The 144179-nt window shown below is 39.5% G+C and overlaps 2 pseudogenes; both read left to right on the forward strand.

Annotated features, from left to right (window-relative positions):
- Window positions 1-11379: 11379 nt before the first annotated feature.
- Window positions 11380-96155, forward strand: LOC460245 (thyroid hormone receptor-associated protein 3-like; annotated as a pseudogene).
- A 266-nt stretch (window positions 96156-96421) lies between these two features.
- Window positions 96422-97109, forward strand: LOC134806960 (thyroid hormone receptor-associated protein 3-like; annotated as a pseudogene).
- Window positions 97110-144179: the final 47070 nt, after the last annotated feature.

Genomic DNA, 144179 nt, shown 5'->3' on the forward strand with positions numbered 1-144179 from the left:
CATTAGCTGACTTCAAATTATACTACAGAGCTATAGTCACCAAAACAGCAAGCTACTGGCATAAAAACAGAGATAAAGACAAATGGAACAGAATCGAGAGCCCAGAAATAAGTCTATACATCTACAGTCAACTTGTTTTCAACAAAGGAGCCAAGAGCATACACTGGGGAAAGGACAATCCTTTCAATAAATTGTGCTGGGAAGACTGGATATTCGTATGCAGGAAAATGAAAGTATGTCTCTTGCCATATATAAAAATCAAATAAAAATGGATTAAAGACTTAAATCTAAGACCTGAAACTGTGAGACTACTAGAAGAAAACATTGGAGAAACACTCTAGTATATTAGTCTGGGTCGAGAGGTCTTGAATAAGACTTCAAAAGCACAGGCAACAAGAGCTAAAATGGACAAATGAGATCACATCAAGCTAAAAAGCTTCTGCACAACAAAGAAAATAATCAACAAAGTGAAGGGACAATCCACAGAATGGGATAAAATATTTGCAAACTACCCATCTGACAAGGACTAATAACCAGAATATATAGGGAGCTTAAACAACTCAATAGGGGAAAATAAAAATCATAATAATAATCCAATTAAAATGGGCAAAAGATCTGAATAGACGTTTCTCAAAATAAAATAAACAAATGGCCAACAGGTATATTAAAAATTCTCAACATTACTAATCATCAGGGAAATGAAAATCAAAACTACTGTGAGATAAGGTGTCATTCCACTTCAAATGGCTTTTATCCAAGTCAGCCAATGACCAATGCTGGCAAGGATGTGAAAAAAGAGGAACCCCTGTACACTGTTGGTGGGAATGTAAATTAGTACAGCCACTACAGAGAACAGTATGAAGATTCCTCAAAAATCTAAAAATACAACTATTGTACAGTCCAGCAATCCCACTCCTGGGTATTCATCTGAAAGAAAGAAAATCAGTATTTCAAAGAGCTATCTTCCCATGTTTATTGCAGCACTATTCAAAATTGTCAAGATATGGAATCAACCTAAGTGTCCATCAATGGACAAATGGATAAAGAAAATGTGGCACATATACACAATGGAATACTATTCAGCCATAAAAAAGAATGAAATCCTGTCATTTGCAACATGGATGAAACTAGAAATCATAATGTTAAGGGAAATAAGCCTGACACAGAAAGACAAATATGCCTGCTTTTTACATTTTTTTTCATTCATATGTAGGAGCCAAAACCAAAAATATTGAATTCATAGACACAAAAAATAGAATGATGGTTACCAGATGCTGGGAAGGGTAGCAGAAAGTGGAGGATAAAGTGGGGATGGTTAATGGGTACAAAAATATAGTTAGAAAAAATTAACAAGATCTTGTATTCAGTAACACAACAGGGTGACTATAGTTAATAATATATTGCATATTTTAAATTTACTAAAAAAGTGGAATTAGAATGTTCTTAACACAAATAAATGATAAATGGGGTAATAATACCCTAAATATCCTGATTAATCATTACACATTGTATGCCTGGAGCAACATCACACATACCCCAAAAATATATACAATCACTATGTACCCAAAATAATTACAACAATTACACATTTTTAAAAGGAGTTCAGTGTTGGGGGAGTGTCAGGTTCTAGGCCAAACTGAGGTCCGAGAGGAGTCGGTGGGCAGGTAAAGGGTAACTAGAAAAACACTCAAGAAATCACAGACAGTTTTGACATGGCTTTATTCTCTCTCTGGGCGTGAGCCCAGCCATGAGCCTGGGTGAGACATAGGTACAGCATTACTCGGGTTGTTGTACCTTTTACAGACAATAGTGGCTCCGTCCAAGCCAAGCACGAGCTCACGTGAGTGATCACCTAATGCGCCTCACGGGGCGTGGTTACATAACGTGTGGGGTTGTAAGCCTGTGCTCCAAACCTGCTGAGTCATGCTGTGCTGGAAGGCCGCCTCGGCCTACTCCAGACTAAAGTGCTGCCATCTCCTTTACAGGGATTATAATGAGCAAGTGGGGAGGAAGCATAAAATGGTGATGAAGACACAAGAGGATGATGAAGGCTGGTAACCCCTGGAATATAATTTGGATTTTCTTCTAGTACAATAAGAAACCACTGGAGCAGTGGCTGTCTTCCTTGGCTGCACTGGAATCACCTGGAGCTTTTGAAAAATATGCTTGTGTCTCAAGCATAGAAATTCTGAAATGATATGGCATGTGGCTAGAGCATTAGGAATTTTTTTTTTTACTCCCCAGGAGAGAATTTTTATGGGCAGCTAACGTTGAGAACCACTGTAAGGGCAGATTTTAAACAGGGAGTGACATCATTTGATTTTGAAAGTTCTGTTACACTAACCCTATACTCATTATAAACTTGGCTATAATGTTCCCTTCCTTCTAGGAAACAAGGCTCACCTGAAGCTCTTTTACCATAAACAACATCAGAATGGTCATAATGAATTCTACTACTGAGAAGAGTGACACCCACAGTATTCAGAGAAATATGCCAGTATTTTCCTTCAAAACACCTGTTGTGGCCTAAATTGAGTCAATCTGTAATAGTCAATTCCAAGTGCTTTGTATTCAGCTCATCCAGAGACACAGGCAGAATGAGCTTGGCATCCAATTTTCTGTACTCTTGTGTAGCTCATGTACTCGTACCTCTTTGGAGCTGAAGAAGAAATCTAGCCCCATAAACTCACTCTTTGTTCTTCCCATAGATCCCTGTCTCTTAAACCCTTTTCTCCATCATCATCTCACCTGTATCCCACCTCCTCTTTTTCTCTGTCTTCAGCTTATGTTGTCAGTCATTCATTTCTATCACCTGAGGACTCAGAGAAAATTTTTGATCCACTCAAGTGATCTAAAGAGGAGGGCAGTGGATGAAGGATAGCAGCCATCAGTGATTGATTCATTGATTCAAGATCAGTGGTTCTCAAAATGAGAACTATTACAAATGTCTTAGAAAAAAGCCATATATGCGCAAATGTGCACCTTATGGCATATATTTGTAATTAAGATTTTACTTCAGGCCAGATGTGGTGGCTCATGCCTGTAATCCCAGCACTTTGGGAGGCAGAGGAGAGTGGATCACTTGAGATTAGGAGTTTGAGACCAGCCTGGCCAACATGGCAAAACACCCACTCTACTAAAAATACAAAAATTAGCTGGGCATGGTGGCACACACCTGTAGTCCCAGCTACTTGGGAGGCTGAGGCAGGAGAATCGCTTGAGCCCAGTGGGGGCAGAGGTTGCAGTGAGCTGAGATCATGCCACTGCACTCCAGCCTGGGCAGCAGAGTGAGGCTCTGTCTCAAAAAAAAAAGAAAAGATTTTATTTCATTCAGAACCACTGGTCTTGAATCATCCTGCTCAAGGGCAGGAGCATCAGCATCACCTGAGAAATGAGAAATGCAAAATCTTGACCACCAACTCAGACCTACTGAATGCTCAGAAAGTCTGGACATAAAGCATAGCAATCTGATTTCACAAGTTGTCCAGTGGTTTTGGTGTACACAAACAGTGGTTTGGAAACTATTCTTTAAGACAATCAATGTTTGTGCATTATTATGCCATGAGAAACTTTCTCTCTTTTCATCCTTGAGTTACACTGTGAAAGGCCTCTTTCTCTTATCTTATCTGGTATATGCCTAACTCCAAATGGGTGTGACTGTGTAGCATGACTGAGATAACAGATAAATGGGGAGGAAATAAAACCAACAGCATCTTGCTATACCCCACATGATAAAAGTCAAAAGGACATCATAGCAAAAGGCTCTTATTACAAAACAAAGTTATCCTGGAAAAAGATACTGCATTGTTAACATCCGTCCAATCTGAAGTACCTTTTCTGTAATTAAATATCAAGAAAAAAGCATTCACTAGCTGAATACTAGTGCTACTATTACAAATCTCTTAGAAAAACATCATATATGCCCAGATGTAGATCTTGTGGCATATACTTGTAATTAACTTTTTACTTCATCTTGTTATTGCAAAAGTTGTTAGGAAAAAAAATGTGGACATATGTGTATATGTATTTCCCAGAGAGGATGATTTTGTCTTGTTGTTTTTAAGATGCCTCAACTCCAACAAGTTGGTTTTGAGGAAGGTACCAATATAACAACAAGGCCAATAATTCCTAATTGCTCCTTCCCATTCCAAGGTCAAGAAGGTTTACACAAACAGGTAAGGATTGATGTTTAAACAGATTCGGCTTGGTAAAAGGCCATAGAGTCCATGGGGCCATGCTCCTTCATGAGTTTTATTCATCATGAAAGCCATATGGTTTTCACTATAGATGGCCCAAATCCTCACCTCCCCAGGTCAAGCGAAGTGAAGACAAGAATATAATCCTAGCAAAGTCATCATTGGCATTTTGGTCTGTTTGCTTCTCACCAACTTGGGATCATACCATGTGCTTGTGTGTGTGTGTGCACATATACGTGTGCATGTATGTTATGATTAAGATCATAACCTATATAATGTTATATATCTGCTGATCCTAAGATAGCTATATATATATATAAAAGTATACATATACATATATAAGCATATATGTATAATATATATTATATAAAAGTGTATATATACACATATATAAGTATATATACTTTTATATAATATATATAAGTTTATATATATTTACCATAAGTTATATATATACTCTCTATATAGTATATGTTTATACTATTTTTTCCTCCAGCAAAGAGTAAGAGTATATTATGCTCTCAGAGAAAATCTGGCCTGAAAACAATAAATTTAACACTGAAACGTATATAAGTATATACATATATATTATATAAAAGTATATATATACTTATATATAAGTATATATACACATATATAAGTGTATATATACTTTAAATATATATATATACTTATTTATTCTCTAACAATTTATCCTAAACACCCTGAAATGCACAGGATGGCCCCCACAGCAGAAAATTATCCGTGACAAAATGTCAACAGCGTTGAGGTTGGGAAACTGCACTGGAGGCATCCCCTTTAAAATCAGAACCCAAACAGGATTCACTCTCTTAGAACGAACCTCATTCTCTTGGGAGTTCTAATCAGTGTAATAAGGGCAAAATATAAATAAGATATTGAATTACTGGCACGAAGAAGACAAAATTATCATTTCACAACACATCATTACGCATTTAAAAATAAAAGAGTCAACTGAAAACAAATAGCATGAGTAGAGAATATTACCTTGCCATTTCTGTTTCCCAATAAAGAACTACCTACCAGCCAGGTAAACTTGACTACATATCATTCACATGTATTTATATATTTATTGATTGAAATATTTATTGAGTACCTACTAGTTCCCTGGTATATTTCTTAGCACTAGAGACACAACAGTGCATCAGAAACAATATCTGTTAGCTGCTGCAGCTTGTATGTTTTTATGAGTAGACAAAAAGTCAGATAAATAAGTAAGTATGCAGTGTATTAGTTAGTAATAAGTGCTATGGAAAAAAATTAAGCAGGGCACAGAGGAAAGAGAATTCTTAGAGGGGCAGAAGAACAAGCTCTTGTTTGTCCCATAAAGATTTTGTATTTATCGTATTTGACTTTTGCTCTGGGGGAGTTCAGAGGGCCGTTAGAAGATTTTGAGCAGAGCAATGACATGTTCTAATACATGTTTTCAAAAGACACTATATGTCTAATGAGTAGGAAATAGACTTTCAGAGGTAAAAAATGGAAACAGGTAACAGATAAACCAGAGACAAGGCCAGGTAGGGATCTATAGGTTATTATAAGGATGTTAGATTTTACTCTGAGAGAGATGAAATGCCCCCAGAGAGTTTTGAGAAAAAGGTGTAATACAATCAGACTCAACTTTTTAAAGGAGCACTCTGGCTGTGGTGTGGAAAACATACTGTTTAGGAATGAAAGGCAAATGCAGAAACAACAAAGGAAGACAGTCTTTTAATGCTAGCAGGAAAATTCTAGCTCCTTCCCCCATCCATTTTTGTCCAGCTGATTCTTACATGCTATAGATAGATGAGTAAGGAAATAACATTGCTTTTCATTCTCTTGGCAAGCAAATATTAATTAAAAGGCTTTCAAAAAAATTAAGTTGGTAAATTTCCTGTTTGTTTCATCTTGGCTTCAGCGGGCCACCCAGTAGTTTCTTTTGCACAAGAGAGGATTAAGTTACTTGACCCTGTGACTTTAGGGAAGAGTTAAATCTCACAGCCAGAATCGCTGTCAGATTCTAGTCTTCCCTAAACATTCTTGGGAATTATTTTTTAGCCTTGCTGACTGGAGCAATCTATATGTGAGGCTTTTTAAAGAAGTAAAACCTTGGAAGTGCTCCCAGCCCCTATCATTGGTTTCTTTTTCATGAATCCTTTTCAACAGCATCAGGCTCTGTTCATTAATGTCTGATCCTTATAGGTCACACAGAAGAAAGGAATTATATTGTCCTCTAGACAGACACCCTCATGTGATTCAAAAGTTTGAGGTTTTTGAGATAAGGAGAGAAGACAAACCACAAAAGACTTCATCAATTCTGATTCAGAGAAGACAGTGACCCCTGACTACGCTGAGCATCACATTCCTTAACAATTCCTTTCGGGGACATAAAAAAAGAATTCCTTTGGTTTATCAGCTGACTTTGAAAAAATGAAGACTAAGTCTATTATTTTACTGCATTACAAATTTTGACTTAGTGGTTATGATTTAATGAGGGCTATAGTTGGTTAGGACTGTTTGATGTGAAGTTTTATGGACAGACAAGTGGTTGTCACAACTTAGGAACAAGGCACAATGAGAATATCCACAAAAGCACAGAGCAGATGTGGGAAAGATCTGACTCTTGAATTACACATGAGGGCAAGGCAGGTACTGAGGGAAGTGGCCTGAGTTCAGGACAAGCCCCAGACTTGGATGGAGATGGTGAGTACAAATGGGGAGTTGGGAGGCAATAGGCTCCAAGGTAGATGTCCAGCCTTATATACTAGTCAACGTGGAAAGTGAATGGAAAATCTAGCTCTTAAGAGAAACTATGTCTTTCAATTCTCATCCCTGGGAGTCTCAGACCGTAACTTGGGTTGTCACCAATGCATGTATGAGGCAGCTGTGACCTTATGGGACACTAGACTGCATGGTTCTTGAAAGAAGAATGTTTCTGATATGCTGTAGTTTCTCAGTGACTTTCCATTGAATCAAAGATTGTTTACATGAGTACCTCATTGGATAAATCCAGGCAGATGACTTAATTTTAAGCAACCAGATGGAAGAGCAGAAGCTATTGGCATATTTCCTTAGTTGGTTTGTCTCTAAACCTATATACAGGAATCATCACTGTACCTGATTTTAACTTACTGGGAAAGGCCAAAGGAATTGATGTGATTCAGAGTCTGTTCTTATTGCCTTATTCAATAAGTTTCCATCAAACAAAAACAATCTTTCAGTGGATTCAGGGGCTTCTTTCACTTTTATTCAAGTGTGGTATGACTTTCTCTTAATGCTTTTAGAGTCACTAATGGAGATGTACAGAAGCAGATAAAATTATAAAACCATAGGGAAGATGCTGAACTAACAGGGCCAGGGAGTTGGGGGGTGGATACTAGAATGAAAATAGAATGGAGAAGAGCCACAGAGTCTGCTTTGGGGGATAGCTCTTCACTCCATGACAAAACAAATCTAGTTTGCTTTCCACCAATCACTTCTGCCTCCTCCTCCTCCTTCTTAACCCACACTAGTGAACAAGGACAAGAGGGAAGTCAACTGGTCAAAGATGGCTCTAATTAGAGGGTAATTTTAAAAGACGTGAGGACAGTCATTTGATAGTTCCTGCTCTTTGTTTTTTCTGACAAGCCCTGTAACTTCCCACCTAATTTTCTTTGCCAATGTGATCACCCCTCCCTGACAAGCCCTTCTTACCCCTTTTTCTTTGGAAGCCTTGGCTGTTTCTTAAAGTCTGCCTCCAACATACCCTCTACCACCATGGGGCCTCTCAGGAGCAGTTGGTCCTTCCCTTGGACCACAGTTGGAACTTTCCTTAAAGTCTGATCTTAAAAATCTTAGTCTATATTAGCTACGAGCAATCCAACTAATCTTTCGAAGACTCAGCTTCATTATTTGTGAAATAGGGATGCCATCTGCATTGCTTCTCTCAGAATACTACTAAGATGAGTGATATGTGTGGAAACTGTGCAAACTATATGGTGCTTTGCAATTAAGATGAGAACTGTTATAGGTACCCTTGTGTCCTATAATCATGGCCAGATAAGGACTTTTAAATGTCCTAAAATCTCTGAAAAGATTATGATGCTCCCCTAATGTAAAAAGACAAAACTATAAAAATAAAAATAATAGTTAAGCATAAGTTAAAAGCATGAATAATGTTGGAGGATGACTATTTCAATGCTTTATCATTTTGAAAACTCAAGTTCTGCTTTTTCTTTGCCTTTCCAGCTTGTTTTGAATCTTGGTTTCACTAGTTTCCTATGCGTAATAATTTTCTAGTGCTGCATTTTATCTCATTTACTAGGTTGGAGATTCCTTGAAGCCTCTGTCTCAGCTTGTACATAGCCAATGCTCAATAAATATTTGCTAAATTAAATTCTTCCTCTTGACACTTCACAGAAATGTGTCTTCTATGCAATCAGGAAGCTCCACAAATAATTAAAAAACATAGCTGACTCTGAGCAGTCATACCTTAATCACTCAACAGGAAAATATTAAAAGAGAAATAGACATATAATACAGAATTTGAAACAATGGAAAATATTTTTAAATGGAAGAAGCAGCCCATACCCCCAAAAACTACGTGGGGAGAGGGGGATTTGAAAATGAGAGTCATGGGAAGGAGTAATTGAAACATAACTGGGAGAGGGAAGTGGTGAATAAAGAAACTAAGCAAATTCTTGAAATATTAAATTATAAGAAATCATTGTTGGAATTAAAGTTGAAAAGAATCTTAGTTGATATTTTAGCTAACCCACCCATTCGCCCAAATGTAAGCTCTTATCCACATGCAACAAAAGCTCATAGAGTAAGCACACCATGTATTGCAATCTCCATGATAGCACCTCACTTGGTTTTCAAGGGCATCCATGCTTTCTGTCTATGCTAACTAATCCTTATTCCTAGAGATGGCTATGACTCAGCACTTTTTTGAGACTATATTATACCCTAGAAATCCATGGCATTTTGCTTTTTGTGTGGATATACATAAACATTCTTAGTGCCCTAATTTCTCCCTCATTTCTCTCTCTTACTTTCTTTTAATTTCCTTCTGCCTCTGGTCCTCCATCATCAGCATTTTTTCACCTCAACATGGTCCTTTTTACCATTCTTTCTCCATGCTCTTCATGCTTTTAGCAAAATGCATTCTCCTGGAGGGGGTTACATACTCAAGAGACTCATAGTCATCTCTTATGAACTTTCCAGAGTTACTGTAACCAGGATAAATGCATATGGTTTAAAAAATGAAATGAAAATCAACTTTTAACCAATGCATTACATTAGGAGAAAAAAAACTCTATTGCACTTATTTTAACTTTACATTTGCATATTCTTTTTTATTTTGTATTTGGGTCAGAAATTAGTGAGTATATAGTTATGGAATGGTCTTTGTCATCAGAGAAAATTTCACCACTTCCTTTCTATGGGCCTTGGGGGAGCCATTTCACCTTCTCAGGCTTTAGGTTCCACTTCTGTGAATGGGAATAAAACAGAGATAACAAAGAAAAAGCACTTAGCCTGGTGCCTTGCCATTTCCAACTTCCCTCCTCCCGTTTTCCTTCACTTCTAAAAGAAACTACATGTCCTTGAATTCTTGTCTCTAGATCTGTTTCTGGAGTATAGAGAGGCAGACATTGTCAAGATACCTTGAAGCAGAGCTTTGCTCAGACAGCAGTCATTTGCATGTTCTTTCTTAGTTTTTTCAGTGTAGGGCAAGTAGATATTGAGGAGTTGGCTCCAGGTCAAAATCCTATGTGTGATTTTTTAAGCCCAGTTGCCCATAGGCAATTACAAAGTTTTCATCTCATAGGCCTCATGGGGGAAAGCTGCCCTCCCCAGACTTTGGGCACAGTGGGAGAGATTTATAGTCAAGAACTCACAGGCCTGGCCATGCAAAAAATCAACATTCTTCGCCCAGGCATCTCCATTCTGAGGCCTCCTTATCAGAGGATACCTCCACTGATGCCTTTCTCAGGCACCTCTGCTAAGACCACATTATCTGGTGAGCCTCAAAGACATTTGACTCAATATTCCATATTTTTCCCACTCATAGCCCTTCCTTCGTTCCTTCTTCACCTAGCCTTCACATCCACAAAACAGAAGGAGCTTCTTGTTCACAGCTCCCCATGACAGTGAGATGATCCCCACATCTGTGCCAACCCACCTGACCCTCCCACCTACACTACTCAAAAATGGAACAAGGTGTGGGGGTGGGTTCTGGAGCCCTTTCATGTTCAGGTCCTGTTTACAGTTTTGCAGTAAGTGGCTAAAGTCTTTACAGGTGCTTTGGTTTTGGCTTGTTGTTTTAATGGACCACCTCAACACCTGTCAGCTCAGTTCTTTCTAGCTCAATGCTTAATGAAGATCATTGACCTGGGAAAAGATCACAGTAGAACTTTCTCTGGCCTAACAAATGCAGGCCTCTTTTTTGTTTTTGTTTTTGTTTTGTTTTGTTTTTGAGACGGAGTCTCGCTCTGTCCCCAGGCTGGAGTGCAGTGGCGCAATCTCGGCTCACTGCAAGCTCCGCCTCCCGGGTTCACGCCATTCTCCTGCCTCAGCCTCCCGAGTAGCTGGGACTACAGGCACCCGCCACCACACCCGGCTAATTTTTTATATTTTTAGTAGAGACGGGGTTTCACCGTGTTAGTCAGGATGGTCTCGATCTCCTGACCTCGTGATCCACCTGCCTCGGCCTCCCAAAGTGCTGGGATTACAGGCATGAGCCACCGCGCCCAGGCAGGCCTCTTTTTATTCATAACTGGTCACCACAACCAATTTGCATGAACTCTTGATCTTCTAGAGAGAAAGAAAAACAGATCCCAACCACTGCTCCTGGGAATTTAAAGTTAAAGAAGCCTGTCAGGATAGGTCAGAGTGGTTTTGACCAAGATCTGCAAGTATAAATTGCCACCAGTACCCCAAAGGGCAACCTGACAGGAGTGGAGGGACAGTTGGGGAGTCTGAGACTCTGAGCCAGTGATCCAAGCTCAAACAACAGTCAAAGAGTCTTGAGAGGAGGCAGAATCTGGAATAGCATATAGCTAACATTGCAAGTTCCTCAGGACCAAGCCAGAGGGCAGAGGGTCATGCTTTGAAGACTAATCACTGAGCATGCAAGAACTGGGAAACTATAACCTGGGAGCCCAGGCAGGTGTTAGCACTGCCAATGGGGAAAGTTTCAACGAGCATGGGCACCATCACAGCAGCAGGCACACATGCATCAGATTATGCAAGGTTAGTGTTCAACAACTGAAATAAAGGCTGCTACAACTTTCCAGCTCTGTGTAGGTGTATTTGCAAGCACACACACACACGAATGTGTGTATATGGGTCTTCTGCTTGTTTTCATGACCAAACCCGGAGTGACAGAGCAAGCCTGCTGATTCTAAAGGCAGTGCCCTCTCCATTCTGTATGCTGCTTTCCAGGAAAAGCAACGTCTACTACTGAGTTTTAGGACATAGCTAGTCTGGTAACTATAGAGGGCAAAGAGTCCAGTCATTTTTTTTCTTTTATTATGTTCTTTATTTAGCTTTATCCTTAGAACAAACATAGTAATTCTTCCTCATACAGATTCCACAGAAAGCAAGAAGAATATAATAAAAGTCATTGATATCTCACTATGCACAGATAACCACTGTTACCGTTTTTGTGAAATTATTTTCAGTATTTTCCCTTTTTTCATAAAATTCAGGGGACAATATATCCACAAAATTGTAACCTGCTGTATCAGAGTCCCAGCAAGAACACCCAGTATTCTTAAAAGAGAAATTAAGAATAGCTTAATAAAGGGCTATTTGCTTAGGCATGGGCAAGGCTACCACAGAGGACAGTGCAGGGCCCCAGACCAATGACAGCAAAATGGCATATCCCTGGGCCTGAAGGGGTAGGTTGGGGTGAGATTACCAGAACCCCAAGGCAGAGAGGGCTGACTGGAAAGAGGTTTCTGAGAGAAGCTGAGATTTACAATCCAGAAATGGAGCCATCCTGTGGCAACCACACAGGAAGGCAACTGGAATAAAGTCCCCAACTCACCTTTCTGTCTCCCTCCAAACTCCTGCCGTGCTCCAAAGTGATAAACCTAACCAGAACCTAGAGGGCAAGGGAGCCAAATGATATAGACCAGGGGCTGGCAAACCTTTTCTGTAAATGGCCAGATTACAAATAGCTTAAGCTTATAGGCCATATGGTCTCTGTCACAAATACTAAAATCTGCAGATGTAGCAAGAAAACAGCCATAGATGATACTTAAATGGATGTAACTGGATTTGACACCATGGATCAGATCTGACCCGCAGGCCGAAGTTTGTCAACCTCTGGTATAGACCATACGGGTCAGCCTCTCAGCCTCACACAGAGCAAGGTAGAAAACATGGAGAATAGATCCAGAAAGCTTAATGAAAGATACCGAGCAATGTGTTTTATTGGTCTAACATAAACATTTACTGTGTTGAAATTTTTATTAACCTTGTGATAAAGTAACTTTATTGGAAAGAGGGGCAAACAGTTCAGCAAACATTACAGAACTAGTAGCTGTAGTGTCATATATATATGTGTGTGTGTATAAATATGTGTGTGTATTATATATGTGTGTGTGTATATATATACATATATATATATACACATATACACACACACACAGATAAATTAGGAACTTACTTTACCGATCCCACTCTTTGTATTTAGCTTATTTATACCACATAATGTTACAAAAAGGTTTTAAGGAGGCTTAAATATACACTATGAGTTGAAATTAAATATGAAATAAATGAACTTTTAGGAATTTACCCTGTAGATATAACCATTTGTGTGTATAGAACTTAACATATTCAAAAAGAGTTCAAATTAAATTAAAAATAAATGGATGAACTTATAGTAATTTACCCTGTGGATATAAGCATGTATGTGCACAAAGACATATACATAAAAGATATCCATTTCGTCACTGCTCTTAATGGCAAAAAAAATGGAAAATTATCCAATTCAATTGGGAAATGATTAAATAAATTAAAGCATATCCACTGAGTGGATACTTTTCAACCATTATAAAGAACTCTACAAGAACTTGTGTGGAATGACCTCCAAGGTGTTGTACTATAAAGATATGTATGTATGTGTGTATGTGTCTGTTTGTATATATACACAGTTATGTTTATATACACATATATAACTATGTATTTGTGTATATGTATTTTTCTTTTCTTTAAGGCATGGTTTATGGATAGATAGACAAAAAATTAAAAATACTGGTTACTCCTAGAAAGGGGAACTGAGTGATGAGGGGGTAGAGTAGCAGAGAAACCCATTTTCATCTGCCAATGCTTTTGCACATTTTAAATTTTGCATCATACACCTGTGTTACCTTTTTAAAATAATTCATTGATTTAAATTTCTTAAATGGTTAAAAAAAGATCATGCGTTGGTACAGATGTGCAGTCTGTACAGCAGTACATACTCTCGGGTTTGTATTAACTCTCCTGCTCATTATCTAGCCTGAGGGAACTTGATCATCCAGACATTCTAGAGTGCCACGTTGGTCCCTATATTGATGATGTCTTGCCTGAAATTGGAAAATAAAAAGTACTTTCTACTCTGGAATAATCTAAGTAAGACACAGGCATGTCAGGGGATGAAAGATAAATCCCACTGAGCCAGGTATCTCTTAAGTGATGTTCTCAGGGATGCATGGGTCTGGGACATGGTGGCATAGTCCCTTTAAAATGAAAGACAAATTTCTATACTTCGTGCAACCCACCACTAAGGAGCCACAATAATTGTTGGGCCTCTTTAAATTTTAGAGGCAAAATACAGCATGTTACCTTTATAAAATAACACATAAGGATGCCAATATTTATTGGGGCCCAGAGCAAGAGAAAGCTATATGATAAGTACAGGATGCAATACAAAGTGTTTTGCCATTTGGGCCACATGGTCCAGCAGTTACAATGGTACTCAGGGTGCCGTAGCAAATAGAAACACAATGAGACTTCTGGTAAACTCCAATAGGAGAATTCAAGGACACACTCACAGAATTTAAAATGCTTTCATGCCTTCTTCAGTCAATAATTATTCTGATTTTGAGACATAGCTTTTGGCTCACTAATAGACCCTAATAGAGACTGAACATCCAACCAAGAGGTATCAAGTGACCTTGGTGTCTGACCTACCCAACATTAACTTACCATCATTATCTGACCCACCAACTGTAAAGTTGGATGTACACAGCAGCAATCCAACTGGTTGATCAGGCTCAACCAGATTTTGAAGCCACAAGTAAGTTGCATGGGCTTAGACTCCCATGGTAACCACTCTTGCTGCATTGTTGTTTATCCTCAATCCATACCAACAGCCCCATGGAAGTTTCCTGTGACTATTTGACTAAGGAAGATAAAACTTAGGTCTGGTTTACAGATGGTCTATACAGTATTCTAGCCTGAGCCAGAAGGAAATATTGCTGACTCACTCTGAAGTGTGAAAAATATTGAAGAATCCATTCCTGGGCAAAACTTTAATAGCACATTTGATACCCACTTTGCCAGACAGAAATATGGTAAAAGAAATGGATCCACCTCGATTCTTGAGCAATGGCTAATGATTTAGCCACATGGTTCAGGAACTGGAAAAACAACTCTGTAAGAGGAATGTCAGTGGGAATGGTGGAATAAGGACCTCTGAAAATCTGTTTCTCCATAAAAGCAATGAGAACACTAGCAAATTGTAAAAATCAACTTTTTCAGAACTCTGGAAATTAACCAAAGGCTCATAACAATCCAAGGAGTGTTTATTCAAGAAAAAGAGCTGACTCAGTAAGAACAGCAAGCTATGTGATATTTTAACTTGCCCTATTCCCATTCCCCTCTCCCAGCTACCCAGAAGGCTTGAAAATAAACAGTTTGTAATCACAGCAAAAACTAGAAGCCTAGCAGCCACTGGAGGAAGCAGACAGGCACTCTCCAAAATCACCAATTCAGAGAATTGTCATTATTTGACCTCTCTGGCAGTTTCTTGGAAACTCTCACTAGCAGGTCTTTATATGACCTGACTGGAGCTCACTTAGTGTGAACAACCTTTTCCTTGAGGACATTTAGCAAAAACAATCAGCAGCAATTGTTTCCTATCACAGCTGCCTGAGGTGGCAATAGTAGGCAATCAACAAACTGACCAAGAAACTTAAAAGGAAAAGCAAAGTCGATAAGGAGCTTTGAAAAGTGCTGACAACATCCTGGAAATTTAGAAGCCCATTCATAAGTTCAGGGCTGTCCACATGCCCAGGACTGCACACACAGCCAGAAAAAAACCTTGAGTACACTCCAAACTCTCATCTCTGGCTTACCTTGAAGTTCTGCTGAAGTCTGAAGTAAAGGCTACTGCTTGAGCATTGAAAGCATGTCCTGATATGCACACAGAGTTCCTCTGCAAAGGCTGGGATATTTATTGGTTCAAAGCATTGAAGGAAGTCTCTATGCAATCACTAGCTAATCTCTAAGCTCATTGAGCAAAGACTTCAGCAGCCACACACAATAAAGAATGTAGACTTTACCAAATTAGTTCAGGAAAGTCACTAAACAAACAAATCACTTCCATATCTCAGTTTTATGCTCATGGAAAACCTGTTTTTCTTCTGCTTTTGAAAGTTCCAGACCTTTAACATTTCCTTCAGTTCCATGTATTTTCTGCATTGTCTTAGTCCATTTTCTGTTGCTTGCAACATAATGCCTGAAACTAAGTAATTTATAAAGAAAAAATTCTTACGATTCTGGAAGCTGGAAAGTTCAACATCAAGGGGCTGAATCCGGTGAGGGCCTTCTTGCTGGTGGGGACTTACTGCAGTGTCCCAAGGCAGTGTAGGGTATCCCATGACAAGGTGGCTGAGTGTGCTAACTGAGGTCTCTCTTCCTCTTCTTATAAAGCCACCAGTTCCACTCCCATGACAGCCCATTCATCTATTAACCAATTAATTCATTAGTCCATGAATGGATTAATCCATTCATGAAGGCAGAACCCTCATGACCCAATTACTTCTTAAAGGCCCTGCCTTTACTGCTACATTGGGGATTAAGTTTCAATATGAGTTTTGGAGGGGATAAACATTCCAACCGTAGCAGGTGTGATAGGCCTCCACTATTCTGTGTCCTTCTTTTCCCATCTGAATCTTAGCTGAGATTTCAGCAGTCTGGCCTGTTTCTTAATTGACCTTATCATTCCCTATTGAGAATAGTATGAAAACTGCTTGCTGGAATGGTGCTTTCCTTCTGTTTGCTTTCACATTGCTTTTCTGGCCCAGACATTTGTCTTTCTAACTTATTCCTCTAGATTTTTTTTCTTTTGGATTTCTCCAGAGTGTCTGATACCAAGTCAAGGAATGAACAGTTTTCAAAGCATGCCATTTTCAAACAAAGCTTGTTTATCTTCACCTCCTTGAGTTGTATAATCCCACTCAGGAGGCATCATCTCATCAGATCAATATCCAACTCAGGACTGACCTCAATTTATTTTTATCTTGCCTGGCTCTCTAGTAGTACATCTTATTTGCCCTGTGAGTTTCCCTGGAGGGGATCATAATTCCATAAATTTTCCTGGCAGGTTTCCTCAGGCACAGGCAATTCTTGCTTCCCCATCTATGATAACTGTACAATTTTCCAATTTACGACTCAGTGCCTTCAGTATTTTATCCTGGCTTCTCAGGCTTCCTCATTCACATTTGTCCAAATATTGTGCGTAGCTGTCTCAGTCCTCAAGGGGTGCTTACCCATGTGTTCTTATTAGGGAATATCTATCTGCAATTTTATAGAGATATTCCTCAATAGTTTCCTAATTTCAGGAACCCTCTAGAGAATCACACTCATCTCCTCCCTGAGATCAATTATCTTTTCTGATCTTAGAGCAGTTGTATAGCAATCCCTTCATCAGACAGGAGCAGCTAGATAGATGTGCTTCTCCTGTCCAGTTTCAGATATGTCGAATTTGGCCTCCAAGAACTTCTTCTCTTTCATATTTGTCTAGACTATATGCTAAGACTTTAATCATTTTCCTAAAGAAACGTCTCCCTTCTCCCCGTTAATCAGATGTCTTCCTTTATTTTTATTTCATTCTTCCACTTGCTCCTATTTTAATAGTAAGATCAACACATAATTTAAATAAATTCAGTTCCTCCTAATTCCCTGAGCAAACCTGATTATTAAACACAAAGTGTTATGAAGACAGACCTTTGTATTGTCTTCTTTTATTCTGATGGGCAGTAATTATTTATTTTCTTCATCCCAAGAAAATGTCCCACCCCTATTTAACAAAAGCTCCCAATTCAAGTTTATGATGTTTGGTAACACCCATGACCCTTCTCTGTGGGTCTCTATTATGAATAAATGGCCCATCAAGAGCAAGCAATTGTAAGAAAAATAAAGCCTTGGTAAATGGTGTGTAACAAATAGTCCACTTCTTCAGTTGCACATGACAAGGGCCATTTTATAAAAACCAAACATAGATGTGGGTAGTATAAATATTAATTTTCAAAATGTCAGAAAATGACTAATAGAAAACAGAAAAATAGGGAAGTAAGGTTGTAGAGGAAAGAATGTGAATGAAGGAAATTTTTTTAACTTTTATTTTAAGTTCAGGGGTACATGTGCAGGTTTGTTATATAGGTAAAATTGTGTAAAAATAAACAAGATAGAAAACAATACCTATATTTTAGCTAATCAGAATAGGAATTACAGAAAGCAGGTTGTAGATGTCACCATGACCATCCATTCAGGACGATAAATTAGAGGAAGGAGATATTCAAGTGCAGGAACCTGAAAGGAAATGTTCCTGTCCTAGAAAGCAGAGACTCATCACAAAGTGAAGCAGGGGAGAAGCTCGTAGACATGATTCTTTTCAGTGTCCTGAAAGGAGTAAGAAGAGAAATACACCTCGTCTTTGAGGTCAACAAAGCTGAACTCTGTGTACCTGCAATTTTTCTGTGTACCTGCAATTTGTGAAACCAAAATAATTGTATTTTCAAAATAATTTTAACTCTGACATTTCTCATCCTGTAGCTAATCAGTATAATATTGTGGTTAAAAACACAAATCCTGGATTAGACTGCCTGAGACAAATTCAAGTTCTGCTACTAATTTGTTGTTTGAAGTAAAGTCATTTAAACTCTTCTAATTCAGTTTCATCATCTATAAATGAGAATATTATTAATACCCATCTCATGAGGCATATTGGCAGGTTGAAATGAATTAATACACATCAAGTATTTAGAACGGTATCTGCCTCATGGGAAGTGCTCAGTTACATATTAGGCATTAGTATCACATGTGACACAACTCCACCAGGTGGTAGAGTACACAACAGGATCAAAGAACTAAGCTTTGGTTCTAGGGCTGGCAGTTAAGAAACGCAAGACCTTGTTCTCTCAAGTGGTGGCAGGGAAGGTAAACAGGTTTCTGTGAGCAGCCTTTGAAGTTTACCATGGATTGACTCATGAGGTATTAATTTTTTTGAACCGTGACTCATGGTTAGCTCGGTTGGTTCACTGTACTTATATAGCCTGGGCTCTGGTCTGATCTTCTTATGAGTTTTCTCCCCCACCACTTCTCTGGGGTCACAGACTGTATCCAATTCCTGATAAGCTACTGTGCACATAGCTATACTTAGTCTAAGGAAATTGAGTCAATAACCGTCACTACTTGAAGAAAAATTCAGAAAGCCATCAGTCTCCAGTTATTTACCCTAGCAAATGCAACTCACATTTACTTAGGCCCATGTTAAGTACCAGGCACATAGCAAGAATCAGACGTGGCATTTCATGAACACAAGCATATTTAATCATCATATCAACCCTATCATGCCATGAGCCCCATTTTACATTTTAATGTCCTTCCTAACTGTAAACATAAACACATGATCACATTAGTAAAACTGACACAGTGACACTTCTGCTTCATTCTTTTGGTTAAAACCCAGGTTCAAAGGAAGAAGACTACACAAGCACATGAATACTTACTCCACTTATTTAGGGGGTGAGATACATTGGAGTAACAGACCCTGTCTCTGCGGGGCTTAGTTCAAATTCCCCAGACAATCAAGTTCATCCCAGTCCATCCAATCGGTTGTAGCCAGAGAGGAAAAGAGTCATATAAGACGAACATGGACTCAAAAGCCATTCTTTCATCTAGAGCTATGTGGTGGAGAGAACAATTCTTAGAAACAAAGAACGTTAAGTCCTGCAGTTTTGTTCTTAAGATTGCCTTCGATATGGTATTAGTTTTCTACTGATCCTGTAACCATGTACCACAAACTTAACAGCTTAAAACAACACAAATTTATTGTCTCACAGTTCTGTTGTTCAGAGGTCTAGATGGGCTCAACTAGTTCCTCTGCTTTGGGTCTCATGAGGCCAAAACTATAATATCAGACAGTCTGGGTATTTATTTGAAGTCCCTTAGGGATAATGTCCTTTCAAGTTCATTCAGGTTTTTGAATGAATTCAGTTCTTTGCAGCTGTAAGACTGAGTTCTCCACTTACTTACTGGCTGTTATCTGGGAGCCTCTAACAGCTATAAGCCCACCTGCAGTCCTTGTCATGCTACCCTCTCTATCTTCAAACCACCAGCAATGGTTTGAAGATGAGTCCTTCACATACTTCAAACTTCTCTGGCTTCCTTGCTGCATCTCTTCTGTATTCAGTCTAAGAAAGTGGTCTGCTTTTTAGGGCTCACATGATTAGATTGGGACTATCCAGGTAATTCAGGATAATCTCCATATTTTAAACTCCATAACCTTAATTACACCTGCAAAGTCCTTTTTCTATGGATCATAACTATTCACAGGTTCCATAAATTAAGATGTGACCATTTTGGAGGGATCATTTCTCCCTGCTGCAGCTCTTCTAGATCTCTCGCATTTCCATACACATTTTATAATCAGCTTATCAATTGCCGCAAAAACGTTTCTAAGGTAATTTTGATTGTAATTGCATTAAACCTACAGATTAATTTGGTAAGAATTGACACCTTAACAATATTGAGTCTTCCAATCCATGAATGTAGTATATCCTTCCACTTATTTAGGTCTTTTTAAATTTATCTCTGAAATGCTTGTAAAGATATTTAATACTTTTTGGTGCCCTTATAAATGTAATCTTTTTCTTTTCTTTCTTTTTTTTTTTTTTTTTTTTTTTTTTTTTTTTTTTTGACAGAGTCTCACTCTTGTTTCCCAGGCTGGAGTGCAATGTCTCCATCTCGGCTTACGGCAACCTCTGCCTCCCAGGTTCAAGTGATTCTCCTGCCTCAGCCTCCCAGTTAGCTGGGATTACAGGCATGCGAAATGGCACCTTTTTATTTCTTTAAATTTTGTTGGTAACGCGCTTTTTATTAGGCATGATGTATCATCAAAATTTAGCACAGTACTTGGCAAATCCTAGGTACTCAACAAATGTTTGTTGAATGAATGAATTGCACTTTATCTAAACTCCTTTTATGAACTTTGACATTTAATACCTTTTCTTACAGCTATTTGTGTACAAGTCTTGGTTTCTTTTGAGATGGTGAGCATTGTAGGGTAGGGATATTTTGGAGTCAGCTGTCTACATCAAGTTCCTAGCATCAGCTTTGATATGTTATAGAACCCATTAAAGCGTCCAAATATGCTATAACTAGGTGGCATGAAATATCTGGACTCGTGAAGTATATTCTCAAACTCCTTGCTAACTTATCTTCATAGAAACTTATGTTGCATGAGGTATTATCGATGAATTATTTCATAAAACATATGTATTCCACATATTCTCTAGTGTCTGGAGTCTGGACTCCAGACCCTCTAAATTATGTCATTGGGTTAAGTCAGAAAGTTGTATACCTAGTCATTAAGCTTTGTAATCCTGGGAGAATTCATTTTTCTGAATTGTATTTGGTATTACGTCACTGGGCTGTATTGAAGCACATCCTAGAAAACAGTGTTGTAAAATTCAGTTTGTGCTGACTGTTGAGATAATGTTGAGAACATAGTGCTCTACATCATAAGTTATCTTTTTTTTTTTTCTTATTTTTTGAGATGAGGTCTCACTCTGTTGCCCAGGCCAGAGTGCAGTGGCACAACCTAGGCTCACTGCAACCTTCGCCCCCTGGGTTCAAGCAATTCTCCTATCTCAGCCTCCCGAGTAGCTGGGATTACAGGCACATGCAACTATGCCTGGCTGATTTTTTTTTTTTTTTTTTTTTTAGAGATAGGGTTTCACCATGTTGGCCAGGTTGGTCTCAAACTCCTGACTTCAGGTGATCCGCCTGCCTCGGCCTCCCAAAGTGCTGGGATTACAGGCATGAGCCATTGTGCCTGGCCAAGGTATCTTCTTAATGAAAACCCACAGGGAAAATTCTCTCCATCCCCAGAACTGTGAATAACTGTTCATTTCCTTAGCAACTGTAACTTATGTATCTGGTCAAATTTCCCACTTTGTGTTGCTACTAGAAAGATCACTCTTAATTATTGGCCAGCTTTTAGCAAATGACACAGGATATGATAAGCATTTGGAATTTAAGTATTAAGCTTAGAAGGCAAAGCAGAAAGTCAAAGAGAGATCCATGAGGGTGGAAACTCCAAAGAGCAGGTGCCATGTTTGTTTCCTTCATGCCTGTATGTGCAGCACCTATATATTAAATGAGTGGGTGCTAAACAACACAATGCATATTCTGAAAGTAGTGTACAATACAGGATACAACCATAAAGAGAGAAGGGAAAGAGGGGAAGGGAGAAAGACTGCAGTGCTTGTAAAGCCAAGCAATTAATGAATATGACACATTTAATGTGACTTTTTCCCTAAGAGAGAGAGAGAGTATATGTGTGTATGTGTGTGTGTGTGTGTGTGTCAGGGTCTCGCTCTGTCACCTAGGCTGGAGTTCAGTGGCATGATCTTAGCTCCCTGCAGCCTCCACCTCCCAGGCTCAAGTGATCCTCCCACCTCAGCCTCCCAAGTAGCTGGGACTACAAGTACATGCCACCACACTGGCTAATATTTTATATATTTTGGTAGAGACAGGTTTTGCCATGCTGCTGAGGCTGGTCATGAACTTCTGAGCAATTTTCCCACCTGGGCCTCCCAATGTGTTGGGATTACAGGCATGAGCCACCATGTCCAGCCTAAATTTTTAACTTAATGTTTTTATTTTTTAAGAAAAGGGACATCTATTAGCAAAAGAAAGCAGTTCTTTGTGTACCGACATGGGAAGACACTCACAACAAAGTGAATACAAATATGTACTGTATAATCACATTTTTGTTATTGCAAAACAAAATCCATATGAATTTTTTAAGTTTTTTTAAAATATATAATCATATAGCCATTGGTACAAAGAGAAAACTAGCAGTTCTGATCCCTGTTCTACTTTCTATACTGTATTGTTGTGACCTTGACTTGGGATATCTTATTATAAGGGTGACAATGGTACAATGAGATTTGGTATGAAATTAATTTTTTTGTGTTGCCAGTGGCAGTCTATATTGGTAAACATGGGTTGTCAGTTTAGCACTTCTTATCTGAAGCCATCATGATGTTCATAAATTTTGATCAATTTTTTTCACATCTGAGCATTTATCATAAGAAAATTACCCCAATGAATAATAAAGGTCTGTATACAAAGATATTTATTGCTACCATAATGAATATATTTACCAATCCAAACCAAGTGGGGGTAAAATATTGAGATATCTTTTTTTTCTTAACATTTCTGTCTCTCAGCTGGATGATATTTGAAGCAGATCTTGTAGCCTTTTCAGTCCCTTTAAAGTATTAAACATAAATAACGCTCTCATTCTGGGGTATTAAAATGTTTAATGAAATCTAAGTCAAAATTTCAATCTAATTTAATTTAAAATGCTTGGTTTGATCTGAGCTTAGAAACCTGATTGGGAGGCAGTAGAAGAAGGGAGCAGAAAGACAGCTTTTCCTATTTTTGTTTTACTTCCTTTCTCACTTCTCTGCTGAGAATGGGGGCCAGCAGAAGAGAAGAGAGATAGATAAAAAGTCATTTCACTGATACTAATCTGGGGTCAGAGCTCCCTGTAAGGGTCAGATACCTAAATGCTAGCCCTTTCTCTTTAGTCCATTTTTTGGGGAACTCCCCACTTAGGGGCCTCCCTCTACATTGTTCCAGTGAAAGACAGGCTCTTGGCTTGTGATTTACCTCACTGGCACAGGCAGAACTTTGGGGCAGAGTGCTTTAAATTCAACATAGCCCCACCTATCTTCCAAGGACCACACTTGTCCCATTACAGCTAAAAGTACTTATTCCTGCTGCTGCTGCACTCCCAACACTCTGACCTGGGGAAGGTATAACCAGCCCCTCACATTTAATATTTCTAGATGTGTACCAGAAACTAGCCTCTGTGTCCTCCAACACAGGGCACACCTCCCAGAGGTTCTATTGAGAACTTTTTCACCTGGCTTAAGTGAGGAGAGGGGAACACCGCACTCCTTCATCTCTCCCCAAAGAGATTTATATACCCCATCCCTCCTATCCCTCTCCCCATCTATCTATCCCTCACCCCATATACATAGAATACAGGCATACAGAACAGAGTGATGGGCTTTGGGATGGGAGATAGAACTGGCTGGTTGAAAGCTCCATTTAGCAAGGACCACATGAATAATCTCGCCCCTCTCTTCAGATGCATGGGTACTTACTGTTTTGTCCCCACTGCAGCTCTGATGCAGAAAGGCATTCTGTGACACAGCTTTACTCATTTACTATTTTTAACCAATAAAAATTTATTTCACTAAACTTTGAACAACTTTCTCAATTTCCTCAATATTACAGTAGAAAACAGTTTGTAACAGAGACAAATGACTTGTAAAGTTTTAAATGTGTATAGTTACTTATGCAAAATGTCTCTTATAGCTTATGTTATGGAGAACTGGTTAATCAAATCAAAATACAAATCTACTACCTAGAGAGTACAATAATATGGAAATGATTCATTTAAAAGAATCTAGTTTGTAAATCAACTTCACTTATAAAATATTACCCCAAGAATTATAATTCTATCAAGCTTCAATGTGAACAAATGTACAATCACTTAAACAACAGCTATTAAACTAAAAAAGAATTCAAAATGCATTTAGAAGAATGACAGAGACATTATTGCTCTGGTTCAGACCTTCAGAAGGAGGCTCTCTTGAAGGCTGGCTCAGCCCTAGGGAATTCACTTCTTGGTAATGGGAGTAAAATCCAGCTCTTGTGCAAGAGTCACAGGGAAACTCCCTTGATGGACAGATGTCCCTCAGTGCCAATGCAGGCTGAAAGGACCAGGAAAATCCCTTATGGAAAGTAATCTCAGGACTTCATAGGGATTTCTTGGAGGAAAGGGAGATACAAGAGGTCCCTCCTCTTGTATCCCAGTGGATCCATTCCTAACATGGAAACTCAACTGGATGATGTGGTTGAGGTAGTAGAGATGGATCAGGAGGACCTAAACAACCAAAAGCATCTTCACAATGCATCCCACCAGACTCCATTTTTTTTTAAGTGTGGACGAATTGCTCTTCAAAAGCAGTCCCATTCAAACTTGTGAATCTTGTCCATGTAGAAAGAGCACCAGTGTCTGAAGCAGAAAGATAAACTTTGTCTTGCACATGTGGACAAAGAGCAGGATATCGTTGGCCTGGTGGGAACTATATCATGCTAGGGTCTAGATCCCATGAGATAGCATCTGGCAATGCAAGGCAGTATTGAAGCTCGAATCCCCAAACCATCCAGCTGGACATACCTCCTGTCTTGAGGATCTGATGTTCCAGCAAATTGTGTGGTTCCTGTGGGCCTCCGCCAAACACTGCATGTGGATCAGCAAGGCCTTCAGCACCCTTTTCTAAAAATCTCAAGTTTAACATCTTCAGCTGCTTTTGGTCTTCCGTGTGCATTCTTTTCTCCTAAGTTGTAGAGGGTTTTTGTCCAACCTAAATTATCATCTGCAATTCAAGAGCTGTTATCGAGAGCAATGGTCTGGTTTTTCAAAGGGCAAGTAAGTCCTTTCATTTCATATCCTAAAGCTTTGGCTTACTTTTAATTTTTGTTTTTGTTTTTTGGCCTCCAGATCTTCAGGGCATGGCTCACATTTTTATTTGCTGTGGAACTTTTCTTCTCAATCGCAAATCATTCTCTCCCTCTACAGAATAATTTTCTGTGAGTTTTCTTATCATTGTCTTGATAAGAAAGCTCAGTCTGCAAGTTCATGCTAAAGCTTTTGAATCTCATTTTAATATTTTCATTTTCTGATCAACAATGCATTTATTTTGTTTGAGAGTTTTGATATAATTTGCTAGTGACTGTTTTATCTTCTCTAGCTAGTTGAGTATATAGTCAACTTTCTGCTTCAAGAGTTTATAAGGAAGCATTTAGCTTGGTGTTATCGGTTTCCTCAAAGCTCATATTGACTGGTCATTTAGGTGGTATCCAATTCCTGATCTAATTCTTTCCATTTCCTGGTGACTTCACCTGTATCATCTTTTCCTAGGACAGCAGCCAAACCCACCATCTTTAGCAGACAGATTAGTAAGAGTTTTGATCTGATGTTCTTTCTCATGTAGAATTTTTCCACCCATGCTTTGGAGCAGTGGTTCTCAAAGTGCAGGAGTTAGGGGTCCCAAGACTCTTTCAGAAGATTGTGAGACCCTCTGAAACTATTTTCATAATAATACTAAGACAGTATATATTCTTGTCACCATTGACATTTTATACTGATAATGCAAAACAATGCTGGGTAACACTGGTGACACTTTAGTATGAATCAAGGCAGAGGCACCAAATAGTACTAGTAGTCATTGTATTCTTCTTTGCCTTGCAATCTCAGTTTAAAAAAAAAACAAACAAAACAAAAACAGCTTCACTTAAGTGTGTCCTTGATGAAGCAGGAGAAAACAACTATTAATTTTATTTTATAAAATAAAGTTTTACATATCTAAACCTGACACCTTGATACAAATTGTTCTAGTATCTTGAACAACAAAATTAGAAGCACACATAAAATATTTCTGCTCCATACTGAGCTATGACGACTGTCCAGAGGCAAAGCATATGGAAAGCATGTGCAGTTGATTGAGTTGCAAGCTAAATGACTACCTTTTTTTTAATAAAAAAACTATTTTCACCTGAAAGAAAAACTGACAAACTATATAGATTAAAGTATTGGCAGACATTTTCATAAAAATAATCAAAGTAAGCCTATCAAACTTGACAGAAAACTGACAGTATTTTTTGCTAATGATAAAATTCAACTTTCCAAGTGAATACTGGAATATAGGAAAAAATTATATCTGTTACCATGAGCTTGACAGCTTCCCAATACTTTAAAAAAATTTGATTAAATCAGTGGAGTTATTAATAAATGTAATATTTTGATATTTTACAATAAAATATGTCAATATTTGGAAAATTTTAATAACTCAGTGAACCAATATTTTTCAAGTGGCCAATATATGATGTTACAAAGCCATGCATAGGTAAAATAAATCCATTCAAAGTGTGGTATCTAGACCAACTAGTTTTAATGTAACAGAATTTGGAAATTTGATTAATCTAATGTCAGATTCCACATTGCAACCACCCTTTAATAAATAATTATCAGGTTTTAGTAGTAACAAAGAATACCCACAATTATCTAAAAAGCCTATTAACATACTCCTCCCTTTTCCAAGTACATATTTGTGTAAGACCAGATTTTCTTTATATACCTGAATTAAAACAACATAGTGCAATGTATTGAATGCAAAAGCAGTTATAAGAATTCAGCTATCTTCTATTAAGCCAGACTTTAAAGAAATTTGCAAGTCTATAGAACACCAGTCATTTCACTAATTTTGTTGTTGTTTTGGAAAAATTTGGTGATTTTAAATTAAAATTTGTTGTTTATTTTAAAATGTAAGCAGCTTATAAAAATACAAATCCTTAATTATTATGATAAATACAATAATGAATAAATATTTATCTTAAAAATTATCCATTCAATTTCTAGTGCAGTAAGCATCAATAGATCTAATCCACATAAAGAAAAACTTTTTGGGGTCCTCAATACTTTTTAAGACTGTAAAGGGGTCCTGACACTAAAAAGTGTAGAACTGCTAGTTTAGAGACCTCAACCACTTTTTTCCTGCTTATTGAGTTTCTCTCTCTTTCTATCCACCAGCCTATTAGGAAAGTAATTTTATGCTTTCCTAAACATGGGCATATTCATCCACACTTTTCTTTAATGCGGTCATTAGTTATTCTTCACTCTTCTAACATAACTTTAAAGTTGTTTTGGCTTCAGCCACTTGGGATTGAATGGCTTCTGATTTATCTTCTAGCAACTGTATTCTTGTGATGTGAGTCCTCACCAACTCTTATTCTGGACATCTAGATTTCTGTTCTCTTGATTCTTTTACTGAAAAGTCTATTTAACCTTAAGAAGGACCTTTTCAGTTTTTGGAGTTTTTAAAAATTATTTGCCTCCAGACTCAGCTTGGTCTTCAGAAGGCTGGCCTCCATCAAAAAGGATTCCAGTGCTTCATAATTTCTTAATATTCCCGAGCACAAAATTTTACTTTTTCTTTGTCTAAGGCAGAAAAAGTTATGCCAAGCTTCTTCTCCCCACCTCTAAAAGTTGATATTTATCTACAAAAAAAACCTCATACCATCTCCTGGGCAATGCCCCTGAGGGCTGCACCTGGGCTCACACCTTCAGAGATGGTGCTCACCCCTACAAGGCATTTTCAGGATGGCCCGGTGGAGAGCTTTGTAGACATCACCAGGCTCTAGAGCCACAGAAAGCCCAGGTCATCAGAGTTTTGTGAGGCCCAGAAAAGCACTCTGTAATGTTCTGCTCAAAATACATGGGCCTAGCAAGTGGAACAGATCAGCAGTGGGAGCAGTCAGGGAGGAGCAGGAAGGAACAAAAATGACAAAACAGAGCTTTTCAACATTTTCTATATCATGGCCACACCAGTAAATCATTGTCACCAAAAGAAATGGGAGGTTCTTTGTGGCCTAGGGTACAGGCCCCACCTGGAAGCTGGGAGAGATGAAGTGTCCACATCATTCCGCACCTATGGGCCCTTCCAGGATTGCTGGCCAACAAGATGTTCTCTGCAGGAAAGGGCTTGTATGTTCATGTCATGGGCCCAGCTACCTCCTTTATGTCCTACAGTCCTAGACTTGTGATTCTGTCTGCAAAAGTCCCAGAGATCTCCCTCTCCGCACACCCCGACTCAAGGTTATTTTGTCAGTATGGGAGCATCCATGTGCATGGCTGAGTCAGGAATACAAAGGGCCATACAGTACATTTCAGTAATCTGTATAATGGTGATATGGTCTGGCTCTGTGTCCCCACCCACATCTCATCTCGAATTGTAATCCCCACATGTCTGGGGAGGGACCTGGTGGAGGTGGTTGGATCATGGGGGTGGTTTCCCCTATGCTGTTCTCATGATAGGGAGTTCTCACAAGATCTGCTTGTTTAAAAGTGGCAGTTTCCCCTGTACTCTCTCCTGCTGCCATGTAAGACATGCCTTGCTTCCTCTTCACCTTCTGCTTTGATTGTAAGTTTCCTGAGGCCTTCCCAGCCATGCAGAAATGTGAGTCAATTAAACCTATTTTCTTCATAAATTACCCAGTGTCAGGCAATTCTTAATAGCAGTGTGAAAATGGACTATTAATAATGCAATGGCAGATTTGTCTATTTCTCTCTTTAGTTATGTCAGTTTTGCTTCAAGTATTTTAGAGCTCTGTCATTAGATGCATACACATTTAGGATCATTATGTCTTCCTGATGCTTGACCCTTTCATCATTATTATGAAGTAACCCTCTTTATCTCTGGTAACACTTTCTCTTGAGGTATTATTTTTTACATTAATAAAACCAGAGCAACTTTCTTATGCTTAGTGTTTGTATGGTGTATCTTTGCCCACCCACTATCAACTTTTTTTTTCTATGAAATTTGTCTCATGTAAACAGCAAATGTTAGATCTTGCTTTTTCATCTAACCTCTGACTCCTTGGCTTTTGCACAGAAGGTTTAGTCTATTTACATTCAATTTTATTATTGATACAGTGGAATTTTTTTTCTCTTTTTCTAATTTCCTACCTTCTTTTGGATTAATTAGGTTTTGTTTCATTATGTTTTGTTGTTGTTTTAAGTACTTTATTTTTGGTGTTATCCTTTAGTGATAGGTCTAGAGATTAAAATATGAATCTTTAGATATCAAGTAAAATGATATTGAACTACTTTATTAATAATTCAGGAAACTTACAACATTCTAATTGTATTTAACCCCTTTCATATCGTTTTTGCTCTTGTTGTCATATGAGTTACTTCTATATATGTTATAATCCCACAATATATTTTTATTACTGTACTTTGTTTTAAGAAAATGGTCAATAATAAAGAATATACGTGTGTGCATGGAGATATACATTATACATACATTATAATGTATGTAATTATACATTATATAATGTATAATTATATATAATGTATGTATAATGTATATTATACATTATATATTATAGTGTATATAAAGTATGTATATATGTATGTATCATATAATTATATATGATTATACATTATAATTATATATAATGTATATAATGTATATCTCTATGCACACACACATGCATATAGTCTTTATTATTGACCATTTAAAACAAGATATATATATTAAACCATTTAAATAATGTATTTATAAATTATTTGTAGTAAGAATTTGCCATTATTCTGTAAGCATAATAATATGCCTTTTTCTTCAAACTAATTTTATATTTTCTTATCTTCATCTTTTGGAAGTTGACTACAATTTGCTTGTAGTTTATTTTGAATTTATATTGCTTGAAGTTCACAGAGATTTATGGATCTGTTTCATCAGTTTGGACACATTCATGGCCATCGTCTCTTCAAATATTTTTTTCTGCCCCATTATCTCTTTCCCTTCTTTTAAAATTCCTATTATATTTGATCATTTGATATTGTACCTAAAGTCTCAGATTTTTTTTCAGTTTTACATACTTATTTTCCTTTTTTATTCAGTTTATATAATCTCTTTTAGCCTTTCTCCATGTTTACTGATCTTTTCCTGTTAGTAAGCCTATCAATTCAATTATTAAAATTAATTCTGATAGATATTTTTCAATTCTATCATTTTCATTTGGCTTTTAATATTTTCCAATTATTTTCTGAAAGTCTACATTTGTTGTGCCACATATGAGTCTAATTCTTTTAACTCTTTTTCTCCCCATCTGGATTATAGGTCACATTTTCTTCCTTTGTCTCCTGACTTGTTTTTAAAAATTATGTGCCAGAAATTTTGTACAAAAGTACAATGAAAACTGAAGTAAATAATATTCACTCCCAGGAAAGAGTATGCTCCTTCCTCTCTCAGGCCACTAGTACATGGATGGGTGGCAAGAGAAGGGAACAGTGGTGAGTCAGTCTAATCTGAAGTTTAGCTGAATTTGGACATTGTTGGCATCTCATTTAGTGAGATTTAGTTCAAATATTCTGATGGTAGGATCACACCTCTTCAGCAGGGCTTTGGATCTGAGCATCAGTGACAATCTGGAAACTTCTCTGTGCTTCGCACCTCTGTGTCCAGCTATCAACTTTTTGGGTTGCTAGTGAGTTCCATTTGCTCTGATACCAATTTATTTTGTTTTTTTTTAAACATGGAAATTATTTAAACTCCCTACAAGAAGAGAATGCTTATGTAAGTTATGGAAAAACCAGTACTGAAAATGTATGCACTGGTTTATAAAATACTTCTGAGGAAAAAGCAAAATCCTTAACATGTAATGTTAAATTTTAAAAAACAGAACATTAAGCTATATGAAACAGAAACTATGCAAAAAATATGTATATACATAGAGAGAGAAAGATGAGTATTGAAAAGAAGCCCCTAAAAATAAAATGTTTGAGTCATTTATGTCACAGGATCATGAGCTGCTTTGTTTTAATTTTTATTTTGATTTCCACCGATATTGCCAATTGTATTATATATGATATACAGTACTTAAAAAGACAACCTAAGTCATTTGGGGCAAATCTTAGACAAGTCAGAAATAACAATAAAATATCTTAGTCTATGAAAGATAATCCAGAGCAGAAACAGGCCAGCTGTCCTCTTCTCCCTTAAGGCCCACACAAAAGGAAACTAGTTTAAAATATAGCAGGAAGACTGAATTAGGAGAAAAGAAGAAAGAGCCTTTGGACCATCAGGGTTGTAAAATGATGGCTAAAACGACAGAGTAAGAAAAGAGGAATGACTTAGAAAAACCCAGGTGCTGGGTAGTTCAGTCCTGCCCATAGGTTCTACATTAATTGATGACAATGTTGTCAGACATCTCAGAGTAAACCATCTTCATTTCCATCACTATTATTATGGACTGGAACTGATTACTAAGGGAAGCTCTGGCATTTTTTCCCTGGAGGCCCTTTAAAATCAGATATGAACAACTACCTGTCTAAATAACTCAGGTCCCATCATGCCTAAGGCAGGGGATTGAACTAAATGGCCCCTAAAGGTCCTTTTAAACCCTATGACTTTGTGATTCCTCTGCTAATAATATTAAGAAAGCGTTAATACCTAACTTTTTTCTAATCCTTTTTTATTTACTCTCTACTTGTATTTTTTCAGATTGGAAAGGGAAACTTCTTCCTGCAAATAGTCCATTCGCATCTCTCCCTGACACAAGGCTGAAATTTTAGTATTGCAAATATCACTGGGGAATATTTCTCAGCTGCAGTTGATTATTTCTTCCTTCACTACCAGATGTCACTGTACCTGGAAAGAATTCACTTAGCAAGGAAGGGGGAGGCAGTGAGCTGCAGAGGGAAGAAACAGTGTGCCAAAGAAACTGGTGGGTGGGCCTGAGAGAGAGTGGAGGAGGCTGGGGAAAATTTGCTAAAAGTCAGAGACACAAAACTAGTATTTGAGATTAAAAATAAAATTAACTAAGCCATAGTTTGTGTGTGTGCACGTGTGTATTTAAAGTGTCTTAAGACACCAAATTCTACACCATTCAATCGAAGCTATTTGACCATAGCAATTAAAAATATTAATGAGGCCAGTCTAAATCCTTCATAAGAATTCATCCGAAGCTGCCAGAAAAGGCAAAAAATTTTAGGCAAGATTTATATACACCCATTCAGAATGAAAAATTAGTGACCTGAAATTAGCGGCCAGAATGAGAAGTAACCAAATAAACTTCTATTTTACACCTGAATTTATCATCTCTCTAATTTGTCAGTGGTCAATTCTGGGAGTTCTTTTGGAGGACTGCCTTTTGCCCTTCTTTGGAATGTGATTTTCATCCAGGGAAGAAATGAGGGCAGGAATTATTGAAAGCTCTGTTTCAGATCAGCATTAACAATTCATGGAACTCATCTCTAGTTCTACCCAAGGCATTTGGAAGGACACCTGACGTGTAGCAAAGGCTTGTTCAAAGTGTCTCCTAATCTGCTTTGAAATGCATAGTGGATTGGGGCCAACACAAGGTCAACACCCGTCCTCATTTAGTGAGCTGGCTGGCTGCGCTCCTCTGGTAGAGGAACTGAAAAGACAGAACCTACTGCAAATCCACTGCAGAGTTTTTCAGCTGGTGGCTGAGGGTCTTTTGAAATGCAAACCTCTAGAGCTGAGGGGGAAGCTTGTTTTCCATTCTGGGCCACTGGCTCACAGAAGGGGAAAAAATAATCACCGAAAAGTAATTTAGGTTGGGTGATTTACAAAGTGAGAAAGATCAAAGGTTAAACACACAATTTAAATGTTGAGAATAGGGAATTTTCAACATTATTCATTAAATATACTCAATTTAGGGGAATGTATCTTGATTTCAGATGAGAAGCAGGTAAGGAAGACTTTCGTTCCTTCCACTCCACCAAACTTGATGCAGGTAAAATTAATGCATTCTACAGCACTGCCCATTCCCCCCAGCCACACTCTCTTCCTCTGGCTTCTGCGATGCCAGACTCTTCTGGTTTTCCTCCTCCTCCAACTTCCCACTCCTCAGTGTCACTTGCCAGGTCTTCCTCCTCTTCTCAAACTTGACTATGATATACCCTTGACCATGAACTCCTCAAACTTGACTATGAAACCCTGTGATATACCTGCCTCCTTCAAGGTCGGTTCTTTAAGGCTTGGTCCTAGGCCTGCTTTTATTCTGCCAATACTACCCCCACCACAGGACCTCATCCACACTGTAGCTCCACACCTTCTCTAAGCAGATGATCATGTGTTTGATCTTCATCCACAGCTCCAGGCCCACACATCCAGCAGCCTGCCGACTGTGCCCCTTGTATGTCTCACACACAACTCAGCGTGATCCAGACTGACCTCCACCCCTTCCTTCAATCCCAGTCTTCCTCCAGTGTTTCTTTCTCGGTGAAAGCAAATCCATCTGCTCAGTTTCAAAAGCTAGAAAACTAAGAGTCAGTCTTCAAACTCTCTCTCCCTCACCCCGCATCTAATCCATCTCCAAATCCTAAATATCTCCTCTTCTCTCTACTCCTAAAGTCCAAGCTGCCAGCATCTCTACATCCAAAATGGCAACAGCTTATTAACCAGTTTCTCTGCATCTACTTTTGCTCCCTTCAGTCCGTTCTGTGCATACCAGCCAGGGGGATTATTCTACAGGGCAAAGCTGATTGTGCCTTGCTGCTGCTGAGAATTGTTCAATGCATTGTAATGCTTTTAGGATAAAGATCGACATCCTTATCACAGCCCAGAAAGCTGTGAAAGACTTGTCTGCACAATTCTGCAGCCTCATCTTGAGATACCTTCCTGCCTTCCATGTCCTCTCCCAGTTCCACTCTAAAAACCACACAGGTTTTTCATTTTCTCAAGCTCACCCCACTTCTCTCCACCTCAGCACCTTCAAAAAGGGCTGGTTCTTTTCTGGCCTTTCATGCTTCCTCCTCACATTGTCTAGTTTCTTCTCATCTTTTAGATCTCAGTTCCTCACAGAAAGCTTCCTGCATCCACAAAGCCAGGTCAAAACCTCTGCTTACTCAGTGTCGCAATGTCTTTGACTTTCTATTTTTGTAAGACTTTTCATACTTTTTAATTAAATGGTGACTCTACATATTTAGTTGTTTTCTATCTTTTGCATTGCTACTTTTCCCAGTGCCTAGTACTGTGCCCTGCACATAAGATATATTCAATAAGACTGTCCTGAATGAATGAATGAATAATATAAAGAGATAAAATCACCCAAAAAATGAGAAAGATCATTTCTAGCCAACTTACTCATAATTTGTGTGTTTTTATTTCTTTGAATTTGGTGAAATGCTATCTCTCTCAGTTACTTTTTTTGGTATTAGCAACCAACTTAAACCCCATTGGATTTGTTTTACATTAACTGAAGTCAAACCAGGTATATCTCTATGCTTAAGCAATTTCGTTTCATTTAAATGTAAAGTTTTATATTTGAGAAAAAAGTATTTTTGAAATGAAATTCTGCAAGTCAAGATAATAACTGTTCTCACCAGATGTCATTTGAAAATACTATAATCATGACTTTCATGCCTTTTTCAAATTGTTAATAAATTGTCCTCTTATGCTAGCACCACAAAAACCCTACGATACACCTGCCTCTTTCCCCATGTGGCAGGAATAATTGGTCAATTAATTCACTAGCCTTTCCCCAACCCTCTTAGTCTTTCCTTTTTAGTTATAAAGTTTAAAACATGCCAGAGACCCACTTTGCCAGTTTTCCTTGAAGCTAGTGTTGTCTAGTGAGAAATAAGGTACATTTATAGAAGAAATGTGGAAACATATTTTGCTGTCATTTAAAAAAAAAAAAGCAATATCAACCCAAGACATACTTTTTTAACACAATTACTCAATTGCTTCTACCTTTGAGTGTGGTTGCACTGCCTGGAACCATGGAAGCGATCTGATGATCATGAGGTAACAAGAATGAAGGAAGAGTCAATACGATGAAAATGAAGGAGCTTCTGAACCAGCCTGTTATGCCTATCCACAGAGTTCTTGTTATGAGAAATAACTGTATCTTCATTGCCTAAACCACTAATAGATAGGTTTCCTGGGATTTACACTCAAACATATCTGAAATGATGCAATCCGTTAGAACGGGACATTGATGAACATTCCAAGTATAGTTGATCATTCAGACACAACTCTGTCTACCTGTATTGAACAGCAATCATCATTTCTCTATCTTATCCACAAAGCTATCTTGGAGACTTTATTTTAAATTCCTCATTCAAGTCAAGGTACATTGAGACTGTGAGATTTCTCTCCTTTGAAAGTTCTGTAGGTTTACCCTATAAGCATTGCTCTTGGCCTGAAAAGAGTGTAGATAAGAGATATAGTGAGCTCAGGTCTTATGTCCGTGAGATTTGGTCTGCATTAACATTAAGCTTCTTAAGACCTTACTTTCTATCAGCTTCGTCATCCTCTTTTTCATAATTATTTTTTGAAGTGGATAGGTACTCTTCTGAACATATAAAAATGAAAAAAACAACAAAACAAAGGGAATAAGTTCTCCCTGCTGCTCATTCAAGCCCTTTAATGGTTCCTTATCCTGACAAATTCTTCAGAGGCTCTCTCCAATAAATAGAATAGTCACAGCATCCCCTGGTTTTAGTTAGACTATCAGCTGGACTTCTGTATCATAGACCCAAAATAACAGTGGCCTCAATAAAAAGGTGATTATTTCTAACCTAACAGCCCAGGCATTGGCAGTCAGAGTGGTATGGTAGCCATAATTTCAGGCAGTTTCCCTCTCTCTTCTTCCTCTAGCATATCTTGTTGGCTTTTCCTCTTGGCCCACATCCAAACCATGGCATAAAAATGGGGACAGAAGAATGGAAGATGTTTTTTCCTTTTAAGGCATGACACAGGAATTGCCCTCATCCCTTCTGCCCACACGTAATTGACTAGAACTTAGTCACATGGCCACATCCCGGTGTAAGGAAGGCTAAAAAATATAGTCAATATTATGGGAAGCCGTGTGCACATAAAGATCAGGGATTTTACTACAAGAGAACAAAGTGAGAAAAAAAATTGAGGAACAACTTACTGTCTCTATCAGAACACCCTCCCAAAAGAAATCTTATTTTCTGGCCTGAAGTTGCGTAACAAACTGTAAGGTAACAATCTAAATGAAATCAAGCCAAAGGCCAAAGCTGGCTCCCAGGTTAGACAGAGGTCACCCACTTCGATAAGCAAAGCCCAATATTTTCTAAGAAGATTCTCTATCATAGTGGTTCTCAAAGTAAACTTGGCACCAGGAGCATCAGCTATCAGTGTCACCTGGATATTAGAATTGCAAATTCTTGGGCCCCACCTCGACTTACTGAATCAGAAACTCTGGAGCTGATGCCCAGGAATCGGTTTTAACAAGCTCTCCAAGTGATATTGACGCATGTTCAAGTTTAGAAACCACCACGCTGTAAAGTATAGCACTTCGTGGGTTTATAATGAGCACTTACTAATTCCTACAGTAAGACACCAGATTACCTGAGTAATTCTTGGGCTCAGGTGAGCAATGAAGTGTTCAGTTAGGAAAACGTTCTGGTCATAAAATGAATTCCAAATAAAAAAATATATCCTTATATCAAGGAGTCTTTAATTCTTCTTAGGAAAGATTCTATTAGGTTTACCTTCAACCTTTTCAAAAACAACAGTTTTTCATCTGCAAAACGGAGTAGTGAAAAAAACAGTTATACAGAAGTGGATTTAAAATCAAGCAAAAGGCAAGCCGTTCTCTTACTGTATTGTCATCATAAAGACATGGACCAGCTAGCTCTCTTTTGGATATGGTCAGCATTATGAATAGCATGTTACATGGGGTCATCCTTCCCCAAGGGAAGGGATGCCAATCACTAGCTCAACAGGTGGAGGAAGGGGTCTCTGGGGGAATCCCTCTACACAATGCTTCTCTTTTCTGGCTCATGTATCTGAATAATTACTTATTTCTACACTCTAGCCTTTCTCTTCAGGTTTCATTACTTATAAGAGGTAATATATTGTATTTATAATCATTACATCGGGGTCTCTCAAACTTTAATGTGCCTGTGAATCACCTGGGGACCTTGATAAACTGTAGATTCAGATTCAGTGGGTCTGGGACCAGGCCTGAGATTCTGCATTTCTAACAAGCTCTCAGGTGAGGCTGATGCTGCTGGTCCACAGACCATAATCTGTATAAGAAGGATTTGTAGTATTAAAGGATAGAGAATAGAAGGGCTATTTCAGAAGGCCTCCCAAATTTAGCTGATGAAGTCACCACCCACGGTGACTGTTTAAGCTTTCAACACCAGGCATGTTTAAAAAAGAAAAAAAGACACCTATTTGCTGGGAGTAGTGGACAAAGAGGATAAAAAGGAAGTGGGGCACATGCTGCCCATTCCCCTAACTATTGTCCCACCTTTGCTTTCAGGACAGGACATCTTCACAGTCTGGGTGTTTTCTCTGGGAATCATTATGGTTGATGACAGGTATTCCCTCATGCATGCATTTATTTTAAAAACATTTATTAAGCAATGACTACATGGCAAAGGGGTCAACTCAAGTCTCAACACATTAACTGAATGAGCAGAAGGGCATCATCAAAGCCCCTTGCCCTAACTGGGCTTTAGCCCCTTGAAGTGCCCCCATCACTCCTTCTGTCCATCTGAGCACTGGCTCATCTCCAGAATATTACCTTGGAAGTAGGGGCTCACTTCTCATTGGGTTGTTTAATAGCTTTGAGGCTCATTTATATTTGACTCAATTTCTTTATCTTGCAAAAGACAATGTTTTCCCGTTGGAGAAGATAGGTCATCCAGGAGTATCCCATGGACACCTGTCTCCTCTATGTACTTACAGAGCTAGTGTACAGCATTTCTTCCCTCAACTCAAAATTATTCTTTTAGTCAGGTCTCAATGACAGAGAAGCTGTATCGGATTTACTGTACACACTAAACCCAAACATTCTCAATGTCTTAACCAAAAGATTATTAAGACAAGAGGAACTTTTGGAAATTTCCCATATACATCCTGACTCTCCTTTCCTCATCCTCCACAAAAGACCATTAAGAAAACTTTAAGAACCCTCCTATTCAAGGGAAATCAAGACATCATGTAGGCCCTGGACAAATTAAACAAATGTTTTCTAAGCCAAAATTCAAGAATATGCCTGGAAAATAAGAAAGTACTAATTGGAATAAAGGAACAGAAAATTTTAAAATAAGTGTATCCTAAAAGTTTCAGGCATATATTCATCTTGGCACTGGGTAGCTAAAAGTGTTCTAGAGGAGACATAGAAGAGGAAAAAATGATACAGAGAGCAACACAGAGAAAACACAAAGACTGTGCGCTTTATAATTCTGTCATTCAGGGTAAGCTAGTCCAGTGTCTCTGAACTGATTTTTCATTATCGCTTCCCTTAAAGAGTCTTTTTGGACATTTTTTCTTGATCCCCCAACCCACGATATTTAGTTTGTAAAATTTATTTGTTTTTAGTTGCCAAATAAAAATTATATATATTTATGGGGCACAATGTAATGTTTTGATACACACACACACACATCATGGGAAAATTAAGTCAAGATAATTGACATATCCATCACCTCATATATTTATCATTTTTTCTGGTGAGAACATTTAAAATCTACTCTCTTAGCAATTTAAAAATATACATTATTATTAACTATAGTCTCATCTCCATGCTTTTCAGTGGATTTATAGAGCTTACTTCTCCTGTCTAAATGAAAATTTATACTCTTTGACCAATATCTTTCCATTTCTGTTCACTTCTCCCTGAAATTTGAATACCACAAATGTGCTAAGTATCTGCTTATGTACAGTGTGTGCACACTGTTTTTTTTTTCTCCTATCCCAAGAGCCAATTTTCATACTCTTGGAAGTCATATTATCCATGTTAGGAATGCAAAGGTTAGATACTGCTTGGTAACACACAATCCCAATTTTTAAAATTATTATTATACTTTAAGTTCTAGGATACACGTGCAGAATGTGCAGGACTGTTACATAGGTATGCATGTGCCATGGTGGTTTGTGGCACCCGTCAACCCATCATCTAGGTTTTAAGCCCTGCATGCATTAGGTATTTGTCCTAATGTTCTCTCACCCCTTGCCCCCCAATCCCTGACAGGCCCTGATATGTGATGTTCCCCTCCCTGTGCCCATATGTTCTCATTGTTCAGCTCCCACTTATAAGTGAGAACATGCAGCGTTTGGTTTTCTGTTCCTGTGTTAGTTTGCTGAGAACGATAGTTTCCAGCTTCATCCATGTCCCTGCAAAAGACATGAAATCATCCTTTCTTATGGCTGCATAGTATTCCGTGGTGTATATGTGCCACATTTTGTTTATCCAGTCTATCATTGATGGGCATTTGGGTTGGTCCCAAGTCTTTGCTGTTATGAACAGTGCTGCAACAGACATACGTGTGCATGATTTATAATCCTTTGGGTACATACCCAGTAATGGGATTGCTGGGTCAAATGGTATTTCTGGTTCTAGATTTTTGAGGGATTGCCACATTGTCTTCCACAATGGTTGAACTAATTTACACTCCCACCAACAGTGTAAAAACATTTCTATTTCTCCAAATCCTCTCCAGCATTTGTTGTTTGCTGACTTTTTAATGATCTCCATTCTAACTGGCGTGAGACGGTATCTCATTGTGGTTTTGATTTGCATTTGTCTAATGACCAGTGATGATGAGCTTTTATTCATATGTTTGTTTGCCACATAAATGTCTTCTTTTGAGAAGTCTCTGTTCATATCCTTCACCCACTTTTTGATGGGGTTGTTTTTGTAGATTCTGGATATTAGACCTTTGTCAGATGGATAGATTGCAAAAATTTTCTCCTCTTCTGTAGGTTGCATGTTCACTCTAATGATAGTTTCTTTTGCTGTGCAGAAGCTCTTTAGTTTAATTAGATCCCATTTGTCAATTTTGGCTTTTGTTGCAATTGCTTTTGGTGTTTTAGTCATGAAGCCTTTGCCTATGCCTATGTCCTGAATGGTACAATCCCAAAATTTTAGCAGCTAGTTACAACAAAGCTATTTATTCACATCCTCTGTTTATCACAGATCAGATGGGGTAGGTGCTGCTCCCCAGATCTTCTCACCACAGAATTCAGGCTAACAGGGCAACTGCCAATTCCAGTGTTGCCAGTTGCCAATGGAGGAGAGAAAAAGAGTGTTCTGGAAGTTTTCACACCTGCAATTAAATGCTTCAGCCTAGAAGAGATATAAGTCACTTTTCCTCTTAGCTCATTGGACAAAACTAGTCATATGGCCCTTGCAACCACGTAAGGTCCAAGAAATACAATTCTATTGTATACCTAGCAGGTGGGGAACAGGAGGAAATACTAAGCAAAAGGCACTAAAGATTCAAAGCAACCTTGCCTTTGGCCAGCCCTCCCAATCAAAGAGAATATGCTGCTAACTCTATACAGACAGGCTCTCAGGACCATAGGACATAAACTTACCTCGTCCAAGTCTCACCTGAGTTCTTGCCAAAATTAATCAACAGAGACACTTCCCCTTGCCCCATCATCCTGTCCAATGACAGTCCATTCACACCCCAACTACACTGTAGCCACAAACTCTCCACATCCTCTCTTTCCTCCCTATCACTTCTACTTCTACTCCCCCAGTACTGAAAAGATCAAAAACCAGCAAAAGGAAGTTAGAAGGCTAAGAAGACTGTCTGTTACAGAAACTCTATAGATTGCAGAATTGTACCTTTTAAAGAAAGCAGATGAACTAAATACAAATTGTTTAACACAGAGGCAAGGGTCATTAGACCAAGTGAAAGAAGGTAGAGGCTCAAAAAATAACTGATACATGAATGAATTTACAATTAGATAAATCAATGAATGAAAAGCATGATGTGCCATCCATTTTTCTTTTCTTTTTTTTTAACTTTCAGGTTCAGGGGTACATGTGAAGGTTTGTTACAAAGGTGAACTTGTGTCATGGGGGTTTGTTGTACAGATTATTTCATCACCTAGGTATTAAGCCCAGTGCTTAATAGTTACCATTTCTGCTCCTCCCCTTGCTCCCAACCTCCACCCTCAAGCAGACCCCAGTGTCTGTTGTTCCCTTATTCGTGTTTGTGAGTTCTTATCATTTAGCTCCCATTTGTAAGTGAGAACATGCAGTATTTGGTTTTCAGTTCCTGTGTTAGTTTTCTAAGGATAATAGCCTCTAGCTCCATCCATGTTCCAGTAAAAGTCATGAGCTTATTCTTTTTTATGGCTGCATAGTATTCCATGGTGTCTGTGTACCACATTTTCTTTATTCAATCTGTCATTGATGAGCATTTAGGTTGATTCCATGTCTTTGCTATTGTGACTAGTGCTGCAGTGAATATTCACACGCACGTGTCTTTATGGTAGAATGATTTATACTCCTCTGGGTATATACCCAGTAATGGGATTCCTGGGTCGAATGGTAGTTCTGCTTTTAGCTCTTTGAAGAATTGCCTTCCTGCTTTCCACAATGGTTGAGCTAATTTACACCCCCACCAACAATGTATAAGTGTTCTCTTTTCTCCACAACCTTTTCAGCATCTGTTATTTTTTGACATTTTAATAATAGCTATTCTGACTGGTATGCGATGGTATCTCATTGTAGCTTTGATTTGCATATCTCTAATGATAAGTGATGTTGAACTTTTATTCATATGCTTGTTAGCCACATGTATGTCTTCGTTTGAAAAGTGTCTGTGATGTCCTTTGCTCACATTTTTTTTTAAGACGGAGTTTCATTCTTGTTGCCCAGGCTGGAGTGCAATGGCCAGTCTCAGCTCACTGCAACCTCTGCCTCCCAGGTTCAAGTGATTCTCCCACCTCAGCCTCCCAAGTAGATGGGATTACAGGTGCCCACCACCAAAACCGACTTTTCTTTTTTTGTTTTTTTTGTTTTTTTTTTTTTGTATTTTTAGTAGAGATAGGGTTTCACCATGTTGACCAGTCTGGTCTCAAACTCCTGACCTCCGGTGCTCCACAAGCCTCAGCCTCCCAAAGTGCTGGGATTACAGGCATGAGCCACCATGCCCAGCCCTTTGCCCACTTTTTAATGGGGTTGTTTGTTTTTCTCTTATAAATTTGTTTAAGTTCCTTATAGATGCTGGATTTTAGACCTTTGTCATATGCATAGTTTGCAAACATATTCTCCCATTCCGTAGATTGTTTGTTCACTCTGTTGCTAGTTTCTTTTGCTGTACAGAAGCTCTTAAGTTTAATTAGATCCAAATTGTCAATTTTTGCTTTTGTTGCAATTGCTTTTGATGTCTTTGTCATGAAATCTTTGCCTGTTCCTGTGTTCAGAATGGTATTGCCTAGGTTGTCTTCCGGGGGTTTGGTAGTTTTGGGTTTTACACTTAAGTCTTTAATCTATCTTGAGTTGATGTTTGTATATGGTGTAAGAAAGGGGTCCAGTTTCAATCTTCTGCATATGGCTAGCAGTTATCACAGCACCATTTATTGAATAGAGAATCCTTTCCCCGTTGATTGTTTCTGACAGCTTTGTTGAAGATCAAATGGTCATAGGTGTGTGACCTTATTTCTGGGCTATCTGTTCTGTTTCATTTGTCTATGTGCCTGTTTTTGTACCAGTACCGTGCTGTTTTGGTTACTGTAGCCCTCTCATATAGTTTGAAGTAAGGTATTGTGATGCCTCTAGTTTTGTTCTTTTTGCTTAGGATTACCTTGGCTATTCAGGCTCTTTTTCAGTTCCATATGAATTTTAAAATAGTTTTTTCTAGTTCTGTGAAGAATGTTCTTGGTAGTTTGATAGGAATTGCATTGAATCCGTAAATTGTTTTGGGCAGTATGGCCATCTTAATGATATTGATTCTTCCTCTCTGTGAGCATGGGATGTTTTTCCATTTATTTGTGTCTTCTCTGATTTCTTTGAGCAATGTTTTGTAATTCTCATTGTGGAGCTCTTTCACTTTCCTGGCTAGCTATATTCCTGGGTATTTTATTCTTATTGTGGCGATTTTGAATAGGATTGCCTTCCTGATTTGGCTCTCAGCTTGGCTATTGTTGGTGTATAGGAATGCTAATTTTTTTACATTGATTCTGTATCCTGAAATTTTGCTTAAGTTGTTTATCAGCTGAAGGAGGTTTTGAGCTGACACTATAGGGTTTTCTAGATATAGGATCATGTTGTCTGAAAACAGGGATAGTTTGACTTCTCTTCCTATTTGGATGCCCTTTATTTGTTTCTCTTGCCTGATTGCTCTGGCTAGGATTTCCAACACTATGTTGAACAGGAGTAGCCACCCATTTTTCAAAGCCCTCAAATATACATTTCCTTTTATTGCTGTTTTATTTATCTTGATTTAGACAAGTGGGGCTCTCCTTCCTTTCTTGCCGTGTTCCAGTCTTAGCTAAACAACAAGCTCTGTTTCCTTGTGGTCCCATCGTTGGCTTGACAACTTGATTTGGATTACCAGTGTTTATTACTCCACTTCCTCTTTCCTTCCTCTCTATTTGCAGTCGAGGTCTTATAACTTGGCCCCTTCTTTAAATTATTCTGTTACCTAATTGACCTATGACTATCCAAGCTTCAAATTAGCCCTTTTCAAAGTCCCCAGAAGAAAGGATCTGGTGACATAAACACACCAGCAGTGAAACAATGATATTGACAAGTAGAAAGAAAGTAACTGGTTATTGTGAAATGCCAGATGCATGTGCACAGAGTCCTGCAGGTCCAAGCCAATAATTGTTTTAAGTTTGTTGTTTCTCTCTCTCTTTTTTTTTTCCCCCTTTTCTTTAAGACAGGGTCTCACTCTGTCACACAGGCAGGAGTGCAGTGGTTCAATCACAGCTCACTGAAGCCTCAACTTCCTCAGGTTCAGGTGGCCGTCCCACCTCAGCCTCCTGAGTAGCTGGGACTACAGGCACATGCAACCACACCTGGCTAATTTTTTCTATTTTTTGTAGAGATGAGGTTCCACCATGTTGCCCAGTCTGGTCTCAAACTTCAGACCTCAAGTGATCCATCCGCCTTGGCCTCCCAAAGTGCTGGGTTTACGAGCGTGAACCACTATGCCCAGTTCATTTTAAAAAGCATTAATGAAGCAGGGGGTTAGCAGTCAGTATTTTTCCTTTTTCCACAAATGGTTATGTGCCCAAGCACTCTTGATGCAAGTGGCATAATGAACTATGATCAAGAACCAGTCATTTGTCCATTTAGGCAGTTCAAGTGTCCAAGTGGAGATTTGTCACTTTCAAACCAAAATATCTAATTGAATATTAAAATATTAAAACCTCTCCTGAGACAGGGCTAGGGATAGAGTGAGGATATAGGGAATGGGAGTTAGTCTTTATGCTCTACAGAGCAATGGAGTCATTTTTTTTTTTTAGTACCGTTAGGGGAAAGGAAGAGGAAGAAGAGGTTCCCAGGTCAGCAGAAAAATTTTGAGTCAGAAATTGTAGAACCAAGCCTCGGAAAGGGCAACATAAACTTGCTTCGAACACAAATCAAACATCATTAACACACCAGATGGCCATCTGGGTTGTCTGTATCCTATAACATGTCACTCCTTGCTATGTGCTCCAGAGAGATTATAGATTTCTATTTCCATTTCTATTCATCTGATATTCTTGGCAAACAACATAATGGAGAAGAGAGAGTGCAGACAGCATAGAAGGAAAAGGATCTTTCTTTGCCCTTTCCATGTAGGCAATATATTCATGATCATGCACATGTGTATTGATGACAATATGAGACAGGCACTCAACTAAGAAGCACTGGAAATACAGCTGTGACCAACACAGACCCAGTCCCTGACCTCAGGCAAGTAACATTTTAATGCAGGAGAACAGACAATAAGCAAATAAACAAATGAATAAGGTAATTTCATGTGACAATAAATACTAGGAAGAAAATAGTATATTGTGATTTTTAAATGATATGAGAGAGATGTAACTTTAGATAGAGGTCAAGTGAGATTTTCTAAGACAGTGTCATTTGAACTGAGACCTAAATGATAAGAAAGGGAACAATAAGTACAAAGCCCCTGAGGCAGTAATGAGTTTGGTGTGTTCAAGGAACTAAAGGAAGATCATGTGCTGGGGAAGTGAGGAGGGGAACGATAGGAGATGGAGTTGGAGCAACAAGCTGAATCCAGGTCATGTGCAATCTTAAAGACCAAGGTCAATATGCCTGAATGTCTAAGGGTATGCGTAGTATGGTTGTCCCAAGTCAAAGTTAGGATAGTGAGCATGGAGTCTGTCTTCCTATACGTCTATTCTATCCCAGCCTCATTGTGTAGCAGCTGGTGAATGGGGGAAGTCTCACATCTTGTTTTGTTATTAAAAAAAAAAAAAATTATTCTGTTCTACATCAAGTTTCCTAGGAGCCTACCCCAAAATAAGGATTCCTGTATAAGTAATTTATTAATGAAGTGTGCCCCTCAAAAAAGCAGTAAGGGAGGATGGGGAAGTAAGTTAGAAAAGGTGTGGAAACTAGGGAAGGGAGAAATCTCAGGCAGAGTCCCACAGGTAGGGCTGCAACCATAGAGGGAACACTCCAAAGCAAAGATATTTAACTCAACATCTCCAGGTTGTCCCAATTTGAGGTGAGAAAGCTGGCTTTCATGGTCTCACACTTGAGAGTCATTGACTAAAGGCCGTCCCAGGAAAAGTGAGTTCCAATGTCCTGGGTACAATTCTCAAAAAAAAAAAACACACAAAAATACTGGAGGTGGTAACTGTTGGAAGCAAAAGCACAATGAAGTGCATGCACACAGGCACACATGCACACACACAGGTAAAATCAGATCTAGAGGGTCTGGTAGACCACTGCTATTATCCACTATACATCCTAACTGAAATACCTAGCTTCAAAATATGGTGTCACCACTTACCATCTCCATGATCCCAGTTTTCTTATCTATAAAATGTATATAATCATAGTGTCTACCTTATAGGATTATTCCAATGATTTAAATAATGATAATGCCTTTAAAACTCTTAACACAATGCCTAGCATATGGTAGCCACTCAGTAAATGTTACTATTTTTTTCACCTAATCAGGCATTCCAAAAATACAATCTAATGGAATATTTTCCCACTTATTGCTTTTTCCATACTCACAGGAGATCATAAAAGCTCCACTGATTTCCATGAGCATAATAGCTTTAAAATAAGGTCAGTTAGCAAGCTAGAGGATTATCTCAAAACCTTCGAAGAGAACTAGGACTGCATTCCCACCTAATTATACATCAAGGCATCCTTAAGAATCTCTCTTCCCACAGTGGAGGACTAGGAATATTCTTAACAATAATCAAGGAATGTCATTAGCTGTCATAAATAGATTTAGAAATCACAGATATCCAAAGGATTTCAACCAAATTCTTTATACTGGAGTTCATTATGGGTAATAATAGACATGTGGCTGCTTTGTGGACTCTTGGATATATTTCACAGCTTCCACAATTGCATTTCAAATGCTATCCTACTTCCTAATAACTAAGGTACATGTTCACTTCAGCAAAATTTTTTTTAATCTTGATTAAAGGACCCAATGTCAAAGAATCTCTATTTAGCAATCAACAGGAATTTGAACATTTAATCATGTTCATGCCTTTCATCATCCCACTTCCCAGCACCTACATTTTGAGCTGTTTCCAGGTTGGCCTATTTCTTTCCATCCATTAAAATGAGCCCACAAGAAGCAAGGGATGACCTAAGTACAAGAATTAGAAACTAAACTCAGTAAGTGCAAGTCCCATACTGAGCAAGATAGTACTCAGCTCAGAGTCTAGTTGGAAAGGAGAGTAATAACACTCCACTCCTTAAAGTCAGCACAGTCTATTTAGCTGGAATTTCAGGGCCCATGACTGATAAACATTGTTTGTGAAAAGTAGTTGGCTGAGATGTATTATCCTCCATGGTTTTCTCCCTTTCCTTGCCAAACCCCATGAAATTCCAGTAAAGGAATTTTTTAAATGTGTTAACTCAAAAGGACAAACAGAGCAGAAGAGGAGACAGCAAAGGGATAGAGTTACAGGTGGACTGAAAACACAGCAATTAAGTAAAAATCTGCATTCTTAACTGTAGGAACTTTAGCCTCCTTCTTCCACCTGCCCCAAAATGACAGTAGCAAGGCAACTTATTTCCCCTTCATCCCACACCATTATGGAGGCTGGATTCTTCTCTGCAAAAGCTGACCAGCACTAATATAAGACCTTTCGAGACATGTAGCACTCCCCAAGAAAAATATCTCCTTCATGAAACAGAGGTAACTATTAACGCCAAGATCAACCAAAATTGTATTAAGATGTGATCATAATATACTACTTATCTCAGCAGTGAATGGCATTTGTAGTTTGAAACGATGTAAACACCAGCTCCTTGAAACCAAAATTGTGATAGATTGGGTAGATGGTGGAGAGGGGAGGTGGAGACAGAAGGATCAGAGAAGTGTATACAGCAGTGAATTTCTCAACTATCTTGCAGGGAATATAAAAATATCATAAGATTATTATTTGAAATGTGGAGGTACATATTAGATGTAATTTCTAAAAAGAATTGAAATGGGTTATTTCTGGAGACTGAAAGTAAGGGATGAAGAAAGGTGAAAGAGAAGGTCACTTTTGATGTAATAAATGTTTTAGCACCAATTTTTTAAAAGATTATAAGCCAGTTCAAAACTAAACATCAAAAACATACTCAGTTCTCCAGAAAGCAAAAATTCAAATCAAATAAATAAAATATCAAGCTTACTTTAGGCTCAGGTCAAAAAGTATATATATTGTCCTTTCAGTTTTGATTCTCTTTGATCATTTTTGTACACACACACACACACACACACACATCACTCTTTATTCAAACCTCCCTAAGATGTGTATTCTTATGTTTCTTATTTTACTTTTGACCCTTTTGATTCAGTATCAACACTGTAATCCAGTTGTTGGTCTTTCTTGTAAGATTGCCAAATAAAATAAAAGATGTCAGTTAAATTTCAATTTCAGATAAACAACAAAAGTTTTTGGTACATCCCAAATAATGCATGAGACCTACTTATACTAAAAATTATTTATTGCTTATCTGAAATTCAAACTTAATGGGATTCTGTATTTTTATTTGCTAAATCTGACAACCCTATTTTAAGGATTATCTCTGTCTATATGCACTGCACATTTGCTTCTGAGTTAGTCCAAACTGCAGCTGCCTTTTTCCATCACATGTTCCCTGTCTAGCATTCCCAGCTCCATCTTGAGCCATCATTTCTTTAAGCCTTGTCACTGGAACTGCAAGGCTCTTGTTCATCCTGAAGAGGGTACAGCCTCTGCCTTGCTGGCCTCAGCCAAAGGGTGATGCAGAGACAGTGGTATTTCTTTTGCTGCCCTGTACTTAGACATCTGCCACTGACCTACAGTCTGTGACATTGTAAAAGATTGGTGACACTTAACACAGAATAATAAACATGACTTCGAGTAAAATTTAAAAAAAAAAAAGAAAAGCTTTCACTTGGGGTCCTCTCATGGAAAACTCCAGTTCCTGGCTTACTTTTTTCTCTCATGGTCAAATAGTGCCACATCCTCTTCTAGGCAATAAAACCCACCACCATTAGTCCTTCAGAATATGGGCCCTTTCTCCCCTTTAAAAGAACTTAATTCCTCACAGTCTTGCCCTTCTTCTACTAGAGGACTTTATTAGGATTAAGAATCCCCCCAGCAAAGAGAATAATGTTCTATATCTTGATTGTGGTGGTGATTGCATGAGTGCACATCTTTGTCAAGTTTCATGAATTGTACACATAGAATGAGTGCATTTAATAATATATTAATAACAAGTACCTCAATGAAATTGATTTTTTTTTAAATATCCCCTAGCAGTACTTTTACTAAATCATGAGTTAATCTTTTTAGAATCTAAAATAATGCCACAGAGATTTCAGCAGCACGGCCCAGGATTTTCTTTTCCAAGTTTGGATTTCCTCCAATTCTGGCCACCAGCATGAAGTGGAAATATGTCTTCATTTGTTCCTTGTAGCGTTCTACCCTCCTGTGGGTACTTTTGAATAAAACACACACACGCACACCTCAAAGAGTATACAATACAGTTTATCTGAATATCTTATAGAAAGGAAAATTATTTAGTAATAAACTATGTAGCTTGGAAACGTGTGCAAGATATAGCTTGGAAGAACAATTCAGTCAAGGCAAAATTATGGGCATCTTTATAAAAATGCACTTGCATATGAAACAATATTAAAAGTGGAATTATATTAAGCAAGAATATCCTCTGAACTGTTATACATGTGGTGGGGGAGGTGGAGTTGGGGACATTTGACTCCATCAGCTTCTTACCATTAAGAGTTTCCTCCAACTATTATAGGTAGTGTGGTGGAGGTGGAGCTGGGGATTTGTCTTGAGAAATAGTCCTGGGTTCTGGAATTTTCTACCCAACCCAGGGAAAATTCCATTTTCAGCCCAAACCCCAATCAGGAAATGATTCTTCCTAAAAATGGGGAACAGCTAAAAAAATAAAAAAAAAAAACAAACTCCTCCTTACTCCACAGCCCAGAAAACACAAACAGGACAGAAGGCTTAGTTCAGATAGAGGGACCGGAAGAGTCTGAACTCCACCCAGAGAAAAGTCTTTTTTGGGTAAGGAATTATTTAGGGCCAGGCATGTTGCAGATGACATAGGAGGGAAGCAAACCTCTTAAGCAAAAAGTGGGTACTTAGAGTGACCCTTTTGAAAGCACGTACACAAACTCTAACAACTTTCTGTAAACTTTAATAAACAAATGCTTTACTACTAAAATGAGAGAAAAAAAGAAATAAGAAACTCTAATATTAAACCAAGACAGAGCAAAGGTTACCCAGCAAGCAGAATATCAAAAGAAACAAAGAAAAGAGGTTGATGTCCAGCATTAGAACAATAATAGTAATAGTGACAACTGTCTTGGGCACCCACTGTGTGCAAGGACTATTCCTAAGCACTTTATCCTCATATCATCCTTAGTAGCAGCCCACCCCAAGGGAAGAATCAGGGGACAAGGCCCACAAGACCCTGGAAATATGCCAAGTATAAAACCTCAGGTCAAAAGGTCACACCACACACTTGTCTTTCAAGTCACCTGCTTAGCCCTCTTCCAAGTATAATTATCTTCCTTTTGTTCCGCTCTAAAGCTTTCTAATAAGCTTTCACTCCTGTTCTAAAACTTGCCTCGGTCTCTCCTTCGGCCTTATGCCCCTCACTTGAATTCTTTCCTCTGAAGAGGCAAAAAGTGAGGTTGCTGCAGACCCGTACAGATGCGGATTCATCGCTGGTAACAATAGTGCTTAGTTAGGTTCTTTTAGGTTGCACGGACTAGGCACCTCCAAGTTACTTTACAATTATGCTTTTAAAACTTTCCCACCAAATCCTCCTAACAGCTGAACCTATATACCTCCAGAGGCTCTGGAAGCCATAATCTTTTTTCTCTCTCTCTTCCTTACCTATTTTTCATAAACAACTTTGCTGAGGTGTAGTTTTCAGACTGTCATATTCACCTGTTAAATTTACAACTCAACGATTTTTAATAAATTTACTGAGTTGTACAACCATCACCATAATCCAGTTTTAGAACATTTCCATCATCCCAATATGATCCCTCATGCCTCTTTACAGTTAATCTCCATTTTCACCACCTGCCCCAAGCAACCACTAATCTGTTTCTGTCTCTGTAGATTTGCCTACTTTGAACATTTTATATAATTGGAATCGTACAATATGTGGTCTTTTTTCATGTGGCTTTTTTCCCTTAGTGTAATCTTTTTGAGGTTTATCCATATTGTAGCAGATACCAGTACTCAATTCTTTTTACTGCTGACTCGTTTTCACTGTATGGAGCCATAGCCTTTTTCATTGTTTAGCAAATGTGAAAAAATATTGAAGCCTTAATGTTTACCTTTAAAATTTATTCATGTGTTGTATGTGTCTGTGTTGGCCTTAATATGCAGATGTTTTAAGTGACATAGTTTTCTTCAAATTGTTAAGAACTTAACTGTTACTCCAGCTCATTTCAGACTTCATTGGTGTGAGAGATAGAGCCTCGGGTAATGGAAGTTAATTACAGGGAAGCCCGCAGAGAAGAAAAGAAGGCAGGGTAGGTGAATCTCAAGCCTTTGTCTAAGTTACCAATCACAGGTCCAAGCAGTGTGGCTGAGTTAGCAGAGTCGCATGGGACCAGGAAAGGCAACACTAGGCACTAAGAACTGCCCATAGTAGACTTCCTGAGAAGCAGGCAATGGAGTTTCGTGACCCTCTGTCCCATATATTTAGAGTTCTCATTTCAAAGTCTTTAGTCATTCCCAAACTAATATTTCTGTAATTGGCTTCTAGGTTCCAAGATAAAGATGCCCACCAGGTACTGGTATAAAGAGATAGGAGAATGAGGTGAACCATCATGACAATTGCAGTCAAGATTTTGAGGACTAGAATATTGAAAAAAGTGAGCATCTCTCTTTAAAAACTATTGTTTTAATAAAGGATTATTTCTGCTGTATAGAACAAGTAGCTACCTCTACCTTAATATCCCAAAAGCTTACTCTTAAAGATAAGCCCTTTTTTGCATGTTCTAAAGCTCTTTTTGTTGACTTTGTCAAAACTTGGAACAACCCAATGGGGCTGTTAATTAATTCCACAGATGATCAACTTGCTCCCTAGCTGAAGTTCTATTAAAAGCACCTTCAACTCACCACCAAACGCAAAGATCTTGGTTTATAATGTCATTTTCCAAGAAAAGAAACCAAGGCTCCTTGGAAAAATAGTTGATTCTAGAACTGGGGCAGGAAATATACAGGATGAGCCTGGAGCATTTTGCAGTACCAGAAAGTAAGGAAGTGCTTAAAATAAAATGATGAGGGTACATCAAGGGACACAAGAGCCAACCTGAAAGATCTCCCAACAGCCAAAATCAGAAAAATTTGAGAAGCAAAATAAATAATGTAGTACTGGATTAAAATCCAAACTGTAAAATAAATATCCATGAGTCCCTACTGATATAAATAAGTTATTGAATAAATAAACAAGTGGGAAGAGAAAGTAATCTCCAATACAGAAGAATTCCAAATTATCTGTGTAGATATTCCTTCCTCAAGGAAGTAGAACTTAACTCCCCAGTTCTTGAGTGTGGCTGTATTTAGTGACTTACTGCTGAAGAGTAGTATGTAAAGGGAGAAAAAAAGCTTCACAAAGGAGAAATCTGGCAAATTACATTGGCCAAGCAATCAAGGTTAACATCATCAGTGATAAGTCATGTTGATAACAGATACCCCTCAACTAATGTGTTGAGAGAATGGCATTTTACTTTCATGGTTTCCTTCCAAAAACCCATAACCACAGTCTAATCATTAGAAAAACACCATATAAACCCTAACTGAGGGACATTCTACAAAATACTTGACCAGTACTTTTTGAAACTGTCAAGGTCATCAAAACCAAGGAACATCACAGAAACTGTCACATACCAAAGAAGGCTAAGGAGACATGATAAATAAATATAATATGGTATCCTGGATAGAATCATGGGACAGAAAAAGGATGATGTTTTGGAGAAAAACAGATGAAATCTGGATAAACCATAGAGTTTAATTAATAGTAATATGCCAATGTTGATTTCTTAATTGTGACAAAAGCACCATAGTAATGTAAGATGTTAACATTAGGGAAAGCTGTGAAATACATGGGATCTCTCTTGACTATCTTTGTAACTTTTCTGTGAATCCATGCTATTCTAAAACAAAAACATTATTTGCAAAAAAAAAAAAAAAAAGCAAACATCAAATTACAACCAAAGAGTTACTTCGGAAAATCTCTCTACAGAGAAATATGCAGTAAATCAGCCTAACTATGGGCAATCAATGGTTGTAGAAACAGGGACTTTTTCCTTCTTTTTTTTTAAGGAGTTATTCACTGCAAGTCTGATGTCATCCATACCCAAAAGCCCTGAGCTGCATAATGATGATCCAGCCTCCTGTCCCAAGACCCTACTCAAATACCCAAAGCCTAATATTGTTTCCATGTAACTGTCCCCCAGGTCTCTCAAATGCATGTGACAACAATCCATGTACAATAAAGCTATGTATAGTGGTAGACTATTATTTTAATAGTTCAAATATCCAACACAGACTCATTTTCAGGAAGGCTGATGTTTGTGAATTCAGCCTCTTGGCCGGCCCTTGTGATTTACTCAGCCTCCAAAATGGATGAATCCATGTTATAAACCATTTGTGAACAAGGTCCACTGGCAAATAACCCAGTCATTCCTTAATGGCCAGAGCAGTTCTTGGGATCATTCAAAATAAACTGAAGCTAATTTTCTTTTGGTGCAGGGATGATGAGGTAGAAGTAAAGATTAGGAATAATATGAAACCCCTCACTAATTTTTTTTTTTTTTTTTTTTTTGAGACAGAGTCTTGTTCTGTCACCCAGGCTGGAGTGCAGCAGTGTGATCTCAGCTCACTGCACCTTCTCGAGTAGTTGGGACTACAGGTGCGTGCCACCATGCCTGACTAATTTTTTGTATTTTTAGTAGACAGGGTCTCACCATGTTGACCAGGCTGCTCTCAAACTCCTGACCCCTGGTGATCCAGCCTCCCAAAGTGCTGGGGTTACAGGCTGGAGCCACCATGCCTGGCTCCTCTCAATAAGATTCTAAAATCAGGAAGTTGGGCCCTGAGGCTGGGCCTGCGGATGAGAATTAATACTCTTTCTTGCAGTTACTTTCCCTCCGTCTTTGATTTGTTCTTTCACCAATTATTTGTTGAGTGCCTACAATGAACCTGAAAGCTGTGACCTACTACAAGGCGGTTTTTGAACACCTAGAACAGAAGAAAAGCAAATGGAACCAGAAATGAAATAAATCAAGCCAGGAACTACCTGGATGCCAATTTCCACAGTTCTTAACCCAATGGTACATGGCATACAGTAGGTGCTTAATTAAATATTTGTTGAATAAATGAGTAAACACATCAAGGCTTCCCCATAAATACCTGTCTGAATAACTGCATCGAAGGCTGGGTCTGATGGCAAATTAAGAAACTATTCTGCGGTAAGAGCCTTTGGAATGACAACACCCAGGAGTGAACTGCAGAGCCTCTTTACCAAACACACTCATCCTGGAGTTCCTGTGAGTCAAGGCGATGGAATAAGTGCAAGGAGCTTGTTAAGTTCCTTATTACAACATTGCTCCTGTATTTCCCAGGTCTCTCTAATCTTCAAATTAGCTGAGTAAGATCAATACATCCTTAATATAAACTGAATGATTATTTGTGAACAAATCTTTAAAAGCAGAGTAATCAACATGATGCTTTGGAGAAAGTATTGAGTTAGAAATTAAGAGAAGAGCATTCTGGTGCCAGGTGTGTCTTCATTCTCATAGAACTTTAGACAGGTTATTCTACTTCTTTGTGACTCTGTTTCTTTTCCTAAAGAAGAGAGTGCAGTGAAGAATTAGACTACATTATCTCTCTAAAATCCCCTCAGGGTCCAAAATCTTATAATTCTAAGGCTATTACTCTAATAATTATAATACCTATTCATAGATTGCACTGTTTGTTTTACATGCTTTCCAAGTATTGTCTTATATAATCCTCACAACAATTGTATAAAGTAGGTACTATTATTCCCATTTTCAGATGAGAAAACTGAAGCACAGAGAGGTTAAAGATCACAGACAGTCCTCATGATATCATGTTGACTGAAACTCACATATATTGAAATCATGCAAAGCAAGGGCACTGATCTGATATGCACATATTTTTGTTTGTACAATGTCTTGAAAGCTAATCACTGTACATAAACTCAAGCAATTCAAATTCAGAGTCTGCATGCATAGCTTCTATCTACACCAATAGTTCTCAAAGGGTAGTCCTCAGAACAGAAACATCATCATCCATGAACCTGGTAGAAATGCAACTTTTCAGACCCCAGTCCAGACCAACAGAATCAGAAACTCTGGGGCTGCAGCTTAGCTGTCTGTTTGCAAGCCCTCGAGGTGATTCTGATGCAGGTCAAAGTTTGAGAAGCACTGTTCCACAAGTTCCTGTTTAGTGACTCCTAGAAGATGTGGTGATGGAAGTCAGGAAGCATAGTGCAATGGTTGGGGCATCCTCAAAGTTCATCTACTCCAAAAAACTAAGCATTCCTTCAGCAGAGAGACAAAAGCCATAAAAAGGAAACATGCAGAAGTAGGGTCAACTTTGCAAGCTGGTCCTTTTCTTTTTAAGAGATGGAGGTCTCGCTAGGTTGCTCAGGCTAGTCTCAAACTCTTGGGCTCAAGCAATCCTCCCACCTCAGCCTCCCGAGTAGCTGGGACTACTGGTGCACACCATCATGCCTGGCTTCAGTTACCTTTAGAGACAGCATTTTTTTTCTTTTAACCATAGCTCTTCAGTGAACAAAGAATAAGGAAAAAAGAAACCTGTTTTTTTTCCTTTAAAACTGTTACCCATGACCTTTTTTTTCAGGTTGAAGTGTCTTCAGGATGTATCCCTGAGTTTCCAAAGCACTAGGCAGGGATTTAGCTATGTGATTCCAATTAGACTCCACAGGAGAGAGCTGGAGCCACTGACAGGTGCTTTGAAGTCCTTACGTCTGGTGGACAGTCTGCCCTTCTTAGACACAGCATCTGATATTCTGACACTGGTGGAAAGCATCTGACAGCCATCTTATTTCTCTTCGGACCCAGTGCTGTTCATTCAGTGGCCTTTTTCTAAGAGGCACACCAGATTGTCAGCTTGCTTTCTTAAAAAAATGAAAAACAAAACAAAACAACAACAACAACAAAAAAACAGAAAACAAAAAACTCCAGGCTAAGATATTCAAATTGCCAAACCAATGGTATCATGGGGGACCATTATAAAATCCTCTCCTAGTTAAATCCGCATGCCTCAAGGAGCAAAAAATTAATATACTGCCATTACACAGTTGAGAGGGAAAATTAATTTACAGAGAAACCTTTTCTAAGACATGTTCAGACTGCCTGGATACTACTGTAAATGGAAGCATTATCTGCCTTCCCAAAATAATACACCATATGCCCTAATCTGGCAGACACAAAGATAATTACATGACTCTGGCAGAGCCAATATGCTTGCTAATAAATGGAAAAATGAGAATAATGCAAATCAAAGTTAAGTTCAACCATTTTTAGAATTGTGGTAGGGAAACTATCTACTACAATTAAATATGGTAAAAGGCAGAAAATGGGTCTCTTGCATAGATTTCAAAAGCCAAATCTGGCTGGGCACTGTGGCTCGTGCCTGCAATTCCAGGAATTTGGGAGGTTGAGGAGGGAAGATCATTTGAACCCAGAGCTCAAGACCACCCTGGGCAACATAACAAGAGTCTGTCTCTACAAAAACTCAAAAAAAAAAAAAAATTCCAGGCACTGCAGTGCCACCTGTAGTCCCAGCTACTAGGGAGGTTGAGGCAGGAGGACTGCTTCAGCCCAGGAGTTCAAGGCTGCAGCAAGCTATGATTGTGTCACTGCCTTTCAGCCTGGGTAACAGGGTGAGACCCTCTCTTTAAAAAAAAAAAAATGCCAAAGCTGCTCTCAGGAAACCCATTTAATATGTATCATACATATCAAAGAATACAAGGAATATTAACATGGAAAAGACAGTTGCTTGTGAATAGGTGAGGCAATCTCATAGGATTCCAAGCCATCAGGCAATTCCTTTTCTAATAATCCATTGTTATAGGGATTCAGTGAGGGTTCTTAATAAAACCAAAGCTCAAAATGCCAAATTCCACACAATTACCTTCAGTTTTTGGCAAAGAAAACTAAATGCAAAATGTGGTCTGGAAGTTGGATTTGCATCAGTGCAAACCTATTTCAGATGATAGAACCAAAATCATGAAAAACTCTAGCCTACAGTCAAAAATCACAATCTAACATTGGTGTATTCTTCGGAGGTCTCTTTTTCAGGTAACTGATTTTTTTTTTTTTCCTGATCATGTTCTCCCAAAGCTACCAGGAATTCTTATTTCTAAGCTCCTGAATCTTGATGTGTATTAAAAAGTACTAAGTAGGCCAGGTGCGGTGGTTCATGCCTGTAATCCCAACATTTTGGGAGGTCGAGGCGGATGGATCACGAGGTCAGGAGTTCGAGACCAGCCTGGCCAACATGGTGAAACCCCGTCTCTACTAAAAATACAAAAATTAGCTGGGTGTAGTGGCGGGCGCCTGTAATCCCAGCTACTCGGGAGGCTGAGGCAGGAGAATTGCTTGAACCTGGGAGACAGAAGTTGCAGTGGGCCAAGATCGCACCACTGCACTCCAGCCTGGGTGAGAGAGCAAGACTCCATCTCGGGAAGAAAAGAAAAAAAAATGTACTAAATAACTGGAAGTATCAAGTCTGATTCCACATGACTATGAAAGAAAGATGTGGAGACAAAAAAAAAATGGTGCTTCTTTTACCTTAGAAAATATCCAATTTTGATAAGAAAGTTTTTTTCCTGCAATTTTGCTCTTTATCTCCCCCACCAATAAGCCCTAGCAAGCTCTCCTATCTTTAGAATAGAAGGAAGAACACGGTCCTAGTGGTGAAACACTGGTGTGGGGAACCTAAATTAAAAGCACCCAGGCTCTCATATGCTATCTCAAGGAGCAAGCAGAATCCTGCTACACCACTGGGGTAAGAGGTGAGGCATGGCAATCTCTGCAGGAGGGGCTTCAGCTTACAAGCCCCTCTTGTCATCCACAAGGAAAAATCTGTCACTGGGAACATGAACCCTTAGGGAAAGAGTCCCTCCCAGAGTGCTACCAAATAAAGTCCCTCGAGTCACTGTTGCCAATTAAATTCCAGGAGAAAGACAGTGATAGATGTGGGGGTGCCAGTGGATTTGAGCTCTGTTAGTACAAATACCTTTGCAAGGGAGTGTGCATTGCACAGAGGAAAGCAGCAGTAATGAAATATTTACATATTTATAAATATCCAGGCATTAACAAGCTTGCCAAACTCATTCCGTGCATTCTAAAGAGTGGTTCCAGGAAAGAAAGAGGAAGACATGGCCCTTGATCAAGAGATGGCCACAGATCTAGGAAATCAGGCAGAGTAAACCAAAATCTCCACTCCTGGAGAGTACCCATCATTTTTACTGCTTCAAGGACAACCTTTGACAGTCATAGAAGAGATTATTAAAAGTCCAGGCATGTATCTAATACAATGCCTCCGAAAGCATTTTCCACCCTATTCCCAAGAGATGATCCTGGGGCGGGGGGTGGGGGGGCGGGGGGTGGGGGAAGTCCTCTGGCTAGACAAAGGCTCTGAAAAGTCCTACAGTAAAGAAAGCTGCTAAATGTTGTTTAACCCATGTCTCTGACTTCTTCGGCCATAAGAATCCTTTTATTCACCAATACATACATCTCACATAGTCCAAATTATCCTTCACACTACCCAACATAGTGGAATTTAATTAGGAAAACTGTATTTGCTTACTCCATATTTTAATGCTGAATTAAACCACAGTGCATTTCTTTTCCTGTGTGGAAGGAAAACAATTTCCTTTAAGAAAGGAAAAAAAAAAAAAAAAAAGAAGAACTGAATCAGCATGCCTATGAGGTTCTGCTTGATTTAAATCTTTTTTTAATTTATTGTTCTGGTACACAGAGGCCAAGGTCAGACTTGCTTTTCTATGAAGACAAAAGTAAAAGACATGACTACACTACAGGTCATTCTCTGACACTCTAAAGCAACAATGGAGAAACGCGACAGGTCTGAGGTGGGCAGGGACTTAGGAGCATTTCTGAGAAGTGTCTGATTTTGATTGATTGCTGGTCTAGCTTATCTGCTTGTTACAGTTTAGGACAAGATCTAACTCTTTTATAAAGTAGAGCTCCTGAGTTATTTACCTGGATCCATTTCCATTTAAAACAAATTCTGGAGAAGTGGTGATGGGGAGAGATTAGTTAACAATAATATATTATACAGTTTCAAACAGCTAGAAGGAGGATATTGAATGTTCCCTGCACAAAGAAATGATAAATGTTGACGATGATGGATATGCTAATTACCATGATATGATCACTCTACATTATATGCATAAGACATCATTGGGTACCCCATAAATATGTATAATTATTATATGTCAGTTTTGAAAAATAAAATATAAAAAAGGAAATTCTCAATGTGAAACAGAATTACAGTTAACCCTTGAGCAACACAAGTTTGAACTTCATGGGTCCACTTACACACGAACTTTTTTTCAATAAATACAGTCGGTCCTCCATATCTGCGGGTTTAGCAGAAAACCAAGCACAGATGGAAAATACAGTATTTGCGAGATACAAAATCCACAGATATGAAGGGCTGGCTTTTTTTATATGTGAGTTCCCAAGAGTCAACTTTGAGACTTTAATATGTGTGGATTTTGGTATCTGAGGGGGTCCGGAAACCAATCCCTCACAGATACTGAGGGAGACTGTAGTACCTCCTCTCCACCTCCCACCCTCATCTTGAGCCAACTCACTTATTAGCAGCTCAGTGTGGCTCACTTGCCTACCCACCAGCTCTAAGCTATTTATACTCTAGGATCAGCCCTAAGTCCAGGCTGAAATGCAGAGATTTCCCTGCTGAAATAGGAATGGCCTTTGATCCTCCCTTAATTTATTTCTGTATTAGTCAGCTATTACCACAATAATGCCACATAACAAAATACCTTAAAACTCAGTGGCTACAACAACAAATGTGTATTTTTCTCACTCACAGTCCTCTGGGTCTGCTGGGATGGTTCACTTTCAACTGCTGGTTGGCTGGCTGAGCTCCAGGCTGTAGGTTGTGTTCGTGTCTGCTCCATGTGTCTTTTTATTTTGAGCCCCAGGCAGAAAAGACAGTAAATACGTAGGTATGCTTTCCTTTTAGTGGATCACTGGTGCATAAGAGACCTTGCCCTATAACCCAAGCACAGGTAAAATATCTGTTTCTGTCATATCTGCTAGCATTCTACCAGCCAAGAAACATCATACAGCCAAGCTCCAAATCAATAGGGTGGGAAATTGAGGGAGAAGGGACTGAATATTTGCTGAACAATAATTCAAACTACATCACTCATCTCCTCCCTTGCTTCTCCTTGCACTATGTATTTTGGGGTCCCTTACCCCTAACTGCTGGTCTGGCTTTACAGCCGCCTGGATGGTTTTGACCTCTTGGACTCTGCCTGCTTTCTAACTTTCATAGGGTCTTTTGGGATGTCAGCCAGAAGGACAATGCTGGAGTGGAGACATAAGAGCCAAAATCTAATCAAGTGGGATGAGTACCATAAAGAATCCTAACCTCAAGTCTTTTACCCAAAGAGTGTGGGTAAAAGACGGGAGCGAGACAGGCAATAGTAATATGAGGAAGCCCAACTTCATCTTCCGGGTCAAAGGGACCCAACAGAGAAAATAATAAGAGATGAACCTCAACGGTAAGAAGCTGAATTGACCCAGAAGCAGGATGAAGGTCAGACAGGCAGGGAGATTCAATGTTTTCCTGGCTAGTTTCCATCTGGTCATCAGGGTCTTATACTGTTGCAGGCCAAGTTTGGTAGAGCAACCTACTTCCCTACCACAAGGCCCAGGTATCCTGCCTCAGGACAGCAGGCTAATGTAGCCCTACTGAACCCTTCACTCACCTCCACACTAGAGAGCAGATGCAAAAGATAATTTTTAAGTCCCCGATTTCAACATCAGCTTAGACCTCTCCGTGATTAGGAGACAGGCCTCAGCATCCTTCCAAATGATTTCCCCTTTCCCTGAAGCCAGAAGTTCCCAAATTTTGCTTCACATTGGAAACACCTAGAGATCATTAAGTCAGCATGCCTGCCCACACTGCAGGCATGCTGACTTAACTGATCTGTGGTAGATCTGGGTACCACAATGTTTAAGAGATCCTTGGGAAATTCTAATAAGCAGTGCCGTTTGGGACCCACTTTTCTAAAAATCTAATCCAGCCAATCAGACTTTGATAAGAGTTCATTTCAAATTTACAACACAGTCTTGGATAGGCAAAAGGAGACCCCTAGATGACTTTGTAAGTAGGAGCTGAAGGGACCCTAGTTGTTCGGCATAAGAAAATACAGGCCCAAATCCCTTAGTCTGAAACCCAACAGGCTCTGAAAACTGAAAGTTTTTTCAAAACTCAATGGCAGTAAACCCTGACCTGACTTGAATCACTTGGTGTTAAGACCCAACTATTTATAGTTTTTATTCATCAAACACAGTGTGAATATTCATCCATTTTTCCAGGTAAATATTAACGTGTTTAATTACAGAGTGCTTTTCCAGACCCTGCTGGAGTTGTTACATAACACAAGGTATGTGTACCTTTCTACATTCTGAAAATTCTGAATTCAGAAAACATATGTGTGGCCGAAGAGTTTAGGCTAAGAGAATATGAATTTATACAAGGAATTTGTTTAATTGCTCCTTGGATATAAAGACCAGATAAAAGAAGGGGATAGGAGAGAGAAAAATGATGAGTTAACATAGCCTTTGTGTGACTTAGATAAAAGTGCCCATCTGAGTGGATTAATTAGTGAAAAGGACCACCTCTGAGTAAACACAGGCCTTCCCTCGGGCTCACAGCTTGATAAGCAGATCACAGGCTGGATTTTACCCTCACTCACCTCCCTTGGCCAGATTCTTCTGTGCACTGTACAAACTACACAACCATACAGATGGCCTTACAAAGGAACTTTTATAGCAGCTGGAATCTGAGGTGCAGAAATGAGCAAAGCTCTAAGTACAGAGATGTCTAATATTCAATTTTTAATTGTTTCTGTTAATGAAATGGAAAGGTCTCTGCCTCCCAAACCTTTAACCTAGAGCATACACGAAAGCTTTGGGATGAAATAAATAGGATTACCCACTTGGGGCACGTGCATGGGATAGCATGCATAGGATAGTATGTGTAAAGATGGCAAGCACGGGAGAACCCATCATAAGATGGGGCATTGGACTTTCCACCAACTGTTAAATAGAGTTCAAGCTAATTTCATCCAATTATTAAGGAACAGTGTCTAGTGTGACCCCAACCAATGTCTGAACTACAATAAGAAGCTTCAGGCCAGGCGCGGTGGCTCATGCCTGTAATCCCAGCACTTTGGGAGGCCGAGGTGGGCGGATCACCTGAGGTCAGGAGTTGAAGACCAGCCTGGCCAACATGGCAAAACCCCTTCTCTACTAAAATTACAAAATTGGCCAGGCGTGGTGGTGGGTGCCCGTAATCCCAGCTACTCGGGAGGCTGAGGCAGGAAAATCACTTGAACCAGGGAGGCGGAGGCTGCAGTGAGCTGGGATCGCATCACCGCACTCCAGCCTGGGTGACAAGAGCGAAACTCCATCTCAGAAAAAAATAATAAAATGAAAATAAAAACATAACAAGCTTCAGAACAATTCTAGAAGAGAAGAGGAAGCTAAGATAGGTTAGGTCATTTGCCCAGTAAATGTGGCCAAAAAGTATCAAAATCAGTGATTCAATGCAGATATTTCTGATGCCAAAGCCAATGCTCACAACTACTACTCTGTTTCTACCCCACAGCAACTATAACAGCACTTAGTGCCCAAAGGCCACTCCAACAAACCCACAAATGGTGCCCACCCAGCCCTTTGCATATTTGCATATTCAAGGATCTCGTTAAAACTAGGCCTTATCAAACTAAGCCATGATAAACACCCTACCACACAAACACAAGCATGTGAAACACTTAACTAGCTCCTGTGTACTTGTGTGCCTCATTCACATTTATGTAAACTCCACAATACAAATGTACTCACAATTTCAGCTACATTTTAATGTTTTCCTTTGGGCATTTCATTTGTAGGATCCATTAAACTGAACATCACTAGTTACTTAGAACCAAAAAAGCACTCTCATGTACCAGGCAAAACTGAAAACATTCTCAGCATTGTTTATCAGCAAGGGTGGTTTCTGTTACCTGCACCCTTTGAATATGCAACAGACCACAAGAAATTCAACCAATTCAGGATGCAGCAGTACCCTGACCTATGAATATACACAGAGTTTTTGCTTAAATTCCCATCAAACTCAGCCACCAAATTGCACCAGTGATTGATATGGCACTTAATAAGCAACATAGATAAATTGAAAATATAAATTTCCTGCTGTTAGTGACTGTGGCAGACACTGCTGATTATCTCTGTGGCAATAGCTAACTATGCATCAAGAAACTTATCCACCCCAGAGGAGATTCTGGAGTACTAATTATTTTCTGTTTCTAGATCTAGATACTGGTCACATAGGTGTGCTAAGTTTAGGAAAATGCATTGGACTATACATTTATCATATAAGCATCTTTCTGATTTGTTCTATGCTTTAATTAAAAGGTTTTTTTAATCAGTTATCCAATATACACAATATAGGCAAATGAAAAGAATAAACTGAGAAAAAAAATGTTATCTTCCATTCTAGGTATACAGTTGTGACTAGAAGCAGATATCCAGGCAGGAAACTTTCCCAGGATTGCTTGCTTCAAGATAAAGTCCTGTGACTAGTTCTCACCCACGAAATGTGAGCAGAAGTGATATGTGCCATTTCTAGGTCATGGCGGCTACAGCACTGTGTACTTTCTCTACCCTCCCTTCCCATCTGTCCAATGAATGAAGAACACTCCCTTGCCCTAGAGGATGGCAGCAGAACATGTTAACAGGTTGACCACTGACCAAGAACACCCACATTGAACTTTTAATGGCCTAGAAATAAAATTCTGTTGTGTTAAGCCATTGAAATTTTAGAGTTTCGTTGTTAAGGCAGCTAGCATTACCCTAACATATATACCTACCTAAAATCTGTTCACTCCTTCTTGACTAACAGAATCCTGTTTTTGTTTAGGTTGACAATGTGTCCACTTAAAAATACTGATCTCCTTAGATTATCTTGCAGTGGGATTTGATTATGTGACTCAGTCCTGATCAATGAGATGTAAATGGAATTTGCTGGCTATGACCTCCAGGAAAGCTCTTTAAAAGATTCAACTTTATCCTGTGTGGAGCACAGACATGCTACATGTAGATGTCACAGCCATTTTGCAACCATGAGAGCCTGAGAGCTAAAGATATCTTCCCCCAGGAGTAACCACTAACCTTCCCAGTCTCTATTATTTTCAGCACTCCCCAGTCACACATACATACATATCCGACGCACATGTGCACAAACATTTCTTTCCAAAATGGCAGTTGGGTATAAGAAGGAGGGGTTTCAAGTGTCTTCATGTGAATGACATGGCGATTACCTCAGATCTGCACAGCGTCCTCTAATGCTGTTCCTCATCTTCATGAGACAGAATATCCAGGACCTACATGTCCAAAGGGCTTCTTTTTCTGCCTCAGTCTCTCACTCTGTCTGACTCCTCTTATCCCCTCAAACATCTCACCAGAAGGGACGGGCTTTCTCTGTGTCATATTCTCCTTCTCAATTCCAGCTTTGAGGCTAAACCTAGATGGGGATAAGTATTTCTTTTTTTACTAAATAAGAGAAAGTCTAGGGAAACTGGCTTTTGCTATGAAAAAAAAAAAAAAACAACTAAAGAAATTTAGAAAACTCTCCCTTCTCAACAATGCCTAATGCTCAAACCTATCTCTTGCTAAAGAAGTCAGGAACCTAACCTCTCCTGCCTGAATCACTAAAGCCTCCAGGCTTAGAGTTCAAGGAGAATCTAGTAGCTTAAAATAACAACCATTTATTCTGCTCATGAGTCTGCAGGTCAGCTGGGCAGTTTCTTTTGATCTCAGCTAAGCTCACTCATGCATCTGCAGTCCAGCTGTGGATTGGCTAGTTGGGTCTGCTGATCTTAGCTTGGCTCACTCTCACATGCCCAGGGGTCATATGACTATCAGTTGTTCTACAAAGGCCTTGGCTGCTCCATGTGTCTCATTTTTGCGCAGGCTAGCCTGGCCATGTTCTCAGCGCAGTCACAGAGGAATAGCAGAGAGAGCAGAAATGCACAAGGACTTTCACAAGCCTCTGCTTACAAAAAGTCCACTAATATAATGTCCTACAGACCAGTGAAAATCACATGAAGCCCTTATTTAAGTGATGGGAAAATAGACACCCTCTCTTTAGTGAGAGAAACTGCAAAGTCTTAAGGCAAGGGGCATGGATTCAGAGAGGGTTTAAGAGTTGGTACTTTAAACTCAAACAATCTGCCATATCCACCAATATCATCTGCCATTGATGTAGATCAGATCCCCAGCACTGCCAGACTGGCCCACAAGCTTGGGACAAGAGAAAGCCCTCAAGCAGAGAGTTGCAGATACACGGAGTAGCACAATACTGACAATTACTGAAATGGTGATGCTGAGGGGATATGGGGGGCAGTTGGCAGTCAATCTACAGTTTGGTGGATAGTCCATGATAGAAATGACCCATCAGATTCTCACTCAGGAATTAGTACCAAGATCTAGACAGTTGTGATAGAAAAAAAGAGACACAGCTGGGCACGGTGGCTTATGCCTGTAATCCCAGTATACTGGGAGGTGGAGGCAGGAGGAATGTTTGAGCCCAGGAGCCTGAGACCAGCTTGGGCAATATAGTGAGACCCTGTCTCTACAAAAAAATTTAAATATTAGTCAGGCATGGTGGTATGCTCCTGTGGTCCCAGCTACTAGGGAGGCTGAGGTGAGATGATCACTTGAGCCTGGGAGGTCAAGGCTGCAATGAGCCATGATCATGCCACTGCACTCCAGCCTGGGTGACAGAGCAAGACCCTGAAGAAAAAAAAGAAAGAAAGAAAGAAAGAAAGAAGAAAGAAAGAAAGAAAGAAAGAAAGAAAGAAAGAAAGAAAAGAAGAAAGAGAGAAAGAGGGAGGAAAGGAAAGAAAGAAAGAAAGAAAGAAAGAAAGAAAGAAAGAAAGAAAGAAAGAAAGAAAGAAAGAAAGAAAGAAAGAAAGAAAGAGAGGAAGGAAGGAGAGGGAGGGAAGGAGGAAGAGAGAGAGAGAAAGAAAGAGAGAAAGAGAAAGGGAGGGAGGAAGGGAGGGAGGAGGGGGAAGGGAAGGAAGAGAGACACTAATTAGCAGGACACACAGAGGAAAATAGAGCTTCTAAGATTAGGTCTAGTTGCAAGCTGTAATATATAGCCATGTGTACTTTGTAATGAATGCCCTTTTCTTGAAAATACCTAAGTGAATCTCTGTGTATACTGACTGCCCAAAATGGGCCAAATTCTCTGTCTCCCCCTGTATCTCCCTGATCAATACCCCTTTGCAATGTGATTTTGTAGGTCCTCTAATCAAATATCTATTTTCATACCCTTTGAATTTGGGCTGGTCTTGTCACTTCTTTTGACAATAAAATGCAATAGAAGTGATAGTGAACCAGTTCCAAGTCTGGGTCTTAACAGGTGCATGATTTTGTCCTATTTTTGGAATCCTTGCCAGTGCCACAAAAACAAATGTTGGAGAATGAGAGAAACCATGTGAAAGAGAACAGTCATTCCAGCCATCCAAGTCATCCAAGCCCCTTCAACAACAGCTGACCTTCAAGCACATAAGAGAGCCCACTTAAGATCAGCAGACCTGCCTACCCAACCTAGAGCTGATTACAAACATATGAAGCAGCTCATCCCAGGTCAGAAGAACTTCCTAGCCAATACATAGGATTTTTGTTCTTTGGTATGTTAATATGGTAGATTATATTGGTTCATTTTCAAATACTGAGCCATCCTTGCATTCTCAGGATAAATCCCACTTTGTTGTATTGCATTATTCTTTTTATATATTCTTGGATTCAATTTGCTGATATTTTGTTGAAGATTTTTGTATCAATGTCACTGGTCTATCTTCTTTTCTTGTACTATCTTTGGTTTTTGTATCAAAGTAATGTTAGAGTTGTATCATGAGTTTGGAAGTCTTCCCTCCTTGTTTATTTTATGTAAGAGATTTTGTAGAAATGGTGCTTTGGTCTTCATTAAGTGTTTGGCAGAATTCACTAGTAAAGCTTTCTGGGTCTAAAGTTTTGGGATTTGGTTTTGTTATTGACTTTTGTTTTTTGTGGGATTTTTTTTTGAAGATTCCTAAATATGAATTCAATCTCTTTAAAAGATATAAGACTATTTTTTCTTAAATAACTTTTGCTAATTTTTTTTCTTTCAAGGAATTGGTCCATATTATCTATGTTGTTGAATTTATGTGTATAATTTATAGATTTTTCTTATTACCACTTTAAAGTCTGCAGCATCTGTAGTAATATTCCTATTTCATTTCTGATGTTGATTATTTGTGTCTTTTATTTTTTCCCTGGAGAGTATGGATAGATGTATTGTATTATAATAGCCTGTTCTCACACTGCTATTAAAGACATACCCAAGACTGGATAATTTATACAAGAAAAAGGGTTTAATGGACTTACAGTTCCACATGGCTCGGGAGGTCTTACAATCATGGTAGAAGGCAAGGAGGAGCAAGTCACATGTTATGTGGATGGCGGCAGGAAAAGAGAGAGCTTGTGCAGGGGAACTCTTTTTAAAACCATCTGATCTTGTGAGATTTATTCACTATCCTGAGAACAGCACAGGAAAGACCTGCCGCCATGATTCAATTACCTCTCACCGGTTCTCTCCCACAACACATGGGAATTCGAGATGAGATTTGGGTGGGGACAAAACGAAACCATATCAGGTATTATGTATATATTATTGATGTTTTCAAATAACTGCCTCTTTGTTTCATTGACTTTTCCCTATTTTTCTGTTTTCTATTTTATTGATTTATGCTTTTATATTTATTATGTCTTTCCTTTAGCTTTCTTTTGAGCTTATTTTTCTCTTCTTTTACTAGTTGCTTAAGGTGGAAGCTTACAGATTTGAAACTTTTCTTCTTTTTTGATATGTGCACTTAATGCCAAAAATTTGAATCTAAACACTGCTTTAGCTGCATCCCACATATTTTAATACGATGTGTTTTTATTTATTTCAAAATATTTTTTAATTTGCCTTAAGATTTCCTCTTTGATTCATAAATTATCTGGAATTATGTGTTCAATTTCTAAATACTGAGGGATTTTCCATATATATATATGTATGTATTTTTTGTTTGTTTGTTTGTTTTTTGAGATGGATTTTCACTCTTGTCACCCAGGCTGGAGTGCAATGGCACAATCTTGGCTTACTGCAACCTCCGACTCCCTGGTTCAAGCAATTCTCCTGCCTCAACCTCCCAAGTAGCTGGGATTACAGGCATGTGCCACCACACCTGGCTAATTTTTTTGTACTTTTAGTAGAGATAGGGTTTCACCACGTCAGTCAGGCTGGTCTCGAATTCCTGACCTCAGGTGATCCACCCTCCTCAGCCTCGCAAAGTGCTGGGATTACAGGCATGAGCCACCACATCCGGCCCAGATATCTTTATTGATTTCTAGTTTGTTTTCATCAAGGTCAGAGAACATACTTTGAGTTATTTCAATTCTTTTACATTTATTCAAGATTGTTTTATTATTGAAGATATGGTTTATCATGATGAATATTCATATGGACCTAAAAATAATGTGCATTTTGCTATTGGTAGGTAAAGTGTTTTTTAACGTCAATTAGATCAAGCTGGTTGATGGTGTTACTTAGATCTTCTATACCCTTGCTGATTGTCTACTTTTTTGATTAGCTGGCAAACTAGAAGCGTTGAAGTTACCAACAGTAATTGGATTTGTCTATTTCTCTTTTCAGTTCTATTAGTACTTGCTGTATGTATTTGAAGTCTTCAACTATGGTAGTGGATTTGTCTATTTCTTCTTGCAATCTTTTAGTTTTTGTCTAATTTATTTTAACAGTGTGTTTTTTGGTGCATACACAGTAAGGATTGTTATGTCTTCCTACAGAATTTGCCCCTTTATTATTACATAATGCCCTCCTTTGTCCATAATAATTTTCCTTGCTCTGAAGTCTGCTGTGTCTGAAGTTAATATAACTACTCTAGCTTTCTTTTCATTAGTGTCAGCATGGCATAACTTTCTCCATCTCTTTATTTAAACCCTATCTGTCTTACTATTTAATGGGAGTTTCTTGTAAGACAATACATAGTTGGGTCTTATTTTGTGTCCACTTTAACAGTTTCTGTCTTTTAATTAGTGTATTTAGACCATTTACATTTAAAGTGATTTTGGTATATTTGGATGAATATCTACCATATTTGTAACTGTTTTCTATGTGTAGCCTTTGTGTCTCCTCTTTTTTTTTGGTATTTCCTTCTTTTTCTGCCTTCTCTGGTTTTAATTGAGCATTTTATACCATTCTATTTTCTCTCCTCTCTTAGCATTCAATTATCCTTCTTTTTAAAAAATTTTACTGGTTGCCTAGAGTTTGCAATATACATTTACAACTAATCTAAGTCCACTTTCAAACAACACTGTACCACTTCATAGCTAGTACAGTTATCTTGTAATACAATATGCCCAATCCCTCCCTTCCATCCCTTATGAAATTGCTGCCCTTTGTGTCACTATCCATAAGGTATATCATCCAATATATTATTATTTTGAACAAACTGTTAACTATTGTTAGAGCAATTAAGGATAAGAAAAGATTTTATTTTACCCTCATAATTTCTTCTCTAACACTCTTCCTTTCTTTATGTAGATCTGAGTTTCTGACCTATATTATTTCCTTCACTTTAAAGAAATTATTTTAACATTTCTTACAAGGCATGTCTTGGGACAAATTCCTTCACTTTTATCTAAAATGTCTTATTTCATTTTCACTTTTAAAGGATAATTTTTCTAGACACAGAATTCTCAGTGGATAGCTTTTTTCTTTTGACACTTTAAATCTTGTACTTTAAATTCTTCTTGCTTGCGTCATTTCTGAAGAGAAGTCTAGTGTAATTCTTATCCTCATTATTTATAGGTAAGGTGGTTTTCTTCCCCTGGCTTCTTTGAAGATTTTGTGTCTTTGATTTTCTGTAGTTTGAATATGATGTGCTTTGGTGTCAGGATTTTTGTTTCGTTTTTGTTTTACTATGTATCCTACTTGATGTTCTCTAACCTTCCTGGATCTGTGGTTTGTTGGATGTCATTAATTTTGGAAAATTCTCAGACATTATTATTCCAAGTATTTCTTCTGTTCCTTTCACTTTTTTGCCTCTGGTATTCCCACTACATGTATGTTATACCTTTTGTAATTGTCCTAGAGTTCTTGGATATTCTGTTCCAGTTTTTCATTCTTATTTCTCTTTGCCTTTCAGTTCACCCCGTTTCTATGAACACATCTTTAAGCCCACTGATTCTGTCCTCGGCCATGTCCAGTTTACTGATGAGTCCCTTAAAGGCATTCCTCATTTCTGTTACCATGTTTTTTATTTCTAGTATTTCATTTTGATGCTTTTTTAGAGTTTACATCTTTCTGCTACATTTTTTTTCTTCTAGCACCCTTAGCATATTAATCACAGTTACTTTAATTTCCTCACGTGATAATTCCAAAATTTCTGCCACATCTGAATCTGGTTCTGACATTTCCTTTGTCTTCTCAGAATACGTTTTTTGCTAGAAGCAGTTTCTTGACTTCTAAGCCACATTATCTTCCTTCTGTTGTTTTTCCAGTCATTCTGGGACTTTTGCTATGTTAAATCCCTCTCTGTTTAAACTACCTGGAAAGGTTTCAATTTTCCTATTCAATGATGACTAGGACCATAGGTGAAGTAGGTTCCTCACATGTGGTCTCTGGGGACGCCATGCATAAGCAGCTAAAAGAGTTCTTATTAATACAATTGGAGAAAAATATATTTTTTAAGTTGTGCCTTGGGGAGCAGCAAAGAGATCAAGTTTATCACTGCAGTACAAATGATAAAAGAAAACAGAAGCTTAAATTCATAAATTTGCTTGTGCTCTTGTCCTGCTCTTAAGTATGCTATTTAGCCTGAACATGATATACACAGCTATTAAAATTAAATATGAACCCTGTGACATCTAGTATGATGAGGAAACTGTGACCACCACCACTGGCATCAGGCCATAATCATACAGTCTGTGGCACTGCCACATCCATGCCAGGAATTCTAACTCACAGCCTTAAAATTTTTTAATTTTAAAAAATTATTAAAAATTAAAGGGAAAAACTACAGTTGATGTCCTTCAATAGGTGAATGGATAAATAATAACTGTAGTCCATCTGTACAATGAAATATTATTCAGCATAAAAAAATAGTTATCAAGCCACAAAAAGGTACAAATGAGGCCAGGCACCATGGTTCACACCCACAATCCCAGCACTGTGTGAGGTCCAGGTGGGTGGATCACCTGAGGTCAGGAGTTCGAGACCAGCCTGGCCAACATGGCGAAACCCCACCTCTACTAAAAACACAAAAATTAGCTGGGCATAGTGTTGGGGACCTGTAATCCCAGCTCTTCGGGAGGTTGAGGCAGGAGAATCACTTGAACCCGGGAGGTGGAGGTTGTAGTGAGCCAAGATCACACCACTGCACTCCAGCCTGGATGAAAAGAGCGAAACTCTGTCTGAAAAAATAAATAAATAAGTAAATAAATTTCTATATTTGGAAATAAAACTATTGTTACACTTAAAAGAATATTGTACAAAAGATGCTCAGTTTAGAGATAGAGCCATTAGTTAATCCATATAACAAGAGGAGAATCATATTTTCTCATAAATTTCATCCTTTCATGCATTCCCATGGAAGCCAAAAAGTTAAGACATTATTATATCAGAAATAAAAACCATAGGTTGAATTACCCCACAAGTAGGACTGTTCCTAAGGCAGGTTTTTAAATCTTCTGTTTTGTAGAAATTAATCCTTCCACAAACATCACAGAAACTGCAAGCTTAACTTCATATTTACATAAAGAGAAGGAGAGAAAGGAACACAGACCAATATACACATACCATTTTAGAAAGCAGTGTCTCGCAAACACAATCACATTTGCTTCTTCATGCTAAATCAAGATTGTAGGGTCATTCAGAAATGAAATTAAATGAGGGAATGATAACAATATGCTTGAGTAGTTTTATTTGTGCCAGTCTGGAAAAGTATATTACACCCCAAAGAAAGAAATAATAGTACAGCTGAATGACAGCATATTTATTGCTTATTGCAAGAAAAAAAATGAATTATTTCAAAGCCATAAAACTATATTTGATAAATATGTTTAAGACAATAAACATAAACAAATCTTTGTTTATAATATGACCTTACTCAAACTATAGTTCATCCATGCTTCTGTGATGGTTAGTTAAAGCTAGACTCTGATTGAATAAGCAAAAGAGATTTTTCAAAGGATGGTAAGTAGTTCACAAAATCCTCTGGAAATCTCGAGAAACAGGCTTGAGATGAGCTCCCAGGAACAATTCCTAAACCCACACTGCAGAACTAGTCTGATGACAAAAATGTTATCACTACCACTGCCACCAAGCAGTATTTATGAGTTCGTACCACTACCACATCCATGCCAGAAATTCTACCTCACAGCCTTAACCTCCCAAGAGGAGAGAGATTTATTTTAAGGACTTGGTTCACATGACTGCAAAGGCTTGGGAAGTACAAAATCTGATGGGGTAGACCAGCTGGGAGGAATTGCAGTAAGTCCAAAGGCAGTCGCTTGAGACCCAGAGAACAGCCAATGTTGTGGCTGGAATCCAAAGGCCATCTGCTGGCAAAATTCCTCCTTGCTTGGGGAGAGGCTAGACTTTTGTTCTATTTAGGCCTTCAACTGATTGGATGAGGCCCACCTACACAATGAAGGGCAATCTGATTTGCTCAAAGTCCCAATTTAAATATTAATCACATTCAAAAACACCTTTACAAAAACGTCCAGAATCTAGATAGTTTGACCAAATACCTAGATGCCATGGCCCAGCCAAGTCAACACATACAATTAACCATCATGTTATTCCAGCTCTATTCTGTCACAAGCTTTTGGGTAAAGGTTTGGCAAAGATCTGATGAACAAAGTGAATCAAGCAGGAAAAAGAGGGCACACTCAGAAAGATACTTTCAGAAAGTTTATTAGGGGGGCTGTTTGCAATGGTGTGGGAAAGGATGGTAAAGCACCCAAAAACTAGCGACAGGGGGAAAACATTACTGCACCTAGATCTGAAGGGCCAAGGGAAAGGAGCTATTCTGGAACCTGGTGACAGCTTCCCTTCCCAAGCTGGGCTCTTAGGTATAGAAATGTAACAACAGTAGGAACATTGCTCAGCATAGATGGAACTGGGGGTTAATTTCCCCTCTGCGCTCGCCTCCCACTCTCCAACTGCCTGCCATTGCTGCCATTGGCCAAACCCAACCAGAAGCAAGAGACAAGGAAATCTTGGTGATGTAGCCCATCCAAGTCAGCCTCCTGGAGGACAGGAAAGGTAGAGAATGGTGGAGAGTGGATCTGGAGGGACAAACAGAAGAAACCAGTATCACCCAAAGCCTAGCTCAGAGGCCTGAGCACCAGCTGTTGGAGAGACCAGGAAGGTGAGCTCTGCCTTCTACCTTCAGGAGGTGGATTTTAAATGATGGAAAATTCCAAGGTAGAAAAAAGGAAGGTGTTCCAGTGATGCTGGGTGGCTACAAGCAGGACAACTGGACAACTGTCCTCTTTAAACTCAGTTGGGTACTGTTCCCAATATCATGGACATCTTCAACATCAGTTGGGTACTGCTCCCAAAATCATGGACATCTTCAAGCAGTAGCCACTGCTGTGGTACACATCTCTCAAGGGTACCTCCTCACATGCAGGCCTTTCTCTTCTCTTCTAGAATTTTCTTTCTCCTAGGACCACAAACTCTTTGCATTTTCATCCAGGCCAATATCTTTTCTCTTGGAGGAGATTGGACATTTCCTAATATTATCTGAGAGAAAGAAACAAGAAACAAATGAACACACTTGCACAAAATTAAAACTTTTCATTCCAGCAAGGACACTCTGAATATATAATTTAGTGCCCAAATCTCCTATTTAATCTTAGAAATACTCAAAGTCAAAGGACCTTGGCCTGACTCCAGAGAGATTCAGAAAGGACATACAGCAGCCTCCTGCTGTCCCTGTGGCAGCTCAGGTGATGAACCACCAATCTGCAGTTTGGGGCAATGGAAACTGGTATCAGCCTATGTGGTGAATTCTCAGGGTTTTATCTTGCCTTGGCATTCATTTTGAATACAAGTTTAACTTTCTCATACCAGAAGCAGGGCTCAGTCATCCTGGACACAGTTTCCAGTTCTACACCACACGCAAATGGCTCAAGCCAGTGGCCAGAGATAAGAACTTAGAGGTATCTCTCCCACCTGGCAGACTGGGCTCCCTGTTTTCCTGCCACTTCTTTCAAACGGACGATTCAGACATTTGCCTGCAAACTTAAAGTGATCCACATTATTCTCTTATACATGCTCTAGTTGCCACATGCTCACTCTCGTGTTCTCGCTCTCTCGCTGTCTCTCTCTCTCTCTCTCTCTCTCTATCTGCCTGAGCCTTCTTTACTGCCTTAGGTGATCCAGGGACAAAAGACTGCCCTCCTGACTCATTATGTCCTCCTTGCTCAGAAAGTAAAAATCTTTGAACTTGTTTCCTCTTTGGTGATGTATTGAATTTGCACATTTCATCTGAAGAGTCAGGGGCTTCCCCAAACCAGGTTTTCCTTGGGACACTGGAAAGAATGTGAGGTCAGGCTCCCAGGGCCAGAGTGATGGTCAGGCAGGCATAAAGTGGACATGGGTCAGACAAGAGCCACAAGGATGTCTGCCAGTATAAACAAACTTCCCATGTGCGAGACCGCTGGTCACAGGTTGAACCACTAGGCTTAAGGCCATCTGCCATGTAAAGAAGTATAGTATGCTAAGAGAGGCAAACCATAAACACCCACAGGCAGCTTCCCCTGGGCAGAGTCACTAGCCACTCTGGTACTGGAACCCCAATTTAGCTGCCGACTTTCAAAACAGCTCCTCCTCCAGGTGTCTCCTAAAAACCACATACACACCATGCAAATTTAATATTAAAGTCTAGAGCTTTTACCTCATAAACCATCCCTGTAAAAATGGACCAAGGTCAGAAGTCGCAAATGGTAGCCCATGGATCAAATCTGCCCTGAAAAGTATTTCACTGGGCTGCATTCTGTTAACCTACATCAATTTTAATATCATTTTTTTCATTGCCAACATTTAAACATTGGGAAATTCAAAACCAAAATCCAGATTACAAGATTCTCCTGAAAATTAGGATGCTCCGGGAAGACTGGACTCATATCCCACAGCACAACACAGCAGCACTCAACAGGAGCTGAGAAATCCCTGACTTCTTTTGATAGGATGTGTGCTGTTCAGGTCACCACTTTTGTGCCCTAGAAGCCAAGGTTAACCATGAGTAACTGATTGTCATTATATTCCTGCTATTGTTTTTCTTATAGTTATGTTAGAGAGATAAGTATTTTTCACACACATCTCTATCAAAATACAATGAAATTTAGACTAAGAGAACCATGTTTCAAGAGAAAGGAGAGGGTGTATATTTTTGTGCTGAAGTGATCCAGCCTGTCTCACTCATTTATGCTTTCTGCATAGGTCTGAGCCACATTTGGGGCTGTGATACCTGGAGTGACCCTTATCAACTTCTTTAGACCCACTTTTGCCTCTCAGTTCCTTACTTGACTTAACTTGCTTGTATAATTCTAAACATGAAAGTAATTTTTTAAATACAAAATGCCACCTATGGTCTTGTCTGATCCATAAGAATGGAGACACCTGATTTCTTCTTTATTCAGTTATTCAGTATTCATTCAACAAATAATTACTGAGCATTATGGGCAAAGCACTTTGCTAAGCACCACAGATACAGCAACAAGCAAGACCAGTGTGATCCTAGCCCTTGTGGAGCAACCAGTCTCTGCTTTTCTAGAAATGAACTGGAGTTTATTATGATGTAGGAGCCTCATTTTTCAGTCGGTGACTTCACAGCTTATTTCTAAGCCAGCACACTGGCCTGGAAAAGTGTTCTTGAATATGGTGATTTTATTTCTATGAGAAGAAATCGGACAAAGAGGTAGAAGGACAAAAATTATTTTCACTAACTGGGGCCCAAATATTTTCATTACTGCATCAGTCAGGTTAAGCTGTTGTGCTGCAGTAACAAATGACCCCAAGTTTGGTCCATCACAGATCAGCTATAGTGCTTCTCCAGGTCAGCTTCACCCTGGGGCTCAGACTGATGGAGCTGACTGTTTGTGACCTGGCTGGTTTGTAGCAGAAAGAAAGAGGTATGGTAAAAATCACACAAGAGCCCTTAGATCTTCTGTTTGCAAGTCTTGCACATCACTTTCACTTATATTCCTTTGGACAAAGCAAGTCACATGGCCATACCTGAGTTCAGCAGGGCAGAGATATATAACCATCCAGCAGAAGAGATACCACAGGAAGGGCATTTCAGGGAAAGACAATGTTTTCAACAATAACACAATCTATCCCATATAGCCATACAATCAGCCACTGGATGATGAGGGTCATCTGGTCCCTAGAGATCAAAATAAAAACAGTTTTGGCATAAAAATGATATCTGCAACAAATTGATAGTCTCTAATGAAAAAGCCAAATAACATAGCAGAGGAAGAAAATGAAAATCTCAGAGTCACTTGTGTTCCCTCGTTCCTCACTGAAACAGCCCCAGCCACGTGTTTTCCTCACAAGGCAGATGAATGCTCGCTATGTATCATGACCCCATTCCAAGGTGAAGTTTCTTCCTGCCTTCTCATCATAGCCTGAAACAGGAAGCCTAGAAAATTGTTTTGGGGGGATATTAAATAACTTCCTGATTTAATTGATTGATGAATAATAACTTCTAAAATTAGCTCCGCATTTCATTCCATAATGTCTGAGTGAAATCCACTCAGCTTACCTGAAATCTTAGGAAAGGCAAATACTGAACAAACTCCCTTTAAGCTCCTAAAATTGTTATTCTCCAGTTTTCTTCCAGTCCTTACACACAGGGAGGGGAGAGCAGCTCACATCCATTTGTATAGCTTCTCTCTCCAAGAGCACCCACAGGTTTATAATTATAACCATCCAAAGGCCTTCATTCTCTCTTCACCCCTTTAGAAGAAGATAAAAATTGGGCATAAAGATTGATAACTGCAATTACTTCCCACTCAAGCTAACTCTTACCTTTACTCCCCCAAAATTTACCAGTATAAATTAGAAAATACAGATGCAGAAGGCAGCTGTGTTATTCATAAAGATCTAGGACAGGAATCAGAGGACTGTAATACACAAATGCCTAGCAGACAGGAAAGAAATCCTCCTTGTCCCCAGAAAAGAAGGCACTTAACCTCAACAGGGAGAAGAGGGAGAGGAATCCTGAGGCTTTTAAAACAATTATCCATATCTGCAGACCATCTGAGTTGCAGTTTATTTGTTTAGTTTACTTTCAGCCTCAAAGAGGCATATATTAAAGTTCCCCAAGTTATTCTACTATAGGCTACAAATGTTGATTCCAGGATAAAACATAATTAAAAATAGAAATATTCTTGTCATGAATCTGAAACCCTTTTTGAAACTGCCCTTGCAAAAAAACAAAGCTAACTGTCTTTGCTCATTCCCGGGCATAGGCCAAGCTAACTATGAGAGGAATGTAGTTTATAGTTGAACTTTAAAATGAAGACGATAACAGCCCCTTCCCAAAATGAACCCCCTCTTTATTCAGGGACTGAAACTGCCTTGTAAAACTAATAAATTGGCTGCAAGGCTAGAATTAGGTTCAGGAGTCATGTGGCCAGAGGTCACAAGATTTGTAACCTCCCCAGTTGCTACTATATATGACACCACTATTGTAAAACCTTAACTGGTGTTTGAGGTATCTTTCAAAGCTTGCATGTTGGTAGACTAGCTGGAAACATGTAACCCATACCAAGAAACAGGTTCAACTGGTCTTGTGACTCCTACCCAGGAAGTGACCCAAGAAGACAGCTTCAACCTCCTGTGATTTCATTCCCAACCCAACCAATCAGCATTACACATTCTCTACCCTCCTGCCCACTAAATTATCCTTGAAAAACTCTAGCCTTTGAATTCTCAGGGAGGCTGATTTGATTAATAACTCCCATCCTTCAACTTGGCTGGCCATGTGATTATTAAACTCTTTCTCTACTGCAACCCTGTTGTCTCAAGTAATTAGCTTCATCTGTGCAATGGGAAAGATGAATCTGTCTGGCATTACATTCTGTAAAGATCTAAATGTGGGAGGCCAAATGTGCTTTTTCAAATTTAAGCTCCTGAGCCCATATTACCACTTCCTCTAACACTGATTTCTAACCTCAGCAAGTATTTAGCAAGCATTTGTACAGCAGGTGTACATACAAGACAGAATGGTCAAATAAACAAGCACCCATGTAGTCTTAGAGAAATTCTTCCCATAAAACATGAGATTTGCATTTTCATTAGCTTGAGTTTATTGACAAGGAAACCTGGAAAAATTCTGATAGAGAAGCCAAGAAGTATAGTGGGAAATTTTCTCAAAGCCAAGCCACAAAGATGGCATTATACACTGCAAAAGTGGGCGCCTTCTAAGATGTAAGTGATATAATCAAAAAAGAAAGAATGATGTGCATATAGTTGCGATTGAGTGGTAAGGTATTGGATTTGTACTAGAGATATAGACATTAATAAGATAGACACAATTTCTGCCCCTCATGGAGCATATAGTTTATGAGGAAAGATAGATAAGTACTTGGAAATTTGATGAGCATTGTGAAAGAGGAGGTGGAGGGAGTTGTGGATTATGAATGGACATTTAATTTGGGACAGTTAGAAAAGGTTTCTTAATCAGTATATCAAAGAGATGTCTGCATTCCCATGTTAGTGCAGCATTATTCACAATAGCCAAGATATAGAATCAACCTAGGTGTCCAACAAATGAATGAATATAGAAAATGTGGTATATATACACAATGGGATATTATGCAGCCATAAAAAGAATGAAATTCTGTCATTTGCAGCAAGATGAATGGAACTGGAGATCATTAAGTGCAGTGAAATAAGCCAGGCACAGGAAGACAAATATTGCATGTTCTAACTCATATGTGGGGGCTAAAAAGTGAATCTCTTGGAGGCAGAGAGTAGAATGGTGGTTATGAGAGGCTGATAAGAGAAGGGAGAGAAATGAGGAGAAATTGGTTGAACAACTAGAAGAGAAGAACTGTATTGTTCCCAAAATTTAAAAAAAAGATCAATATTGGACGTGATGGATATCCCAATTACCCTGGTTTGATCATAACACATCGTACGCAAGTATCAAAATAACATATGCACCCCCAAAGTATGTACGACTATTATATATTAATTGTTAAACACTTTAAAAATAAAATTTAGGAAAGAAAAGCCTTCCTTGAGGAAGTGGCTTGGAAGCTGAGACCTAAATATTGTGTGGTCTATTAATTAAAACACATGGCAGCTCATATGGCTGCCCACAGCAGTTCTCACTGTTGTCAGCTCCCCACCTTTGCATCTGAGAAGCTCCCACCAGGCACGGTGCATCACAATCATCAAAGCTCAGCAGCAAGCCACCCACCTGATTCCATTAGGAAGACAACAAGACAGATAAGTGGAGAAATATGTTGAGAACTATCATGAGTCCAAGAAAGTTTAAATGGAAAAACCCAAAGTTTATTAGATGGGTCATCACAGAAGTGAGCTGATTTGAATTCTGTAAAATAGATAGTCACAAACTCCTGCCAAAATCACGATAACTACTTCCCACAGTCAAGAATAGTGCTCCACTTTTTTGATACAGTCTTTAAAAGATAATGAGATACAAAACTGCAGCTTTATAAATGAAACAAGAAGGAGGAACTTGTCAATCTTTTGACAAAAGTATTTGAATACTTTCCTTCTAGATTGGTAGAAAAAGAAAACTAACAGCAGATGTTATCAACAGTCAATATGACTCTGAAATTTAAAGACAAATGTACATTGATTTTCTAAAACGTCATGTTTCAGTCAGAACTGTAGCATTTGATCCCATATTTCTCATAACAACAATAAGCAACTATCCAGCTTAATCAGCAATAATCTAGTTGGCAAACAGATGCGTGCAGCTTGATCCAGCTAACAGGGCTGGATGTGCAGACCTCTTAGCAAATTGATTAGGACAACTACATGAGTATTAATGTTTTGTCTTTTGAAAATGTGTGATCATAACAAATAAACATGTTCTTTGATTTAATGCCCATAATTAGGATCCCAGTTTCTTCTGGGGTTATTTTAACCACCTGTGACATCTTGTTCATTAGCTACACAAAGAGAACCTGAGATGAACCAAAGAAAGCTATAAGAAACCTTAACTGAAAGCCCAAGGTGTGTTGCCCTCCACATTGGCATTACGAGAACACCCTCCAGCTGCCTTTTCCTTTTACTTGTGATAGGTCCCACTTGTCCTCATTCCTCTGCCAAAGCAAATTAAACCAAGCTCCCTTTGCTAACCTTGAAGGCATTCTAAGATGGATCAAAAAATCACGTTAGCTAAGACAGCTTTCTTTTCAGCCAAGAGCAGAGACCCAAGGAGCCCTGACTATCAAGAGCACTCGCTCAGCTACCAGAAATTCTTTTGTTAGGGTAAAGGGGCCACATGGGTTCATCAGTCCTGGTGCTCTGTGGTGTATGTTAACAGGCAGGAAGACTTCAGAGGAAATTGTTTCTGGCCTTTCTTTGCAATAAATGTAACTGTAACTTTGAGTTTGGGGATATACAAGTCTCTAAGTGAACTCCTGGGTAATCTCATACATTGTGATACATTCACTACTTGGAAATAACAGTCTGTGAGTTACATCTTATTCTTCTCAGGAAGAATCTCTTGAGAAAATTGTAGCAAAGCAAAACAATGTTTTGTTTTCTGTTTAAAAATAAAAACGGCTGACAGTACCATTTTCTATTTTGATATTTTTGTCATGAAAAAGTTGCCGGTTGCCTTATTTGCAATGTGACTTGAACAATGATTATTTCGCCATTCATATGCTATAAGGATGGTTACAATGTTCCCACTAGGGCTAATATTCATCAAACTAGTCAATATACTTCATTTCCTCCAAATATTCATGAAGCATTTAAAAAATGGATTTCTCAGTTGTGAATCAATTGGATGAAGTAAAATGCAGGGAGTTTTCAACACGAAGGTCAGTTTTCAGTATTCTGTGGTTTGTGGTAGATTCAGTCCTTCTTCTAAATAATATGCCAGCACAAACATTGGATGATTTATTGCCTTCCCTTCCTGAACTTCCTGCTCCTCTCTGCCCCCAACACCAAAAAAATCCAAACAAAACGAAACAGGTTTAAGATATAAACATTAGCTGATAGACTGTCAACGTTCCAAATATCAGTAAGAGAAATAAAAGACCACACACTGATTATTGGTTTAACTGTCAGTAGACGCAAGGACATACAAAATGACCTCAATCTGTCTAAATGACTGCCTTTTGTCTACCTTGTCCAGACCTGTTTGAAATTATACAAACTCAGATTCTATTCGGAATATTCACAAGCCCTTTCTGTTCATGTAATTCCCTTCTTTAAATTGACTAATGGTCTCTTCCTTTTCTCCCTTCTACTCTCTCTCCTCCTATACTCTTAAAGGTTTTGGCTTCTAGGAGGGACATGACTGAACTATTCAGAAGTTTTTTCATGGCTCTAAAAGAAAAACCTCTGACATTTTCACACAGGGAGCTTTCCTTTGTGATACAGACAAATCTTTTAAGTTCCCCATTATGTTCTTAATTATACACACTTTCTAAGTAGCTGTGGTTTTCTTTTCTGTTTTTAAATGTTAATTAAGAAGATCATAAATGTTCTTACAGTTTTATTAATCATTTTCACATGGACAGTATTACACTTGGCACAAGGCAGCATTCCAGTTTTCCCTAAAAAAAAAAATCCAAGAACTATCCTTCCTACTCTTTTCTCTTCCCTAATAAAATCTCTGCTTCAAACACCTCCCAAAATAGGCCTATTTCCTTCCTTCCTTTTTCTGTTTGCTTTTTTCCTTCTAAACATAGGGAATTTGTCTCCAGGAAAGGAAAACATGGGGCTGGGGTACAAGGATGGGAGTGAAACTTACTTTTCATGTGTTTCATTTTCTATTGGTTATGAAAACTTCCCAGCTTACATCAACAAATGTATCACCTCATGATCAGAACTCTCAGTTGGCTTGACTGATGTCTCTGGCCTGGGTTTCATAAGGCTGAAATCAAGGTACCAGCACTTGTTCAGAACACTTACCTTTGCCTACAGCTGTGCAAAATTATCTAACACAAAGCCTATTTTATAATAAAGTGTTGAATATCTCATGTAATTTATTGAATACTGGAAGTAAAAAACAGAATGGTAAGGTTTCTACTGAATGTGTAGTACTTTCTCACCATTTTAAAGTTAAAAAATCTTAAAATATCTTAGTTGAGAGCATCTGTACACACATAAGGCCTCCCGTCTATTGCATGTAAAATTATACTCTATTTTTTCTCAATTATACAAATATTACATGTTCACCGAAGAAAAGTTATAAATTATATAAACAAACAAAGAGAAAAAATTAAGTTACCATTATCTCTCCGTCAACAGAAAGCCACTGAAATATACCGGTATGTGCACTTCCAGGTGTGTGTGACAGAGAAAAAGACAAAGAGAATACATTGATTTCTCTTTTTCAAAAGTGGAATCATACTACATACAGTTTAATACCATTTTATTTACATTAATTATTTTTGTGAACATTTTTTCATGTCAGTAGACAAATTTCTGCAACAAAACTATTACAGTTCAAAGGGAGTTTTTGAAAATATTTTTAAATGAGTAACATATTCATTGAAGAAAAATTAGAGAATAGAGATAAGCAAAATAAAATTGTAATTGCACCATGTGAAGACAACCACTGTTAACATTTCCATCTTTATTGTTATTGGATATACACTACTCTAGTCCTCCCAAGTTGAACACTATTGCCAAGCTTTTGCTAGACATGCTTTTGCTAGACATGCTCTTGCTAGACAGGCACCAGCAAAGATGGAACAAGCTAAACCTTTGTTCACACCCTTGATTATTTCCTAAAGACTAAGTCCTTGATTAAGTCCTAGATGAAGTATTGGGTCCAAAGACATGAACATTTTTACGGCCATTGGTCAACGTTGCCAAAATGTTTTCTTGGAGAATTTATAGAGTATGGGAGTACATTTTTCCAGGTCCTCTCACCAATCTTGGGTGGTATAATTTTGTTAAAAAATCTTTCAAGCATACCACTTCACAACATTTTCAACTTTGGCACTACACAAAGATGTTTTGGGTCTTGGTTTGGAAGCATAAGCTCTAATAGCTTTTCTGGGATACTGTTTTAATCAAGTCCTGGCCTACTGTAAGAGGCAGACATGTTTTTGTGCAGGAAAAATCAAGAAAGACATGAATATTTACATGAAGAAAACTATGAAATTACCAAAGAAAAGATTCAGCTGGAGAAAGAAATGGACTACTCTTTGAAATTGTTTCCAGAAGGAAATCTTTGCTTTGATTTCATTTTCTTCAGCACCCAATCCCAAGGAAGCATCCAATCCTCTCTCGTCTTGTTCTGCATGTCAGAAGACAGAGTACCAGTTCTGAAGGTTCCTCCTTGAGATCCCTTTCATGGATCTGGTTTAAGTCCGAGAGCATATAATCTGCTATGTGGAGCTCAGTGCAACAAAGGCATTGGCCAATTTCCAGCAATTATCTGAGAAATTCTATTTCAGACACTAAATCTCCAGCTTTAATCAACTTGCAAATCCCAATCATCCCCAGCAGTGAGCAATCGCAGGTCTGAAGGAAACAGTGATTGTGTCTGTGACCCCAGAAGACCTCTCTCCATCAGGTATCATTTGGAAATCCCTGGGGTCTGATTGCCTCATATTAAACTTTCATTATTTCCAGATAAGGTATCTGAATAGAAGAAATAATGCCCAGGTGCTGGAAGGGCTGCTAACTTGGGGCCAGCTGAAACTGCCTGTGTCCTGCAGGCTGAAAATTGAGGAAGGGAAACAATGACCCAGGAGATAGATGTGTATTCTGTTCCTTTGTATCATCAGAAGCCTGGCTTGACCAGAGGTTTTTCTCTCAGCAGCTTTGGTGGTGATATCTCTGTGGCAGCCACCTGAGGGTAATTGATTCCTTGGCTAATTTGGCTTGGGTGCCAGCAGCCGTTTTGAGGCAACATTCACCCAGAGCTCCTAGCTTAACCTCAGCAGTTAAGCATTTTTGGCACTGCCAAAAGTTGTCACCTCACCCTGCATAACCCCCAAAGGCAGTGCTTGTAGTGCACAGCAGGAGTTGAAATTGTGTGTGTGTGTGTATGTGTGTGTGTGTGTGTATATCAGCAAGTGGGATAGATTAGCTCTTAATGAATGAGCACATAAAGATGATCCATTCCAAACATCTGCAAGTATAAAACCACATGCCTAGTGAAGAATTTTTTTCTGTTCTAATGTAAGATCTACCTAGAAAAGAATATCACAAAACTTACTGCTTTATGAGTTAACAGAAAAAAAAAAAAAAAAAAACCTGTTTCTGGTAGTTTTCTAAGTGTTGAGGTAGAAGGAAGAAGACAGGAGGAGCCAAAATTTGCATTTAGAAAATGAGGTCTTCCTCCCAGAACTGCCAACACAGATTCTCTATAACACTTTGTCGAAAATTAATTCTCTCCACAGAAACAATAATTGAATTCTAACCAATTTTTTCTTTTTAAAGAAGTGGATTATATTTATGCTATAATTAAACCCAGCAAAAAGATCATAGGCATTTCTTCAACTAGGTCAGAAATTATGAAGTTAGGTGTGCCAACGCTAGTATCAGACACACCTGCCAACAATTTAGCATCTTCCCACTTCATGCTTCTCTGAACAGCAGGAAATGTTCAGCGTTGTCACAAAGCTGCTTTCCTATGCTTTGCTACACAAGCATCTTCTACCTGCAGTATTTTTCGTGCCTTATTTTTCCTATCTTGCAAAAAGAAACTGCACCAACCTGTTCCCCTATCTACAAAGGTTCCTCCCATAATTTTTTATTGTTAAATAAAGTCTTAATTCCCTTTTATTGATCAAATTTGAACTTTATGCCTAAGATACTTGTATTTCTTTTTTTTTTCTTTTTCACTTTTCTGGTTTTTTTTTTTTCTTGCTTGGGTTGCATATTCTGCAAAACATTGAGAAATAATATCAGAAGACAGTTACTACCACATGCTCTGATATGATGATGTGGCACTTGCCACAGGCCAGGTGTCCTTTGAGGGATGGTTAATTCTGCCAGTGCTCCTCAGAAAGCGAGAAAAGCCTGGGAGTTTATGCCACTGTTTCTGACCACACAGTAGGCCTGATCCAATAACTAGGAATATGAAAGCCTAATATCAGGATAATCCTGAGACATAATTCAGATTTTCCCAATGGGATCAGGCTGGAGATAACCGTCACAGGATTTTGCTTGAAATTTTATCCCTGCAGGGGGGTTTCTTCCTATTTCCGGTATCTAGTGTTGCACAATAAGCCACCCAAACATTAGTCTTCTATCACTGTGAAACTACCCCAAATTTCAATTTTCTATTGCTTCATAACAAACTATTCCAAAGCTTAAAACTGCAATTATTGTATTTGCTCATGATTCTTTTGGTTGGGAATTCAAACAAGGCATGGCAGGGATTGCTTGTCTCTGTCTATGATGTTTGGGACCTCAGTTGGGATGGCTGAAACGACTGTAGGGGCTGGCTGGACTGGCTGGACTAGTGTCATATGTCTGGGGCTTTGGTTTTCACTGCCAGCTGGATTCCTCAGTTTTCTACTCCATGTCACCTCCCCATGGTGCTAGCTCAAACTTCACAGCTTGGTGGTCTCAGGTGGTCGGGTTACTTACATGGCAACTGGTTACTGCTGGGGACAAGCAGACACTGCTAGGCATCTTAAAAGACAGGCCTGGAATTAGGCCAGAATCATTTCTACCATGTCTGTTGGTCGAAGCAAGTTATAAGGCCAACGCTGATGGGAGGGGAAATAGACCCCTCCCTGGTGGGTGGAGTGGTTTGTGCAAACATGGAGGAAACGAATGGGAGGCAGCCACCTTTAAAAACCAGTTACTACACTCCGCTCCCTGTCCTCCTTGCTCTTTTACAGCTTTCTCCTGGGAGCACTTTCTAAATGAAATCACCTACACATAAACTCTCATCTCAGAGTCTTGCCTCTGGGAAACCTGACCCTAAGATAAAGGTTATTTCAATCCAAAGATTTCAGCCTCCTGTTCTAGGAAGGTTTGTTACTAATGTGGACTAAATCCAAGTCTCCATGCTGACATCTGCAAAACCCCAGGAGCAAGCATTATAATTCTACATCAGGGGATCCCCAATTTGGGATACTCACTACAAACACTTCGGAGCTCAAGAAAAAAAAAAAAAAACCTTTATGTTTGGGACCTACTCCAGGGATTCTGAATTCATTGGGCTGGAATAAGATGTATGCATGGATATTTTTAGTATTTTTTTAAAGTTCCTCTGCTAATTCTAATGTGGAGTCCAGGTTAGGAACCACTGTTCTGGCCAGGTGCAGTGGATCACACCAGTAATCCCAGCACTTTGGGAGGCCCAGGTGTGTGGATCATGAGGTCAAGAGATTGAGATCATCCTGGCCAACATGGTGAAACCCCGTCTATACTAAAAATACCAAAATTAGCTGGGCGTGGCAGCACACACCTGTAGTCCCAGCTACTCAGGAGGCTGAGGCAGGAGAATCACTTGAACCCAGGAGGCAGAGGTTTCAGTGAGCTGAGATTGCACCATTGCACTCCAGCCTGGCAACAGAGCAAGACTCCATCTCAAAAAAAAAAACAAAAAACAAAAAAAAAAACCCTGTTGTAAGTAGTTCAAGCTATGAAGACTGTGTGTGGGAAAAAGAGGATGAAAATACCACAAGGTATCCTGTGAAGGCAAAAAATAAATAACCCTTAACCAAATCACCTCTTGCCCTGGGGCCAAAATCTTATAGCTGCCATCAAATAACATGGGTTGCAAATCTGGTTTTCAAATCCAGTTGCTCTAGGTTTAGGAGCGGAGAGGCTTCTTTTACATGTCTTGTCTGAATAAAAGTCACATACATATACTCTACTAGTTCAGTTTAGAAAAATAAATTCCAGTCATTGTGTACCCTTTGCCTTATGGCCTACAGCATATTAAATGTTATTTCTAAATCCTACTAGAGTTTTATAGAAATAGTAATATCTAGCCTTCTCTTTACTAGGGACAAAGAACAATCTTGGTTATATTCGCACCTGAGTTGGAAAAAACAACTTTCAGTGCCATTTATTAAACTTCAAGAGTGAAATCTGATTATTAAAATTCCATAGTGTAGAAGAATATTTCAGAGTATAAAGGACTCACAGACACCTTTCCTAGCTAATTCCACAATCAATAGGACAAAATTTTCCCTTTTCTTCTTGCTGAGTCTCTTAATCTTTAAATGATACAGAGGAGAGAGTGTTCTAACTTCCTGTAATTACATTTTCTTGTTAAACTTTATCCTTAGTCCTGATTCTCAATTTGGTTTCTATAATCACTGGTTTTTATTCTATAAAACTTTGTTTTGTAATTAGCAAGATAGAGATCAATGTAACACAAAATATGTGCTAACACAGAACCAGGTTTTGCTCTTCCATGCATGAACGCCAAGTGTAGAGAAGATAACCTGCAAAAACAGTTCAAGGGAAACTTGATCTCATCCCAGAAATAACAGCCTCCTCTTTCATGGGAGGCAGCAATCTTAAAATGTTGCATTTCAACACTGTACCTCCCCTTCTTGCCAGGAATTATAACATAGTAACATCTCTGAAATGGTGATATGTCTTATAATTGTCATCATTTAATTGGCAGGTTTTTTTCTTTCATAGTGGTAAATAAAATAATGGTGTACCTTAAAACTGACAGTGTCTTAGTTTGGATGAAATATGGCAATCCACACTCACCCAGCTAAAGAAAGCATGGAATAAATTTCAAATTAAAATGCAGATATGTGAAAGGCAGAAAGAAAAAATTGAATTTCCTGTCTAATGTAGCCCCTTTTGGACCCTATCAGGAGCAAACAGCAATAACCAAAGCTTGGAGTGCTATATGCAGGTCACTACCTATGCCTTCTCTCACCTATTGCAATTTTGAGCATATTGCCCACCTTTAGGATAAGCTCTAAGAGACTATCTTAACAGTATAGGTGTTTTTTTGTTTTGTTTTGTTTTGTTTTGTTTTTTAAGATGGCTGACTAGAAGCATTGTAAGCATGCCTCATCCACTTAGAATTACCAAAAAATATGTAGACAGTCTCTTTTTTTTTTTTTTTTTTTAAGCTGGAGTCTCCCTCTGTTGCCAGGCTGGAGTGCAATGGCGCAATCTCAGCTTACTGCAACCTCCGCTTCCCGGGCTCAAGCAATTCTCCTTCCTCAGCCTCCTGAGTAGCTGGGATTACAGGCGCCTGCCACCACACCCAGTTAATTTTTGTATTTTTAGTAGAGATGGGGGTCTCACCATGTTGGCCAGGATGGTCTCGATCTCCTGACCTTGTGATCTGCCCACCTCTGCCTCCCAAAGTGCTGGGATTACAGGCAGGAGCCACTGTGCCTGGCCAACATTCACATTTTAAACACATTATCCAAGGTAGAACGTGGGAGTTTGACAGAAAAAAAAAAATGATAGGAAACACTAAAATCTAGGAAGGAGAAGGAAAATGTGCAGCTTCTGTGGCTAGGATTGGCCCGGAACTGGTAGTGAATTCCTCAGTACAGGGGAAGGTGAGTGAGTGTCTTCCTACAGTTTACCTTCTCACTTGGGAACTGTACCATCCAAGCCATAGGAGAAAGACTTTGACTCTTCTAAGCCCTGATTCTGACTTGGGAGCAGCCAGGAGACTGTAGGAAGAAACCCCAAGGAGGGAGCACACCTTGGGTCTCACACTCTTTCTGGGACCTGAGGAGCTACAATAAAACACCATTCTTGATCCTTGCTTTTAACAGACTATGCTCAGTCCTGGAAACCAGTGGCACCAGTCCCGGGCATTGGGGAAACTCAGGCTGCTGCTTCCAGAGTGGGGCATGGGGCCTAGGTAGGGGTGTCGGGGAGGCTTTTGCAAACGGGACTGAGAAGCAAGTGTGCTGTGGGCTGCAGCTGCTGGAGCTACATGTGGGCAACTCCTCCACTTGTCCTGAGTAAGACAAGAGTTGCTGCAGAAACTTGGACATGAGCTGGGAAGAGGGCCCCCATGGCCCAGGGCTGAGTTCCGGGCTAGGCATGAACTACCAGGTCTGACTGAACAGCCAGGATGGGGGAGGGATCCCCCAGCTGCAACAGCCAGGATGGGGGAGGGAGCCCCACAAGCACTGGGGCGTGAAGAGGACATAAGTCCCCCAGCTGCTGGCCAAGGCTGTGGCTGCTGAGACTGCTGGGACTGGCCACCCCCACCACATGGTAAGACCTCACTGTAGTGGTGGTTGCCCCTCACCCAAGCATTTCTCCAGGGCCCAAGGATCAACCCACCTCACCCCCAACTCCTCATCACAGCTAGTCCATGCACTCATCATTGGGGGACCTGTGCACAAGTCTGCCTGGTCTGGCTCTGCTTGGCTTCACCCCACCCTCTGAGACAGAGTGCAGGATCCATGGTCCTGGGGGGTTCCATAACCCAATCCACCACCTGGGGCACCTAAGCATTTATCCTGGGGGACAGAGGCTGGGCACAAACAACATATCACTACCACCTCAAGTATCTGCAGGTGCTTGCTTCTACCTGCATGCACCACCTAGTGGCCTGGAAGCCAGCCTGCATGGCCCATTGCAACAACTGCCAATACAAAAGCACAGCACTTGGGAATCAGAAGAGCATCTCACCACTACTGCTACCACCATTGCCCACATCATGTGGCTGCCCAGGAACCCAAGAGCCTACTCACCCAACCAGTCCACCACTACCACAACCAGCATTGAGAAAGGCACCCAGAGCCCAAAAATCAGCCTGCTTGGAACCACCAACACAAGTGTCAGAATACACTGCCACAGAGCACAAGGATAGACATGCTTAGCCCCACTGAAAGCTAAAGACAGACCAATCTGGCATTCCAGACCCTAGCACAAGTTTACCACAGCCTCCACCAATAACCGCACCCTAACACACCAAGGAAACCACAGATACCACTGATGCTATTTATAGCCAATGAAATTATAGTAGTCTTCCCTACTCCACGCACCCAAAAGCAAAGCCAAAGGGTCCTACCCAACCAACATCATAGTCACATATTCAGGAAAAAGCCCCCCCAGTGAAGGAAAACTCAAAAATAAAGAGAAGCAAATGCTGTAAAGACATAAGAAACATGAAAAAGCAATATGACACCCTCAAAGGAACACAATAATTCTCCAGCAATAGATCCTAACCAAAAAGCAATCCTCAAAATGCCAGATAAAGAATTCAAAATATTTATTTTTAAAAGTTCAATGATGCAAGAGAAATATGAAAAGCAATACAAAGAGCTCAAAAATCAATTCAGGAAATAAGTGAAAAATTTATCAAAGAGATAAATATCTTTTTGAAAAAAACAGACATTCTGGAACTGAAAAAGTCATCAAAGCAAGAACAAAATACAATCGAAAGTTTCAAAAATAGACTAGGCCAAGCAGAATAGAGAATTTCAGAACTTGAAGACAAATATTTTGAAATAATCTAGTCAGGCAAAAAATAAAGAAAAAAGATTTTTTAAAAAATGAACAAAGCCTTTGAGATACTTGGGACTACAAAAAGCAACTGAATGTATTAATTGTTAGTATCCCTGAGGGTAAAGAGAAATTGAAAGGCTTAGAAAACCTACTTAACAAAGTAATAAATGAAAACTTCACAATTCTAGGAAGAGATTTAAATATCCAGATATAGGAGGCTCAATGATCCCCAGAAAATACAATGCAAAAAGTACTTCACCATGGCCTATTGCAATTCAGGCTGTGTAAAGTCAAAGTGACAGTACAAATTCTAAAGTCAGCAAGAGAAAAACATTTTATCATCTATAAAGGAAACCCTCTATCTGACTAAAAGCTAATTTCTCAGCAGAAACTTTACAGACCAGGAGAAAATGGGATGATATATTCAAAGCACTAAAAGAAAAACACTGTTAGCCAAGGATACTATGTCCAGAAAATTTCTTTCATAAATAAAGGAAAAATAGTCTTTCCCAGACAAGCAAAAGCTGAGGAAGTTCATCACCTCTAGAGCAGCCCTCCAATAAATGCTTAAGAAAGTTCTATACTCAGAAGCAAAAGATTAATAGCTACCATCATGAAAACACTCAAAAATATAAAAGCCATTGATAGAGCAAGCAAACAAGGAAGAGGAAACTAGCAAATGTTACCACTGTAGAATACCAACAAACTACAATAGTAAACAATAACAGAGAAATAAAGGGAAAAAATAATATATATAATTACCAGAAATCAAGTAACAAAATAACAGGAATAAGCCCTGATGTGTCAGTAATAGCCCTGAATGTAAACAAATTAAACTTTCCACTTAAAAAAAATATAGACTTGCTGAATGGATTTTTTTAAATGACTCAAGTATAGGCTGCCTACAAGAAACTCATCTCATCTGTAAAAACATGTACAGAATGAAAGTAAAGGCATGGAAAAAGAAGCTACATGCAAACAGAAACCAAAATTAGGCAGAGTAGTTATATCAGATAAAACAGACTTTAAATCAAAAACAGTAAAAAGAGACAAAGAATCTCATTATATATTGATAAAAGGATCTATTCAGTAAGAAGATATAAAAATTCTAAACATATGTACCCAAAACTGAAGCACCCATATATATAAAGCAAATATTATTAGATTTAAAAGAAAAGACAGGCTCCAATACAACAATAGATAGGAATTTCAACACCCCATTCTCAGCATAACACAGTTCATCTAGACAGAAAATGAACAGAGAAATATTGAATTTAAACTGCACATTAGACCAGAAGGACCTAAAAATCATTTACAGAACATTTCATCCAGTGGCTGCATAATACACATTTTTCTCATCAGCACATAAAACATTCTCCAGGTTAGACCATATGTTAGAACACAAAACAAGTCTCAACAAATTTCAAAAAATTGAAATCAGACCACAATGAAATAAAGCTAGATATCAATAGCAAAGAGAACTCTGGAAATGATACAAATACATGAAAATTAAACAACATGCTCCTGAATGACTGAATGAAAGAAATAAGGAGTAAATAAAAAAATTCTTGAAACAAACAAAAATCAAAACCCAATATGCCAAAACCTACAGGATACAGCAAAAGAGTGCTAAAAGGGAAGTTTGTAGCAATAAATGCCTACACCAAAAAAAAAAAAAAAAAAAAAATAGAAAGACTCCAAATAAAGAACCTATTGATGCATCTCAAGGAACTGGAAAACAAGAACAAACCAAACCCTTGGTAGAAGGAAAAAAAGAAAAATCAGAGCAGAACTAAACTAAATAGAGACCAAAAATATATATATACACACAAGGGATCAGTGAAACAAAAAGTTGGTTTTTTGAAAAGATAAACAAAATCAATAAACTGCTTGATATGCTAACCAGGAAAAAATGAGAGAAAACCCAATAAAATCAGAAATGAGAAAGGAGGCATGATAAATGATACCACAGAAATACAAAAGATCATCAGAGACTATTATGAACAACCATACATTCACCAGCTACAAAACCTAGAGGAAATTAATAAATTCCTGGAAGCATGCAACCTCCCAAGATTGAACCAGGAAGCAATAGAAGACCTGAACAGTCCAATAATGCACAGAACATTAAATCCATAACAAAAAAAATCTCTGAACTAAGAAAAGCCCAGGACCAGATATATTCATAGTAAAATTCTATCAAACATACAAAGAAGAATTAATCTCAATCCTTCTGAAACTGTTCCAAAAAACTGAGGAGGTGGGAATTCTTTCTAACTCATTCTACAAGGCCAGTATAACCCTGATACCAAAACCAGACAAGCACACAACAGAACAAAGAAAACTACAGACCAATATCCCTGATGAACATAGGCACAAAAATAAAAAAAAAAACTAGCAAATTAAATCCAATGACACATCAGAAAGATAGTATACCACACTCAACTGGGTTTTATACCGGGAATACAAAGATGGTTCAACATACACAAATCAATAAATGTGATACATTACATAAACAGAATTAAGGACAAAATCCATATGATCATCTCAATAGATGCAGGAAAAGCATTTCACAAAATCCAGTATCCCTTCATGATAAAAACCCTCAACAAAGTAGTCATAGAAGAAATGTACCTCAAAATAACAAAGGCCATATACGACAAACCCACAGCCAACATCATACTGAATGAAGAAAAGTTGAAAGCCTTTCCCATAAAAACTGGAACAAGACAAGGACGCCCACTTTCACCACCCTATTCAACATAGTACCGATAGTACTGGCCAGAGTAATTAGGCAAGAGAAAGAAATAAAAGACACCCACATTGGAAGAGAGGAACTCAAATTGTCTCTGCGTAATTTGGAAAACCTAAAAACACCACCAAAAACCCTTAGTTTGATAAATGAATCTAGTAAAGTTGTGAGATACAAAAACAATGTCCAAAAATCAATAGCATTTCTATACACCAATAACAATCTAGCTGAGAATCAAGAGGCAATCACATTTACAATAGCTATAAAAATATAAAATACCGGAGGCGAGGTTCTGGCTGGTTGTGCCGTTGCGAGCTGCAGCGGGGATCGCTGCGGCAGGCCCAGAAGTGTATCCTGACTCGTAAATTGACGAAGCCACTGGTGCTGCAAGTGTTCTTTTGGGGTAGTGTCTGGGATCCGGTGCAAGTCGAATCACTGTTCAAATAAGGTGTAATTGAAAAGTGATCCTCTCTTCAGAGCTGTCAAAAACAAATCCAAGTCTGGATCTCGCTCTCCTCGCTCAGGATCTGCATCAAGATCTCGTTCTTGTTCACGTTGGAAGTCTCGGTCCCTAAGGCCATCTGTCTCTGGTTCAAGGAAGTGCAGGCTGAGTTCTAGGTCTCGTTCCAGATTATATTCTCCAGCTCATAACAGAGAAAGAAACCACCCAAGAGTATAACAGAATCGGGATTTCCGAGGTCACAACAAAGGCTATATAGAAGGCCCTATTATTTCCGTGGGCGCAACAGAGGCTTTTATCCATGGGGCCAGTATAACCGAGGAGGCTATGGAAACTACCGCTCAAATTGGCAGAATTGCCGGCAAGCATACGGGCCGTTCAAGATCCCGGTCCCCAGCGAGAAGGTCCCCTTCACCAAGGTCCAGGAGCCATTCTAGAAACTCTGATAAGTCGTCTTCTGACCAGTCAAGGCGCTCCTCATCCTCTCGTTCTTCCTCCAACCATAGCCGAGTTGAATCTTCTAAGCGCAAGTCTGCAAAGGAGAAAAGTCCTCTTCCAAGGATAGCCGGCCATCTCAGGCTACCGGGGATAACCAGGGAGATGAGGCCAGGGAGCAGACATTCTCTGGAGGCACCTCTCAAGATACAAAAGAATCTGAGAGCTCGAAGCCATGGCCAGATGCCACCTACGGCACTGGTTCTGCATCAGGGGCCTCAGCAGTTTCTGAGCTGAGTCCTCGGGAGCAAATTGCAGCTCTCAAAAGCCCCCTCCAGTCTGTGGTGGTGAGGCAGCGGTCACTCCTTCCTAGCCCCGTGCCAAAACCTAGTCCTCCACTTTCCAGCACATCCCACATGAGCTCAACTCTGCCAAGCGGTGCTGAGTATCAGCCTGGGACACACCAAGTTCAGTTCGACCATGGTTCTTGGGTCCCTGAGTCCATCCAAAAACAGCCCTGTGGGTAAGAATTTACCATCCATTGGCTCCACATATGTCTCATCTCAGAAGGAGGAGAGTGCTGCTCCAGGAGGAGCAGCCTGTACAAAGAGGTACCTAGAAGAGCAGAAGACAGAGAATAGAAAAGATAAGGAACGGAAACAAACAAATACAGATAAAGAAAAAATAAAAGAGAAAGGGAGCTTCTCTGACACAGACTTGGGTGATGGAAAAATGAAATCTGATTCTTTTGCTCCCAAAACTGATTCTGAGAAGCCTTTTCAGGGCAGTCAGTCTCCCAAAAGGTATAAGCTCCGAAATGACTTTGAGAAGAAGATGGCTGACTTCCACAAGGAAGAGATGGATGATCAAGATAAGGACAAAGCTAAGGGAAGGAAGGAATCTGAGTTTGATGATGAACCCAAAATATGTCTAAAGTCATAGATGCAAACGAAAACCAGGAGGAGGAGAAGTCAGGCAAATGGGAGGGCCTGGTATATGCACCTCCAGAGAAGGAAAAGCAGAGGAAAACAGAGGAGCTGGAGGAGGAGTCTTTCCCAGAGAGATCCAAAAAGGAGGATCGGGGCAAGAGAACCAAAGGTGGGCACAAGGGCTTTGTGCCTGAGAAGAATTTCTGAGTGACTGCTTACAAAGCAGTCCAGGAGAAAAGCTCATCGCCTCCCCCAAGAAAGACTTCTGAGAGCCGAGACAAGCTGGAAGTGAAAGGAGACTTTTCCACAGGGAAGTCTTCCTTTTCCATTACTCGAGAGACACAGGGCAATGTCCGGATGGACTCTTTTGATGAGGACTTTGCACGACCCAATGGCTTATTGGCTCAGGAACGCAAGCTTTGCCGAGATCTAGTCCATAGCAACAAAAAGGAACAGGAGTTTTGTTCCATTTTCCAGCACATACAGTCAGCTCAGTCTCAGCGTAGCCCCTCAGAACTGTTTGCCCAACATATAGTGACCATTATTCACCATGTTAAAGAGCATCACTTTCGGTCCTCAGGAATGACATTACATGAACGCTTTACTAAATACTAAAGAGACGAACTGAGCAGGAGGCAGCCAAAAACAAGAAAAGCCCAGAGATACACAGAAGAATAGACGTTTCCCCCAGTACCTGGCTGCAACGCTGAGGGAAAATACAAAGATGATCCTGTTGCTCTCAGCCTTGATATTGAACGTCGTAAGAGATTTTTTTTTTTCCAACAGAGTCACACTCTGTCGTCCAAGCTGGAATGCTGTGGCATGATCTTGGCCCACTGCAACCTCTGCCTCACAGGTTCAAGTGATTCTTGTGCCTCAGCCTCCCAAGTACCTGGGATTACAGGCATGTGCCCCCACCCCCAGCTAATTTTTGTATTTCATGTTGGCCAGGATGGTCTCAATCTCCTGACCTAGTGATCCACCCACCTCTGCCTCCCAAATTGCTGGGATTACAGGCATGAGCCACCATGCCCAGCCAGGAGAGAGATCTTAAATGAGGTAAATCGAGAGGATCAGTGGATTCCTGAGACTCCAGGCCCTCGAGGAAAAGGTCAGCTGAGAAAACAGAGAAAACTCATAAAGGATCAAAGAAGCAGAAGAAGCACCAGAGATCGAGAGACAGGTCCAGATCCTCCCTTCCTCCCAGTCATCTCACTCCTACAAAGCAGAAGAGTACACGGAAGAGACAGAGGAAAGAGAGGAAAGCACCACGGGCTTTGAGAAATCGAGACTGGGGACCAAAGTCTTGGTGGGTCCAAGTGAAAGAGGAAGTGGCAGAGCTCGAGGAACCTTTCCATTTTGAGCCAGAGGAAGAGGCTGGGGCAGAGGCAACTACTCTGGGAACAATAAAAACAACAGCAACGATTTTCAAAAAAGAAACCAGAAAGAGGAGTGGGACCCAGAGTACACACCCAAAAGCAAGAAGCATTACTTGCATGATGACCATGAAGGTGAAGGCAGTGACAAGTGGGTGAGCCGGTGCCAGGCGGAGGAGCCTTTCCTCTGGGTCAGGTCCGGTTCATGTTCCAGAAATCAAGTACCAGACCTAAGGTGGCCCATGACAAATTCAGTGGGGAGGAAGGGGAGATTGAAGACAACAAGAGTGGGACAGAGAACTGAGAAGAGAAGGACAATTTATAGCCCACAACCAAGTAGGGGCCACTCTTGATGGGATTCCTTGCCCAGGGGAGAGAGGTGCTGGGAAGATGGCTGCGAGGAGCTAAACAGAGGAACCTCAAGAAGATTCTGAAAATCCTACCCCACCCCTCACCGGCCATGCAGATTGTACTACCATGGAAGTCATCCCTGGCACTGCCTCCCACTGGACAGAGGAGGCTGGCTGTGGAGCCCAGGGATCAGGCCCAGCTCTTGAGCAGAACACAACTCATTGGGCTTTAGCTGTTTTTCTCATTTGTTGCTGGTGTATGGCATTGGGGCAAGGGTAGGGCGGGACAGCGATGCTTGAATTTTTGTTTCCTATCAGAAACCAACAGTTTTGTTCTGAATTTCATTTCATTTGGAGCTAAGAAGACTAATTTGATGATTTTCAATCTCTTCTCCCCATCCTGATTTTAAAAGCCCTTCTTTTTTTTTCTTTTCTTTTTTTAGGCCTATGTAGTAATATTAGAAACATTTAATTTGGGAAACTTTGATTCTTAAAAGAGAAAACAAAGCATGTGAATAAACTTTGAAGTGTTCACCTCAGTTTGGGACCAAATTGCTTGGATCTTTGTAAAAACCGGTTTTGTATGTCAAGGAGGAGTTTAAGGCCTTCTGACCACCTTGTGTTCCCCTTTTCTGCACAGCCATGTATCACGTGGAGTTGCTCCTAACCACACCTCACGTGCCCCTGAGCCCTATTTCCTGATTTCTTCTGGGCTGGACTTCCCATACTCCACCAGCAGCTTCGGTATCCCAAACTTTCTAGTCCTGCTGATCCTTCCAGCAATGGGGTGGAAACTGGAGGGCAGTGTCTGGTCTGTTTTCTAAAAAACTTATGAATTATATTGTCTTTACAAATATAAGATGAGAAAATAATTTTTTCAATATTTTTATTAATCTTTTTATAAAATGAAAAACTCCTATGATCGATTAAGGGAGGTGGTTATGGCTGGGTGGTTCATGGAGTTTTTTGGGGTCTTTAGTTAGTTGTTTGTGTTGTTTGTTTGTTTGTTTGTTTTGTCTTTTTAACCTTAAGCTGTTTAAATTGAAGCATTCTCAGATGTTTGCGGGGAAACATCCTCTTAAAATGAGTCCTTGTGCTTGTCTTCAGGGGAGGCGGTCCTGAGCAAGTGAATCATAGGGCGTTTATGCATATGTTATACGCAGACTGCACCCACCTCTTCTGAGACTTTGCCTCTTGAGTTGTTGTGCTGCTTTCCTCTTACTTTGCTACATTTCTATAGTTAAGTTAGTTTTACTTGATGATTCATGTTTAGCGGGAAAATGAAAATCTCCCTTAAAATGTTTTTTAACTCTTCCTGCAAATAAATGAAGTGGCAGATGTTACATATATATTATATATATATATATATACACACACACACACATATATATATACACACATATATATATAAAAAAATACCAAAATAAATAAATTTAACCGAGGAGGTAAAACATCTCTATGAGGAAAACTATAAAACACTGATGAAAGAAACTGTAGATGACACAAACAAATGGAAAACATCCCATGCTCATGGAGTAAAAAAATTAATATTGTTAAAATGACCATACTTCCCAAAGCAATCTATAGATTCAATGCAATTCCTATCAAAATACAAACACCATTTTTCACATAATTAGAGAAATAATCCTAAAATTAATATGGAACTAAAAAAGAACCCAAATAGCCAAAGCAATCCGAAGCAAAAAAAAGCTGATGGCATCACATTACTCGACTTCAAATTATATTACCAGGCTATGGTAACCAAAAAAACATGGTACTGATATAAAAATAGACACATAGGTGGATGGAGCAGAAAGAGTACCCAGAAATAAAGCCACATATTTACAGCCAATTAATCTTTGACAAAGCTGACAAAAACATACACTGGGGGAAAGGACACCCTTTTCAATAAATGGTGCTAGGATAATTGGATTGCCATATGTAGAAGAATGAAACTGGATCCCTATCTCTTACTATATACAAAAATTAATCAAAATGAATTAAAGACTTAAATGTAAGACCTAAAACTATAAAAATACTAGAATAAAACCTAGAGAAAACTCTTTCATACGTTGGTCTAGGCAAATAATTTGTGACTAAAATCTCAAGAACATGGGAAACAAAAACAAAAGTAGACAAATGGGATTTAATTAAACTAACAAGTTTCTTCATGGGAAAAGAAATAATCAACAAAGCGAAAAGACAACCCACAGAATAGGAGAAAATATTTGCAAACTATTCATCTAATGGGGGATTAATATCCAGAATATACAAGGTACTCAAACAACTCAACATCAACAACAAAAACAACAAATATTCCCATTAAAAAATGGCAAAGCCTGTGCCCCATAAATATATACACCTACCATGCACCTGCAAAAATTAAAAATAAGGCCAGGTGCAGTAGCTCATTTCTGTAATCCCAATACTTCGGGAGCCAAGGCAGGCTGATCACTTGAGGTCAGGAGTTCGAGACCAGCCTGGCCAATATGGTGAAACCCTGTCTTTACAGGGTTAGCCAGACATGGTGGTGTGCACCTGTAATCCCAGATACTGGCTGGGGAGGCTGAGGAACCAGGATCACTTGAACTGGGAGGCAAAGGTTGCAGTAAACTGAGATCACAATACTGCACTCCAGCCTGGGCGACAGAGCGAGACTCTGTCTCAAAAACATAATAATAATAATTTAAAACCATTTTAAAAATGGCTGGGCACGGTGGCTCATGCCTATAATCCCAGCACTTTGGGAGGCAGAGGACGGCGGGTCACCTAAGGTGAGGAGTTCAAGACCAGCCTGGCCAACATGGTGACACCCCGTCTCTACTAAAAATACAAAACTTAGCTGGGCGTGGTGGTGGGTGCCTGTAATCCCAGCTACTTGAAAGGCTGAGGCAGGAGAATCGATTGAATCTGGGAGGCGGAGGTTGCAGTGAGCCAAGATCACACCACTGCCCTCCAGCCTGGGGGAGATCACGCTACTGCACTCCAGCTTGGGAGACGAGAGCAAGACTCCATCTCAAGAAAATAATAATTATAAAATTAAATTAAAATAAAAATAATTGAAAAATTTAAAAAGTGGCCAAGGACATGAATAAATGTTTTTTCAAAAGAAGACATACAAATGGCCAAAACATATATTTTTAAATGCTCAACTTCACAAATCATCATCCCCCGTCAGATGAATAATTTGCAAATAGTTGCAAATTAAAACCACAATGAGATAATCACCTTACCCAGTCAGAATTGCTATTATTAAATAGACAGCAAATAACAGTTGTTGGGAAGTATTTGAAGTAAAGGGAATTCTTATATATTCTTGGTGGGAATTTAAATTAGTACAACCTACGTGGAGAACCATAGGGAGATTTCTCAATCTGTTAAAGGAATCTCCCCAAAGGAAAGGAAATCAATTTATCAAAGAGATACCTGCACTTGTATGTTTATTGCAGCACTATTCACAATAGCAAAGATATGGAATCAACCTAAATGTCCATGAATGGATGGATGAATAAAGAAAGCGTGGTATATATACACAATCGAACACTATTAAGCCAAAAAAAATGAAATTATGTCTTTTACAGCAACATGAATGGAACTGCAGGTCATTATCTTAAGTGAAACAAGTCAAACACAGAAAGTCAAATATTATATACTCTCATGCATATGTGAGTGCTAAAATATATGTACACATGAATATAGAGAGTGGAATGATAGATAATGGAGACCCAATAGGATGGGAGGATGAGAGGGGGAGGATGATGAGAAATTACTTAATGGGTGCAATATATAGTATTCAGGTGATGGATATATTAAATCTCTGACTTGACCACTATGTATAATCAATGCACGTAAAAAAAACTGCACTTGTACCCCATAAATTTATACAAATAATTTTTTAAAAGTATAGATTCAAGGTCATAAATGTGGCAGTTACCAAGCTGGCATTTGGTTGGATTCCTATGACGCACTCCTCTGTTTCACAATAACTGCCTCTGGGACATAAATGTCAATGAGGGCTTCAAGACAGGAGTGTGAAAATTCTTAAGCTTTACTGAGAATGATCTTTAGCATTTGTTACACATATTAATCCCAGGTCCTCACCCCAGATCTTTTGATTCAGAAGCTCTGAGAGTGGTGGGTGATGAACAAGCTTTACAGGTGATTCAGACGCATACCAATGCTGAACTGCACTGCAGTGGTGATTTTGGAGCTCTAGGCACAGTATGGCATGCACACTGGCTCATTGGTGGTGAGATATCCTAAGCCCAGTATGTGTGGAGAGCTGATCCCCATACGTCCAGATTCACCTGACTGCCTGCTCACACTGCTCAGTAGGCATATCTTGAGCTCATATCTTCTCACGCCTACTCTGTTTTTCTGGTGATCTGTCTGTTTTCTGCCCTCTGTGTGAACTACTGATGTCCCAAAACCTGGGACACATGTGTCAAATGCTCTACAAAAATACCTGTTCAATGAATAAAAGGAACTAAAGCCTAAAGTGATTTAGTTAAAAATAGTAAAGGGTCAAGAAAATTTGGATTAATACTTATTTATTTGCCAAATAATTTTCATTTTCAATAGCCACACAGAAGCTGCTTTTTTCACTAGATGTGGGATTATAATCAATCCCAACACCCTCTGCCTTCACTGCATTTAATATATATTAGAAACAGTGGGTGTGGTAGACTGAATAATCGCCCCCACCAAAGCTGTCACCCTAGTCTGTTCAGACTGCCATAACAAAATACCATGGAATCAGTACCTTATAGACAACAGAAATTTATTTCTAACAGTGCTGGAGACTGGCAAGTTTCAAGTCAAGGTGCCTGCAGATTCAGTGACTGGTGAGGGCTCGCTTCCTGGTTTTTAGATGCCTGTCTTTTCACTGTGTCCTCACGTGGCAGAAAGGCAAAGGTGCTCTCTGGGATCACTTTTATAAGGGCACTAACCCCATGTATGAGGGATCCACCCTCATGACCCAATCATCTTCCAAAAACCCCGCTGCCTAATACCATCACATTGGAGATCAGATTTCAGCACAAACATTCTGTCTATAGCAGACATCCATGTTCTAATCTTTGGAACTTGTGAATATGTTACCTTACATTATCAAAAAGACTGTAGATGTGACTAAGTTAAGAGTCTTGAGAAGGAGAATTTTGCCTGGATTATCCAGGTTGGCCCAGTGTAGTCACAGGGATCCTTTCAAAAGGGAGGCAGGAGGATCAGAGTCAGAGAGAGAAGATGTAAGGATGGAAGCAGAGATCAGAGAAGAGAGAAACGCTATGCCACTGGCTTTCAGTCTAGAAGAAGGAGCCTTTAACTGAGGAATACAGAGTGCTGCTAGATATTAGAAAAGGCAAAGAAAGGAATTCTCCCTTATGGCCTCCAGAAGGAACACAAGCCTGCTGACATCTTGTCTGTAGATCAATGGTACCCACCCAGAACAGTAAGATAATAAATTTACATTGTTTTTAAGCCAAATTCATAATAGTTTGTTATAGCAGCAATTGAAAATTAATAGTGTGGGGTTTTAAATTATCTTTCTTATGACATAGCTTAAAATTCTCTGAGCAAACAGGAACCTTTGGGAGACCCAAGGGAGAATAATTTGGAAGGAGTCTGAGACACATTGACACTGATTTTTCTTATTTCTTGAAAGCAGATGGGATTAACCAACTATGACTTTGATTCTTAACAAATGCCAAAGTCTCTGGGCCCATTCCAGGAGATGAGCTGTATTTTGCAATCAAGTAGGAGAATCTACAAGTCTCCTGTAAAACTCACTTGTGTTAAAAAGCATGCTTGCTTGCTTCTGGGATATGTATAGATTTCTGTTTAGAGGAAAGCGTATCCATCTGCATTCGAAAGAAGATAGAAAGAAGCATGGCTCCTTAGTTTCTGCCCTACATGAGACAATGAAAGGGCTAAATAACCCATAAGAATTCCTGGGTATTCATTCATAAAGGGATACTTTTTAGACTGTAGGCAATGCCTTTTGCTGTCTCATTCACTGTTCTGTCTCTTGCCCTTTCCTTCTCACCTGTTCATCTACCCCAATAAGGTTTTCCTGCACCAATTCTGAAGCTTTGGGAGACTTTAGATGATTTTTACCATCAGGAAAAGGACGGAAACTTTGAGGTGAAGTGCCACATTGCGTCTGTCGTCTTTCAGCCCTACACTTCCCCTTTTATGCCATTTTCTCACCAGCAGGGCAGAAAGCCTGCAAGCTACATTTGTCAGACCTACTTTCCACCTAGCTTCCTGTCAGATGCTACCAATGGGAGGCTCTGGCAGGAGTTTGGAAGGTGAGAGTAAGGAAGAAATATTTTTTCCTGTAGACACAGTTGTGCTTCTTACAGACGATGCAGCAACAAATGAGGCAAGAGTCTCAGCAGCAAAGGCAGTGGTAGCCATGGACAAATGTGGCTTCTGGATTTCTGCCAACTTTGTTCTAACAACACCACATTGTGTACTCTGAGCAACACCTTTTTCTCTTTGCTCTTTTGAACCTAGAGGTGTTATCTGTTTCCTGCAGCTACTGATCTTTGAAAAATCTTACCTTCCCCTTTTTCTCCTCTGGCTCTTCTAACACCTTTACAACAACTGCCTATTTAAAAACCTAGAGTAGCTTCTGTTTCCTGATCAGATGCAGCCTGCTAAGATTGCCTCTTTCACCTACTTTAACAAGGGACAAAGGGCAAGTGAAACCCTTTTCCCATCTTTACTATCTGGGTTTTGGGAACTGCCATTTCATGAGGATCAACGGAATCAGAGCAGGGCCTTCCCGGAAAGGGGAGGTGGCTTGAGTTTGGCAGACCCGTGGCAAACTGGATTGGAAGCCAATGTTCTTCCTTAAATACTCATGGTCTAGGTTAGTTTCTCTGGACATACTCCCTGAGATGAGGATTCAGGAGTTAGTGACTTATTACAAGTGTGCTATTAAGAGAGGCCTATAAAAGAATGAGGTAAGCCAGGCAGGATGAAGCCAAGCAGGGGAGAGATGCAGGTAAGGTCTCACAGAGGGTAGCTCCAGGCTGATCCCCAGGGGAGCTTTGGAGTATAAGCTATGCCTTAGAGCTTTCCTGATCACATGGTCAGTCATTGTCTACAAGCTGCCTTAAGGACACATAAACTCCCAGGCAATTTTGACTGGTTCCAGTAGTCTGAGAACAGGCCTCTGAAAAAGAGTCCCAGGTACAGGTCTTTGGAAACAGAAATACACTGAAGCTGGGAAGAACTGCACAGAAAAGGTAAAAGGAACCCAAGGGCTTCTGGCCAGGGCACTGACAAGGTCTTCTATATCCCTGTTTCTCACCACAGTGAAGTCACATTAATTCAAAGCTCACTCTCTCTTACTTCATTCATTCAAGATGAACCACTACTCTCAGGCACAGTGCCCTGGGGGTAGAGTGGTGAGCCCAATGTATGGTTACCAGCCTCTCATATCTGGCAACAAGGCAGAGAATGCAGACCACTGAATAGAGTATTATACTATTATGGGAAAAGCTCTGCAGTGGGGGGTGCAGGGCAGTCCACAATGCCTCGGGAACATCTAGCTGAAGCATCTTAATCGGCTGGAGTTTGTCCTGGCAGTTTCTACAGGCAGAAGGAAACTTCCAAGAAGACGAATATTAAACTGTTTTAGTAGGGAGGATCTCACAACTCTAGACCTGCCCAAGTACTAGGGCTGAGACTTATTTTCCTACATGGTTCCTCTAAGTATCACGGAGCCCAGCTTCTGTTTTGAGCATCGTATTAATAGAATAGTATAACAATCGCAGTTTTAGTCAGGGAAGCAGAGCCACTGGGATGTTACAAGGAAATGCTATGGTTTGAATGTCCGCACAAACTCATGTTGAAACTTAATTGCCAATGTAGTGGTGTTGGGAGGTGGGACCTTTAAGAGGTGATTAGGTCATAAGGGCCCCACTCTCATGGATGGATTAATGCTGTTATTGTGGGAGTGGGTTAGTTATCACAGATGTTTAGCTCCTCCTTTCCTCTCTGTCTCATGGGCTCCCTTCCACTTTCTACCTTTCAGCCATGGGATAATACAGCAAGAAGGCCTACACCAGAAGCCAACATCACACTTTTGGACTTCTCAGCCCAGAACTGTGAGCCAAAATAAATACCTTTTCTTTATAAATAACCCAGTCTGTGGTACTCTGTTAGGGGAGCAGAAAACAGACTAAGACAGAAATGTATTAGAGGAATTAGACCTCACAACTGTGGAAGTTGCTGGAAGAGAAAGTCCCAGAAAGAGTTGGAGGGTCAGAGAAAAAGTTACCAACCAGCCTTCTTGAAGCACTGACACCAATAGCCAGGTTAGAGTTTGCAGAGGGGTCTCCAGACACTGAAGCAGATCTTGGGAGGGGAGCTCGTAGAGAAGCCTATGAGCAGCTCTTCCCCTGTGGAGCTACCACATTGTGGGCCCACTGCCAGGCATCTGGAAGTGGACCTGGAGCCAGAAATGAATCTGTTGGTCAGAAGAACCAGCAGGTGGGAAGATGAGCTATGGTCACTGCTTCACTTCTGCCTCCCAAGCTTTATACAAGTTCTTCTTTTGGCCAACTCTATCCTAGAACCATAGAGGGAAGGGGATTCTGGGACACTAATTCCCAGCTTAAACAATTTGATAATACAACAATCCAGCACATTTTGTTGTGGCTTTTAAATAAATCTCTGCAAAGTCCATGGTTAGAAGTGGGCCTCCTTTTGCCAGAAAATCCACAGCCACTGACGATGAAAGGCCCACGAGCACCAGGAAAAACTGTTGACACAGCTCCTCTGTGTGGGCCTCCACGATGTGTTTAATCAAATGTCAGCAGACAGTCTGTAGGTGGAGGATAAATATCCATGCACAGACTGGCTCTGGCCCTGGAAGGTGCTAGGCTGACTCCACACCTCTCCACATCACCACCCTGTTCCTGTCCTCTCATCTTAGCACCCTTATCCCCAGCTTCCTTGATCCTTTGATGTCAATTCTCAAGTGTTTATTTGGAAAACGAAAAATACTTCTCACTGGTGATTTTTATTTTCTTTGCATATAGATGTAGACGCAGTGTGGTATTGCAGTTAAGAGCATGGTCTCCTAAAGTCACATTTTCTGTATTCAAGTCTTAGGCTCACCGCTTATCAGCTGTGTGACCTTGTCCAAGTTATGCCTCAATTTTCTCATTTGCATTAATAAAACAGGGATAGTGTTAGTACCTATCTCATACAGTTGTCGAGAGGATTAAAGGAATTGATATGTGTCAAGCACTTGGAAATGAGCCTGTTTAGGTACTTTCATTTTCCTCATTTTCCATGACTAGCTAGGGGAAGGGATCAGAAATCAGAGAAAAGAAAAGAACAAAGGTTAAATCTGTCTTTATAACCCAGAACTGGTCTAATAAGGTAACCATGTACCTATTTACATATCTAGACACATGTACCTATTTACATATCTAAATTTAGATTAGTTAGAATCAAATAAAATTAAATATTTGGTTACTCAGTCACATTAGCCACATGTGGCTAGTGGCTACCATATCGGAGAGCTCAGATAGAGATTTCCAATATCACACAGAAAACTTTATTATACAATGTTGGTCTAGATTTTCAAGAGGACTGTTTAATCTGCTGACTACCCAAGCTGTTTTTGAAGACTTGAATTAATGTATATGAATAACATATTAATTAAACTTCAATGATTGGAAATAATGTTTATTTAATGATTATATATTTTTCTTATCTATTCTACTAAGGCATTACCCAGTAGGATTTATTGATGCTTTGGAACAAATTACCATTAGTCAAGTGAAGGAAACAATAAAAATGCACAATGATATTTTCAAAACATTCTTATTATTGTCACAATTTCAGAATGGCCTTCCCCAAGCTTGTGAGATTTTATCATGCATGGACTCTACTCTTGTAAGGCAGAAGTCTTTAGAGACATTCTCTAATGAAGAAGAGTATTATAGAAAAGCTAAAACCAACTGTGAGATATCTCAATTCCTCTCATTTCTATTAATAGCTGGTGAATTTTACCAACAACTATTTGCGCACGTAATGGAAGCAGAGAGCCATAAGAAAAGTTTACAAGCATTGGGTTGCATATGAAGATCTCAGCAAGAATATAAATGTATCCTCCCAGTGACATATAAATAACCCAGAGTTCTCTCATGCTCAGTCTCAAGAAAATAACTGGCACACTCTAGTGATCTGATATGACAAATCATTGTGGTCAGAATTGTTGCTCCAAAAACACTTGTATGCATTGCTGGTGGGAATGCATATTTGGTACAACTTCTTTGGAGGACAATTTGGAAATATGTGTCAACACTTTTAAATACTTATATCCAGTGATGTGCTGTTATGTTTGTTGTATAATAAATAATCTGACTGGTCTTTGGCCCAGGTTCCTGGGACAAAGCCTCTAAGCCCTTGGAATTTTCTGAATGATAAATAGGAGTGTCTTTTTTATTCATGCTGAGCTCCTGGGACCACAGCTGAGTTTATGCTAATAAGGTGACTCAAGGTGGGCTCCTACATTTCAGGAGGAAATGTAGGAGCCCTCCTATGTTTCATGATAGGGGTTGGCCATGCCAGAAAAAACAATCATATGATTAAAGGGTTGGGCTTCAGGACACATGAGATTCGTTTATAATCTCCTGACCCCCAAGGGAGGGATGGGGGGGGGGGATAGAGATTAAGTACAATCGCATGGTAAATGACTTAATCAATCCTGCCTACATAATGAAACCCAAATTATAACTCTGGACACCTGAAGCTCTGGTGAGCTTCCTGATTGGTGAACACATTGATGTGCCAAAAGGGTGATGCATCTTGAAGCCACAGGGTGAGGACACAGAAGCTTCATATCAGGGACCCTCCCAGGCCTCACCTATGGGGTATCTTCATTGGCTGGTCCTAATTCTTATCCTTCATAATAAAACTACAGTTATAAGTGCAGCTTTCCTGAGTTCTAAGAATCATTCTAACGAATGAATTATCAAATCTGAGGGGGCTGTGGGAACTCCCAAATTTGTAGCAATTTGTCAAAAATGTGGGTTACCTATTGATTCCTGAACTTGTGGCTGGCATCTGAAGTGAGGTAAGTCTTGTTAGGGACTGTTCCCTAAACCTGTGGAGTGGGCTAACTCTGGGTAGTTAGCATCAGAATTGAATTACAGCATTACAATGCTTGACAACCAGCTCTCCAGGAGGGAGGGGGGAAGCCCTAAGCCTTAGTTTGTGGTGTTTGCATATTTTCATGTTATGAATGCTCCCACTATGGCCAATAGCAAGTTACCAATGTGATGTCATTGATCATGGAGTTGGGAAGAGATTGCAGAGAAATCAGCTGCTTGTAAGCCTGCATGAGTTAACTGTAGCATACGCACACCATTGCTTATACCTTTTGACCAAGCAACACCACTTAACAAAATTCATCCAACAAATATGCTGGCACAATTTGCCCTTCGTAAATGTATACAAAGATGTTCATTGCAGCATTGTTTGTATTCATAAAAGATTAAAAACCAGCTACAGACGCATCAGTAAGCTTAAGCAAATCACAGTGCATCAATAAAATGAAGTGCTATGCAGGCTTTAGAAAGAATGAAGCAAATCTACACCAATATGGAATAATGTGCAAGATATATCATCAAGCAAAAAAATGGAAAATGCAGAATAGTCTGTAGTCTGTCACCATTTGGTATAACATGAAGTGGGACATGTATTACAAATACAGTCTATCTTGGGAAGGAAGACACACAAACCTAGTAACAGAGGTAGTTTCTGGGAAGGCGGATTAGGAGATTTGAGTGAGAGGAACACTGCTTTCTGCATATGCCTTTTTGTGCTGTTTGAATTTCTATGATGTCTATTTAAATAAAGTGATAGGCAATAATGGAGAGAAAGCAGGATAATGGGAATGAATGACTGAGTACACAAATGAATGAGTAAGCTCTCTAAACAAAATGGCCATTAGCTCTTTCATCATAGTTAATGCATCTTCCATCAACCTCTGTACACACCTCTGTTCTTACATCTGCTTGAGGGAAAGGATGACAGAGTTCAAAGAGAAACTACAGTGCACTTTCTCTAACATTGAAGTCAAACACTGAAAGGCCCATAAGAACCAAGGAGGCACCATGAATGCATGAAGTTGTCCATGTGGGGACTGTGCTGAACTGAAGGGCTCCTGCCACCAGTTGAAGGGACTCAGCTACAGCGGCCCTTGTTCTGCAGAAATGTAGGCTCAGTGTTGCCAGATCTTTTGATTTTTCAAAAAAATTCAGAATTCCAAATTAGTATGTGAAATCTCTTCACCTTTTTGAAGTAAGCAACTAATACAAATCTTTCAATGAAATAATGTGGACCAAAGAAAACCCATTATAGCTTTATATTTTTAGACAAGACAGTATTTCTGCCCATGAAATACAAGACCTTGCTTTAAGCTGAGTTTAGATGAGTGGTAAGCATTTGGATTTAGTGTTCTAAGGAAAGGGATTTTATAATTTTTCCCCAAGTCCAAGACAATGAAATAAAATGATGGTATTTATAAGGTCAACTAAGCCTGAAACCTGTTCCTTAAAAGCTATGAAAAGCCTGCCAAGCCTATATGAAAGTGAGGGCCGGGGGTGTGCAGAAAAGAGCTACAAAGCGGTAGCAAGGCAACAGGAAGGGAGCCAGAGAAGGGAGCCTGGCAGGGGCAAGAGGATCACAGTACTGATTTGCCCTGGGAGGGTGGGAAAGAAGCCAAAGATGTGAAGTCCAATCATTATACTGGTGATTTTTTTCAATGGGTTTTCTTGTTTATTGACCTGCCTTTCTGAATCCCCCGTGTTTCCATTCTAATTTGATTAGAATTGTCCAAATCCATCAATATCAGTATTGTGACTAATTTATCTCTACTGACTTAGATTCTCCCAGCAACTGTTGGCTGAAAGTGTGCTGATTTCTTATTGCTCTAGCTTTTTTAGAATCTTGGCTGTAAGCATGTCCATGCTTCTATGGAAGTGCAAGCCTGTAAGTGTTAAGCAAGCCCAGATAGAGGCAAATTAATGATGGAGTCTGTGTTACTGTAGAGGGGGAGAAAGAAGTGGCATTAATAACAATGACGGGCATGGTGGTAGCTACCCTCCCAAGCATTTATTATGGGCAAAGGTGCTTTTTGAGGGAGACAATCTGAAGTCTCACCTCACTACTACATCTAGATCCAAGCCCAGAATCTCTGAGCAATGTATATTTCTCTGAGTCAGGCCCATGCATAAACTTCTCAGAGTCTACCAACATATGGCTACATAAATTTAAATATTTCCAATACACCATATTCAACAGAATAATGGTAGAAAGAAAATAAGCTAGCTACAGTAGACTCCTTTTTGGACAAAAGCAAATAGGGAGAACAATTCAGAACAATTAGTCCTTAACATATGCTATATCCAGTCAGAGAAGACTGGCAGGAATTCCCATCCTTGGCAATGAAGGGATATTCTTGGTCAGCCAATCTGGCTTCCCCTGGTTCTGCTAAGAAAAAAGACTTCACATAGGAAGGTTATGTCTTGTTTCCTCTTATAAGAGCCAGCTTGGACTAAACACTTCCCTTTCTTTCAGGACTTTACCAAAGGGTACAAGAATGAGCTAACACACTCCAAGACTGTGACATTTTTCTACGTGAGTCAAGGCTGAACTTCCATGTTATTGTCTCCTGTATACAGAGCAGGAAGCTAAGACTCAAAGAGATTAAATAGCAATTCCGATCAGTAAAAAGCAGAGCACAGACATGAATGAGTTTATCCTATTTCAAAATTATTATTCTTTTTTAAATTTCATCTTTATTACTTTTTTATTTCTAACTACAGAAGTAAGTACATAAGCATGATGGAAAAATTGGAATATACAGAAATATATTTTATATTTCTTTTCAGTCTCTCTTTCAGAACACACAAAAACACATGTAGTATTTCATCAGGATTGGTCATAACATGTTCTTTCCACTTCTCTACAAAGGTACAGAATTCTCACCCTCAAGCAGGAAGAACAGCCCCAAGAATTCCAGGTTGCCAACAGTTTATTAATCAAGTGAAAGCAAACTCAAAATTTTCTCAAGTGAGCTTATATTTCACTGTGTTAGTTTTCAGATAGCCCATTATAATTTCATAATACACACACAAGATTAATTGAAATTTTAAAATATTTCTGTTTTGTACCTGATTTCAGAAATGGTACTAGGGTATAATGAATGTAAAGTCTAACTAAAGAACGAACAATCCCAGCCACCAAAGAGACAATCAATAGAAATAAAATAAAGTCCAATATCCAATATTCATCCATTCATTTATCATTCAACAAGTAATTTTGAGTACCTGTCATGGGCCAGACTTTGTTTTGGGGCCCAAGGATAAAACTGTAAACAAATAGACAAATTCCCTGCCTTCAGAGAGCTTACACTCCACTAAGGAGAAACTGACAATAAATAAATTGAGAAAATATCAGGTTGTAATAAGTACTGTGGAGAAAAATAAATCAGGATAAAAGGATGGAAAGTGCTGAGGAAGGAAGTTGCTTTTTTATGCTATGTATTAGCTCAGAATGCCATAACAAAATGTCACAGACTGGTTAGCATAAACAACAGACATTTATTTTCTCCCCATTCTGGAGGCTAGAAGGCCAAGATCAGGGTTCCAGCCAATTCCATTTCTGATGAGGGCTCTCTTCTGGCTGGCTGATGGCCAAGTTCTTTCTATAGCTTCGCAAGGCCTTTTTTCAGTATTTGCTGGAGGAGGGAGAGAGAGTGAGCTCTCTGGATTCTCTTCTTATAAGAACACTAAGCCATAGATAAAGGCCCCACCCTTCTGACCTCATTTAACCTTAATTAGTTCACTATTCCAAATACAGTCACACTGGGTGTTAGGGTTTCAACATTTGAATTTTGGAGGGGTACATGCCTTCAGTCCATAACATACAGGTTATTCAGAGAAGACGTCCCTGATAAGATGTGGTAGCTAACTTTCAGGATGACCCTCAGTGGGCCTCATCTTCTGGTGTTCACACCCTTGGATAGTCTCTTCCCAAATAAATTAGGAATTGGGACTAGTCTCAGTGTGATAGAGTCAAGGGCTGGTCTCAGTGCAATACAGTAGAGCAGAGATTAAGGTATTTCACCTCTGAGGCTGGGTCATAAAAGGCACCAAAGCTTCCACTCTGTTTTTTGGATCACTCTCTCTGGGACAAGCCAGCCTCCATGGCATAAGGACACTCAAACACCCTTGGGAGAAGACCATGCGAGAAGGAAGTCAGACTTCCCACCAAGAGTACTAATTTGTCAAACATGTGAATGAGCAAGCTTGCAAGTGGAACCTCCAGCCCCAGTAAAACCTTCAGATATCTGACTGCAGCTCCAGTTGAAGTTTGAACTCCAACCTCACTGGAAGCCCTTAACCAGAACCACTCTGCTGAACTGATTCCAAATTCTTGGCCCCAGAAAAGGTGAGATAATAAGTATTTGTTGTTGTTTTAAGCCACTAAATTTTGGAGCAATTTGTTATGCAGCAAGAGAGAAGTAATGCATAAAGTGACATTGAGAGACCCAAAGGAAATAAGCAAGTAAACTCTGCATGTATCTGGGAATGAAGATTTTCAGGTAGAAGGAAAGTGTTAAGGCCACACAATTCGAGCACATGTGGCATGTTGAAAGAACAGCAAAGAACACGGTGAGCCAGAAACAGAATGAGCCAGGACAAGAAACATAGGAGACTGGTCAGAGAGGAGGTAAAAGGTCAGAGCACACAGAGTCTCAGGCGTCTGCAACCCAACCACAATAATGTATGAAGAAACATTCACTTGGGAACAGAATCTTGTTTGTTTAGATGAAATATTCTGATGAGCTTTAACTTTCATGTCATTGGATCATATCAGCCACCTTGGTGATATCAACAACTCTCATTAACATACAAATAACTCTTGTTTGTATGTTTACAACTCCCAAATTCATATTTCCAGTCTAGACTTCTCCCTGAACTTCAGTGTTCTATACCCAAGGGCCTAGAAAACAACTCATCTTGATTGTCTAATGGGTGTATCCAACCTATTGTGTCTAAAATCAAATTTCTGGACTTTCTTCACCTCACCCTCAACCTCTGAAAGTAAAACAATCCATTATTTCAAGTACTCAAGCCAAAAACCTTTAAGTCTTTCTTTACTCTCCTCGTTTTCCTCTATATGCCCATCAAAAAAATCAGCGAAGTCTATTAACACACTTTTGAAAATGTATCCACAACCCAACACTTCTTACCACCTCTATCTCAATCACCCTTCTCCAAGCCACTGCTATTTCTAGTCTAGATTATGGTATAAGCCTCTAACCAATCCCTACAACCACCCTTTTCCTGTTATAGTCTACTGCCAGCTCAGTAGCCATAAAGAGATCTGATCATACAAATCAGAGCATGCCATTTCTCTGCCTCAGATCCCCCAGTGTATCCCCATCTTGCTCAATGTAAATACCAAAATCTTCATAGGATAAGGCCCCTCAGGATCTTGCCTAATTATCTTTCCAAACTCATCTCCCTTGATTCTGGCCCTTGCTCACTTAGCATCAGCCACCATGGCCTCCTTGCTGTCCTAGAAACAAGCCAGGCACACGTCTGCCTCAGAAACTGTGCCCTGCTGTTCCTTTTGTCTGGAATGCTCTTTCCTCAGATATACCCAAAATTCACTCCCTTACCTCCTTTAGGCATTTGCCCAAATACTACCTTATCAGCAAAATCTTCCCTCACCACCCTGTAAAAATTGCAGCACCCTCTCCAGAATCCCTTAGCCCTTGTTTGTCTTATTCTTGTACACAGCTATTATCATTATCTGACATATTATACATTTTAATTATTTATTTGTTGTATTTATTTATTTTGTCTGTCTCTGATATGGTTTGACTGTGTCCTTACCCAAATCTCATCTTGAATTTTAGCTCCCATACTTCCCACGTGTTGTGGGAAGGACTCAGTGGGAGATAAATGAATCATGGGAGTGGTTGCCCCCATACTGTACTTGTGGTAGTGACTAAGTGTCACAAGATCTGATGGTTTTATAAGGGGAAACCCCTTTCACTTGGCTCTCAAGTCTGTATTGCCTGCTGCCATGTAGAAGTGCCTTTCACCTTCCGCCATGATTGTGAGGCCTCCCCAGCCACATGGAACTTCGAGTCCATTAAACCTCTTTTTCTTTGTAAATCACCCAGTCTTGGATATGTCTTTATCAGCAGTGTGAAAACAGACTAATACAGTCTCCTTCCACTAGAATATAAACCCCATGACGGTAAGGATTTTTTATTTGTTTTGCCCACACTGTCTCCTCAGGTCTTAAAACAGTGTTTGGCACATGGTATGCACCCAATAAACACTTGTCAAATAAATTAATTATCCCCTTAGAGTGGATGTAAGAGCCTCCAGCATAACCCTAACCCTAACCCTTTCAACACCCCCACCATGATGAAAGATGGTGGATAACTTGCTGTGCATAAGATAATGAGAAGAACTTGAGATGCTCTAAAGAATGAAGAAAAGAAAAATTAAGGCAAGATGTAGAGAGAAGGGCCTAGCATTTCTGGGGTCTGCATGCGAGGATCCAGACAAAGTTATTCCGTTGGGAGTGGGCCCAAGAGATTGGGGAAATCAGAAATATTTTAGGTGACTTCTAAACTAGTTTGCTGTGGTGTGTACAATATAAATCTCAATCCTCCATCTCCTCTACAAAAGGTTAATTCTAATTTTTCTTTGCTTGTTAATGCTTATGAGGGGGGTTCTTGTCGGGAAAGTAGAAGAGGATTGATTGACTTCTACATCCACGCTGGCAGAGAGTCAACATGTTCAGATGCAGAAGTCAAAGGCCAAGAGCACAGCTGATATCTGAATTGCACATGCCGGCTTTAACCTTGCTGTATATTTCCTTGACTGGCTTCTGTTGAGTAGAATGGTGATTTTAACAAGCACCAGGGATTTTAATTAATCAGGCACCTTTCACTGTGGCTCTGGTCCAATTCATCTTAGGGCAGCTGCTTTTCTACACATTCTTCAACTCATAATTATTATCAATAGCCACCACATCCATGTACAGTGTACCAGACAGGACAGCCTAGATGGAATCTCTGAGTGAAACTATTTCGTTTCTGACTATTTGGATCATTCAGTCCTAAAATCTTACTCTCCCACATTTTTCTAATTGGGTTAGCTTATTTAAAGTAGGTAGCCATTCATTCAAATTTGCTTCTCCACTAAGTTTTGCTAAAGCCTGCTCTTTAGGAGTGCTGCAGACAGAGAACTTTTTTTTTTTTTTTTTTTGAGACGGAGTCTCGCTCTGTCGCCCAGGCTGGAGTGCAGTGGCGGCATCTCGGCTCACGGCGAGCTCCGCCTCCCGGGTTCACGCCATTCTCCCACCTCAGCCTCCCGAGAGCAGCTGGGATTACAGGCCCCCGCCACCATGCCCGCCTAGAAATTTCTTTGAAGAGCAACAAAGGTGGTCATTTCCCCTGGAGAAGGGCCAGAAAATTAAAATATGGAGATAAGAATCATGTTATTGTTTATTGTTCATATAAAATCACATTAAGATAGTGCATTCAATGATAGTTAAACCTATTCACAGAGAGAAAAAAAATTGTGTAGGCTGAAAGACTTATTCACAAAAGCTATATATTTTTAAAATCTACATCCTATCTGGCTAATTTTATCGACTGTTGTTTTATTCTCATTATATTTCGTTGAGTACAAATAGTATGCCATAGGCTAAGAGAGCCGTAAGGCTCCTTTGCCTTCTGGGCTTTTCTTATTCAGAGAATCTGTTTATGCCCTGAAACTCCAAGTTATGAGCAACCCCTTTCTAGCTTCTTCTTACCCGGCTTTGCTAATCACCAAACCCTCTTTCCTCTGGGTAGAGATCCTAGAGAGACTGTTATTTTTTTAGCCCCCCTCCAAAAGAATTTTTCACTCTCCAGGTTTTCTACAGGTAAAAAGGTTATATATAACCTTTTCAAATCTTTCACATTTTTAAACTCTATTTTATTTAATTCAAATAGCATAAGTGATTTAAAAAAAATAAAATAATGCCTTTGTTCCTAAATAGGTGGACAAGAACAGGGACTAGCAATAGTATCTATTAGGTAGAAGTTAATAAAACTTACTGAACCCAGGTCAGCACAGCACTGTTGGGGTATATGATGGGACATGGAAGAGCTCCACACGTCCCATACTGATTCTCTATGTCATGTCCTGTCATATCCCATCACAAGCAATGTGCAAGTCCTAGGTTTAAAAAACTTTACTGACTTAGAGATGGACAATTAGGCCCAAAAAAAATGGAACAGAACAGATAGCCAAGAAGCAGAGGCATGCCTATAAGGACACTTGATGTGTAATAGATGAGGCATTTCACAGAAATAGAGAAAGACAGTCATTGAATAAATGGTGTTGGAAAAACTGGTTGTCTATATGGGAAATTTGAAATTGAATACCTACCTTACAGCATGCATAATAAATTCCAACTTATTGAGAATTTAAGAATTCAAATACAAAATGCAAAACATTCAAACTTTTAGAACAAAATAGAGGCAATATCTTTATGACCTGAAGGTTTTAGGGGAGAAACCTTGTTTCTTGTTTGTTTCTTAAACAAAACATAAGAAGCACAAATCTTATAGGATGAGATTTATTGCTAAATTGGGCATTAAAATTGTGATCTTAAACTCATAAAATGACACCATAAGAAGGTGAAAAGACAAGGCACTAACTGAGAATGTATGTTTGCAATAAGATAACCAACAAAATATTAGTATCCTGAAAATACAGGAACTGTAAATGGTTACAAAAGCAAACAGACAACGCGATAGTTAGATACGCAAAATATATGAACAAGTACATCTCAGAATATAACCAACAAGTATGACATAATCAAAATATTTATTGATATAGTAAATATTTTTTAAATGTTCCTTATTAAGTTATCAAGAAAATGCAATAATAAGAACTGCAGCCCCACTGGATTGGAAAATAACTAAAAAGTCTAACACCAAGTGCTAGAAGACTATGTTGATAGTAGAAAATGATTTGGCATTACCTGATCGAAAATGTACATATTTTATGTAAAACGTATCCATTTCATTCCCACATATCAATTCTCGAAAAACCTCTAAAAATGATAACACAAAATTATACAGCACTCTAGTCTATTAAGCACTATTATAGGTACAAGTAGTGTACAAACTGTTGTTTCAATCGATTTTTTTGGTAGGCATTAATAACTTTACTTTTCACCGAGGTTACCTTCTCACGATCACATAATTGGTGAGTGGTGTTGACACCCCCCAGGGTTAATTCCCCTTTCTCCTGGTAATAGCCTCAACTTTTCTCTGGGGATCTGTCCTCTCCACTCTTACAGGCTTTGGGTGAGGCTCCATCCAGACATGGTCAATCAAAACACCACTGTTAATGGCTCAGGGATACCACGATACTTAGGCCTGTCTGATCAAGCAAACCACACGACTACTGGAAAAGACTCTTGCCCTTTCATGCTAGTCTAAAGCCTGGAAGGAAATGAGACTAGAATTCTGTAAGCTGCCAAATGGAGTCTGAGAATAAAGCGGCCAAAGCAGAAGGTAGAGTTGAGAAATGGAAAGAAATTAAGTCTTGATGATGTAACTTACAGCTCTGAGGTACCTAGGTCCAATCTATGCCCAAACATCTAGATTACTTAAGCAATAAACTCTCTTTTTGCTTAAGTGATTTTGAGTTGCCTTTTCTTCAACTTACAACCCAAAGAATTCTGAATGATACAATGACCAAATGAAAACTAGAATCCAGATATTCCAATGTCCACTTTTCTTTACACATAAGATGTGGTTGGTAGACTCCAAAAACAACATGAAAAAAATGAAAATAATATTTTTGTTTTACTGTGACAAGGATCTTTGGGGAATTTTTTTTAGCCTGTTATACAGAAAAATATTTCTGCCTCTTATTTTTATGGTTGTGTGTCTAGTTTATATCTTACCCAATTCAAGGTCAACAACTTCATACTCAAAGTACTTTCTTTGTCAAAAATTCCTCTTCAGATGGTCAAGGACAACATTGTGTAGTTATAGATAAATGCATTCAAACTACCAATTGTGTTTCAAGGTGATCAAGGTAAGGATATGTGTTAAATTGTTATCATTAAAGGGATTTATACTATTTGATTAAACAACATAAATAAAGAATGGTGACACTGCAAATAAATAACATAATCAACAGTGCAAAGTCCTAAACAACATTCCCTCCCCACAGGAGGCTGGGAGATTGTCGGAGCTGTCACCAAGATGTTCTTGTCTCCTGATAGAGGCTGATGGCACTCAGAGTACCCAACTCACCAACTGGAGTCAATGAACTGTAACCGAGGGCTCCAGAAACCGTGCCTGTAATTGCAAAATCATAATTCCAAACACAGTCTGACAAGTGTGAATGTACATATGAGGACAACTGCACGGGCTATGTGAAAGCAGGACTTCCCAGGAATTCCAGAATGGTGATCACCAACATCAATAATAAAAGTCATTTGTAGTCAGAGCAAGTAGGTCAAGGTGTCAAAGGATGAGCATGACATGTCAACACTGTTGCTAAAATTGAAAAGTCTTCAACGTCTTCTCTGCTTGTTTGCTTCTTTTCTGGCACCTTCTGGCTTCCTTTCTCCCTCACCCTTCAACCCCCAGCAGCCCAATTCCTTGTCTGTGAAAGCCCCACAAGGAGGCATCCAATTTAGACATAACCCTCTGGGGAACAGCTTAAAGCTCCAAAATTACGTCTTTCTTTCTCTCTTTCCATTTCACCCAGCGAAATTTCCATTTCCTCATAGAATCAACAGCACTGGAGCCATGCAGTGCTAAGTTGCAAACCAAGCCATGCCATTTACAAGCTAATGAAATTGGGCATGTTAGATAACATTTCAAAGCATCAGTTTCCTCATCTGAAAAATGGGAATAATAATAGCCCTAACTCACACAATTGTTGAGAGAATTCAGTGAGATAAAGCATGTAATGTAGTTTGCTCAATATATGGCCCATAGGGAGAGCCTAATTAACCTCAGTAATTATTGTTATTGCTACTACTGCTAATAGCAACAAAGATAAGAAAAAGCAATAGCTTTAACCGTCCTATGTAAATGTGTCTATTTTTGAAAAGAAACTTAATTGACAACTTAGAGGAAGTACTCATTCACAATTTGTATTTTGCATCCCCTGTTTTTTGCCTGTGGGGCTTTCTGTAGAACAGATTGTGTATCTCTTACTGTAGTAAATTTCAACATTCCTTTTCATAGAAATCCATCGGCTCTGAAATAAGAAACTTTTATACACAGCCTGTAACCAGCACAAGCCATGCAAAACAATGCATTAGCCCAGAGATTCATTGCTAGCAATATAAAAGAAGACCTTTCTCCTCTTTTCTTTGGTGATTTATTTTATAAATAAATTGCTTTTCTTTAAAGGTCACTTTGTTGTTTTAGAGCTCTTTACACCTGACACTATCCTCTTACTGTTAGAAGTTGCAAAAAAAATATTTTAAGCAATATTTCCTAAGATTTTATCCATTACTCAGTCCAGTGACTAAGTAAGGTGGTTTGCTTGAAAATATAAGTATTATCAAAAATCAAAACAATAAAAAACTTATTTTATGTATCTTCCACCTAGGTAAGAAATAATAGTTTATTGCAATTAATATTTATTGAATACTTACTATATGCTTGGCAATATACATTAGGGTTTATATGTGTCATCTTACTAAGTCCTGACAATTATTTTATGAGGTAAGTTATTATTATTCTCACTTTTCAAATAAGAAAGCTAAGGCTTTGGTATGTTAAATAATAGAGCCAAAGTCACACAACTAACAAGGGGTAAAGAGAGGATGGATTATCCATCACTGTAATCCAAGCTGAAGACACTAGCCAGACTCAAACCTTTAACCATGACACCTCCAAAAGAAAATGTTGGGGAATGTAAATCAGGGTAGTTTTGAAGATATGAATCAGAACAGCCAATTTCAGTAAATCTTGTAGACTCTATCCTCTTGGCCTTTGGAACTTCTATCCTGAACTTCCTATCCACTAAGAGGAGATCTGAGAATTACCTTATTCTAATGCAGATTTATCATGAAAAAAATCAGATACAGTGATATTTGTCAACCTAGAACATACACTATTTCCTTCCATCCTCCCTATAATCCTTTGAGATGGATATTGACACCACCTTACAAATGAGGAAATATGGTTCTGAGAGTTTAAGTCAGAAAGACCAGAGCTGCTTTTAGATCATATGGATGTTCTTTTTGGTCTACATTAAAACATTTGAGCTAGCATTTAAAAATAAGACGATTACATGCTTAAAAACCCAGATTACGTGCTAAAAATCCAGATACCCAGATTCTATAGAAAATTTCAAATTTCTGAAAACACCAGCTACATTCCCTTATGGCAATCACCAGCTAAAGATGAGGACTAGTTGCCCAAGGCCCATCCTCAGTGGCTATTACTATCTCCATGAGACAGCATCATCATTCCATTCTAAAATGAGTCTCTGTTGGCTCCCTCCACTCATGAGAACAGGCAGACTATTATGGTCAGTTATGGACTGGTCCTCAAAAGGCCCTGGCCATGTGTCCACTCTGACACTGTTACCATCGTCAAAAGATGCTGAAATGCCAAGAGTCACAGAGGAATGATGCAGGAGCAAGGACAATGAATGCATCCTCTCTGTCTGCTGGAAACACTTCTTGCCACAAGACACATTTTAAAAATTGTTACAGAATATTGTTTTCATTAGTTGTTTTATATAAGAATCTAGCATGTGGACAGCCTTTGTGGTTTTGTCACATGACTTCCCTAGGAGTAATTCTAATAAAAAGACTTAGATCACACAGTGTTCATTTTCCCCTTTCTTAGAACCCCTAGTTTTAGGTGGGCATATGGCCGCCGAGAAAAAAACTACATTTCTCAGCCTCCCTTGCAGCTAAGTGTGGCCATGTGACTTACTTCAGATAAATGGGATGTGGACAAACTTCTGGGTCTTCCAAAAGATCTATCTAAATACTCTTTTTCTCTTACCCCAGGCTATATCACCAATACAGACATAAGCCAACATCTGCCATATGGATATTAGAAGGTGATTACAAAGCAATAAGATGGAAGGAATTGGGGTCTCTGACTGTCCTCATAGAGGAGAGCCACCTTACCATCCCAAGACAGCTCATTCTGGTTCCTTTGGGGATAAATCAATTTTAACATACTTAAGCCACTAGAGTTTTATATATCTTTGTTACAGCAGCCTTCTTCCCCTTATCCAATCCCATTCTGCCCATTTTCAGTCATCCTTTGTCATTCCTTGAATTTCAGAGGATGAGGTGTGTGCTTCCTTCACTGTGTAAAGTACAGCCTTAAATTCTGACACAGCTTCTTGGGAGAAGTGAGACCTTGGGCAACCCTTTTACCTTCTCTAAACCTAATCTGCAAAATAATTGTTGGAATAATTTGTCAAAAGGATTAAATAAAGCCAAACTACCCCCAAAGTTCCTGGCATTTTGAACGCACTAAATAAATGTCAGTGTCAGTCTTTCTCTTTCCTGGTTTAAATCTAATCATCCCGCCAGTGTTCTGAAAGCTCCCTGTTGCCACCAATTACCCACACTTCTCCCATATCTGTAACCTTTCCATCTCTTTTGTTCTGTCTATTGGCATATAAACAGATTAAAATTTCTCCCACCGTAAAAATTAAGAATAAGAATTCTGTCAAATCAATAACCACCCTGACTTTCTCCTCTTCACAACCCAAAATCCACAACGGGTTGCCCACTTTCTCACTTCCCACTCATTCCTCAACCTCCCCCTTCCTTCAATCTGGCTTTAGCACCCACCACTCCACTGGCATGGCTCAGTAAAGTTGCTAGTGTCTTTCTGATTGCAAAATTCTTCTCTTGTCAGCCTCTGAAGCATTAAGCACTACTGACACAAACTCTTTCTGAACATTCATTTCTCACTTACTTCCATGATTTGATCATCTCTGGATTTGACCTCTTAGGAATTCCTTCTCTGTCTCTGCTGTGGTCCTTTACTTCTTCCCACTTCTTAATTGCTGGTATTCTTCAGGTTGTATTTTGAGAGCTGCAACCAACCAGTATACTTGAGGTGAATTCAGTGATGCACTTTCCAGATGCCCCTGCAAAAATAAAAGACTTCTTACTTTGGCTGCTGGGAGCACTGCTGGCAGAAACACTTAGCAGTCAGCCTTCCTCCAGGAAGAGAGCCACCTCACCCTAGGGCAGCATCCCCTTCCCACATCAAATTACTGGTTGAATTAGGGATTTAAGGCTCAGCTCCTTTGTCTCAACTCAAAATAAATCTGAAGAGTCATTGTATTTCAGTACTCGCAGCAGAATCAGCCAAGGTCTTTACTGGGATTTTATCTCAGGTTGACTTCCACCTCCAACTGGACTGCTACACAAGAGAGAAATAACCTCTGTCTTGCATTTTGGAGTGTCTTTGTCCCAACTTATACAGTCACTATCCAACCTATTTTTTTAAAATGCATACTTGAGCCAGTTGCTCCACACTAAAATCTGTCAATGGCACCCCAATTGCCCTTAGGAGAGGATCCACGCTTCTATAAAAAAAGGTTTAAAAGACTCCAAATGACTGGGCTTCAATGTTACCTCCAGATATACTCTCTAGGCAGCCAGGGACATTGTCGCTGAGTTAGAGAAGGGCCCTAATTTCCAACCAGGGTTGTAATTCCTATTTTAGGGCCTTACACTCAGTTTTCTAGAGCTCTGCAAACCAGAAGGCGGTACAGTGTAGAGGAATAAGACCAGATGAATCAGACAGACCTGAGTTCACATATGGTCTCCACTGTTCCCTGGTGTGACCTCTGAAAAAAAGACTTAACTTTCCTGTAAAACAAGTACAGTTGCTCACCTCAGGATTGCTTTGAGTGTTAAATCAGATAATATATAGTGTTTGGCTGAGTGCCACGCATGTAGTAAACACTCAAAAAATATTATTATTGCAGCTCTCCTGGCTTTTTTAGTTTGTTACAGCATAGAAGCATAGAATAACTGCCCCCCCCCACCCCTCTGCCCAAAAACACACACACCCTGTCCTCTACCTGACGATGTGTCAAGGACAGTGCACAGTGAGTGTTTTTGGTTTTGGGTTTTGTTTTTTTTAGACAGAGTCTCATTCTATCTCCTAGGCTGGAGTGCAGTGGTGTGATCACAGCTCACAGTAACCTCAAACTCCTGAGCTCAAGCCATCTTCTCACTTCATCCTCCTGAGTAACTGGGACTATAAGCATGCACCACCATGCCCAGCTAATTTTTTAAGTTTTTGTTTTTTTTTTTTTGTAGAGACAGGGTCTAGCTATGTTGTCCAGGCTGGTCTCAAACCCCTGACCTCAAGCAATCCTCCCCATTTGGCCTCCCACAGCACTGGGATTATAGGTGTGAGCCACCATGCCTGGCCACAGTGAGCTTTGTATCTCAAATTATGTCTCTCTAGTTTCAATCTATCCCTGACTCAGCCCAAGCCCTCTCCTACACTCCTGCCTGTCCGGTATAGCTTGAGAGAGAATTAATAGGTGGTCATGACTTCCTAGTATATAAGCAGCCAAATTCCAGCATTCTTGTGCCTAACCATTACCCCTAAATCCCTCTCTAAGAGTTCACCCCTTTGAATCATATGCAAGTTGACCCTGGCTTCCTAGTTCTCTCTTGGAGACTTCAGTAATAAAAGTCCTTCATGTAAAGTACCCAAAGCATAGCTGCATTGTGGTCCAGTCATGCATTAATTAAAACAAAAAGCCAGCAACTCGAAAGTAATTTTTTTCATTAGCATTTTTACTGCAGTTTCTTGGGGAAAAAAAAAAAAGCCAAATAGGGAGCACAGAAGAACTTAGAAATTCTCTTTTCCTTTTCATTCATTTTCAATTACTCCCAAACCCTGCAGCTACCCCAAAGTCTCTCAGCTCTTTTTCTAAAGCCAGACACATGCACACAGCCCACCAGAGCAGGCTTGCACTAACTTGAAAAAGCCAATTGTTAAATTTTTAGGAATTTTGCCAGCAAGTTGTTAAACATAGCCATTATTTAAGATTAAACTATATAAACTTGCAATGAAATAAATTATAAACAGATAATAAATATACAATACTCGGGAGGAAGATGAATAAACATGTAACAACATGGGTGAATCAAAATAATTATGCTGAAGCCAGACAAAAGAAGAGTATATGCTACATGATTCTACTTATATAAAACTATAGAAAACTAATCTATAGTGATAAAAAGCAGATCAGTGGTTGTCTGAGTAGGCAAGGATAAGAAGTGGTGAAAGTAAGAGATTACAAAAGGGCATAAGAAAATTTAGGGGAGTAATGGATATATTCATCATCTTGATTGAAATGTACACATCACAGGTGTGTACATTTGTCAAAACTTATCAAACTGTACGCTTCAAATATGTGCAACTTATTGTATGTCAAGTATACCTCAATAACACTTTTTTTTTGAGATGGAGTCTTGCTCTGTCACCCAGGTTGGAGTGAAATGGCACTATCTCAGCTCACGGCAACCTCCAGCTCACGGGTTCAAGAGATTCTCCTGCTTCAGCCTCCCAAGTAGCTGGGACTACAGACATGTGTCACCACACCTGGCTAATTTTTGTATTTTTAGTAGAGACGGGTTTCACCATGTTGGCCAGGCTGGTCTTGAACTCCTGACCTCAAAGTGATCCATCTGCCTCAGCCTCCCAAAGTGCTGGGATTACAGGAGTGAGCCACTGCACCCAGCCAACATTTTAAATAAACACTCAAAATCCATCACTTTCCAGTTATTTTACTATTTTATTACATTTTACTATACATTTCCTATACATTTTATCTATACACTTGAAGTTTCTTTACATCTCTTACATCTGTATGTAGAAACACTATATAATGTGCTGCTTGGCATCTCTTCCCAGCTCCACACCCAATGACGTCACTTTGGTACCTTGAAATTGGCCATGGTGGGAGGATTTACACTATGGAAATCAACAAACACTACAAATCAGAACTTGATTTATTGTTCTGTTGATTTCTGACTTAAAAAAGTCATGGAAAAATGCTAATAATGCAGATTAAACTTCAAAACATGTCATGCCTATAGCCATTACACTGTCACCAGCACAAAATATTAAGAAAATCCACTTTTTAAAAAGTGCCAGGCATGGTGGCACATGCCTGTAGTACCAGCTACCAAGGAGGCTGAGGCAAGAGAACCGTTTGAGCCCAGGAGTTTGAGACCAGCCTGGGCAACATAGCAAGACCCTCTCTCCGAAGAAAAAATAAAATACTTTTTTCAGCATTTAAAAGCTATTATCTGATTCAGCATAGAAGTCACTCGCTCACATCATTGGCCAATTTGTAAAGTTCCAGCATATTCTTTGTTGTTTTATTTCCTTATGTCTAACTCATTAACAAAAATATTAACTGATGCTTATGTTAGAACTATATTCATTTGTCAATTGCAGCCATAGGTTGGCTATGAATACAAGAATTCAGCAAAAATCAGTGAAAACATTCAATAAGGATCAATTGGTTGTATAGAATTTATAATAAAGAATATTACATTTTATGGCCAAGTGCGGTGGCTCATGCCTGCAATCCCAGCACTCTGTGAGGCCAAGACGGGTGGATCACTTGATACCAGGAGTTCAAGACCGGCCTGGCCAACATGGTGAAACCCTGTGTCTACTTAGAATACAAAAATTAGCCGGCCATGGTGGCATGCACCTGTAATTCCAGCTACTCAGGAGGCTGAGGCACAAGAATTGCTTGAACCCGGGAGGCACAAGTTCATGCCACTGCACTCCAGCCTGGGCGACAGAGTGAGACTCTCTTTCAAAACAAAAACAAAAAAAAAGAAATATTATATATTTAATTTATAAATTATGTGCTTCGCAGAAAAATGTATACTAAATATATGTATGTATGTACACACACACAAACACAGTTTTGTTTTCAGAAAGCCAGTTCTTAAGCATTTACCAGCACTACACCACTATTATATAATGTTTGTTTGCCAGATAACCACTCCATTTCTTGGTGTCCCCTGCCCTTTTGTCACCTCAGGTATTTATGGTGTATCTTGTTGGTTGAGAGTTTTTTGTTGTTTTTGTTTGTTTTTCTTTTTTATTTGTTCATTTTTCCCAATACCCAAATTCTGTATAAGAAAGGAAGAGTCTGGACGGACCACATAAGCAAGAATCCCGCTTCCTTAGTGAAGAAGGAAAATTGCAATCACTTCAATATAAACTGCTTACTTTGCTTCTCCTTTATTTCTACTCCGTGCATGTTTTTGGCCTAGTGTCTTAGAGCTGGCAAGGTGATTACACACACCCATGCTTGCTTATGCTTGCTTCAACATTGCTGGCTACACTCACTTCCCCACTTCCCTTTAAGCTGCCTCACCAGGGTCCTGTTGTAAAAGTTAGCATGCATTTGCTAAAGGCATTGCAAAGAGAAGTACAGGTGTTCATTGCATAACATCCACTGGACTCAGATGTGAATCCTAGGATCTGAGTAAAGGCTTGAGTCCATGATTCTCTGACCATAAAATCATATCAATACTCTGATTACAGAGATAGAAGCATTTCATAGGCTTTCCCGAAAGGCCTGGAAAGATACAAAAATGAAAGTACTCGTTTCTTGGGGTGGTAAAAATGTAGGTGAACTTCTTTTCACCTACATTTTGAATTCTACTGTGTTTGAATTCTATTAATGTCACTATAAATTGTTTGCATAACTATATAAATTAGGAATTTATTTATATGTTGGCATATCAAAATAGAAAAATGGCATTCTTGTTTTGTTTCTATGCATCCTAATGCACAAAGTGTTATACAAATTTCCTTCTATTCATCCCTATTCCAGGACCCTTCCACCCTCACTCTTATTATCTACTGTTTTCTCTCTATACTTGTTTCCTCGCCTTCCTTCATAGCCACAGCTGTTCTCCTCCCACCACCAGTCAGAGCGGCTGCTTCCTGACCCCACAGGGTCTCCACAAGCATGCTTCCCTCCTGCTCCCAACAGAGCCAAAAAGACCACTGCATCCCCATCCCTGTGGCTGTGTCACCCACTGAACATCCCAAACATGCTCCATTTCCCCAGAAAGTCATTCATCATCATCCCTTCATGCCTTTCGAACTGTTTCCTCTTCCTGAAATGTTCTTCTCTGTTACTGACCATGGAAGCCCTACCTCTCTTTCCAAACTCTAGAAAATGCCACTTCCTTGGGTAAGTCAAGCTTCCTCCAAGGCCCTGAGGGAATGAATGAGCCCCAGGTCTTGTACTTCCTCAGCCTCTGCCTGGGTCTCTATTGTCATGCTCCTCTCATGCTGCCTGTCCATGTCCCCTCTACCTGTCTGAGTAAACTCTTATGTTAAACTACACATTCTTGTTCCTGGAACAATGCCTAGCTCATTCATAGAACAAATAAGTGCCTTGTTCTATAACTCGTTATTTATGTTAATTCGATGAAGTTACTGTGTAAAATGTGTCAGATACTAGGGTAAGTGCTATGGATTCTATAAAATAATTAGGCCTAGTCTCTGTGGTCAAGAAGCTTGCAGATAGGGGATGGGGAGGGGTCCAGGGCTGGACTAGGGTGAGGCAAGGGAGGCACTCACCCCAGGTGCAAATTTTAAGGGGTTGCCCGAGAACTCGGTAATTAAGATAAATGATATTTTAATATTATATTTTTAAAATCAGAATTAATGCTAAAAATCCGTGATGATCAAGATACCAAAATGTTAAACAAAGGCAGAGTCCTTTTCCTTTTGCCTCAGGCTCCAATGTGGCTTAGCACAGCACTGTGTGAAGGGGTATGTGTGCAGGGGAGAGAGTAAGTAGGGAAGCAAATGACAAGCAAACAGGACACGCAGTAGCAGCGCCTAAATGAGCCTCCCAATCAGCAATATGGGGCCCTTCACCTGCTTATCTCACCGTGACCCTAACCTGGCTCTTCCCCTGTTTGTCCTGCCTCAGTAAATGATGCAACCGTTCAGAGCCCGAGCCGGAGACCAGGGAATGGTCTTGCCTGCTTTCTCTCCCTCTCCCCTGTCTGTTATCCTCTTTCTCTCCTTTCATATCCATGGTGCCGCTTCCTAGGCTTCCCGCCACCCCTGTCCAATCCACCCTCCACACTCCTCCAGGAAGCTCATGTAAACTCCAGTGGGATCCCCAGAACAGTTTAGCAGATAAAGCCCAAACTTCTCAGAGAGGCGTATGTGAGCTGGGCCCTGTCTGTGCCCAGATCTGAACTCAGTCCCCTGCACTCCCAAACCCTGGCCCTTTGCTCTTGCTTTCCCCTGACCCATCAGACGCTTTCTTTTCCACATCTGGAGAACTCCTACTCATCCCACAGGTGAGAAGCAAAATCTTGAACCAAAGACTGCCTGACAATAAATCCAGTTACCACTACAATTATAGAGGTATACATGCTTCTTTGCAGAAATTCTGCTTAGAGATTATCCCCTTCAAGAAAACTTGCTTGATTCTCCCCTATCTCCTAGGACAGTGTTGAAAGGCCCTGCTATGTCCTCTTATAAAAGCCCAACTCCATATTCACCCTGGGTGCTATATTTGCCTGTTTACTTGTCTGTCTCACCATTGGAAGCAGCCCACAGTCAGGGAATCTTTGGGGATCATTTTTGCATCCCAGCTTCTAGCCACTTACTTATATGTAGTAGATGTTCAATAAATGTTTGTTGAATGGATAAATGAAAATCTGAATGGCATCTGGATTGATAGGAAATAGCAGTTAGATGAAAGGAAGAAAAATACCTATCTCTTAGGGCTACTGTGTACCATGGGACAGGTTGTACACTTCGTAGCTTTAGAGAAATGTGATTTATGTCATGTCTATGTGAATGGCAACCCCAGAGATCACACAGGGGAATTCTAGTCCACCTCTCAGTTGTCATTCTTTGAGGGCATGCATCCTGTCTTAATCCTTTGAGGTCCACATACAGCACCCACACAGTGCTTCACGCCCTGTAGGTTCAGCGGGCTATTAGAGAAATGAATGGATATACTTAAGTGAATTTTTCATAAAGTTGTGGTAGCCAAAGTATTGCCCTCTTCACATTAGGGATATTTTTATTCTTTGAACTATAATGAATGGTCAAAATCTTTTCTTCCCATCAAGCATTCATTCATTCCACAAAGATTACTGAAATATTCACTTATGTGCCAGGTATAGGCACTGCCCTGGACACTGAGATAGAGCAGTGGGCAAAACAAAGCTCCCTCATTGAACTTATATTCTAGTGCAGAAAACGCTGGAAACAAATACGCAAAAGAAGTATGTAATAGAATGTTGAAGACAGATAGGAGGAAGTGATATGAAGAAAATTAGTGTTGAGTTGGGGAATAGAGGGAATCAGGGGGAACGATTTTAGATAAGATGATGTTTTCCCCAATTCATATGTTGAAACTTAATTCCCAACAAGATAGTAATCAGAGGTGAGGCCTTTCGGAGGTGGTCAGGTCATGAGGGTGCTGCCCATAAAAGAGGCTTGAGGTAGCCTGCGTGCCCCTTCTGCCACAGAAGAGAGAATGCAGCAAGGTTATTAGAAGTGAGCCCTCACCAGACACTGCTGGTGCCCTGATGTTGGACTTCCTTATCTCCAGAATTTAGAGCCATAAATTCTGTTGTTTACGAGTTAGCCAGTCTAAGGTAGTTTTGTTATAGTAGCCTGAACAGACTAAGACAGGTGGTTAGAACAGGCTTCTGTGAGGAGGCCATGATTAAGCAGCCCTAAGTCAATGAAGTGAGGAAGTGAGAAGTGCTCTATGTTAGGGAAGAACTTACAAGGACACCAGCAGAGCAAGTGGAAAGGCCAGAAGGTAAGAATGAGCTTGGTGTGCCTGAGCAAGTGCAAAGAGGAGTGGGAGAAGAAAAATGCCAAAAAATTTTTGCATTCCGGCCTCCTCTTTCTAGATTCCATAGGCAACACAAAGACCTTCAGTGACTAATCTTTTTTTTTTTTTCAAGTCACTCCTTACTTCAGGCTACCAGTTTACAGCACAATTCAAGAGATTCTCTCTTTTTTATTGTTATTTTTTGACATCTTTACATTGCAGGCCTATCTTTTTGGTATGCAATTCTGGATATTTAGAAAACATTCTCTTTTCAACAACCAATACAAACTTTCTTTTTTAAAAAAAAAAAAAAAAGGAATGTGAGTATGGAGAGGATTGTTTTTCCATATGCCCACGCTTATCTGAGACAAGTCATATTTTCGCTCATTATAATTAGCAAGAGGAGCACTGAAGAAACAAACAATATGAAAAATTAAGAGGATTGACTTTTGATATTTTTGCTTCTCTAGGCAAATGGCGACACAAAGACAACTTCCATTCCTTTTCATAAGGAGAGCATGGTTAAATATGAAGGTTTTCATCTTAATAAGGGTCCTTTCATTGGTTGTTAACCAAGCCAAATTTGACCAAAGCTTTTCTTCTCTTTTTCTAGGAGATATTTGCAGGCATCTTATTGTATTGAAGGCTCTCCTGTCCTTTAGAAAATAATTTCTATACAATTTTTTCCTACCATAGAATACCAAGAAGTCAGATAATATAAAATACTGTATGATCAAATGTGTTATGCTGACAATATTCTTTTTCTGTATAGACCAAGTCATAACAATGAAAAAACCCAACTCAATTTCACTTGATCCCTCTGGTATTATTTCTGTGTCCTTCGTACTACATTCCCAGAAAATGATGGCTCATCTGGTAGGTGGCAATAATAACCCCACAAAGATTAGAGCCTTCGGAAGCATCAAGAATAAAGTTCACTCCGTGACTTGATAGACAATGTTTAGTTAAAACTCTAATTAGTCTTTTATAGAACCTTGGCAAGAAGTGATAAAACTATGAACACTTACTGCTCTTTTTCCCAGCCTACTCCATGTGAATAACAGAATTTCATATATAATTCAGAATTTGGGAGGTAGAGGAGAGAAAAAAGGTGCATGTATTTTGAAAAAGCTCCCCTGATATCCTGGTGTTTCTCTTGATAAGTAATTTTCCCTTCCACCTTCTTTGTACTGTTCTACTGTTCTGTGGCTATATTTCTATATGTATTCTGTTTTTCATTTATAGATATATTACTTATTTATCCCCTTCCTTACCTCTTCAAAACTTAAGGAGGTATTATTTCTTTCTCCCATCATTCTTCTATTTTATTATTTTCCTGAATATCTCCTCTCTCTTATCATTCTTTCTCTCACAACTGATCATAATACAGAATTCAAGTTTATTTTAAAATAGTTATTGTATCTCTGAAGTTTATATTTCCCATTCTTTATTGTGAAGTCCGAGTTTGGAGGAGGAGAAAGGAACAACCATTTATTAAACATTTTAGTATCAGACATTAGGCAAGGCGCTTTGCAGACATAAATTCATTTAATCATCTTAACAGCCTGTGGTCAATTAGATATTGTTCAGAAATATTCACTCCCTCCCCTTCACTTTCATGGGAGAGGATACGTCTTGCTCCAGTGATATTGGGTTTGCCTAAATGATTTGCTGTGGCTTCAATATTGGGCAGGATGTACTTCCCTGCCCCTTGACATTGGTCTCAATCATGTGACAAGCTTTGGCCAATGGGATGGTAGCATAGACAAAACAAGCAGAAACTTGAATTACGCTTTCATGATTGAGCTTGCCCTCTTGCACTTCTGCCATGCCATGTGAAAATATCTCAGGCTAGGCCTCTGGTTCCAGGAGAAGGATGAATCTCTCAGAAAACAAAGCCACTGCAACCCAGATTAGCCAACTTTCAGCTGACCCGAGCTCTCCAGATGCATAACCTAAATAAAGGCTTGTTGTTTTATGCCACTGAGATTCTGTAGCTTTCGTTGTATAGCAGTAGCTAACCAATGCACAATCCTGTAAGATAAGCAATAGTATTACCCCTTTTTTTAACCAAAATGGAAACTGAGAGTAAGAAATAAGCCCACAGACACACAGCTGGAATGCTGTAAGGACAGGATCTACACCAAAGTCTGTCTGATTGAAACTCCAGTGCTATCTTATCTACAGTATGTTTCCTCTTTAATCTTTACATTCCTCTTTCCATGAAACAAACAAAATAAATATGATTTTTATGTGTCTCTTGGTTGGTTTTTGCTGAGGTCAATAGTCCTCCCTAGAAAGTGTATTCTTTCCCCTGCCGAGAAGTTTGACTTCCTAGAATCACGTCTTTACTTTATTCTGTGAGTTCTCAATATTGCCCACTTGTAATAGGATTAAAAAAAACTAGTAACTGGTTATTCCAAAAATTTTATATACATATATATATATACATATATATATATATATAATTTTTTTCTTAAGCTCTAAGTTGATCAGATAGGAAGAGCAAATGCTGGGTGCAGGCATGTGATAGATAATTACTGCCTCCTCTACTACAGCCCAGAGGCGGAGTATGTGATAAAACTGGAGTATTCTGAGTGGTGGGTCCTGATAACACAGTTCTTGGAGCACAACAGAAACTGCTGGCATTACTGCGGAGTCACTTGTCATTATTTTTTATAACTGATAGCACTGAAAAGAAACACCTAAAAAAAATGACAAATACAGTGCCCATTGATTTTAAAATCCCAGAAGACTCTCCTGGATATTAGAGATTGATCAGCTTAACTTCAGTGTCTGCCAAGGTATGTGGACAAACAGTCAATTTGAGATAATGCTCTAGTTAACTCGATGGCCAGCCAAAAGTGTGTGCAGTTTGCAGGCTTAGCCCTCCATGGTAGATCTTTAAATATCACCCAGTGGTTGTTAAGATCAATAGGGAATACTGCTTTTTTATATAAATCTCACTTTGGGATATGATTCAGTTTCTCAACCTGGGCACTATTGGCATTTTGGCCCAGATAATCCTTTGTTATAGGAGCTGTGCTATGTAAGCATTGTAGGAGGCTTAGCAGTATACTCTGGCCTCTACTCACTAGATGCCAATGTCTCCAGACATTGCCAAATGCCCTGTGGGGGTCAAAATTTCCCCTAATTGAGAACCACTGGGCCACGTAAACACTTCCTCTAATTATATTTATTTAGTATGCCTAACTATAATGTAACCTGCCCATGAGCATGTATTCACCAGTCCTTGTCTCCACGGATATTACACAGACCGTCAGGGTGAACTTCAAAGCCCCGAAGTTTCACCCTGTTCCCCCTGGGAATCAGGAGGGGTTGTTGCACATACATTCCTGAAGTCTTCAGCTACTGTTAACATGCGATACCATTCTTTCCCCCTGCTCCAGGTTCCCTCCATGATGTCTGCCACCTAGGAAGCCATCTGAGGATACCTCCCCACGTCAGTGCTGCCGGGAGGTATCTTGAACTTCCAAGTTCAGGATGTCTGTGCTGCCTCCAAAAGTATTCGAGGACACCATCCCTGGAGATTACAGAGTGATACCACCTTCCTTGGTGTCCTCACTGCACTGGAGTCATTCTGAGCCCCTGAAGACGGCCTGTGTGTGCCATGCTGTATCACTTGGGCATCCAAAGAATACTATTTGTACCCTGTCATCCCTCACATCCCCCATCTCACAGAATCTGTCAAGAAGACAATAATTTGGGCTCAATGGTTCTCAATCCCTTAGGGAGGCCGGTGCTTCTCAAATGTAACATGCAGCAGAGTCTTCTGGGAGATCCTCTGAAAAGGCAGATTCTCATTCAATAGGTCTGAAGCGGGGCCTGAGATTCAGTATTTCTTACAGGCTCCCAGGTGAGGCTAGCTCTGTACTGCACTTTAAGCAGCAAAGTCTTAGTAGACATTAGAATCACTTGGGATATAGATTCCTAGGCCCCTTCCACCAGAGAGGCTGATTCAGAGGGTCTCAGTGAGATACAGTCCTCTATGTTTACAAGTTACCCCAGGTAGTTCAGAGTCCACATTTTAATTAACACTGCATTGCTGTAGCCTTTATCTTTGTGACATTGAGAAATATATTCACTAGGGCTGGGCCTAATCCATGGAGCTATAAAGCCAATTCCACAGGTATGTCATCTTCCTGATTATAAGCTCCCTCCCTACAGCAAATCACCTCATGCAAATAAAGAGCTGTCTGGTGACACCCCTAGGTCATTAGGTAGGCCCAAATAAGCCCAAGCCCCCAGTAACTAACCCAAGACAGATGCCTGCTGGGCCCCTAGCAGACTGGAAGAGAAGAAAGTTTGGGTCTCCTTCCAGGCTGCAGTACAGGGAGAGCCTTTTAAATAAAAAGCAATTGTCAATCCACATAGAAAGCACATACATCTTTCTGGAAACATAGAGTTAGAAAATTCTTCACCCTGTGGAACTTAGGCCTGAACTCTGTCTGTCCCTGGGGTCTTTTTTAGATGAGCAATTTCCTCAGACAGAGGAGATCTACCACCTGGAACCTCTTCTGATGTTCTGGAGTTTCAAGGTAGAATACACTTTTTGAGGATTTATGCCAAGGAAGAAAGTCTGGAGAGAACTTTTCTAGGTTAATATCCACAGAGGCCTCCCTCCCTGGTGTTCAACAGAAATTCCTTCTTGTCACTCAATTCCTCACAGGGGTCATACTTTCCCATCAGTAACTTCCTCAAAACAGGTGTAAGACATCAAATGAAAAACATAATAGTTCCAGCAGAAGAGATAGAAAGAGAGAAACTCCAAGTTTCGAGAGAGAGAGAATAGAGTAGTTTTATGATATGTTCACTTAAAAGAGAACCCCAGGATTTTCCATAGAAGTCAGCACGACTAGGGGTGAATGTAAGGAAGAAATACTGAGATTCTACTGTGTAACAGGCACCCTGCATGCGTTACCTCCTATCACTTTCGCAAAGATAATGAGGTGTCATCACTCTCGTTTTAGTGATGAAGACATGGAGTTCAAAAAATTTGAATTCAAGAGAAAATGAGTCTGGGTTTCTGATCCCAGGAAGCTGCCCTATCAGCCCCGTGCTGCTTACACTGAAACATCTATCTCATTTAAGCTGCTGTTATTTTGGGTCTGTCTATGACAGTAACTGAAATCTATAACCTAACTAATATAACCAGATTCTATATCCAAAATTACTAGGATAAATACAACATTTAAATACCATCATTAGGAGATTTCATATCATTTTTCTGAGTGCTTTCTTTGATGGTGTTGCATGTGAATACAAATGTGAGTGAGCACTGCTGGGACCGTGGTGCTTCTCTGCATTCCCCCATTACCCGCTAACGCCAATAATGGCATCTGTCAAGCTCTTTCGTAAGTATGGTGTACAGAGAAATGTCCTGACAGATTTGGCGGGATCAGGCTAAATCCATCCAAGAAGAAAATGTCATTTCAATTTTTATAATAGATTTTTGAAGAAACGTATCATATTACTATCCTTCTTTATGAAAACTTATATTGCAAAAGATGAACTACTAAGCCAAGGGAGATCAATAAATGTGCCAGTGTGGTTCATCTCAACTCCAGTTTTCTCCAATTCTATCTCATTGTATACCGTTTTTATAAGAAGAAACAGTCAACGTTTTACATTTTAGCATAAGATCTAATCCCCTAATCTCTTAAGAAATATGGATACAGTGACAACGTACTCCAGATCTTCCAGGGCCAACCCAATTTCAAATGCTTTTTAATTGTCATCATTAGGTCCTAGTCTATGATTCAGCCCTGTGTCAAAGACTGCATTCTTGTTTTTTCCATTTAAAATAATGAAACATAGACTCCTTTAATCTGAAAATCACCTATCTCACACTTTTCCTGGAATAGATTTGATTCGGACAACTTGAACCCTTCCCAAATCTTCCCGCTCCCAATTCTGCCTGCCTCCCTCTCATTCCCAAGGTCCCTGATTAATTTCCTTATGTCACATTTCTATTATTTACCTAAGCATTATTATTACAGTAATTACAGTGGCTAGGTTTTTTGTTTGTAGATATATACATTTATATGCATCTGTCTCCAGGCCTAGACTGAATTCTTTGAAAACAGTGACCCACTGCATTTGCTTTTGTATCAATATGCCTAACACATAGGCTGGCACACGATATATGTTCAATAACTTCACGTTTTAAGTTAGCAAAAATAAATAAATATGGTTTTGCTCTTTTGCTCATAGGTAAGTACAGAAGTGGGATTTCTGGGCACTGTAGAGAATGCTGAGTCTGTTTAAGATGTGTCACCCAGGCAATATGAGTGGCTTGGGAGAGCTGAGGGAAGAAAGGGATCGTGCTAATGGGGGAGATGAAAAGAAGCCAACAGCAAATGTTGCCTTCTTCCAATTTTGTCTAAAGCTCATCTTGTCCACAGCAATCACACAAAGCTAAATTTAATAGCTAGAAGTGAGGTCAAGGGCCAGGGGCAGATGTGGTTGAATTAGAAATTAAATAAATTCTCAACTTGAAGGATGAAGAATAAATGCTCTACTGCTACACTCTAAAAACATCCCCAAGAAAAATATGTTCCATTAATCTAAAGAACCAGAAACATAGTTCAAGAGATATTGCCTCCCCATTCTATAAGAGCTAATTGCTAGATATTCTTGTTGGCCAATAATGTGGGATGTGATCACTGTTCTTTTCTGGGCAAGTGTTTTCATGGGGCTTGCATAGGGAACTGGGGCCTGTAAACGGAGTACTTAGAAATTAAATTAGGCAAGATTTCAGGGGTACTCAAATAGGCTCATTTTTAAGTTTTATTTTAGCTAGCAGAGTGGATGCAGAAGAGGGGAATTTAGCTTCAAGTGACATGAGCAAGAGCTTGGATCTGCGCCCTGAAACCGTAGTCACTTCCTGTAGCACTCATATCCATGGATCTGAACACATCTTCTACCAAGCAGACAAAACCCACCCCAAAAAGTTATTTTTCCCGAGTTCAAAAGAGGTCTGCAGTTTGCATATTTCTTGATTTATCTGAGAAATCCGGATGCTTCTTCCCCCAAGTTCCGATTTTTGATCTGCGATTTTTATTTTTGCCTCGGTTGATAAAAGATAGTACATCCTTTCTTGGCACCCCCAACTTAGTCACCAGAAGCAGATGGCTGTGAACATGTGATCAAACTTATTTTTTTAATGATTTTTTTTTACAAAGCCAATATATCAATACATGAAAGCAGGCAGCCTGTCAGCCTAAAATAATAAGCACTACAAAAACCTCCTGTGTTTGAAGTGAAAACTTTTTCTCTCATGTACTCCCTTCGCCTCTAAATGCTCAGCTGCTCCACGCAAGCTGTAAAAGTCCCCCTTCCTTTGTTCACACTGTTCATTAACTGAGGGCATAACTGCTTCTGATTCTGCTCTCATATAAACCACCAGCACTTCACACTGGCAGTCTGATGTGCACAGATTATAGATTGGGGCTTTACGACTCCAAGTGTAGTCACCACTGTTCTCTTTTGCTTTAAAGTAACTACTATCAGCTACCCATGATTATCCAAGTTCTTCTTGATGCTGTTACCCACTCAGCTTAATTAAGTCATTTGTTGATATAAATAAGGTTTTGGTTTAACTGAGCTCAGCAAAAGGAAAAGTGTGTTAAAGTTCTTTAGTTGCAAACAACAAAAATACAACTAAAACAACTCAAGCTCACAAGAGAGGGGACTTTAGTGTGACACTGTGCAGAGTCTCAAAGGCCTGGAGGACCTGAAGGTAGAAAGACACATGACCTTAGGAAGTGAAAGAGCCTGAGAATTACAAAACTAAAAGGAAACATTCAGCCAAGGCATCTTCTACATTCTCTCTCCACAAACCAGCCTTGTCTGTTTCTCAGAACCTGCAGGCTCAGCCAAGAGACAGACTCTTTCCGTTTCAATCCCAAATGCCCAGGAGATTGGCTAGTTTGAGTCTGATATCCAGCTTTGGGTCTTGCTGGCCAGAGCCAGAGATGGTATCACACAAAATAACCATGATGGCTAGAGGACCAAGTTTTAGGGTTGAAGCCATTCCTGGGAAAATAGGGAGTCATGGTCTCACTAGCTGATCAGACACCTCCAAGAGTCCCACAAAGAACACTTCCAAAAAAAAAAAAAAAGCCAGTTGTATCAAAATATCACAGGTACTCCATAAATATGCATAACTGTTCTGTATCCAAAACAATTAAACACAAAAAGTCAAAAAGGAAAGACTACCAGCCAGGTGTGGGGGCTCTCGCCTGTAATCCCAACACTTTGGGAGGCTGAAGTGGGTGGGTCACTTGAAGCCAGGAGTTCAAGACCAGCCTGGCCAACATGGTGAAACTCTATCTCCACTGAAATACGAAAATTAGCTGCGTGTGGTGGTGCATGCCTGTAATTCCAGCTACTTGGGAGGCTGAGGCATGAGAATTGCTTGTACCTGGGAGGCAAAGCTGGCAGTGAGACGAAATCACACCACCACGCTCCAGCCTGGGTGAGAGAGTGGGATGCTGTCTCAAAAAAAAAGAAAAGAAAAGAAAATACTACCAATGCAGTTTCTCATATCACACAATGGAACAAATATTAAAAATACGTTGTCCATTTTTAATAGCTTTATTAGGGTTGTAACTGATATACAGAAGAAAAAACCCTGTGCACATGTTTAATTAATACATTTTGAGTTTGGACAGGTGCAAACATCTGTGATACCATCATCTTAATCAAGATATTAAACATATCCATCATCTTTAAAAGTTAAAAAAAAACACCAAAATATGCAAACATTCTGTAATCTCATTGAAGGTGAACAGTAGCAAGTTTGGTAACTGGGGAGAAAAATAAGGAATGCTTTAAGCAAGTTTTCCCCATCATTCTGAAAGGGAATGACCACCATTTTCAGCTTGTCACTGAGAAATAATGAAGATTTTGGACAGCTTTCTATTTCTTCTTGGACCTTATTTTCATAATGTAAATAGATTTGTTATTTGATTCGAAATATTGTAGTTTTCCTCAGTGTAAAACAAACCCGTAATGTAATAGAAGTCTCAAAATTCATTTAAAGCCTAATAGACACTATTTATGAAAGTGTGTTGTTAGATTTTTATTTCCTTCAAATGTCAAAGAACTGAAGTTGCCGGGCACAGTGGCTCACGCCTGTAATCCCAGCACTTTGGGAAGCCAAGGGTTGGGGGGGGGGTGGATCACCTGAGGTCAGGAGTTCGAGACCAGCCTGACCAACATGGAGAAACCCCATATCTACTAAAAATACAAAATTAGTCCGGCATGGTGGCACATGCCTGTAATCCCAGCTACTCGGAAAGCTGAGGCAGAAGAATCACTTGAACCCGGGAGGCAGAGGTTGCAGTGAGCCGAGATTGCACCACTGCACTCCAGCCTGGGCAACAAGAGCAAAACTCCATCTCAAAAAAAAAAAAAAAAGAACTGAAGTGTGGTCAGTGTACCTCAATTTGTAAAAGTAATAAAGATAGCATTTTTGAGATTCTTTTTCCCCAGTAGATCATTTTTTTCCTACACCTTTTTCTCTCCAAGAAGCATGGCAGTTCTAAGCTTGTTACTTCAGAAAAGGGACAAGCCTTGATGGAAATCTGAAACAACGTTTTCTGGCTTGGGTTTCCAAAATCCTTGGCCACGCTGAGGGATGAGGAGATGACAGATGGAGACCATCTTCAGCACAGGCAGAAATATGGTAGAGAAATTCCAGGGCTGAGAATGAGGGAGGAGTCGGGGAAGGCCGTTGTGTAGCCTGGGGTTTCCCTCACAGTTAGAAGATTCGTCTTGGCTGGATAAGAGGGAGAAATCTAGGAGACAAATTAAGTATTTATAAAACAGTTCTATAAAGTGTGGCCTGTAGGCTTTTTCCTGGTTAGAGCCCCCAGGAGACAGCAAAACCTCAGATAGATTTGTCAGGTCAAGGGATGGGTCCCTGATCTCTGCTTCTCATGTGGATGGAACTGTCTAGGAATGTGGCACAGACTACACAATGACCATGCTCCAGGCAGAAACCCAGGGAGAGTCATAAGCAGCTAGGCAGGCAGAAATTTGGTCATCCCTGGCCCTGGTGAGCTCACTATCGCACAGAAGCAGTTGGATGATTCTCATGCTCCAAAATACGATTCCTAAAGCAAGCCATTGACGTAACATCTCAGAGGTTATTTGCATGGATTTACTCCTGGGACAAAAGGACCAAAAACACTCTTCTGTGGATATCTGTGCAGATAGATGACCCAAAGATCAGATGCTACCCAGATGTGTTTTGATAATACATAAGCCCCTAGGATTTAAATACAATCTTGAAAGAAACTGAGACAGATAATTCTGAATTAAATGAGGTAAAGTTTCAGGCACTCAGCTGATTGGAGGCTCAAAATAGAATTAAGTTGCATTGTAGAAAAATAAAGTTAAATTTCAAACACTTGAATTTCTAAACTGAGATAGGCATCCACTAAGTAAATATGTAGGAAAACACAAGAAACAATTTCAGCAGACCCCCTAAAAGGCCATTCAATGCCATTCAGTATTATGAGAGGTTTTTAAGATTTTTCAGCAAGTATTCCCTTTTTCTTGCCCACCTCTTTTGGAGCTAGTATACTTCTCCTGCCTCATTGATGTGGGACATGAATAATGGAATGTTGGAGGACATGATGCAAATAGAGGCAGAGGCATTTAAAAATATTGTTGCCCATTTTGGCTTGATCTATTATGCTTTTGGTCTTCATAATGAAAAGAACATGCACCAGATACCACTTGTTCATGACTGAGGAGATGCACAAAGCAGACCAGAATTCAACACATAACCCAAAGCAGAATCATTCCTCCTGACCCCCAGTCCATGAATAAGAAATAAATGTTTGTCATTATAAGCTGAGACTTTGGGTTGTTGTTATAGATCTTATTACAGTAATAACTGGCTAATACCTATGAAAAACTGTAGCACTAGGAGATCAGCAGCTGCTCTAATGATGCAACCAAATCTTAAGTGCTTATGTGCTCCGAAGTGTATGTTCCCTGATTCCTTCTTTAACATTCTGCCATTATGTTTGGAGTGCGTATCGATGGTATTCTCTATCCAGAATTTCTCTCCCTTCTTTGGGGGAAGTGTACTCTCTTTCTCTTGGAAATCTGTTCTTTGTCTCCCTTGCAAACCGTGTAGTTCTACTGAAGACTGACAATCACAGTACACAGTGAGCACACTGATTAGTCCAGTGTTGGTTAGGTGATCTAAGCAGGACCAATTAGAGCCTTCCCTAGGATTTTTTTAGCACTGGAGCTGCAGGGGACCATGCCCCCTCTCTCTTCATGCACAATGCCTATTGACAATAAGAGAGAATGAAGCAAACATGGGGGAAGCATGGGTATAAGACAAAGACAGTAATTTCTAATTTCTGGGTGGGTTTTATTCCTGCTTCTCATCCTACCTAACCATATACCTAATCTTCCTGGTTATATTAGCCAAAAAATTCTTTTTGTTTTGTTTTGTTTTGTCCAAGCAAATTCAAATTGGGTTTTTGTTCCTTAAAACCAAGAATATTGACAAAATTTTTTTGCTTTTGCTTCTACTGCTGCAGTCATTGTCAACTGTCTTCATATTCCCATCACAGCTTCCACACTTAGGGCCATCCCTTGGTTTCCTCTCTGCTTTCATGTGTCTTTCTCTTGCTGTCATGTATGATCCCACATCCATGTTGGAGTCCTTCATACTCCAACACCCCAAGAGAAATTAGTCACGAACCAGGATAGATTCAGACCACCTCAAAGACTGCTGACGTTTGGCTATCATTGAACCTGGAATTCGTTGCTATTCCAATCAGACATGGTTTGGGTGGAGAGGGCAGTGTGGTACAAATCACAATGTCTCATGACTAAAAGACTCTGCAGAGAGGGATTATGGGCTTGGCAGGCACTCTGGGGCTCCTCAGAAAGGAACAGCAAAACCAGCCTGTTCTTTTTCGGTCTGTCCTCTTCAAATTGCTGCTCTTGTTGATCCACATTATTGCTCCCTGTCCGGCTGTATGTACAGTGAAGGGTTGGCTGGAAATGAAAGCAGAAACAGGTTTCTATTAGAGGATAATATGGAATGGGAAGATTTTTTTAAAAAAAAATAGGTCTGTGAGTTCCAACAATGCAACTAAGAGAGAAAGTTCTTTTTAGCCCCACTTTTTCATGTTGCTAAGATCTTCTTGGTTCCATTTACTGCTCTCTGATGTAAATGAATTTTCATCTGATGTTTCACTTCTAATATCTTCTCCCAAATAAAAAGCTGGAGAGTAGATCATTCATCCATTTATTCAACAAATATTTATTTATTAGTGAAGCATAATTCACTTTGGATATTCAACTATTTCCAAATTTGTTAATGATTATTTAACCAATCATATCTTTTTTCTCCAACATTTTATACTGAAAAATATCAAAATCACAGAAAAGTTGCAAGAATAATCAAATGAACAACTATATCCTCCTAATTTAGATTCATCATTTAACTTTTATTGATTGGAATGTTACTTACACTGTATCAGGCTGAGGTCATGAAAATAAAAAAAAAAAAATGCCCTTGAGGAGCTCTAGTTCAAGGCTTCCAAGTGAAGGCCAGTCACGGTGGCTGATGCCTGTAATCCCAGCATTTTAGGAGGCTGAGATGGGGGATCGCTTGAGCCGAGGAGTTGGAGACTAGCCTGGGTAACATGATGAAAATCTGTCTCTACAAAAAGTACAGAATCTTAACCTAGCATACTGGTGTGCACATGTAGTCCCAGCTATTTGGGAGACTGATGTGGGAGATTGCTTGAGCCTGGGAGGTTAAGGCTGCAGTGAGCTGCAATCACAGCACTACACTCTAGCCTGGGTGACCAAGTGACACCCAGTCTCAAAAAAAAAAAAAAAACAGAAAAGAAAAGAGACCCGGTAGCAGATAGCATCTAGAATCTTTGATTCAGTAGGTCTACAGTGGAGCCCAGGGAACTGAATTGCTAATAAACTCAGCAAGTCACTGCTATAAAGCCAGCTTTAAGACTGATGGTCTAGTAGAAGAGAGAGAACAAAGAAAGAGGAGCACTATGAAAGGCTAAATTAAAGTTATAAAAATGTTCTGTGAAAACAGCAAGATTGGAAGTTTCATGCAAGGCTAATCGAAATTTCTCAGATGGGGCTGGATATGAGGAGTGGGGGGTGGCAGCTGTTCTTAGGTGTGGTTCTAGAAACCTCCATTTATTCACTCTCCTATCCTTCTCTCACCAAAAGTATATAATAATGGGTTTGTACCGGAAACTCGACTCCCGGAGCTCTTGGTAATTTCTAGACCACTGATCAAGAAATGTTCTCACTTATAGAAAGGGGTTAATATTTTCCCATATCTATTTCACAGGGTTGTAATATGAATCAAAGAAGAGAAAGCTTGTGAACATCCTTTGTTGTCTGGCAAGTGGTTTATACACATAGAATAATTATTATCATCCTCAGTCGATCCATTTTCACATTCACACCATCCACATGTGTCTGGGTGCTACTTCCTCCACAGCTTTGTCACAGAATGTGTGAAACAGCACAGAGTACATGCAAAGCTTTTATTAACCTCACTTGGGATGATGCTGGCAACTAATAGTCATGCAATAAGCTTTTATTGGGTAATTAACTGATATACTTTTTCCGATTACATTAATCTCTTCAAAGATGAAATAAAGTTGTTTGACATATTTCTGGTCTTGGACCATTTCTCCTACTAAATATATGATCTCACAATAACATGGAAATATTGATTCTCAAAGAAGAGATAAACTCACCCTGAGCAACACAATCTGGGGTGAGTTACCTGAAATTTCCTTATGTCATACATAGAGGGGCAGAGCTCCTTATAAACCATTAACTTGTAGATCATATATTCCTCTTTGCTTTGTTTCTTAGTTCCTCAAGTCTCACAACGTGGATGGAGAAATCCGATTCGGTCCAACTATTTTCTTGAGCTGGGCAAGCTCTTCCTAGTGACAGTAGCTGCTACTGTATCTTGCCCCACAGCATTTCAGAGTAAACCTGTCATCAAGAAGCCTGCGTGGGATGTCTAACTGGTTTGCCTGACTT

Source organism: Pan troglodytes, chromosome 2 (genome assembly GCF_028858775.2).
Source record: "Pan troglodytes isolate AG18354 chromosome 2, NHGRI_mPanTro3-v2.0_pri, whole genome shotgun sequence".
Taxonomy (NCBI): domain Eukaryota; kingdom Metazoa; phylum Chordata; class Mammalia; order Primates; family Hominidae; genus Pan; species Pan troglodytes.